General features: G+C 47.9%; 1 protein-coding gene and 2 long non-coding RNA genes across 14 annotated transcripts; 1 reads left to right on the forward strand and 2 right to left on the reverse strand.

Annotated features, from left to right (window-relative positions):
- Positions 1 to 5,715: 5,715 nt before the first annotated feature.
- On the reverse strand, positions 5,716 to 80,836 carry SPIN1 (spindlin 1). 12 transcript variants are annotated; one of them, XM_077910529.1, is made up of 8 exons: positions 80,697 to 80,836; positions 78,467 to 78,587; positions 78,218 to 78,279; positions 43,282 to 43,491; positions 28,222 to 28,270; positions 17,390 to 17,643; positions 12,668 to 12,901; positions 5,716 to 9,428 (listed from the first exon to the last, which is right to left on the reverse strand). In XM_077910529.1, the coding sequence occupies exons 4-8, from the start codon at positions 43,331 to 43,333 to the stop codon at positions 9,229 to 9,231; spliced, it is 789 nt and encodes a 262-aa protein (XP_077766655.1). In that variant the 5' UTR covers positions 43,334 to 43,491; positions 78,218 to 78,279; positions 78,467 to 78,587; positions 80,697 to 80,836; the 3' UTR covers positions 5,716 to 9,228. The 12 variants fall into 12 exon arrangements, with proteins under 12 accessions (XP_077766655.1, XP_077766641.1, XP_077766621.1 ...); XM_077910515.1 differs by lacking the exon at positions 80,697 to 80,836 and adding an exon at positions 79,891 to 80,005; XM_077910495.1 differs by lacking the exon at positions 78,218 to 78,279.
- A 10,269-nt stretch (positions 80,837 to 91,105) lies between these two features.
- Positions 91,106 to 101,594, forward strand: LOC144321135 (uncharacterized). The gene is made up of 2 exons (XR_013386861.1): positions 91,106 to 100,387; positions 100,950 to 101,594. It is a non-coding gene; the product is annotated as an uncharacterized LOC144321135 (long non-coding RNA).
- A 31,002-nt stretch (positions 101,595 to 132,596) lies between these two features.
- LOC144290634 (uncharacterized) lies at positions 132,597 to 135,899 on the reverse strand. Its single transcript, XR_013358240.1, has 3 exons — positions 135,292 to 135,899; positions 134,188 to 134,291; positions 132,597 to 133,847 (listed from the first exon to the last, which is right to left on the reverse strand). It is a non-coding gene; the product is annotated as an uncharacterized LOC144290634 (long non-coding RNA).
- Between the last annotated feature and the right edge of the window lie 8,280 nt (positions 135,900 to 144,179).

Consider the following 144,179-nt stretch of genomic DNA (forward strand, 5'->3'; position numbering starts at 1 on the left):
TCCATGACACGAGATTCTTACAATCTTGCCTTTAAAGGTCATAAAAAAACACATCCATCAAGCATAAAATTCCATTACCATGATCCTTAAGAAGGATCCCTAATTAAAGGCATGATCGTTTTACTTTGATTTATAGACCTTATTGGTTTCACAAAGTGCAGAGGAATTTCAGCAGGATGTTTAGTTACATAAGGAACTTTATTGTCTTGAAAAGATTTAGCAACTAGCCTCAAACTAAAGCGGCTGATTATAATGGCCTCTCAAATCAATTCTGAAGAACTTCTACTTTACCTTCAGCTCCGTGCTAAATCAGTATGTGAACTATTCAGTAAAACTCAGCTTTCTTTCCCAGAATAAGGAAAACATTAATGTGCCTTGGTTTTCAAAAGTCCTATTTTAAGTTTCTTTCTTCCAAATATTTAAGCTTTTTGAAATCCACCAAATGGAGCGATATCCCCACCCGAAAGGGAAGGCTGGTCTTTTCCTCCGAAGGAGGCAGAGGTAACGATAGAGGGAAATTGGGCAGCTGCCGACAGGATGGGTGTCCAGCAAAACCACAGGCAGCTAGGTCTTCAGCCCGCGGCCAGCCTGGCACTGCAACCTGAAATGTGAAAACATGTGACACAGTTTTAGGATGTTTAAGATAACAAAGACAGAAAAACTAGGGAAAAAATTTCAGGGTTTTCTGCCGGTAACGGGAAACGAGGCGATGGCAAACAAGGCGACGGCTGTCTCTGGGATCCACGCTGGGGCTGCCGGAGCATGCACGCATCCTGCCAGGCATCCCGTGGAAGGTCTGGGCCTCGGACCCACTGGACTCCACACTCCCAACACAGGGTTGGCTCCTGGGCAGCTGGGAGCAATGCCAACGGAGGACACGCTGCAATCTGTGCCTTGCTGTGTTCCATGCTGCTCTCTGGTTTCAGAGAAATGAAATGTTTACATGGCAGTCGGCAGACGGGATCTCCTCCGGAGAGCATGGCACAGTGGGGAAGACATCAGGAACAAATGTCCCCGCGGCCCTGTGTCCATCAGCCAATGCCCAGGCACAAGGCAGCTCACTGGGCAGGGGGGGCACGGACGGCCTGATGCAGTGACACTGGGGCCAGCACCAGCTCCACCGCCATACACACAACATGGTCTACCACCTTCTGAGCTGTTTTTGTGAACACTACTCATCTTTCCCAAGTGCTCTAAAGAAATGGGAAATCGTATTCTGGATAAAAAATGAGAAGTTTGGAGAGGTTAAGACAAACCCTGCAAGGAAAGACACTGGGACATAGAGAGGTCTGCAAATAGAACAAAGACCAGATTCCACAGCCTGCCAGGGTGGTTTTCTCGGCCCGGGGAACCGGCCCCACAGCACGGTTCCTGCAGCTGCCGTGTAACCACGGATCCGGTGGACACAAAGTTTAGGAGTAGTTCTGGAGGACTGCCCCCCGAGGTCAGACCACAGCGGGGGCACCCCAGCACTCCCATGTGTGGTACCGAAGAGCAATGTTCCACGGCTCTGCTCACAAATCCACCACTCAAGGATGCAGAACTTTAAGGACAAAACTAAATACACCCGTTGGCTCCGTGACACGTCCTGGGGGCTAATGGAATCATGTGTCCATGTCCATACGTACACAACAGACCAGAGGGTGTGTGTTTGCTGCTGTCTGAACAGCATCAATGCTCAATCAGGTCAGAACGGACTTGGTGACGGATCAAAGATCCGTTGGACAGCAACACCGGGGACTCCCTCATGAAGTCTCATCAAACCCTCACCTCCAGTTTTGACAGAGACTGAGGTCCAGAGCATCCCCTATGCAGCTGTCCCTTCATCTCTCTGCTTCCACAAAACCACAACGACGTGCCCTGGGAGCCCATGCACTCGGTCTCCCCGCCTCCCACAGAAGACGATGCTCTTACACACCAGCTTCCAGTCTCTCCTGTGAGAACCTTTGTGTTTGTGTCTCTGGAGCAAACACATCAAAACAGAATGAGATTCTGCAGCATTTTAAGTAAAGCAACAGGCTTTACCTAGAAACCATGAGGAGGGGGCGCCTGGGTGACTCAGCAGTGGAGTGTCTGCCTTTGGCTCAGGGGGTGATCATGGGGTCCTGGGATCAAGTCCCACATCGGGTTCCCTGGATGGAGCCTGCTTCTCCCTCTGCCTGTGTCTCTGCTTCTCTGTCTCTTCTCCGTCTCTCTCACAAAGAAAGAAAAGAAAGGAAAGAGACAAACCATAAGGGGATGAATATTTAATGCCCAAACCAGAGAGGCACCTGGTGGCTCAGTCAGGTTAAGCATCTGACCCTTGATCTCAGCTCACAGCTTGATCTCAGGGTCATGAGTTCAAACCCCAAGTTAGGCTCTACACTGGGCACTGACCCTACTTAAATTAAAAAAAAAAAAAAAAAAAAAATCCACATCAGGAACTTAATGAACAACGGAGGCCACAATCACGATGAACTTTAACACCTGCAAATTTCTCGTCCCCTAGAAACCTGGTCAACTCTGACAACTTCTCTAAGAGGGAGCAGTGTCAGACATTATCAGAAAGGGGAAGAAAAGCAGCCACTTGGGGGATGGCAAGGTCCACTCTTGCCATCTTGAGCACATCTGCCCCTTGCCGGACATCACGGCCTCTTCTAAAGAGCACGACCTCCCTGTGTGGCAGCCACCATCCCTGAAACAAGACCTGCTTTGTAAGTAACAACTCATGGGGAGCCAGTGGCCACCACATCCTCCAGCACTGCGTCTCCAAGAGCTGTCAGGAGCAGCGTGAAGCTCAGGGCCCATGACAACATGAAAACACACGAAGATTCCCATACACACCTTTATTCGTGTCTACTTCTCAGTCACCATAAAACAAACTGCAGAACACATTGCCAACACCTCCACGGTGCTTTATGGCAACGAAGTGGGCAGACGCTAGAGTTCCGTGAAGGGTACCGATGACAACTTGCCCACTGTTCCAGGATATAGGACCTGTGAGCCGAAGCCAACCATGGAGAAGGGAACATGGCAAGGCCTGAGGGACAACGCAGCCTCTGTGAGGGCGGCAGACCATCCCTGCTCAGTGGCTGGTGGCCTCCACGTCAGGTGCATGCTGCCCTGGACCCAGGAGGCCGGCCAGGGCTCTCCCAATGCACAGGTGAGGGCAAGGTCAAGGGCAAGCTGACCTGCCTGGAAGTGCTGGCGGCCACACCTAGAACTCTATGATTTCTCGCTTTTCAGTGTGTGACATCTACCCGCGCCCCTTTTATACCAGAATAGAACCTCAGTTATCACTCAGAAAAGTCTGTCAAAAATAACACCCCACCAGTGAGATTTCTTTCCCATTAGGTTAACAGTAAGAAAGCCCAACTAAATGTGGACATGGGCCGTGGGCTGCAGGGTGCCCCCCAAACTACACCCCAGGACCTCGGACCTCAGAAGGGGACGGCGTGTGGAGATGGGGTGCTAAGGAGATTGCTGAGGTTTAATGAGATTAGACGGGAGGGACATGATGCAGTATGACTGTGTCCTTATAGACAGAGGGAAGGCCACATGTCTACACAGCCAGGAGAGGCCTCAGGGGAGCCAGCCCTGCCCCACCTGCATCCTGACCTCCAGCCTCAGCCCCAGGAGAGCACCTGCCGTTAAAACCACCTTGGCCTGATGCACACGGCAGGAGGGTGCTCTCACCATCGCCCCCCATGGCCCACTGTGTGGTCAGAGCACGGCCCTTAAGAAGGCCGGTGAGGGCAGCTGAGACACGTCTGGGCTTCTGAGTACAAGTGCGAGTCCAACAAAAGGCCCTCTGGGAACAGGGCCAGGACCCCGAGTGTGGACGTGACCCCTCCAGCTGCTCAGGCAGGAGTCCCAGCTGCAGGATGACATGGACAGGGCTCCATCCTCTCAGACATGCTCCTCAGCCCCTGACCACTGCTCCCCTGCACAGGGCCATTCTGGAGATGACGGAGACAACACGATCAAGGGGTGAAGGTGACTGGACCCGAGCATCACAGGGCAAGCCGAAGTAACATTCTGCTGAAACGAGGCCCCCAGTCGGTGACACGCACACAGTCCCCAGTAAAGAACTGCTGGGACAGAGCCCTGCTTGTCTCCCTGGTGGGGATGCCCCCTCTGGTCACACGTACACACAGCGCCTGAACAGAAGCCACCAGATGGCTCACACATCCGGCATGACACAAATTCAAGGCAAATCTCTAAAGCTACTTCTGCCGTCTGCAGCCGAAGTGTCGGCTCCGAATTCGGGATTTCAATCCAGGGCAGCCAGCTCTGCGTTTGCACCAAGGTCCATAGAAGGCCTGCCTCTATCCTGTTTGCTCACACCCGCCGCAGCCATGCCAACACAAAGACAGTTTCCCAGGTAGGTGTAGGTGCTGATCCATGAAGGGCTCTGGTAGCTCACCTGGGGCTTCGAGCCCTGTGCTGCCCGAGCACCCAAGTCCACAGCGTGGAGCTAAGGGGCACGGGGACTCACCCACAGGGCACACGGCGCCCTATCAGCTGCTGGAAACAGCTAGCAGAAGGAAATGTGAGCCAGGGCCTGCACCTCAGTGTCACCATCGCCTGGGCTGGCAGGGACCAATGCACCACCTGGTCTAAGCAGAAAGACGCAGGGTCACTTTTAGCAAAATGATATGCCAAGACAAAAGAACCCAAAACCATCTGTCACAGAGATCTCTAAGCTGAAAGATTTCACGGCTAATACAAGGGCCGAGAGACTCTAAAACATCCACAGAAATAACGCAAAGACTCCCCTGACCCTGAGGCTCAGCCGCCTGGGAGCTTACAGACACGAGGTGAGACCATGTACGTGGGCTCAGAAGCCTCAGTCTGACGAGAATACCTGGACATGTTCAAAGTATCTTTGAAACAGAAAAAAAAAAAAAAAAAAAGAAACAGAAAATAGTTCCTACAATCCTGTAATGGAAGCATACATTTCTTCAGCATAATTTGAAAGTAAGAAAACACAGTTTGCCATTGACTTAGGAAGGAAGGTCAGAGAGGTGTCCAGAGAGATGGCTGGGCTCTGGGTGCCCCAGGACCCCACAGCCCTCTCGTGGGCACCTCCCACCGACCTGGGGTCCCACACCATGATGGCCGAGGGCTGTGGAGTACCTCCCACACCTTACTCACCACCAGCGCTGTGGCTGCGCCAAGGACAGTGGAACCGGCTGGCTCACCCACAATCCTCCAAGCCGGGACTGCTTCAAACAGACCCACTAGCAGGCTTGTGGCCAGCGGCCAGCGATCACCCATCCTGGGAAACCTGCCGCCCCTCTCAGGGAAACACTTCCCCAGCTGCGCCTGCGGTAGCACAAGGGTTGGTGCATGTCAGGAGGACATGAGACCTGCCCTCCACCGGCGGTGCCAGTCCGGCCCCCGAGTCCCCAGCACTTGCCTGCAACTCCACACAGCCCCGGCACCCGTACCCAGCCACCAGCATAGCAGGAAGGTGGCCTGTCCCGCCCCAGCCTTAACCACGTGATCCGTGGGCCCAGCTCAACAGGGAAACATCAAAAAACAAATCTAATTAAAGGCACATCATGAATACTCTTTAAACCTGATTAAAATTATACCCAGGAAGATAAAGCACAGAACACACATGCCGTTTGCGTCCCCGTCTGGAGATATGGAGCTCTGCCCCTGCACTCGCACTGGTTGGTACTAAAGTATTAACAGCATTACAAGCAATATACAAAGCAAAACTAGATGTGAAAGTACAAAATACGCATTATTTAATTCTATTTAAAATAATTAAGTTTAAAATTTTATGATAAATTTCTCATGAATGGCAAATCACAAACTTGATTATTTTGGACTACGCATCTGGAGTGTCGCTTCCTGCCCGTCTCCCCTCGGGGACTGCCAAGTGTCCTCACGCAAGTAGGAGTTCGACTTCTTCCCGTTTCTGCGTGCGTCGGACAGTTGACACGTGGTGAAAATGGGGAAAAGGTTACTCAGAATCATATAATAAAACTTTAGAAACTTTTCCAGAAGCAGGTTTAACACATCACATTTTGCTCATGAGCACAAAATTTACAGTCAGAAGTTGCACATAAAGGGTTTATTTTAAATGTTTTAAGGATAGGATAGAGTTACATCATAATTATAAAAATTACTTACAGAATTAACAGATTTATATTGTTTATACTTCTAAATGCAGAGAACAGGGAACTGTCTACACATCGTATAAAATAAAATTAAAATTAAAAATGAATTCAAGCCTGAAAATGAGGTCATTTACCTAATTGCAAGATGCGAACACGACGACCCCTGAACTATACACATCCGCTCACACCGCACTAATGGTGGAAATACAAAAAGCGCAGCATTTCCAAGGAACCACAGACATTTCGACCATAATTATTTTGTTATAATAATTGTTCCTGTTTTGTCTTTGGAGAACTTTCTTTTTTTTTTTTTTTAAGACAATCAGCTTAAGAATGTTTTCAGGCACTACAATTTGTGACAATCAGAACAGTCCTCTAATGGGTCCACAGCGTTCAGAGATTCAAGCCCAATGCACTTCGGGGTTTGGCACGTAAAACAAGGACAGGAATGAACTCTGGCTTAGAAGTAACTGTGAGGCTTCGAGAATGCACAGTCCCTTCAAATGCTGCACGACAGAGCTGGGAAGTCACCTGCTGCTGGCACTGCATGGCTTCGCCAGTGCACTTTCATCCTACGACCACTAAAACGGCACAGGAAGCAAATATACAGAAAACTGAAAACAAATAAAAACAAAGATAGAAAACAAAAAACCTAAATATCTTTCACATGCAAGTTCAGTTAGTTACATTGAACATCCTACTTAGAATAGAGCATGCAAAAAAGGATGGTCTGCGTCTAAGGTTCTCCTCGGAAGCTTCACGTGGCAGCCGGACGTCACACGCACACGACACGAGAACACTAGAGCAGGTCAGTGAGGAAGGCCGGGACATTTTATACAGGTTCAGGTCTTGTGTGGTCACAAGTCCCACGATAATTTTGGAAACTCATGTTGGCCTCCTAGAACAAGGAACCAACATTCTGATAGCAGGAAAAGGCAAGCAATGCATGCAGATCTGAAACGTGAGCCTAGAACGAAGCCTGAAATACCGGGCGAGGGAGTGCAGTCAGTCACCGCGCAAGTGTGGGCTGAGCCACCAAAAGTAAAAAGAATGGGGGGAATAAAGAACACAACAAAAAAACCCCTTCCCCTTCCTTCCACCCTAAAGGCAACACATGGAACACTGATTAACATAACGGTGATCGTCACGCGTCACGTTCGTCTGGGGAGTGGCAGACCACGTAGTACTGAAGCTGCTACAGGTACTTGCAGGAAAACCCCAATGCAAGTCACCAAGTGACCCAACCCTCAGGACACTTCCCAAGAACACTGGTTTTCAGCCTGAAGCCACCTCGTCACGTCTGGGTGCACACGCTGGGCATACCCACTCTCTGGGCACACGTGTCCACATGCACTTGGGAGCTGGGCCCAGCCTGGAGATTCGCATGCAGGGACTGTGACGAGAGCCTCCAGGGAAGGAGGTGACAGGTGTGCAGCATGACCCCTGTTCAAGCAGGAGGAGCGTCTGAGACCAGGTGCTCACCGCAGGGAGACAACCTACACAGGCCGGGCGCTGCCCTGCTAGAGCGCGCGAGGTCACCACCCCACAGCACCACAGCACACAGCCTCGCCATGCAGACATGCATTCCGAGGCCACAGCTACAGAGTCTCTGAGGCCTCACGATCTGGGAGCTGACTCCCAGAACTCAGGCAAGTTTTCCAATCTCCACAAGAGACTGGTCTGACGTCCTGCCTCTCTCCTGGCTTTCGTACGGTCAGGGCTCATCCAAAACAAAGGGACAGATGGCCGTGTCGCTGGCACACTAACTACCTCTGCGGGTCTATTCCGGTGAAGCCCACCTTGTGGGAATCAGCCACGAGAGGGTCGTGCAGCCATGGGCTGCTTCCAGGCACACCCGGGGGCTAGCGCAGTGACCGGCCCTGACGTGGCAGGGTCCCTGGATGGGGAGAGCCCACATCAACAGCACTCGAGGAGCAAGACCGTGCAGCACCACAGAAGGCGGCCGGGGACCTGGCTGTTGTGCATCTAGATCCTCTTGTGGGGAAAAGCCTTCTGACCACAACCATGTACCAGTAAGAACAGTAATAAAAATAAGTGTTCCAGAGAACCTGCTGGCAGGCGGCAACACCATTCTGAAACTTGTATTTCTAATATAAAAGCACTAGGTTCTGCCAGGAACTTACCACACACACACAAACCACTGATGCACTGCTGCCTCTCAGATCCACGTACTAGAATCCAGACTGATTTGTACACGTGAACGGACCGCTTGGGCCACCCAAAACACACCTGCACCACTGTGTGTGCACAAGTACCTGGGCTTTGCTTTAAAACAGAAAGAGGATTTATGATTAAAAATATGTAAACAAAAATTTACAAAGCTTAGAATTAAAGGCAGCTTTTGACCCAGATTTCTAATGTTTTGTTGAATTCTAATGTGGGTCCAGCAACTGTTCTCAAGGGATTTATATTTGGACTCATGATTTAAAGCCTCCAGACTGAAACAGTGTCTGAACTTCCGACTTCCAGAACATGCTGAACATCCTGATGTTGTCTCCTGTGCCCACATTTAATTTTAAATAGACAGCAGTAATATACAAAATAGGACTGACTTAGGACAAGCACTCCTGTTAAACTGGAGAATATTATTGAACCCCCACCCCAATCCACAAAGAAAGGACTGCCAAGGAAGAGTGTGTGTGTGTGTGTGTGCGTGCGCGCGTAGTGCATATGGACACACACAGAGCTGGACAGGTAGATAGAGATACATACACGTCTCAAAAAAGAAGGCAGTACCGACAGTACCAAACTACGCTTGCAGTGTGGCAGCAGAGAAGGAGAGCTATGGTGACGGGGAGCTGGGGACGATCCAGTACAGTTCTATACGACCGCAATGCTAGCTTAACTTGCACCAAACTTGCCTTAACTCCCCTCCAGACACACAGACTTCTTTTAAGAGGAAGGAGTTCCTTACACAAAATGCTTTGTGTTCACATAAATCTGTACTATTCAGAACAAAACCAGTTCTGCTGGCAGAGATTGTGGGTTCGCAGGGACATTTAAGCTTTCATTAAACTGGAAAGCAATCAAGTCTTTATGTCTACAAATTATACATTTAATAGTTCCACAAATTTGGCAAAGTTCATGATGACATCTAGGATGTTTTCACCAAATCGTAGACATAAATATGGAAATCGTCATCAAACTTGATGAAATAGACAGACGGTTTGGCCTCCACTTGATGAATGACCATGCCAGTCCTTTTAGAGCCGTCCTCTTTGGCATATTCCACTTGTTTGCCTACCAGGCTGTCCACAACTTCTCCTGGTTCCCTTTCTGCTGGAGGAGAATCATCTGTGTTAAAGAGGGGAAAGAAAAGAATTTAAAGTCAAATTTTAGGTATGTACCAATTCACATGTCTATTTTCATAATAATTTTTTAAAAACTTCACATCCCTGATTATCTAGGGCAAGAGTCGGCAATGTTTTCTTCAAGGGCCAGATGGTAAATATGTGAGGCTTGAGGCTGTACGGTGTCTGCACAGACTACTCAGCTCTGCCAGTCACAGGGGAGCAGCCGCGGGGGTGCCTAAATGAAAGGTGTGGCTGTATGCCTGTAAAACTTTATTTATTAAAACAGTGTGCCGTCCCCCAGGACCAGGGTGGGTAAAGGATTTTGAAAATCATAAGCAGAAATTCCCATGGCTCCTGTGTAGTAACAGCTGAGAATGAGAGGTGAGGGCTCAGCAGGGCAAGACCAGGGAAAAGCCGAGCCCCACAGGACTTGCCACTGGTAATAGCGCCCCCTGGGACGCTGAGAAGACACACCCTCCTGGGCTTTCCCAGGTCACCCCACCACACAGTCTCCCCCAGCTCAGCTTCTGAGTAAGAGTTCCCGTGCTCTGATATGAGTTCCCGCGCTCTGAACACAGGTGCCCAGCGCCGCCCTCCGGCCCAGACCAATCACAACGGGTCCCCCGGGTCCCCCAAGATGACAGAGGTCCCCTCTGCCCGGGGCCTGTTGGGTGACCCTGGCAAAGCCACGCCACGCCACCCTGGGCGAGAACGGCTCGGAGCACAGCAACAAGCGACCACCGGCTCCCATGGCGAAGCTGGGAGCAGCAGGGCAGGTGCGGCGAACTCTTCAGCCAGGAGCAGCACCGGCCTCCCACCCCAGGCGCCTTGCTCACACCACATGGAGCACCCTCAGTCTCGCAGCCCTGAGCCTGCCACCTCGACCAGCCCACGCCCAGCCTTGTTTCAGCGGGTCTCTGAGCAAGGAAGCCTGGCCAAGCCACAGGGCCAAACCACACACTGTTCCCTTGCCAGGCAGTGGCGCCAAGCCCACCTCACTTTAGGAACACCTCCAGTTTACAGAGCTTCGGGAGCTTACAGAGCTTTAGGAGCTGGGACGGCCGCCACCTCAGCAACCCCAGCAGGATGTCAGGGCCTCTCGCCGAAGCCCCCCGCACAGAGGCCCCTGCACAGCACTCACACCGGAGCATCATCACTGTGGGCCAAACACTTGCTGAAGCAGTGTTTGGGATGGGAGGAAAAGACTGAAAGGGCAAGGGGGTCTGGGGGACACCACACACAATGCAAAGGCCCACGCTTTCCAGCAGTGAGGCAGCAGTCCTTACTGTGGGTCCTTTTCTACAAAAAAGTTAAAAATCCAACTTCATATAGGCTGGAGAAGTGCTCTTAAGGAACACTCTCCTGATAATTAAATTCCTGCCCATATAAATATTTTCCATTACAGACTTATGACAAACCCTAAGACAAAGAAGGTAGAAAGTCAGGGCCAGATGAGCACAAGTGCTGGAGGAAGAACCCAACGAGAACAGACATGCTGTCACCCCATCCAGGCCTGGGAGCCCAGTGCTGGAGGCAAGGCTATGGAGCAGTTTAAAAAAGAACAGGCTTACCACCCAAAAATGAAATTAAGAGAATAATTTCATTCATAACAGTATCAAAAAGAGCACAAAATTCAGGAATAAAACCTAACAAAGAAGTACAAAACTGCTACTCTGAGAACGTCAAGACACTGTTGATAGACATCTGTAAATCTCAGCAAAGCGGAGAGTATTCCTGTGCTCCCGGGTTAGAAGGCTTCATATTGTCAAGATAATCAGATTCAATCCCCCCTCTGAGTCCCAGCTGACTTCTTTGCAGAAACTGACAAACTGATTCCAAAATTGATGAAATCGCAAGGAACTCAGAAAAATCCAAACAATCCTGAGAGAGAACATAGGATTCAGCACTGCCCAACATCGTAACTTACCCCAGAGCCGGGTAACCGAGTGTGGCACATGTCCCCCGAGGCACAGGCACACAGAGCAGCACCCAAAGCCCAGGAACACAGCTGTCCATCCACAACCAGCTTCTTTCCACCACCAGCAGGGAAACAAGTCTTTCCACAACATGGTGCTCAGACAACACGCAGAATGAAGGTGGACCCTCCAGCACATCATGAAAATTAATGCAAAACATTTCAAAGATCTAAATGTAAGAGCAATGCCTACAAGACCCGTAAAAGAAAAGAAAGAGGTAGGTCATCATGACCTTGACCTTGGCCTTGGCAAAGACTGTCAGACACAACACCAAAAGCACAAGGTACAAAAGGAAAACTAAAGTGGCCTTCGTCACAATGAAAAACTTCTGTGCTTTGAACACCACCAAGACCGTGAAAAGAAACCCACCGAATATGAGAAAGTGTCTGCAAATCCTACACGTCAGGAGATCCGCACCAAGACCCAGACTTGATAAACACAGCAACAGAATGGCGGTGACGAGAAACAGGCAGACAGCACCAATAGGCTTCTCCAAAAAAGACATAGAAACGGCCAGTAACACACAGAAGGCCGCCTGGTGTCTGTAGCGGTCAGGGAAATGTAAACCAAGCCCATGGTGAGGTAGTGTTTCGCAACCAGGACAGTTAGAGCCAAAAGTCAGGTAACACGAAGTGTTTGTGTCAGAGCCCTCAGACACAGTTGACGTGCATGGAGAAGGGTACAGCGGTCTCGAAAACCAGTCTGGCGGTTCCCCAAAGATTCAGCAGTGACCACACACCCAACGGTCCCAGTCCTCAGCAAGCACTCAGGGGAACTGAAAACAAACGTCCACTGAGAAACCTGCACACAAAGGTTTACAGCAACATCCTTCATCATCACCAAGAGGTGGTCTACAACACACGTGCCCATCAGTGGATGGGTGAATAAACGTGCATACAGTGCAATTGTACTTGGCCATTAAAAGAAATGAAGCACAGACACTTGCCACAACACGGATGAGCCCTGAAAATGCTGAGCTAATAAGGAAGTCACTCACGAGGAGTCTACATGACACACTCCACCCACGGACAAGTCCACACCCAGGATAGGACACCCAAATAGAAAGCACAGGACTTGAGGCAAAAATGCAAAACTTCACAACCTATGCTTGGTGCATGACTAGAAGAATAATTTAACCCTCAAATTAAAATAAAAATCAAAATAAAATAAGATACATGTACAAAAATAGATCATCAAATATCTCATTCTAAAATTCAAGTTCCTTTGGAATTATCAGAAACAAAGATTGCCAATGTACACTTACTAGAATCGGGCATAATGCGAAGGTCGCCTTCTTTATAATCATCTAGGAGCTGGTACATGTACAAGACGGGATCCTTCTCGTAGGTGATGTAGAACCACGTGTTCATGATAGGGGCGCGCGCTAGGACCATCCCCCTCCACTCGTCCTTGGAGCCATCCTCCGTCTCAAACATGTGCTCTACCGCCTTGCCGATCATCGTGTCGGCCAGGTGTGCATCACTGATTCGAGAAGTCGCTGTGGACAAGAAGCAAACAACGGTTCACATGGGGGTTTTACAAGATCCGTACTGTGGAGACTGAGCTCCGGCAGAGGGACAGCCTGAGACGTGGTCCACGCACCACAGTAGTGGCACAAGGGCCAGCAGGAGGCAGCAGGGGCCAGGCCCACAGTACTGCTGGGGGCCCAGAGCACGGGCTCCCATGGCACCTCCTGGTTCTGTCCCCAGGCAGCTCCTGGTTCTTCTCCTGCACTCCTCTGCCCTACACTGATTCTACCTGGAACTTCCAATGGTTTTATTCGAGGTATAAAGTGTTTAGTGTTAATGGTTACTTTATATACTGAGTAATCACAGCCTCACTCTAACTGCAGAGCAGGAGCGGTCACATACACCGTCACCCCACTTCCCTTTATTAACACCTGGGTAACACAAGCCAGGGGATGCAAGCTAAGAAATTTCACCCATGCCAGGCCAGAGAGGGGACTCTCATATGCATGGTGACCAGACTGCGCCTGGCATCAGTCACGGCAGCCAGCGCTTTGGCTTAAAATGCCCCAGTGCTTCCACCTGGTCATGTGAAAATCAAACCATTTCCCTGGGCCTGGCAGCCTCCCTTCTTGGCCTGTCCCTCTGCCCCCATGGGCCTCTCTCTCCTTCCCACCAGGCTCCTCTGTCTCCAGGACCACAAGGTGAGATCAGCCCCACACCAGCCACCTGTCGTGTCCTCCACTTTACTTATTCCCTAATGACACCTGGCATCACCTGCAGTGATCCTGTTCCTGGCTCAGACAGCGTCTGCATTCCCACACTGAGACCCCAGGGCGTCAACAACTACCGTACAAACTAATTCTCAGGCCTGCTCTGTGTGAAGAGGCAGGCGGACAATCACAACCTTCCTTTTATTAATAGTGGGAAAATCATGAAGGATCCTAATGATGCAAAGATTTCTCTTGTCCTCACATTTTAGACAACTGTCATTAAAAACAAATTAGCACTTCTATTTCATTCATAATCGCTTCTATTTCTGTTAAAATTCAAAGGAACAGATTGTAATTTCTTGCTCAAGATACTGTTACCTAATTTTATTAGAAGGACACTCCAAGCACATATGGTGGTTCTCTCCACTTACACATGCAGGAATTCTCCAAAATTACACAAAATTCCCCACCGCACACTAAAACAAAGCCTACTACACACTCTTTGGGCCAGAAGTTCTCAAAGTTCGATCTCCAGACTCCTATATTCTTAAAATATTTCTGAGGATCTAAAACTGCACTTTAGCAAAAATAAATAAATGAATGAATGAATGAATGAATGAATAAATAAATAAATAAATAAATATTAAAAATGCACTTTAGCATATGGATAGCTATCAGAATCAGCTGTTGGAAATTATAAATGACAAATCTACAGAATTCATTTCTAACAAAAAATAACTATATCTTCTTATAAAAATGTAGTAGGAAGTGTGTAGCTTCACATCTCTGTACACCTCCTGATACCCAGCTCTACAGGGCAGCCAGGTTGTCCTATATGCTCCAGTAATCAGTCACATGCTCTTCCAGTGGACACACAAAATCCAACCTCACAAAGCCCTGCTGCTGAAAAGGGGCTTTTCAGGAAACCAGATGCTCCCCTATGATGCTACTTGACAATCAACATGTGGTAGCTCCTTCATGGTTAAGTGTGGTGCAGAATCTGGAATTGTTATCAGCAAACCTGTCACAGTCACAATAAAACTGTCTCCAGAAGAGATAAAGAACTTCTACAACTCAGCAGCAAAAAAAAAATAATCTGATGGAAAATGGGCAAGGATCCGAATAGACATTTCTGCAGAGATGACAGACAAGTGGCCGAAAAGCATGTGAGAAGATGCTCAACATCACTAAATGTCAGGGAGACTCACATCAAAACTGACAGAGAGGGGGCAGCCCCGGTGGCGCAGCGGTTTGGCGCCGCCTGCAGCCCAGGGCATGATCCTGGAGACCCTGGATCGAGTCCCACATCAGGCTCTCTGTATGATGCCTGCTTCTCCCTCTGCCTGTGTCTCTGCCTCTCTCTCTCTCTCTCTCATGAATGAATAAATAAAAAAATCTTTAAAAAAAAAAAAATGACAGAGAGGGACGCCTGGGGGGTTCAGCGGTTGAATGTCTGCCTTCGACTCAGGTCATGATCCCAGAGTCCTGGGATCGAGTCTTGCATTGGGCTCCCGGCATGGAGCCTGCTTCTCCCTCTGCCTATGTCTCTGCCTCTCTGTGTCTCATGAATAAATAAAATCTTAAAAAAATAAAACACAAACGAAAAAAAAAAAAACACCCAACAGGGCACGCCAAGGGTTGGGGAGGACAGGAGAGAAACCAGAGCCTGTGCCTGCAGCTGGGAACCCAAGATGCTACGAGCGTTGTGAAGAACAGCACAGGGACACCCCAGCAATTCCACCTGGGGCACTGTCCTCGAGGGACAGGAAAGCAGGGGCCCACCACCTCCACAGCAGCATCACCCCCCGCAGCCCCACAGAGGGCGGGAGGCACAGAAGGGGTGCACGTGAGCACGGAGGCATGGTGCAGCCCAAGAGAGAAGGGGGTGCTGCAACTGCAAGGGCGCAGTGAGGTCACAAAAACACAAATACTCTACAATCCCATTTAGGAGGCATTTCAGGTGATCAACACCACGGAGAAGGGGGGGGTGGTAAAGAGGGACAGAGCTACAGGCCAACAGGATGAAGACTTTCTGGAGACCTGCTCCATGACTGTGTGGACACAACTAAACACTCGCTTAATTATGGACACTTAAGAATAATCAAGGTAGCGAACTGCAGGTCACATGTTTTCTCACCACCACAAAACCAACCTGTTGATCGTCCAATGGATCCTTTACCAGCACATGATCTGGTCCCATAGAGAAGATGCTGTGTTTGCTGAGTGATGCAGACCATGAACACTGCCTCCTTCCCAGTGGAATGAGAGTGACCGCTACACAGCTTTCCAGACTGAGGTCCACAGGGAATACCGACATTAACTAGCAATTCAAGTCAGCACGCGATACCCTGGCTTGCATAGCAGCCTTTGTATTTCCTTGGTAAGACTCTAGAAAAGCAACCCTGCCTCCTGCTGGGAACTGCCAAAAAAACAGGAGGCACTCTGAGTCCATCACCATAAATACTTAGAGATTTGGGGCTATTTTGGTTTGCTCAAACCATGTTTTTACCAACATAAAAGGACTTCCTCTGTCCTACAATGGCAGAAGAACTCAGGAGATCTGGCACAGGCCACGCAGCAGAATGCAGGTAATCTCACGTGGGCTGGCAGCCTCGCCCCAGGAAGGAGGGAGACTAAACTTCTGGGTCACAAGAATATGTGATCACTACCCAGCACAGACAATGGATATAAAGGTTTGGACATTTTCAACACCTGAAGGTAAGACTCTTTGATGTTTGTGTCCTACATTGGAAATGGGTGCACATGGGGATCAAGAAGAAACCATGGCATCCTACGGGGGTTGGGGGGCGCTCAGGAACAGGTGAAGATATGACAGGTGCCAAAGATGCAACACCGCTCAGTGAGGTACCTTGAATAAACGGATAAGAAAGATGGAAAGCAAGATCTCTGTGAGAACTGAGCTGTCCTGACAAAGACAAATACACAGCACTGCTATCCTCAGGGAACACCAACAAGAAACCTGCTGACCTGGCAAAGAATTAACTTGGTGAGGGAAGTGTGTGTCCTAAGAACACAGGGGCAAGAACAAAGGGGACAGGGGACTGAGGAGCGCCATCTCTTGACAACCTGGCCCCTCCAGTCCACCTCTGCTGGGATGGGGTTTGTTAACACGGAAGCTTCTAAAGACCATTCCAAAAGCATAAACAGATATATGCTCGTACACGAGTAGCATCACTGTAATAAGGAAACATTTCAAAGTGAACACTCTGAAGAAAGTAAGGTTAATGCAGATGATCTTAACAATAACATTTTACTTCATTCCTAAGGATAAAATCAGTCATTATTATTTAACGGACACCTTGTGTCTTGAGGAACACATCAGGGGGACATTTAAAGACTCCCTCCCACAGTCAATGCAAACAGGGGGTGGCTGCCTCAGGTGTGGCTGCAAATGCAATGCCACTGACATTACACGATGAAAACTACACTTCACATAAGGCTTCTAATAAAGGCATAAGCTACCACAGTCTGATGAAACAAGTACACAGCATAGTTGAGCTAATAAAATATTCTTACCCATCAGAGTCCACATGAACAGTGAGCAAAATGTAGGAAATAACCATGTTAGAAATTATCAGATTGTCAATTTCTTCACCAATAACCTGATACATCTTTACATCCCTAACAGTTCCCTGGACTGTGCTTTCAGTGACTTAACTGTGTACCGGGAGTGCCTGCACTCCAGTAAAAATAAAAACACCAATAATGCAAAAGAATCATCAAAAAGCATCCATTTCGATAATCATTTTTAAAGCATACAACGCACAAATAGTAAAGAGAACTTACCAACTCTATCAGGGAGGACTTCGAGCGCAGAAACTCTTTCATCTTTATTAAGTTCTAGTCCATAAACACAGTCAAATCCATCGTATTTTATAAGATACAAAGAAGGATTTACAGGCACCTGGTCCAGAACGGTTCCTTTCCACTGGGTGACAGGGCCATTCCCCTCCTTCCACCCATGCTGAATCCTGCAGCCTACGATGTTCCGCCGGGGCTGGGAAACAGGTTTGCTCGGCCCCACACTGCTCCGATGTTTTCTGCATTCACACATATACACACGTAAGGGATCATCTCAGAAGTATGCACCCCTCGATCCAATGCTACCGCTAGCTAGCATGCTCTCCTCCAGGTAATCCCAGGCCTGCGCTGGCTAACGGTGCCATGTTCCCGGTCCAGGTGCCTACAGGTGAGCCCCCCACCCCCATCACTGCATGTGCACATGGCATGGCAGCCACAGGGCTCCCCATGTACCCACTGTGGACAGGCAGCAGGGCACACTGCCCATCAGCCCTCGTACTGAGCATGAGCATCCTGTTGTCAGCATTCCGAGTTCCCTTTAATGCAATCAATTCACAACAATCCCAGTTAATCAGAGGAAGAGAAGGGCTGACCATGTGAATTATGTAAACATACACATGGCTTTACAGAGCATGAACCTGTTCCTTGTCACACGAAATGTGCAAACGTTCAGTGTCACCCACAGTGGTGGCCACATCTCGAGCCTCCACCACCTGAAGCAGTGAAAAGACACTAGACATTGAGTTTGTCCCTTCTCCCTGGCCAGCAGTCCAGGCTGGCTGGCATCTCGCACCGTCAGACCCCCACACGGTACCATCAGGACATCTCCAGAAAACATGCAATCTTACACACTGAGATTTGGGACAAATACTTAATGTAACGTTAAAAAGTGTTAGAGCAACATATTCTTCCCAGACTAAAACTGAAAACTCTCCGCATGGTGTTTACAAGCAGTACATGTGGGTCCTGGGATCCTGGTTCTACCTAGCTCTCCGCACATAAAGGACGGCCCAGCCCTGCCCACGCTGCAACAAGAACCTTCAGTAGACAGAAAGCTCTTGCTGCGGCAGCACGAGCGCAAATGATGAACGACTGGCACACACACAAACGTTGAAAAGGAAAACCATTTATTGGAGGCTGTAACATTTAAAGCTACAGAGGTATGTATTTCCAGTAGAAGAGTCTGGCAAGCCCAGAGTTCTGTGAGACGGAACAGGTGCCAGCAGAGCACGGCTGCCTGAGGAGACCGCGTCAGCTGCTGCAGGCTTCACCTCAGCCAGAGGCGCCGGCCTAGGAGAAAACCGTCTCACGCTGGGCTGGAGAAGGGGTCCTGAGGTTCCGAGGTTCCGTGCAGGGCTGTGAGGACAGCAGCAATCATAGGTCTGCCCCCCACCCCAAGAAAGCTCGGCAAGCACCCAGCAAACCTGCCTCCCAGGAAGGTGGGGCTTGCCGTCCTCTCCAGCAGAACAGCACCATGAGAGACAAAGAGACAACGGGGACACGTCACAGAGACCTCACAGAGACACAGGGGCTCTGAGCTCGACAGCAAGGACAGCCATCGAGGAGTAGGACCCCAAGGGAAGCATACCCCCAAAGGTATCTGCAACCATCAGACATACAACAGAGCCCAGAAAGGAGGACTGAAGCGTCCAACAGACACTGGGGGGCACACCTGGGAGAGAGGACAGAGGACAGTAACAGAGAGACAGTGACAGACACCAGTTCCAGCTTCCAAACAACAGGACGACACCATATAACTCTAGAGAAATGCCCCAAATCTGTGAAGGCCACCCTGGGAAAGTGGGCCCGAACCACAGACACTGACATTCTAGTAAGACAAATGGACCTCAAGGAACAGAGCATCTTGTGGGCATCTGGGCAAAGGGACCACAGCATGTATAAGCAAACAAACTGGGAACGTTGACAGTGACACTGGGGCCACCAGACAACAGAGTGACAGGGGTCAGATTCTCAGGACAGAAACATGAGCCGAAGGCTCTCCACTGACCACTGAGGCCCAGGAAGACCGTCCTCACCAGCACCTCCTGAGAAGTCACAGGAGCACCACAGAGGCCAACCCCAGGCGGAGGTCAACCCCCAAAACTGTCAACTTCAGGCCTCTTCACAACCCCTGGGAGCATGCCGCTGTACCTGATGGGCCCCATGTGGGGTGGACGGGGAGCAATCCTGCTAGCATGGCATTTCTTCTCCATCAGTCCATCACCTACTTCTTGTGACATTTAGGCAGAGATCCCAGTGATGCACTGTATACAGGGTCAGGCTTTCTGCACACAAAGGCAGAGGCTTGCTCCCAAACCCCAGTGAGGAAGGAATGCAGTCCCACGCAGCATTTCAGTGATCCACATCAACACTCTGCAGTCGCTATCAAAATGAGGGCAATACAGCATCTGCACCAATGTCATGGTTTAGCTAACTCTGTCAAGGTGGCTGGGCCACAGTACTTGGGTATGTGCTCAACCATTACTGTAAGTTTTTCTGTGAAGGCACTCTTCTAGAAGGACATGTACATCAGCAATGTAGGTGGGCCTCATCTAGTCAGTTGAAGGTCATAAGAAAATGTGGTCTCACAGGGAGACGCAATTTCCCCCCAGACTGGAGTGGCAACACCAGGTCTTCCCTGGGCAATAATCTCTGTCCTTGTGTGCATGTGTACCTGTACACACACACACACACACACACACACACACACACACACAATCTCCACTGGTTCTGTCGGCTTACAAAAAGAAACTACAGCCAGCAGATTTCTATTCTAGATTCAGAGGCACGTAAGGGATCATCCTCTGTTCCTGTGATTCTCAACAAAACCAACCTAAACATGGCCAAACAAAGGGCAGCTGGAGACTCAGAGCAGCACATATCAGCTTGGCCACGCGTCCCCCACGTCCCCCATATGCTCACAAGTGGTGCTGTGCTGTGGCTTGCAGCCATTCCTGAGGGAGCATGCCACGGCGCATCATTGCAATTCCAAGCAGAAGACCCTTATCCTGCTGTGTCCAGCAGCAGCGCAGGCCCTCTCCCTCATGGGGAGCTGCTGGGTAGTCCTCTCCAAAGGGGCTCCTGCACCCGTCACCCCGGAACACGGCAGTCCTTTCCTCCGCCTTCATTATGGGAACTGGAAGCACCAAGTCCTGCTGCCGTACACAGGAAGCCTGGGCGGGTCCCACATCTAGTTCTGTGTCTGTGCAACACGGTGCCTTCACTTCCTTCCGTGGTATCTCCTTTTGTCCGTGTGGCTGATGACGGAGGCTTCTGAGCCCCGTGTGCAGCTCTCGCTGGAAGCCACAGAGCTTAGCTCTGGTCTTACAGAAGCTACCTCTAACCTCTGAAGTGCTGCATTTAGATTTAACGTTTTCCTACTAAAACCTATAATTAATCAAAATCTATGCTTTCTTTCTTTCCTAGCTCTACCAAGAACAAAAACAAGCAAAAAATTCTTAGTAAAAGAATGAAAATTACTGAAAAACACCTTGGCACATAGTAACCCCACCTGACATGCTCAAACCTGGGCTGCTATTCTAAATCGTTATTTTTCATTTCATTCTTATCTGAATAACTTTTTAAATACATTACCTTACTTAGAAACAAAGAAGGATTTTTGTTGCTTCTGGTAACATTCCCATCTCATAGACGTTTTATCTTTCTAGATACATCCTCTGGTGAAGACGGGTTCCCAGAGGCAAGTACACGTTCCCGCAAGCCTCCCAACGCTGTCCTTGCACCCGTGTCTACACGTCCGGCTCAAGGCCCTCCTCCCTCAGGACCTGTGTCAGCAAACACTATGTTCACTGTCTCCCATCTTCCAAGTTACAGAGAGCAGGCCAATCAGTCCTTCATTTTAACCAGATTTTCTGAGTTGCTTTTAGAATTTTCTCTGTTCCTGCAATCAGAAATGTCAGAACTTGTGACTTGTGTTTTTAATCACCCCTCAACTAGCACTTGGTCCATATAAGGTGTGCAGAATATCTACCCTATTTATTCTTGATCCTTCCCCCTCCATCCCTTCCTCAGGAGAGGTATGCAGTGCTTCCAGGTCCATCCACCATCCACCTTCCTGGGGTTGCTCATCTTCCTGAAAGCCTCAGAACCAAGTTTTCCTGAATCAGGTAAAATAGGCTTGAAATTCAGCCTATCCGTTGAATACCTTACATAGTATCTTTAATTTCTAGAAACTGATTGCTTGATCTCCTCTTGAACCACTAGTGACTCTAAAGTTAACAAGCCTTCTGACATCAAGGGTAAGGTTCACGTCCTTCCTGATACCCTATGAACTCTGCAGGTGGGCCCTGTTCATGCAGGTGGGTGCAGTGTGACTCTCCTCCATCAGTGCTCCTCAGGTGCCTGGTGCTTCTGTGTTACATGCAGGCCCAGACCAGAGCATCTGTAGTGGGAGCACTTCCCTCAGGCCCGGGGGAGCCCTGTGATCTGGGGAGGGTGTGATAAGCAGCTGTGGTGCAGGGGGCTGCAGAGTAGTGGGGAGGCAAGGGAGCCGAGACCTTGGGGAGGGTGGCCAGGGACATCCTGGGCATCTAGGCAAGCTGGATCCCCTTTCCAGCAACCTTGGCTGCAGCCAGCCCTGGTGGTCTCTAACCTACACAGATTCCAGGGCCTACTCTGGTCGTCACTCTTTGGAGTCCTCCTTTTCACCTCAAAGTGGCAGAGTATTCCTCAGCTCACATTTTTATATAAATCTGCTCCAAAATGCTTTAGGTCTCCCAGAAATTTCTAGTGTTCTGGCCTCCCAGTAGAATAATGTAGGATGAACTTTCTAGTTCATTAGCAACAAAAATTCAAAGTTTGAGGAGTTATTTTAATGTGAATTATGGCGAGGCAGGTCCTCTATCTGCTTATGGTACAGATACAGTTCTCCTAGTGATTCCACGTGCAGGAATTTATCTGCAGAAGGTAGTGGGCAGACACCAGGTCATGACGGCAGAGCAGAGAGTGCGCACGTTCGACAACAGCCCCCCTGATATAGCGGCTTGCAGCATGTGTAAGAGCACTCTACAGAGAATGGAGGAAATGGGACAGGGAAGCCTTGGATACATAATTACATAATTATCCATACAAATATGGAGAAATAAAGACTTCTAAAACAGTCACTAAAGTACTAAGAGCTGTGAGTAATCCCTGGATGGCATTAGAAATACTTGTCTTCCTGTGTCTACCTGTGCTTTTAAATTTTCCTACAATGACTTAAAATCAGTTCATTTTTACAGGCAAATGAACCGCAATTTTTAATTTAATTACTGCCAAATTAATGCAATGAATATCTTAATTCTGCAGGAAACTACATATAAAAACAGATTTATGCATGTTACCGTTACCAATTCCGAATCTCACTCCTAGTGCCTGCATCTAAGTCACAGATAACTCTACCTAGAGAGCATCACTTCAATGGCTCTGAATTAATAAGTAAATAAACAAGAATCAATAGCGTGGCTGAAGAAGTGACAGAGATGGCTCTCCCTGAGGGAGCCCCAAAGACAAAGATGAGTAATTAGAACAACACGCTTGTGTTTCAAGCCAGAAGTCAAGCTCCCCACCTACCGGGACATGACTCTGCAAGCCACCTGACTGCCCCTGCAGCCAGTTTACAGAACAATATTCTAAAATATTTTTATACATGTTAAAATATCAAATTTAAGAGTGCACAAATATACATTGTTTATAAACTGATTTAAGTTCTTCCAATCAGCATCGATCTGGCGACAAGTTTGGGAACTTCCCTGGGTAACAAGCTTCATGCTCACATATCACATTAGTCTATTATGGGCCAAAATGCCAATAGTTGCTGACGCTGGCTGACAGGGTGCAGTACACGTTACTCATTTTTGTGTATGTTTTAAATTGTGCATTTAACTAGAAAGGTTAAAAATTGTATCCTAACCAAGTTGTTAACTCTTATTTTAATTGCTAATCGCTAATTTAGATAAAAATCAAGAACTGTAATAAAAATTAAAGCTTATTTTCACGAGCTGAGTACCTATAAAAGCAGACTCAGAGGCTGATTCCTGGAGAAGGTCCAGATGCAGACACACCCTTGGGTCATCTCTGGGTAGTTCAAAGAGCAGCACACAGGTGGGATATTATCAACGGAAACAACTTTAATTTAAAAAGAGAGCTCCCCTGGACACACGTTTTTAACCGCCCTTAACCTGCTGTATGTTCTGGGGAACGAGCCAGCCGCTGCCAACCGGTGCCTAGATGTTTCACTCTGGGCAGAAAGCTGGGACTATGGCTGAGCACAAGGGAAAGGCCACCCCAAGTCGGGATCCAAGGAGTAGAGGATAAAGTGGAGAGAGCAGAGGTAAGCACGGATGACTACTTTGCTCGCTCCTGATCTCCAGAAGCCATCTCTGAAACAATTGGTTTCAGGCTCTGGTGTCTGGCCTTGGGAGGGACGAGCTGCCATGTGTCCCCACAGCGAGGACCGTCAGGGAGAGTGGACGGGGGCCAGCCCCTTGGCAGACAGCCACTCTCACTGCACCAGCAACACCTATTCCATGCTCTGATGGGCGTCGAGGAGCCGCAGCCAGGAACAAGGGCACCAGAGCGCATGTGGTAGGCCCACGCTGGCCCTGACTCCATGATCCCACAACCTTCTAACCTAACAGGCTCTGCAACCTGGGGGAGCACAACTCGGAACCAACACAAATTTCTATGCACTCGTGTTCGGAAAAAGTACACCAAGACCATAGGGGGCACTTCTGTACCTTGCTCAATGCTTCAGGTAAGTTCTGAATCGACCACTCCACTTGTTCTGTCATCCAGAGAAGAAATTCTGTGTTGGGAGACCTTCCACTTGTTTACCTAGGCTCCCTCCATGCCTGAGACCCACCCTGAACTGCCCCGAACTGCCCTCCAGGACTGGAAGGTCTTATTTCAGTAGCCAGTAGTAAAGGGCTCACACGTCCTAAATCCAAATTCAACTACCACAGCACTGAACCAGTAAATGCCTGTCCCACAGTATGGACTTTGTACTTTGACATATAAATTCATGACACTCTCTCTTTATTCTACTTAGTACTGTCCTAGAAAAGCAGCTCCCTTGCTCTGTATTCTAGCAGAATTCAGAAGAAAATACCGATTAAATCAACACGGCTGTCTTTTGACAAGATGCACAGCAGCACAGAGAAAGAAGACTGCTTTCCTGTAGCCGTTGCTTTAATAAAAGTTCCACAGCTGCTATGCCACTGCCGGCGTCACAGGACAGTATCAAAACAGGACAGGGCAAGTGCATCTTCCACCCAAATTGCTATGAGTTCTGTGGCTGTTTACATGCTATGCTATGGCTCTAGGAACTAGCCCTCCCACCACTGAGGGCCTTCCAGCACACTCTCCACCTCACTGGTTGAAGTGGTGATTCACAAGCAGATTAAAAAGTCTTGTAGGTTTTGATCAGTTCAAGGCCCTCAGCACCATGTGGGCTCCACCTAGATGGCTGCTCCACTGCCCCTGTAGTCCCCGCGTTTATGATGGACACCCCCACTCTTCAACGGGAGGCAGGAACACGCTCCCCATGGAAACACGGTGTGCTCGCTGGGTACTCCGTGCGGGAGCCCGGACTGGCCACTCAGCCTCTGCAGGAAAGGACTCAGGGTTCCCCTCGAAGGGAATGCCATGAACAGTGCCCAAGGCCACCCAGGGACTCGAGGAAGAGGAGGGGGAGTTTCTGTCATTGTCACTGTCAGTGACCTAAATCTTAACAAATGGAACAGCACTCCCTGGAAATACCTCTACTTAGTATGTGACAGCTCTGGTCCATTCTCTAATGTCCATTAGCGGAAAATATACCAAAACCCTGGAAGTGGAAATGCATCCACTCTTCAAATTAGGGAAGAACCAGATGTCCATTTAAAAACTGAAACAGGGACGCCTCAGTGGCTTAGCAGTTTAGCGCCTGCCTCTGGCTCAGGGCATGATCCCAGAGTCCTGGGATCGAGTCCTGCATTGGGTTCCCCACAGGGAGCCTGCTTCTCCCTCTGCCTGTGTCACTGCCTCGCTCTGTATCTCTCATGAATAAATAAATAAAATCTTTAAAAAAAAATAAAAAAGAAGAACTGAAACAAAGAACAACTATAGCTAAACTCACCTTAGACGCGCCTCAACTGTACCTTCCCTTCAAAAAGTACTCCTGAGCCTTGAACAAAAAGGGATTGGGGCACTGACCCCCACATGGTCAACAATCTGGATAAAACTCCTGACCTACTCAAAATGGAACAGCTTGACCAGAATCCTTACTGGTAACAGAACTATCAATTAACACCTATTTTTTATGTTAGCTGTATCATATGCCACATTTTTACAATCACGTAAGCTGGGGAAAAAGAGACGGTTGTGAAGACAACCATAAGGAAGAGAAGATAATTTTCAGCGCCGTCCTGTGTTTATGGAAAGCAGCCCAATCCACGTAAACCCATGCAGCTCTAGGCCCAGGCTGTCCTAGGGCCACCCGCACTTTTACCGTGGGTGGGGCCGGGAGAGGCCTGTCACCAATGTGCTCCTAGAACACCATGAGAGGACTGGCCAGCAGTAGGCACGCACATTTGTTCCGTAGCTCCACAAACTTCTGGGGGCAGCAGTGCTCCAGCACAGACCTGAACCCCTGAATCCTGCTGGTACCCACAGGGACGGGGGCCCCACCGTACTCATCTGCTGGGTGTCTCTGTGCCTCTGTCCAGCAGTGGGGTGTCTGCTCAATCTCCCCCAACCACACGGGGTGCGGCGTGGCCACAGATCAATGGGTTGCGTGCTGGAGGGCAGCAGTGCAGGAAGCACAGGGCAGAGTGAGGCTCCGGGTCTGCTTCTCTGTACGTGGCTTCCACACACATTTTCCTTGTGGAAAGGGACCATCCTGGTCCACAGGAGGATTTTTAGGTATAGAAAGTGGTACGAGGCAGGTGGAACAAAGTGCCGAGGCGCCCAGCAGAGCCATCCAGCATCCCGCTTCGAACCAGCTCCTGGCCCAGGGCTACTCCACCAGTGTTCTGGCCCCTCCAGAGGCCACTTGTTGTGAAATGTGTACACTCGTGCATCGTCCCTCTTTTCTCCATCTTCAGATGTACGCGGCAATTAGAAGACACAGGCATATGGGACCGCCGGGCTTTCCTTTCTTCCTGGCTCCCTCTGGCTACAAAGTACCTTGGTCATAGCCCTCCACTCTTTCAACTGGAACAAGCACTAGTCCAAGCTAGTGCACCAAAGAGCACAGGGGACCAGGGCTTTCAGCTGGCACATATATAGACTGCAAAGCTTTAATAGGTAGGTGTTTATTCCTCGTGCTCCAGGGCAAGAAATAATCAGCACCTCAGAGCCAGGAGTTAACAAATGACAGTGCTTCCGACGGGGCTCGTGAAATCCTTGCACAAACCCAACAGGACCCAAAATCCTGAGTAAAGGATCTTCTAGTCACAGACACCCAGGAATGTGTAAAACAGGATAAAACTGAACGCACATTACATTCTTATAGCCCAGTATTAACTGACTGGCAAAATCTGTTTTGTGGGAACTGTTCTGGCCTTCCAGAGTTAACACTGTGCTCTGCTTCTCTCCCCTGCTGTATTTATGTTTCTGTCGTTACCTAATACTTAAGGCTTGTGTTTGTTTTGTTACCTTCTACTTGGGTCAAGGGATGGTTTACCATTTCCAGTGATGCTATGGTTTGATCACGAAGAGCAATTTATTAGATGAAGTAGATCACTGGACGTGACAGAACGATGAAGGTAATGGGCAAATCCACGAAATCTGGGAGGTGCTTTATCAAACCTCCAGGACACACGTACTCACCTCAACATCACACTTTATATCCCAAGTCATCTGCTGACCCTCGCACTACAGATATTTACATGTCCACGAGGAAGCACGTGTGCTCTGACCACCGAGCGTCAGAGAAAAGCACGCTTACACATCCAGAGCCTCTGCAACAGCCACAGTGTCTCGTGTTCTTCGCCCACAAAGGATGGTGACTGAGGTGCTTCACAAGCCTTTCAGTATGAATAATTTGGAAAGAACTGCTGTACGGAGAGGCTCCGGAGGTGGTAGCTAGGACCCAAGGGTTTCTTCCAGGGTTAGGAGTCTACAATTAAGACTCAAACAATCAGAACTGGATCGTTAGAGTGGTTTCCGTGGGGCAGTAGCAACGACCAGAACCTGGTGGGTTCTGTGAAACCCATTAAATGTAATTCAGTACAAGCACGGTATTTTCATTTAAGAGAGGGTCTCAATGTTCTTTTTAAATGAACTATGTTGTATGCAAAGACTTGAGGGAGAAAAGTGGCTTTTTATTCTAGTACCTATAGAATTTAGGATTTATGACATACCAGTCACTTAAAATACAGTTTTTTCATTTGTCTTTCAACATGCATATGCCTTTTCTAAATTACAAGCTTTTCATTTATTTGGAGACATTATAAAGCAGTGAGCAAGTGCCTGTCAGCATGCTAGGCAGGCCCTCAAGCATGAGTTCAGGCCTCTGTCCCCAAGGAGCTTCTTGTCCAGCAGCAGATCTGAGAAGAGACCCCACATGCCAAGAACGTGCAGCCTTTCCGAGGACAAAAGCAGAAGAGGTTCACAACACACCTGCCACCCGCACCACAACAGTCTAGCCCCATGGAGCTGGAGGGGAAATCATGGGCCAGGGGCTTTAAGACAGGGAAGGCCAGGCCAAGGCCAAGGGGCATGACTGCATGCCTGTCCCCAACATGCAGCGGGAGACGGCATCACACTGGCGTCTCAAACTCTATGCCACCTAAGGCCACACCTGCTAGCTAAAAGCAAGTTTCAGAGTTGCTTACTTGTGGGATGTCCTTTTCTTCATCATGCTTGCAGACACACCAGCATGGCCTAAAAGAGAAGTGAACATAAGTCAATAAAAACTGGACAGAAAAGACTTCAGAACTTGGGAAAAAATAAATTCTGAAAAGCTGCTATATAAAGCATGAAATGAAAATAAACCATAAACAGCCAACATATAGAAAGCCATTTACGTATCTAACTTTTAAAAAGGAGATAAGAGGAGTTCTGGGAAGATAAAATGACAAGAACAACAGCTTACCTCCCTAAATCAGCCACGAAAAACCACCCAAAATCACATGGACAGATATTACAAAAGTGAATAAGGATCCTGCGTGAAGTTAGCAGGTAGAGAAACTGTGTTCTTGCTACCAGCCACTATGGGTGCAGCAGACAGACCTGGGTGTCGGCCATTGGGACGATGGGCAGGACAAGACCCGGGATGAGAAGGCCATACGGGGCCCCATGCTGACCCAGACCGTGTTCCCAGGGCAACATGCGGATGACAGGAAGAGAAGGAAACCAGAAGCAGTTGGTACGCCAAGCTGAGAGCCAGAGCTGGGAGGACAGGGGGCCAGGGGGTCTCAGAGGGCCTCCAAACACCTGGAGGTGGGGGGAGCAGGAAGTTGTTCCAAGTCCAGCTAGCCACCTATTTGAACCTGTGGGCCATCAGTAAAAGCCACAAAGAGATGGCCCCTCAGCAGGAAGGCTGAAGGAGCCCTACGAATAAAAACTGCTACTGCCCATCCTGGCATTTGCTGACCCAACAAACTCAAGAGGCCAAGGGGATCCCGATGTGCCACAACACATTACCAATGGGGAGCGGCACCATGCACCACACCCAGTCAGTGTAAGTAACTAGCAGAGGTGCTAAAAGTGCTGTAATAAATACTCTCAAATACATAAAGGAAGATACAACTTAAAAAAAATATGAGAAAAGAAAGGACGGGAATGACCGGGTGGAAAATAGATGCTCTGAAATGAAGATGAGCAGATGTGGTGAGCCACAGGCCAGGCCCGACAGACACAAAGACCAGTGCCGCTGTCCAGCAGCGGGGAACGGCCCTGGTAGCCTGTGGGCCAGTGTCGCCTGGCCCCAGGTACAGCGAACTGCACCAATGACACAGGGGGCTGCATGGCAAAGAAACAACAACTCTGGAAGAAGGGAGCCCTCTCGATGCAGTAAGTGCACAACCACGTGGCCAGCAAGCTCAATGATGCCAACGATGACCAGACGAAGGCACATCCTAAATCACGTTTCTAAAAACCAGCAACCAATAAAATACTTTTAAGACAGCCAGCCAATGAAAGAAGCATTAAACGTACGGACACAAAGAGAATCCTGGCTCCAGATTCACTGTCAGAAAGAGCGGAGCCAGGACAGAAGAGTGTGTGTGGGGCTAGCCTGAGGAAGCCCTGTGCATGGACTTAGCAGCCTCCAGCCCCAATGGAGCACACAGTTACAGCACACATACACACACCAAGAAGCCACATTTAACCACAGGCTGCGTGTGAACCTTGTCCCAGGACACTGAGGTACACGCAGCAAGACCTGACAACCCCGGCAGGAAAAATCCCCCGTTCCCTGTACACACTTGAATTCCTCTCTCGGTAACGGACATAGCAAGTGGGTAGAAAATTGGTGGGGACACAGAAGACCCGAACTCCATAAACAGCCAACGTGCATTTTTTCGAGACGTTCACCCCGACACACCACCTGCTCCTAACACAAACCCTCCATACACTTAACCTGAAATCATAAGAAGTTCGTGCTCTGACCACATCAGAATTAAACCAGAAATAGTATCCGCAAATACCTGTTTTTTTGAACATTAAACACCAAACTTCTAAAAGTCCATAGTTCAAAGACAAAAATCACAATGAAATCAGACCTTGAAGAAAACTGGAAACACAATCCATGGGATGCAGCTATCACAGCAGGTACTAAGGTCATCAAAATTCATGCTGAGCAGCAAAACTATACAGAGAACAAAGAGCCTCAAGACCACAAGCTCAGGATGGTGGTTCCCTGGCTGAAGGAGGAAGGCTTGTGGGTTATCCCCAAAGCATTCTCTCCTTGGCCTCATATTGAAGAGTGTGTTTTAACACACATTTCCTAATACTACATTTATAATTTTAAAGTTAAGTAAACAGGGAGACAGACGGCCGACCGGTCTGTGCAGGACTCTGTTACTGTTCATAGGTGACGCCAGAGGGACATCCTCCCGACCTCGACCCAGTCCAGCCCCCCGGGAAGACACAGCCCGGAAGGAGAGCAGATCTCCCTGAAGCATCCCCAGAACATCTCAAGGCCTGGGGTGGATGGGCTGAAGAGAGCAGGTAAGCAAGCAGACATGAAGGATCGCCCAAGGTCTGTTGGACCTGCCACAGGCATCTGCACCCTCCCCTCCCACGTGGAGCACTGCAGGACAGGGCAGCTTAGCATCTGGGCTGTGCCATCTGCATGCCAAGCAAAGCTCCGGCCCACAAGTCACCACACACCCCAGCCAGAGGAGGACCACGGTGGACACAGTCTTCTCTTTATCACTCAAGAATCCCCCACCTGTATGCATGCTCTAAGACGAGCAGCTCGCTGTTCATGGAATGATCTCAGAGCTATACAGATGAAGTGAAAGAACTGGTATCCTCAAGAACCCTGAGGCCATCACAGTCACCACATGGGAATAAGAGGGAAAGCAAGAGCTCCTGAAAACCGAGCGTGGTGGGCAGAAAGGACGGTTCTGAGGTGGCACCTGAGGAGCTGAAGTTTCCCTGCCCCCTAACCAGCAGAAAGCTGAACAAGATGAAGAATCAACAACTCTTCTTCGACTGGCCAGAGAAGCGAAGTCACAGGGTGAACCACTGCTCCCCAAAGCAGAGACAGACCTGGGGATATGGACAAGGAGACAGAACTAAGAGGCAGAAGCTTCTGCGGGAACCAGGGCAGGGACGCCCGAGCGACAGGCAGCTGGAGCCTCTGTGTGGACAAGTCTGGGACAAACCCTCCAGCCACCAGTCTTGCTGAGGGAACGCAGGGCTCCAAGCTTCTGCAGGTTTCACCCTGGGAGCTCCACCAAGTTCTCAGGAAAGATCAGAGAAAAATCTCCTCCTGCTTCCAGCAGAGGGAGGGGAAAGTACACATGTAGAACTCAATGAAGCATTCAAGTCTTCACAAGGCCTGCCCTCAAGAGCCTAACCTCTGGGGTTCATACCCAAGCCCAGCTGGCCTGAGGGAAGGGACATGCAAAGTCCAGCTGCCTGCTGTCCTACCCCACAGGAGGAGGTGGTCATCCAGTGGCACAACTCACAAAAGGAGACGGGATCACAGCACCACAAACTGTGCAACCCACATGGCCCGTCGTCACATCACTGCAGACTGATGGGCTTCCTTCTTCCGTACATTGTGTCTTAGTCAAAAAATTATAATGCACATTAAAAAGCAAACAACGTGGTTTGAGGAGAAAGCAAGCATTCAAACTAGACCCAGGGATGACGGGGATGGTGGAATTATCAGACCAAGAATTATAAGTAACTATCAATAATAAGCCAGGGGCTCTAACGAAAAAAAATGTAGACAACACGTTAGAAAAGATGAGTAACGTAAACAGAGAGAAGTTATCAGAAAAAATTAAAAAGATATGGCAGAGATCACACCATAATGGGAATGAAGATGTGTCTGGGGGACTCACCATGGAGAAAGTGGCATCATGGAAAGTGCTTGATTAAAACCATACAAGGCAGGGGAGAGTGGAAGGGAGAAAAGGAAGAAAGCCCGAGGGCAAGGACCAGGAACAGTGAGAAACGCAGCCAATATGAACCCAGCAATCACTGATCGGGGCTGAGGAAGAATCCTGGAGCTTCTGGACATGCCAACAGAAACCCCCAAACCTGAAAAGCTAAGAGAAAAAGACCAAGACAGGAAAAAATAAATCAGAATATCCAAGCACCTTGGGACAACTTCAAAGAAGTAACACAATACAAGGGGAATACGAGAAGTAAATGAAGTGACTATTTCCCCAAACTGATGTCAGACACTAACCCAGAGAAGACCAGGCAGGATAAGTGCCCCGAAACCACAGAGAAGTGCGTCATATTCACACCACCGCAAATCAAGGACACAGAAAAACTCCTGATAAAGCCAGAGAAAAAACATCTTACGCGTGGAGGAAAGGAGCAAGAATCACATCCAATGACTCCTCAGAAAGCCCACATAGAGCAGATTGAGAGACCTCAAGTGCTGGGATAAAATTAAAAACCTGCAATTTTATATTCTGCTACCCTTCAAGAGTGGAGCTGATGATGACCTGCTCAAACAAGCAAAAGTTAAGAGAATTTGTTGCCAAGACACCTGAGCTACAAGAAATGTTAACAGAAATTATTTAGAGAGAAGAAAAAATGATACAACTGAGAAACTCAAATGTGTAGAAAGATCATTAGAGATGGAATCAGTGAAGGTAAAACAAAACCTTTTGTTTTTATTCTTCTTACTAGAACTGGTTAACATTTTTTTCAGAATACTAACAAGTACTTTATTATAGTAGCTTACCTGTAAGTGAATTGGATTAGTTATAAATGTATCCTGCAAACTATAAGACAGTCTCTTAAAAAATAAAAGAACAAAACAAATATAGCATATTAATCCAATAGTCACCTTAAGTATGTCTAAGTACACCAATTAAAAGACCAAGACTGTCAATGTGGAACAAAAAACAAGACCATACTATATACTCTCCACAATAAATCCACTTTAAATATAAAGACATATTTAGATTAAAAGTAGAGAGAAGGAAAAAGATATACCATGCTAACACTGATCAGAGAAGCGAGAGTAGCTACATTAATTTCAGAGAGATTCCAGAGCAAGAAAAGTCATCAAGGAAAAAGAGAGAGATTATGATAAAGCAATCAATCCTCTAGGAAGATAGGACAATCCCTAACATGTGTGCACCTAACAACAGCACATCAAACCACATGAGGCAAACTGTCAGAACTACGAAGAGAAACTGAGGAAACCACTATCATACTTGATGCTTCAATACCCCTCTATCAAAAATGGGCAGACCCAGCAGGCAGAAAATCAGTGAGGACAGTCAAACCCAACACTACCACAAATCAAATGGATGTGATGGACATCAACAGACCAACAACAGCAGAATATACATTCTTTGCAAGCTCCCATGAAGCATTCATTCCAGATCATAAAACAAATCTTAACACATTTAAAAGAACAGAAATCCTAAAACTGCTCAAAAACAATAAAATCAAAATAAATTCAATAAGAGAAAAGTAGCTGGAAAATCCCCAAATACTCAAAGATTAAACACACATGTAAATACAAAGTTCAAAGAAGAAATCACAAGACAAACTTAAAAATGTTTTGAACTAAATGAAAATGAAAATACGATTTACAAAATTTGTGGGATGCAGGGAAAACAGTGCACGGAAAGAAATTTATTTATTTATTTATTTATTTTTTTTCGGAAAGAAATTTATAGCACTGAATACACGTATTAGAAAAAAGGAAAGATCTAAAATAAAAAATCTAAGCTTCCATCTTAAAAAACTAAAAGAGGAAACCATATTAAATACAAGCAAAAGATATTATAAAAATTATAACAGAAACCAATAATATTTTAAACAAGAAATCAATAATATCAAAAGTTCATTCTTTGAAAAGATCAAAACTGATAAATCTCTAAACAGGGTAACAAGAAGAGAGAACAAATTACTAACATGAGAAATCAAAGAGGAGACGTAACTACAGACCCTATATACAAGATAGATACGAGGAAAACTATAAAAGTGGTGAAAGAAATCAAAGAACTATCTAAATGGAAAGATACTAAAAAAAAAAAAAAAAAAAAGGAAAGATACTCCATATTCAGCAACAGAAAGACTCAATATTGTCAAGATGTCAGTTCTTCCCAACTTGATCTATAGATTCAAGGCAATCCCAACACAAATCCTAGCGAGTTATTTTGTGGCTATCAATAAACTAGTTCTAAAGCTTATAGGGAGAAGAAGATCCAAACAGCATACACAATACTGAAGGAGGAGAACAAAGAGGACTGACAGTACTTGACTTTAAGACATATTATAAAAACTACACTAATCAAAACAGCATGGTACCTGCTAAAGAATAGACAAATAGATCAAACAGAAAACCCTGAAAAAGACCCACATATGGTCAACTGATCTTTGACAAGGAGCAAAGGCAATACAACAGTACGATACAGAAAAGACAGTCTTTTTTTAAAAAAAGACTTTATTCATGAAAGACACAGAAAGAGGCAGAGGGAGAAGCAGGCTCCCTGCACAGGAGCCTGACACAGGACTCAATCCCAGGACCCTGGGATCAATGCCCTGAGCCAAAGGCAGATGCTCAACCACTGAGCCGCCCAGGTGTCCCAAAAAGACAGTCTTTTTAAATAAATGATGCTGGAACAACTTAGACATCGTGTGCAAAAAAATGAATTTAGACACAGATCTTACATGCTTCACAAAAATTAATGCAAAATGGATCACAGACCTAAATGCAGAGTGAAAAACTGTAAAACTCCTAAAAGTTAACATTGGAAAAAATCCAAATGACCTTGGTTATGTTGATGACTTTTTAGATAATACACCAATGGCCTAATTTATGAAAGAAATTAATAAGATTATGAATTATAATGAAATTGGATTTCATTAATATTAAAAAACTGCTGCTCTGTGAAAGACACTATCAAGAAAATGACAAGACAATCAGAAGAAAACTGATGTAGACTGTTATCCAAAATATACAAAGAATTCTTAAAATTCAACAATAAGAAAGCCACCTGATTAAACATGGCCCAAAGAGCTTAACACTAAAAAACAGAGATGGCAAAAAAACTTATATGAAAAGATGGTCTATACATCATATGTCATGAGGGAAATGCAAACTAAAAACAATGTGATACCACTACACATCTAATAGAATGGCCAAAATCCAAAACACCAACATCAAGCACTGGAGAGGATGTACAGCAACAGGAACTCGCATTCATGGAGGAAAGAAGGCAGACTGGTGCAGCCGCACTGGAAGACAGTTTGGTGGCTTCTTACAAACCATACTCTTACCATGTGATCTAGCAATTATGGTCCTTGATATGTACCCAAAGAAGCTGGAAACATGTCCACACAAAAACCTGCCGATGGATGTGTACAGCAGCTTTATTTAGAATTCCCTAAACTTGGGATCCCTGGGTGGCGCAACGGTTTAGTGCCTGCCTTTGGCCCAGGGCGCGATCCTGGAGACCTGGGATCGAATCCCACGTCAGGCTCCCGGTGCATGGAGCCTGCTTCTCCCTCTGCCTGTGTCTCTGCCTCTCTCTCTCTCTCTCTCTGTGACTATCATAAATAAAAAATAAAAAAAATAAAAAAAAGAATTCTCTAAACTTGGAAGCATCCAAGACATCCTTTAGTGGGTGACTGGATAAATACACCATGGTACGTCCACAAACGGAGTATTACTCACTACTGAAAAAGACAAGCTATCAAGTCATAGAAAGACATGGAAAACCCTAAGTGCATACTGCTAAGTGAAAAGAAGCCAATCTGAAAAGGCTACACAGAATTCCAACTCTATGACATCCTGGGAAAGGCAGATCTATGGATACAGTAAAAGGTCAGTGGCGGCTAGGGCTTAGGGGGAGAGAGAAATGAATAGCTGGAAAATAGGAGGATTTTTTAGGAAGTAAAACTACTCTGAATGATACCAGAAAGGTGGATGTGAGTGATTATACATTTGTCAAAACCCCACAGAATATACAGCACCGAGAGTGAACCTTAAGGTAACAATGGACTCTGGGTGATCATGACATAGCACTGTAGTTGCATCAGCTGTAACCAATGTACTATCAGCTGGGAGATACTGCTAGTAGGTGAGGCCAAGGGAGAGGGCACCAGGAGTATATGAAAAACATATATTCCGCTCAATTTTGCTGGGCAGTTAAAACTGCTTTAAGAAAAATAAAGTCCTTTTTAAAAAGTCTTTTTTAAAAAAATAAAGAGGTACCAGACATACTCTTTCATCATCAACCAGAAAGCAATACCCACAAAATGGAGGCAAAAGGACTTTGAACCCAGACTTCCATACCTTATGTTCACATGTGGCCTCAAAAGTTACATCTCCCACAAATCTCTGGAAGTCACTGGAGGATATTCTTCAGAAAACAGGAAAGAAAAGATTCACAAAGTAACCACAGACATAAGCTAGGAGTGCAGAAGTCCAGCATGGCTTCTGTGATGGAGGCTGAGACCCACGTAGATGGGAACAAGAGGCCAGAGACTTAAGCAAAGTCCTCTCCAAGGAGCCAGCGCCACACAGCGGCAAGGGTTAAGAAATAACTCCTATCACAAAGGTTAGTAACTGACTTTAAAAGAGCTTCTAAAAGTAGAAGAAAATCAGGGGAGATAAGAACAGAAAAGGGAAGGGAGAGAGGTGGGGGATGGGGTAACTGGGTGCCGGGCACCGAGGAGGGCACTTGATGTTATACTACGTGTTGGCAAATTGAATTTAAAGAAAAAAGAAAAAACAAAACAGAAAAGGGAAGGCCCTACAGGATGTGATATTCACCTCATACATGAAAGTAGAGATTCCTTCCTCACCCTTCTGACAACACACTACAGCACCAAGTCTGGGGGAGACTTGCTTCGACTGCCTAAGAGGACAAAATGGTACAAAGTCCACAAATACCTTACAGAATTGCATATGCATTTAAGATCTGAGTCCTTCTCTCTCTGGAAAGCTATCCCAATGACAACACACTGGCAGGACAAACAGACAAGCCTATTTATTATAGTCATCACGTCTAATAAGGAAGAGCAGAAAGAACCTTGATGTCCAACTAGGTGGCCTCCGAACAAATGAGTGGGAATGCCCGAGCTGTGAAGAGCGGTAAGGAGGCACTCTCATACTGCTGAGGAGTGTCATCAGCACACACCATGCAGGGGACAAGTAACAGAGGCGCCCTGGTGTCAGGGTGGCATCAGTCACTTGATCACAGATTGTCCAAAAGAAAACAGAACAAGATCCTTTACTAGGTGCTACATCTATTTGATGATTGAAATGTGAAAACAAACAGAGGCATAATTTACAAAATAAACTGTTCTAGTAGACTCAGAAAAGTTATTGAAACTGTACTAAACTGTGACACCTAAGAAAAACTACATTCACTCAAACTGCTTTAACAGAAGCTCATTCAGGGATGGATGTTCCAAAAACACTCACGCCTCTTATTGAGCCTCACTTTACTGTGCTTTGCAGATACTGTGCTTTTTACAAACCGAAGGTTTGTGGCAACCCTGCATGGAGCAAGTCAGCGTCATTTTTCCAACAGCATTTGCTCCCTTCGTGTCTCTGTGTCACATTTTGGTAATTCTCAGAATATTCCAAATCTTTTCATTATTACAATATTTATTACAGTGTTCTGTGATCAGTGCTTAAGACTTGCTGAAAGTTCAGATGGTTAGCATTTTTTAGGACTTGACTTTTTAAAATTAAGGTATGTACACTGTTTTGTAGACATAACGCTATCAGGGCAGCTGGCTGGGTCAGTCTGTAGAGCATGTAAGTCAGTCTCTGGGCTGTGAGTTCAAGTCTTACACTGGGCATGGAGTTTACTTAAAAAGGGCGGTGGGGGAGGGGGGCCTGGGTGGCTCAGTGGAGCATCTGACTCGGTTTCAGCTCAGGTCACGATCCCAGGGTGGTGGGATCAGCCCTGCATCGGGCTCAATAGTCAGTGGGGAGTCTGTGTGATTCTCCTCCTCTCTCTGCCTGTCCTTTCCCCCTCCTCATGCACTCTCTCTAAAATGGATAAATAAGAAAAACAGACATAACACTACTGCACACAGTAGACTGCAGTAGAGCATACACATAACTCATATACACACCGAGAAACCAAGAAATTCATCTGACACATAGTACTGCGATATCTGCGTTATCATGGTGGTCTGGAGCTGAAGCTGCAACAGCTACCAGACAGGCCTTTTACTAGCTGTAAATTTCGAGTGGACTCAGATTTCCCAAAGATAAAAACCCTTTCTGTTCCAGCACCTTGTTTAAATTAGGAATCCTCACCAATCTCATCCACATCACATTCAGTGTCTCCAACTCTACCAACTCACACAGTCCTCCCTGGGAACAGCTCTGCATCTTGTGAAATCTCCCTGGGAGGCTGTCAAGGGCACTCTCCCTGCTGCTGAATAAATCTAGTAAGCCCAGTTTCATGTGACAAGAAGTGGTCTCTGGTGGCAAGGCTTCAACAGATGTAAAGGTACAGGACTACAGAGGAGAAATCAGGGTATCTGAGGGTTGATCAATATTCTCTCCTTAAACTGCCAGGAAATCTAAAAACCTATCTATAGAGAAAACACCCCCAAATATTGACACTGGGAGGCCCCAATAATGTAACTGAAGGCCACCAAGCACCACTTATACACACAGCTTCCAACTAACTTTTTTGTGCCTTGCTAAAGGATCCACCTTGGAGCTCAGGAAATTTGAGGAAAACCTCCAAACAAAACAGACTAAAAAGCAAATAGACACAAAGACACTCCTAACAGGCCAGGCTAATTCAAAAAAGTCTTTTTAAAATTACAATTTACAGCCACAGAATACTTGCATCAATGAAATTATAGGAGAACAAAAAAGGAGCTCATAGAAACTTAAAATGCTCACTGAAATCATTTTTAAAGGTTGGAAAATAAAGTCAGTAAACTTCCTAAGAATGAGAAAATGGAAATGAATAATTGGAGAGGTTTAGGGAAAAAAATAGAAAGCCCAGCCTCAGAAGCAGAGGTCCCAGCATCATGCATTCCAGAGAAGAGGAAATGAGCACATAAAAGAAGTAACACAGAACTCCCCCCACAGGGGGACAGACATGACACGGAAAGCCCAAGCACCGAGTCAGAAAGGCCCACAGAGACACGCACTGTCATACATTCTCAAGCAAAGGAAAAATCCAGCCCAGAGGTTTTCAGAGGAGAGGGAGAAACCCCTGGACACACACACACAGGTTCAGAAACAGCACCCAATTCCCCAACAGCAATGGTGGGGTCTCAGAGACAAGGAGGGCAACAATGCCCGGAGATTCTGAAGCAACAGTGATTTTCGACCTAGACCTTTGGCCCGACCAAAGACTGGGCAGGAGAGAAAGAAGACAATGTTGATGTGAGGTCTCAGAAAGAACCTCACCTAGGTGCACTTTCAGAAAAGTCTATTAGAGACCATTTTACATAGGCAGAAAAGTAGAGAATATGACCAACTACACATTCCACTTGTCATTTTAAAGGTTTCTTAAAAATTTATTTGAAAGACAGAGCCAGAGAAAGAGCATGAGCGAGGGAAGGGCAGAGGGAAAGGCAGAAGCAGACTCTTAGCTGAGCAGGGAGCCCGATGTGGGACTTGATCCCAGGACCGAGCCGAAGGGCAGATGCTCAACCACTGACAGGTGCCCCTCCACTTGTCACTTTAACCATGAATTCACTCACTGTCTGCTCTGGAAGCTTCTTGACTCTGTACCTAGGCAAGCATACACACCAAAAACAGGAAGGGCACAGCAACCAGAAATGAGGAGAACCCAGCTGCAGACAGGAAACAGACGTTCCAAGAATGACAGCACAGCCGTGGGGCTAGAGGACGCAGCTCACATGACAGGCCGGAAAACGGGAGAAGAGTTCCAAAGGAAGCACGGACAAATGGGCTGTCTATGGCGTCGGCCATGTGGCATATTATACTGACAGTTCTATAAAGCTGTTGGGAGTATTTAAGAGACTTCAAGTTGCAAAGAAATTTAAGCAAATAGAAAAAAACAAGAAATCGCTAAAACTCCAAGAAAAAAAATGTACCAAAAAAAGAAAAAAAGAAAGTCATCTCATTGCCTTACTTGGTTCAGCACTGTCAGATTCAAGAGAAATTTACCTACTCATATTATTTACAAATGGTAAAGGTAAACATCAGAAGGGACAGAGTGCCTGCTTTTTGTTGTAAGTCTTTTGACACTAACTTAACTTTTTCAACAATGAATTTTTATTAATTTTTATTAATTTTTATTAATTTTAAAACCAAAGTTTTAAAAATATTTTAACTAAACACAGCAAAAGTAGTTGCTAAATCTCAGTATTAGACACATGGGTATGTATTACTGTTCCTTGTACCTATCTGTATGATTCAAGTATATCCTGAAAAGGGAAAAACTGCAACCTTGGATAAAGTAGTAAAAATGGAGACTAACTCTAGGAAAAAACACATGAAAAACATTGTACCATATAATAGGATTTGGTGCCTGTCTTTAAGTGTATATAAATTACTATCTTAGTAACCAATTTAATTCCAACATAATTATATAGATAAACCTAAGTTATTTTAAAATAGAAATTCCTGGGGCGCCTGGGTGGCTCAGTTGGTTGAGCCTTCGGCTCAGGTCATGATGCTGGGATCTGGGATCAAGCACTATCGAGCACTTGCTGAGCAGGGAGCCTGCCTCTTCTATTCCCTCTGCTGTTCCCCCTACAACTTGTGCTCTCTGGTTCTCTCTCTGTCAAATAAATAAATAAAATCTTTCAAAAAATTAAAATAGAAATTTAAAAAAATTCCTAATATGTTGAACTAAATATATAAAGAGCAAGAGCATGCAAACATTTGTTTTTCAAGTTTTTATTGATCACCCACGCTCCATGTCAACCATAGAACCCAGTACTAGGGACTGCCTACTGATCTACTTACCACGGTGGCACATTTAAGGCATGGCCTCAAATTCCTCACCCTTCTCCCATTAAGCATGGTACACGCTCCCTCCCTAGTGCCTGGCCTGGCTATGCAGCAAGTCGGCCAGTCAGTATGAGTCCCAGGGCCCCAGGCTCCACGAGGAGAGCCTCACAGCTGTGCCTATGGGGGGGGGGAGGGGCGGGGGGGCGGGCTTTGTGTTAGTCCAGCCCCAAGAGGCCCAGAGAGGAAAAGAAAGGTCCCTCCACTGTAAGCTGAGATGGGATCCGCCTACAGGCATAGCTGAGCCACTGTACCAATCCTGGAATGCCTACCCAGGCTTCTTGCTCCACGAAAAAAAGACACCTCCCTTTTGGGTGAATTTTTTTTATTTGTAAATGGGCACATTCATAACTGACATAGGGATTTAAAAGCAACAAAACCCTGGTCTATGTAAATTGGAAGAATGATTTAAGACAATTTTATAAACAATACTGATCAAGGGGTCAGCAATCTTTCCAAAATACGATCTGTCACACAACAGTGGGAAACAAGGGACTCCATGATCTCACACTGAAGTATCAAACAACGGGCCGACGAGAACTTACAAGAGTACCTGCTTTGTCTTTAGCCGTATGCCAGGTGCTCTTAGAAATGTCCAGGAAAAAGAAAATCTAAGATCAAACAAAAGTACTGGCTGTATGAACAATCTCTCCCTTAAGAGCAACAGCATCACTTGGTTTAGATCCTTCAGGCATTTATACCATGGGACATAATCAGTGTAATTTGCTCGCTCTCCTGACCAAAAGGACTTAAAATCAATGAAGAAAATGGGAGAAAGAAAGAAAAGAAAGAAAGCTGAGTGCAGGTGCACTCAGCTTCAGAAAGAAAGGAAAGAAAGGAAAGAAAGGAAAGAAAGAAAGGAAAGAAAGGAAAGAAAGAAAGGAAGAAAGAAAGGAAGAAAGGAAGAAAGGAAGAAAGGAAGAAAGGAAGAAAGGAAGAAAGGAAGAAAGGAAGAAAGGAAGAAAGGAAGAAAGGAAGAAAGGAAGAAAGAAAGAAAGAAAGAAAGAAAGAAAGAAAGAAAGAAACGGGACTGCTGAATTTGAAATGGTGTGCATAAAAAGAACCCTGGAAAATTAATCACTATTTCAAATGACAAACATGGGAGGTTTCACTAATAAAAAAAAAAACTTGACAGCTTTTTGCAATCAACAAGATAAAATTTAAAATATTTTATTGTAAATAGTATGATCATAAATAACAATGCTTTCTGTAGGACAGCTATTAATGCACCAGGCACCCAACTAAGCCCCACCCCGCCCATCCCGCTTCTCCCAATAACCTCAGCAGGTCCATACCACAGCACACCCCTACTTAAGTGACAAAAACAAAGGCTTGAGAAGATGTGCAGCGTGCCCATGTCTATGTGGCTGAGAGGGCCAGGATAAGATAACGTAGTCACAGATGGCTTACACTTCAGTCTGTCATCTCTGGCCCAACATATCTTACTGACAAATCCTGAACACTGAAATCAATATTATCTTCACAAAAGAAGAGCTAAAATAAAGAAGAGACAAGGGGAACTTAAAAATCTTAATCCTTGTGGATCTTCTAAAAAGGAGTTCCAAATAAATGTAAGAAAGAGTTCTAAATCAAACAGCAACCATTTCTGTAGTATTATTTTACCAGCAGAATTCTCTCATTTATCATAGAATCTTAAAATGTTATGACAGACTTTTTTCAACATTCAAATGTATTACTGGAGAAGAACTTAAGGCCTAAAGGAAATATCACTTACCTATTCCAGAATGTAAGCCTGTAAGATTTTACCTTTGCTTCTGGGGTGAGTAAAGATGATGCAAAGTCTAACCTTCTATCTTGTTGTAGTAGCTGTGTGCCACAAGAGTTCGTGTCTAGTAAATATTTGTCTCATTTCCACCCATTTCATCCCAATAAATTATTTCAAATAAACATACAAAAGCTTTTTTCCTTAAAATCACTAAATAGCCTAACACTCATACTGTTCTAGTCAAATCACTTTCATTTCTTTCAAAAAGAAATGATAAATCCTTCATTTTATAATCCCATGAGGTAAGTATTTATAATTCACTTGCTGTATTTAGCAGACATCTGTATTTACCAGAAGGTGAAAGACCACAGAAAAAAATATTAACATGCTCCCTGCCTTTCAAAAAAGGGACCTATTATTTCCCATGTATGTGCCTGGAACCCTGGAAAGCACAAAGTTTTAAGAACAGCCAACCAGTAGGAGCCATGTGAGAGACTCCTGGATGTTCATGTTCCACACGTAGTAACGAAGGCAGGGGCCGCCTACCTGCATCTGCTCTGGACCGCTGGCCAGGTGTCTTCCCGAATGGGGTCTTCATTCATCTGTATTTAAGTGAGCAGCACAGCTGCTGGACTAGGGTGAAAAGTGGATACTCTCCGATTTGAAACTTTTCACAGAATCTCAATGTTCCTGTTAATCCATCATCCAAGTGCCTTTTTTACAAGTTCAGCAAAAACATGTGAAATCATAAGGACTCTGTAAAACAGTGAAGTAATGGTTCGTTACTAGAGCATCACAAAAGCAAAACTACCCGAGTGAGCCACCAACTAACGTAAAATTTTAAACACATCAGCCACAAAGTGCTCTGCCCAGAAGCAATTAGCCTGACTTCCTCAGACCTGGGCACCAGGGGCTGCACCACCCACGGAGGCCGTGGGATCGCCCACACTGCATCTGCCTTCTGCACTCAGCCCAAGACCCATCCTGCCGCCACAGCCATAAAGGGAAAGCACCGGGGTGGCAGTGAACAGGGTTCTCCCTCAGAGGAAGGGGGCCAGCAGGTCAGAGAGAGGAGCACAGCCAACAGGACTCAAGTGCCCTATCTACTCCCGAGCTTCCAGAAACCAGAGGGAAGAGCAGCAACTCCTGTACCCATGCAAAAGTTGGTCATCTTAGGGAAGCAGTTTATCCCTTAAGGTAAATCTGATTCCCGCTGCATCCAGAGTAACACATATGTGGAGACAACGCCCCCTGCGTATCTCACAGATGCACAGCACTACCCTGGGCCTCGTGGGGTTAGTCTTCATGCAACCACGGCCACGTGTTCACAGGTTCAAGAACTGAAGGCAGTGCTGAATTAATTTTCGAGACAAAAATGTAACAGAATAAAATGATTAAAAAGCCTTATTAATCATTAAGCATTAATCAGGAGAGAAGAATCCATTTAACGGATGAAAATTCTTAACTATATTAAACTTTTCCATATTCAAGGCAGACTTAAAAATGACCAGATGTTAGAACTCACTCAGCGATTATGGCCCCCCACTGGGGCTCAGGAGCAAAGGAGGCAGCACACACCTAAGTGAGAACATGCCGCGCAGGAGCAGCACCTCTTCAGGACTTGGCTCTTCCCCCTTGAGGTTGCAGCCTCACCATCCAAGGCCTGGGGAGCCCCCGCAGAGGCTGCCACCCATCTCCCAGGTCCACCCGCAGCCACTCCAGCAGCCACTCCAGCATCCTACACAATGCCCCCACCCTCTAGAAGGCCACAAGCGGCCACTCCTGCCCACAGCTTCCCATCTGCCACCCACAGGGCCACCAGGCCACAGCGCGGGAATATCGTACATGCCAGCCTGCCGCCTGGGCCTGGGGTCGCCCGAGGCCCCCATGCCCAATCCCCTCCGCCGTGCCACCACGTTCACCATGCCCTCAGAACGATGCACTCCTGCAGTCTGCCCCCAGGTCTCTGACACCCTCCTTTCAAGACTGCTGCCCCCGCCCCAAGCTCCAGGGTCACAGCTCACACCTTCTGACCACCAAGCCTACGAGAGCTCTGGAATCCTCACCGCAAGGACCTCATCTCAAACCACCTCTGATCGTCCCCCTCCCCTTGCATGGATGCTCTACCCCACACTTCCCTGGTGCGCCGGGGCCTCAGCACTGTCCCACAGTTCGTGGGCATCATCGGGGCCAACCTGCCCCCTGCAACTGCTCCAACTCCTCGGATATCACCCATGAAAGCTACTCCCCTGCTTGCCTCCATTTTCTCACCCCTCTTGTCCTGTACCCTTGGTGGCAAAGCCTCCAGTGCCCACGGCTCATGCCACCAGGTATGGACAACCAATGGAGCAAGCAGGCAAGCACGTGGCCACCTGCCAGGGGGACAGCCCTGCATGAGAGAGGACAACCCACCCTCACACCTCCGACCCCGAGGGCGACGTCAGCTCTCTCCTGCCTCCCCTACTGGCTCCCCCTTACCGCCAGAGCATCCTCAGTGGTACTTGACAAACGATGCACCATCCCCCAACCAGAGAACATCCACCCCTTCACGGAGCTACCCGAAGACTGAGGCAGGTTTTCATCTATACAAATACCAATGTATCCTCCCTGGTGAGTAAATCTGCTCTGCACCATGAGAAACCCAGCTTCCTGGGGTCCTGAAGTGCCCACCCCTCTCCTGAGCACACTCAGGGTCTCCCGGTGACATTCCCTACTGCACAGATCACCGGGATGAACCTGTCACCCCTGTTCTACTTCAAAACAGTGCAATGCCCGAGGTGAGAGAGCCATTGTGGGGAAGGCTGCAAGGAGCTTTCTGAATAAGCTAAGAGTGCAAAATTTTAGATCCAGGTAGGTTTTCCCCGTTTTTTGAGACACAGTCAATATCCCAACTACCTCATCTACCCAGACGCCTGCGAGTCCAGAAAGAAAGGAGAGCCTGAGTGAGAACACTACCCGGCGCCGCCTCGCGCCCCTGGCTTTGCTCTGTTCCAACAGCTGCCACAGAATGCTTCGAAAATCTCTCCTAAAACAAATCTCACTCTTCTGTCTGGAAAGAGACAAATTTAATTTGTTCAAAAAATTTTTATTTTATTTTTTTACCTTAATAAACTTTCCCTTGAGTTACTCTATTAAGTGGTTAATTTAGTCAACAAAACAAAAAAATTATTTTTAAGAACTTTAAATGGTGACAGAGTAAAAACCCCTTATTTCTAGGAGAATGGGAATTCTAAAAGTTTTTTTCCAAGTATTACAGAAAATGCTGTCCCAGGCCACAGAAAGGCAGTCCTAGGTCTGGAGAGGCCCAATGCTGTGGCCGCCACAAGGGGAAGGGTGCCACAGCGCCACAGGGCCAGGTGGCTTTCAGCTGCAAGGCCACTCAAGCCAGTGCCCCTCACATGAGCTGGGCATCCCCCAACAGCCTCCAGGGGCACCACTGCTCACACGACATTGTCAGAAACCCTTCCTCAAGCCTCTGGACCTCAGCCCCAGTTTACAGTGAACTTGGGTGACACAGAAGCCACACGCAAGTGTCTACAAGGCAAGCAGGCCCCACTCTGCTAGACAGCCACATACAGCTCCAGCCTGGACTACAGGAGCCGTGATGTGCAGGCTGGAGTGGAGAATCTGATGGACACTCGGGCATTACTGACGGCCCCCTGCACACACTTGTGACGCTGGGGTTGCACAGTCATTCTCAGGAAACACACATGGAGATTTCAGAGGCAGACTCCCATAAGGTCTGAAAATGAATTTCAAATGGTTCAGGAAAGAAAATGAAATACACAGAAGAAAATGAAAATAACATAGTACCAATTCTCAAATCTAAGTGATGCGTACCAATGCTATTCTTTGAACTCTTACTTCAATTTGAAATTTTTCAGAATAAAAAGCTGAGGAAGAAAGGATCCTGGATTTTCCTTTGCTAAATCCATCTTTGCTAAAATAAGGCCAACTATCCAGGTTTGCAATCTTGCTAAACAATCTTTAAAATGTGTCATTAATTTAGTTTTCAAACTCAAAATCCTCTCTCCGTAATAATGGGGACAACATTCTCACAAACAGTTTCACAGAAAAAATATGTCCCAAGGCACACACTGTGCGTCCACACACTGCTGTGTGTGCATCTGCTCAGGCACCTCACAGCCACCAGGAGGCACAGACAGTGACCACACTGCAGCACAGAAGCTAAAGCAGCTTGCACATGATCACACAGACTGCAAGGAGCACTGCTTAGATAATTTCCTATTTTAACAATAAACATATAGATTGTTCCCATAAAGGAAGAGTGTGCCACAAAATTCAATGCCACTAAATCCTATTTCCAGAAAGCATAAAAAATGAGTGTTTCAACATTTCAGACAAAAAAGAATAAATACAAGAAGTTACATTATCAAAGTATTTGCTCCCAGCTGCTACCATCAAGCCGTGCTGTTCATAAAAAGAAATTTCCTCAACTGTTTAAGCAAAGATGTTAAGTCTCAAAAAGGTCTCGATACCCAGACCACTACTGGAAAAGCACAGGGGAGCACTAGTGGCCAAAATACACCAGGGTGAGTTGAAGTCTGAGCTGCCCCCAAGTTGTCTTAAAGCTACTGTCACAGAGGATTCCACATGGGTGGGAGGAATGCGTATTACCACGAACACGTAAAAACTGACATACAGCTATAATCTCAACAGGGCCTAAATATTAAATAACCTTTTTAGTTAAAATATTATAGGGAAAAACATCCCTAAGAAGTGTTGTGACGTCTGCAATTTACCATGCAAGCTTTCAAAGGGCTCAAAAAAAATTAATGTAGCAAAATATTAGCAAAAGAATCTCAATGTAGGGCATATGGATATAACTCAACTACAGTTTCAACTTTTATGTGTATAGAAAATTTCATTTACGAAGTCTAGGTGGAGGAGGCCTGGGTGGCTCAGTGGGTGAAGCATCTGCCTTTGGCTCAGGTCGTGATCCCAGGGTCCCAGGATGGAGTCCCACATCAGGCTCCCCTGAGGGAGCCTGCTTCTCTCTCTCCCTGTGTCTCTGCCTCTATGTATCTCTCATGAATAATCTTAAAAAAAAAAAACAAAAAAAGAGGAAAGGAAAGGGAAAAGGAAAAAGAAAAGGAAAGGAAAAATTTACTTCCTAAAATGTACTAGAAAGTCCAATGGGTTGCTCAGTCATTCGGGAAGCTGGCCCTTGACTTCAGCTCAGGTCGTGATCTCAAGGTTGTGAGATCAAGCCCCACACTGGGCTCCACACTCAGCACAGAATCCTCTCCTTGAGGATTCTCTCTCTTCCTTTGCCCTTCCCCTGTTCACTTGTGCTCACTCTAAAATAAATCTTTAAAAAATAAAGGAAAGAAAGAAAAGTTCAATGGATGGCACCTAAAGACCACATTACAGAGGCTTCTAGTACAGGCTGTCCCTTTGACCCAAACCTCAGGATGAAAATGAAGGCTGTTGCACACCCAGTGTTCAGCTAGAATGCCAAGTGGGTATCTGAAGGCCTCCAGAGCCCCACACTCTCATATACCAGTATGAGCAAAATTACTGAACAGCCAAAATCCCTACACATCTAAATACCATGTCCTAATATGGAGCTCTGAACCACGGACCTAATGCATGGGAGCCAAATCTAGATGGGGAAAACCTGTCTTCATTTTCCTAACCTTCCTCTGAAAGACAGCATCTCCCTCCACCATGAATGTATACAACAAACCCCAGTGTTACTAGGAACTCTGACTTCTTCAATGGGAAACAGTATTTCCATCCCACTGAATGTGTTATAGATACCAAAGTCACTTTTTAGCTCATTAATACTTTTAAATGATGTCACGTGCTGCAGAACAGACTGGACCAGAGCAGACCAGCTGTTGGGTCAGCAGTCCTCCAAGTGTGAAAACAGAACTGGTGATAGTGTTAGACAAAGACCTGGCCAGCCCTGGTCCAGATTCCAGGGAGAATCCCTCTAAATCCTTGGAGCTTCTAGAGTGACGGGAGTCTCTATGATTCATGGTGGCCCCTAGATGATTTGTGCTCACAAGATGTCTCAGAATGGGGTTGGTCACACCAGAAAGACCAACCATGGGCCTGGAGGACTGAGGCTCTGAATCCCATGATGGCAGCCCTACTGCTAGATGTTCAATTCAACCTGACGGCCAATGATCCATCAATCATGCTCACATAATGGAACCCAAAAGAAACTGGACACAGAGTTGAAGTGGGCTCCCCGGTCAGCAATGCTCCCAACTCCACGGAAGATCACTGCAAGCTTCTCATCTGGACCCTCACAGACCTCGTCTTGTGTGTGTGTATTTCCTCTTAGGATTGTTAAGATTTGGATCCTTTTCTGCAAGTAGATATATACCTCGGATCCTGCACATTTGGGTTCCAGACCACTGCAAGTCAAGTGAATTTTTTGTTTCCCAGTGCATAAAAATGCTATGTTCATACTCTACTGTAGTCCATTTAGTATGCAACAGAATTAAGACTAAAAAAAAATACCACCTTAATTTGGAAAGTTTATTGCTAGAAACTAACCATCATCTGAGCTTTCAGCAAGTCATAATCACTGATCAGATCACTATAACAAATAATGAAAAAATTTGCAATACTGCAAGAATCACAAAAACAGAACACAAACACAAAAAGCGAGCAAAGACTGTTGGAAAAACGGTGCTGCATGCTTGACAGAGCTGCCATAAACCCTCACCCTGTAAAGAACACAGTATCTGCCCAGCACGATGACGTGAACCCACTAAGGTGAGGGATGCCTGCATAGTGCAAGACGTTCCAGTAAATCCTCAAATCTAAGGGGGCCGTGGGAACCCTCACATTTATAGCTGGCTGGTCATAACTGCAGGAGGTTGGGGGCCCCCAAGCCTGGGCTGAAGTCTGCAGTGAGGGCAGCTATGTGGAGGTCAGGGACGTGTGACCTCACCCGAGAAGCTGGTGTTGGAGGCTGTGCTGCAGGCACCACACAGGTCTGCACTGCTCTCTAGTTCCTTCTCACTGAATACCTGTTGACCAATATGTGAAGGAAGAAAAGGCAAAGACCACCTCAATTTACTTTTTTATGAGTGTCAAAAAGCCATCATTCAAGTATCTTAAAATATAAAACTTTAATGATGCATATATTAACAATACCATCCTGTACTTAAAGTCATAGTACCATTAAATTTTTTGTATTTTTATAACCATTTAAATATAACTGACTTCTTTTATGGTCCCTTTTATTTTCTCTACTGTATTCAGAAACACTGCCAGAAAGTATCCACAGGTTTCAGCAGACTGCCAAAAGGACCACAATACAACTAACCCTGTCTAAACCACTGGCAATAAGCAACTCTGAAACCTTTAAAGGTCACCTGCAAGCACCAGGTAAAGAATGGACAACTCCTGGTAGGGAGGACTAGTCACTGAGAACACTCCTCTGAAAGCTAGAAAATCAAAACAAAATCTGAAAGCAATTACTATCAGGAACCAGGGTTTCTTACAGAAATGGTTACTTCCAGGGGCATCTGGGTGGCTCAGCAGTTGAGCACCTGCCTCCGGCCTAGGGCGTGATCCTGGAGTCCTGGGATCGAGTCCCACATCGTGTTCCCTGCTTCTCTCTCTGCCTGTGTCTCTGCCTCTCTCTTGGTGTCTCTCATGAATAAATAAATAAAATACTTAAGAAAAAAAAAGAAAGAAAGAAAGAAAGAAAAGAAACAAGTTACTTCCAGGTCAGGTTCAGGACCTAGAGGAGCAGCCTGGAACACCTGGAGGTATCAGAAGCCAGGAAGCTATCGGAGCCAGGGAGACATCCCTGGAGGAGCGTCAGACAGGTTCCCTTAACCATTAAAGTTCTGAATATGACTGAAGACTTCCACGACAAGATTTGGAATGCACAGTTTGAAGGCATCGAAGGACATGACTGTTGCACTCACAATGGCAGGATCTGGGGAGGTAAACCCCACATATGGAACGACTCGTATCCCTGAGAGCAGGGGGTGGCAAAGGCTGACAGCTCTGCAAGGAGCTGAAGACCAGAAGCCCAGGATGATCAGGGACCAGCACACAAGCGGAGGCTGTGAACCTAGGCTGTGGTGACCAGGAGATGGTAGGAAGGCAGGCTAAGAACTGCGGTGTGCCTGTAACTCATCTGCACTCCGAACACGGCGCTGGGGGAAGCACTAACTGCCCACTCCCTCAGGTGTCTGGCAGGAGCAAGCATCAATCAATCTTCCCTACGAATATCATCCCAGACTCCAGACTATTTCAAACAATTTTAAAAATGTAATCTGCTGATACACATATGTGCACACTTACAAACTGGCCCACAAGGAGACAAAAAACAGGCAGAAACAACAAAACAGAATGAAAAAAGGAGACCCACAGAGTTGCTGGGTACTTGGAGTTGCAAAATCATACTTTAACGTATGCTAGGGGGAAAAATACATAAATATAATTACTGTTAAATGAAAAATAAAACAGCTGTCAAGCATCATGCTCCAAATGGTAAAATCTAAGAGAAAAACTGGTAGAAAACTTTTGTTAAGATGCAGGACAGCCGGCACCCAGCCTTGAAGTTCCCCTGAGCAGATGGCACCAGTTTAGTCATGCAGGCAAAACTCAATTTGGCTTATTTATTTTGCAAGACTGACTGGACCTGGGTCATCCCTTGGTGGGGCCTCTGGACATCATGAGCAACACGTGAAGTGTTTTCCCAAGACTGGTATGAGGTAACCGCTGGCCAGTTCCCGATCACTGGAGATCATGCTAGCATCGTGACCAATCCCCGGGAAGAAGACACAGTCACGGATGTCTCACCAGAGAAGCTGCCCCCGAGCCTCACTCCACATGCCAGCTTGCAAACTGCTATTGGAGTGTGTGCACAATAAGCTGCATGATCCACTGTCTGCCTTTGGCTGTTGTGAGCCTCTGACCTTTCACAGTATCAGGAGTGGAATGCAAGTGAGGCTCCCAGAGCTCTGGGACCCTCAGAGTCCCCTCCCACCCAGAGCCCTCCCTCCCCACCTCCCCACTCCTAGAGGCTGGAAGCTAAGTCTCTCTGGGCTCCAAGCTCTCCCAGCTTCTTGTGCACTTGCTTCCTGTCCCTGCGCTGCTCTCTGGTTTCTATTTCCCTTTGTGGAAACTTCTGGGTAAGTCACCCCTCCTGTTCACAGGGAGGAAACACGTGATTCCCGGTGATTTGGAACAACTGTCAGAAACTAAGGCCCTCATAGCTCAGGAGTGTTAGGGAATCCAGAGGCAAACAGGTTCCACCTCGTCCCTGGACCAGGCTCTCCGCCCTTCCTCCACAAACAGGTGAACTGCAGTGGTCACTGAGGGAACCTTTCTTTAGGTGAGTCCACCTTAAGAAACACCCTTAAAGAGGATCCCAAACCTCCATAGATAAATGGAATGCTCTGTTTGACTGGTATGCAGGAGCTTCTAAAACACAAAGATGACTTCAAAACCAGTTCTAAAAGGATCCTTACAGCATAAAAATAAAATTGAGTAAAATATCTGGCCATCTGAGCAAGTAACCTTTAACCTACTCCATCTGCCAAAAACATAATTTGGATCCAACTATTCTTTTGAGTTTTTTATCTGGGACATGACTACAATTTATTGAAACAAAAGCTGTAAGATCTCTGTGTCTATCTGGAGATTTATGATGCCTGTGTATATGCTGTAGATGTGATTCATTTTCACCTCTCAATGATACTGCCAGAATTAATTTTAAAGGCTCTATTCAATTGGCTTAAAGAAAATTGGGCATTTCTATATATTAGGTATACCCCTAGAAACACAGATACTGGACAGCCCCGATGGCCCAGCAGTTTAGCGCTGCCTTCAGCCCGGGGTGTGATCCTGGAGACCCGGGATCGAGTCCCACGTTGGGCTCCCTGCATGGAGCTTGCCTCTCCCTCTGCCCGTGTCTCTGCCTCTCTCTCTCTCTCTCTGTCTGCCATGAATAAATAAAAAATTTAAAAATTTAAAAAAAAGAAACAGATACTAACCCAAACATTCTTCAAGTTCATCAGATCTGGATAATCTCTGATAAATAAAAGGTAGTTGAAGTTTCTTGGTTTAACAAAAACAGGCATGTCTTGAGAGTGATCAATACTGAATGTGATACAAACAGGAAACTTTCCTATCCAGGTTTACTGATCAGGTAAGATCACAGGGTCGCCAAGGTTACAGAATGTATCCACAAGAAAAAACTTAAGATGATGGTTATTTAATGTATAACCCAAGCCTCGTTAGACGCAGGCAATTTAAATAAATGTAAATGGGAACAAACTCTCTACTGTTAAACTAATGGATTTTCACTGAATATCTAAATCATTTCTATATTAGATAAACATTAAATGCTGAATATCGTTAATTCTGGCTTTTGAATTTTTATAGAGACAAAAAAAATTTGGTTTTAGATGTATGCCTGGATGGCTCAGTGGTTGAGTGTCTGCCTTTGGCTCAGGGCATGATCCCAGAGTCCTGGGATCGAGTCCCACATAGGACTCCCCTCGAGGAGCCTGCTTCTCCCTCTGCCTATGTCTCTGCCTATCTCTGTCTCTCATGAATAAATAAAATTTTTAAAAATTTGGCTCTATTAATAAACATGTTTCATACCACACTGAAAAAAGTTGAGACAAAATAGATTAGAAATTTTGGAATGCATGTATCAGTTTGCTCATCTACTACTAGAGGATGCTAACATATGACAACTGCTCACAACACCCACCTCCTGGTTTTCCCTGAAAGCAAGGTTAAGATCTGTTAAAAGTTGCAATAGAGGCTGAAAGTGCAAAGTGCACCAGAGAAAACACGAGAACACTTAAAGTACTGGCACAAATTAACTCTGCACACGCTATGTGCACACAAGGCAGCAGATGCCCTGTGCAAGGGGGGGCAGCACCTACTGTGGAGTAGTTACTGTAACTTCCTGTTTCTCAAACTGTGGTCACAGACCCTTGGTGAGTTGTCATTAACATTTATTGAAACAGGAAATAGAGGGGCACCTGGGTGGCTCAGTCAGTTAAGCATCTGACTCTTGGTTTTAGCTCAGGTCGTGATCTTGAGTCCCTGGATCAAGCCTCTTGTCCGACTCCCTGCTCAGTGCAGAGTCTGCTTGAGATTCTTTCTCCCTCTTCTCCCCTCATCTGCCCCTCCCGGGTCTCACATGTTTTCTATCTAAATAAATAAAATCTTTTAAGAAATAAGTAGGAAATATACACATTATTAGTAGCGACCTATATAAATGGATTATATTCAATTTATCTATGTTACAAGTGAATTATAAACTTATCTACAGATAATTGAAAGATTCTCAAAGAGTGCAAGAGTACATGCGTAGCATAAAATAGGAAATACATGTCAGTTTATTAAGCTCTTATTTAGTTACTTACATGGTATCCACATACATATTTAGTATGTGCTGGGCCAAAATATACCTGTATTTTTTGTTGTGTAATTATCCAAAATGTTTTAAAGTCACTGCTTTCATGCGGTCTACTGAGCAACAAAAGGGTCTACACAGCCAGTTGGAAAGACCAATACAAGAACCACCACTCCTGCTGTCCTGCACAGTGACAGCCCCCCAAGGACAGGCTGCGAGCACTGATAGTCTCACATGTTCTTGCCTTCTTCTCAGCCAGGCAACAATCCGTATTTTAAAAAACTTCTATTGCTTATAACTAAAATTCACCCTTAAACAACACTGGGGTTGGGACACAGACTGCCAACACTACTGAAAATCCACATATAACTTATGACTGCGAAAAACCTTAACCAGTGATCACCACCATTGACTGGAAGTCTTAGCGATCACATAACACATTAACACATTCTGTAAGTTGCAAGTATCATATGCTGTATTCTTACAATAGAGAAAAGATAACATCTCTAAGAAAGTCGTAAGAGAGGATATTTTTACAACACTGTCCTGTAGGTGAAGGGCCCATGTGGTTCACAGTCCCTGTTCAAGGGCCAACTGAACTTGAGGGCTGTGAGTTCCAGGGGCAGATCCACAGGATTTACAGCTCTATCAATTTAGAAGCCAAGTCTCACCTTTCAAATCTTGATTCTCCCTGTCGGCAATAATGAGGGATCTGCGGCCCCCACCTGTCCTATCACATCCACCCTGGCAGAGAGATGTCAAGAGAACCATATAGACACAGTCTCACACTGTAATCTCCAGAAGGTATATGGTTCACATTAATTCTGTACAGGGAACTTATACTCACTCAGTGTACTATACGAACACTTTTATTATCCTCTACCAATAAGCCTGTCATTTATTCTGTAACAACTGCCTTGCGAATTTCTTTTCTAGGTAAGAGTCGCAAGTTTTAGAAATTAAGATCTGAACTAATAAAATTGCAACTGTCAGCAAAAAATATTTATCTGTTTACTTATTTATATGATTTTCATTCATCATGATAAGTGAACTCCTTAATCCCCACCACTTATTTTCCCCACCTCACCTCCCCTCTGGTAATCAACAGTGTTCTCTGTAGGTAAGAGTCTGTTTCTTGATTTGTCTATCTCTCTCTTTTCTTCTTTGCTCGCTGAACTCCCACATGAGTGAAATCATGTGAAATCTTTCTCTCACTCATTTCACTTAGCATAATACCCTCTAATTCTATCCACATCGTTGCAAATGGCAAGACTTCATCCTTTTTATGGTTGAGTAATATTCCATCATATTTGTATATTTACCACACCTTCTTTACCCATTCATCTATGGATGGACACTGGGGCTGCTTCCATAATTTGGCTATTGTTAATGCTATAAACATTGGGGTACGTGTACCCCTTTGAATCAGTAGTTTTGTCTTCTTTGGGTGTTTACCCCAGTAGAGCAATTGCTGGATCATAGGTTTTTTTATTTCTGAGGGACCTCCACACTGTTCTCCACAGTGGCTGCACCAGTTTGCATTCCCACCAACAGTGCAACAGGGTTCCCGTTTCTCCACATCCTCACCAACACTTGTTTCCTCTGCTTTTTTGTTACTTTGGTGTTGAGCTGTATCAGTTCCTTATATATTTTGAATACTAATCCCTTTCTGGATATGTCATTTGCAAGTATCTTCTCCCACTCCATAGGTTGTTTACTTTTATTGATGTTTTCCTCCACTGTGCAGCAGCTTTTTATTTTGATGTAACTTACTTTTGCTTCCGTTTCCCTTGCCTTAGAAGACTTATCTAGAAAAATATTGCTATGGCTGATGTCAGAAAGATCACTGCCTGTGTTCTCTTCAAAGATTTTTATAGTTTCAGATCTCACCTTTAGGTCTCTAATCCATTCTGAGCTTATATTTCTATATGGTGAAAGTGGTCCAGTTTCATTCTTTCCCATGATGCTGTCCACTTTTCCAAACACCATTTGTTGAGAAGGCTTCTTCCCACTCCCTTGTCCCATGTAGCCCTCTTTTGTCAAAAATTAATTGTCCACATAATTGTGGATTTCTGGGTTTTAAAAAAAAAAGATTTTTATTTGAGAGAGAGAGAGAGAGAGAGAGAGAACAAGTGGGAGGGGCAGAGAAAGCAGCAGACTCCCTGCTAAGCAGGGTGCATGACTTGGGGCTCGATCCCAGAATCATTACCTGAATTGAAGGCAGATGCCTAGCCAACTGAGCCAGCCAGGTGCCCCTGGGTTTTGTTTTATTCCATTCATCTATGTATTTTTACATCAGTACCATACAGCTTTAATTACCACCCACGTCTAATATAACTTGAAATATGGAATTGTGGTACCTCCAGATTTCTCTTCTTTAAGACTGCTTTGACTATTTGAGGTCTTCTGTGGTTCCACACAAGTTTTAGGATTGTATGTTCTAGTTCTGTGAAATATGCTGTTAGTATTTTGAGAGACTGCCATGAATTGGTAGACTCCTTTGGGTAGTATAGACATTTTCAAAAGATTTGTTCTTCCAACTTATAAGCATGGAGTATCTTTCTTCCATTTCTTTGTGTCACATCTTGAATTTCTTTCACCAATGTGTTACAGTTTTTAGAGAACAGATCTTTCACCCCCTACATTAAGTCTACTCCTAGACATTTTGTTGTTTTTGGTGTACCTATAAATGGGTTGTTTTCTTAATTTCACTTCCACTGCTTCATTATTGTTTTATAGGAATACAACAACTTTCAATACATTGATTTTATATCCTATGACTTTACTGAACTCCTTTATCAGCTCCAGGACCTCCCAGAGGGTCTCTAGGTTTCACATGTATAGTATCATATATATACACATATACTAAGATATATATATCATTTGCAGTCACCTACAAATAGAGCTTTACTTCTTCACCAATTTGCATGTCTTTTCTTTCTTCTCATCATCTAACCTCTGTGGTTAGTATATCCAGTACTATGGTGAATACAAGTGGTGAGAATGGACACCCCAGTCTTGTTTCTGCCATCAGGGAAAAGCTCTGTTTTTCCCCTTTAAGTATGACGCTCAATGTGGGTTTTTCATACATGGTCTTTATTACAATGAGGTATAATAGGTTCCTCTAAACCTGCTTTGTTGAGGGCTTTTTTCATGGATGTTGTACTTTGTCAAATGCGTTTTCTGCATCTGTTGAAGTAATATTTTCATTCTTTCTCTTACCAATGTGATGTACAACATTGTTTTGCAAATACTGAGCCACCCTTGCATCCTAGGAATAAATCCCACTTGATTGTGGTAAATAATTCTTTTAACATATTGTTGGATACAGTTTGCCAATTTGTTAAAGATTTTTGCATCTTTATTCATAAAAGACACTGGCCCTTCTTTTTTCCTGGTGTCTTTAACTGGTTCTGGTATCAGGGTGATACTGGCTGCACAGAATGAATTTGGAGGTTTTCTTTCCGTGGTTTTTTTTTTTTTTGGGGGGGGGGGTAGTTTAAGAATAGATAATAGCTTCTTTAAAAGTTTGACAGAATTCACCTGTGAAACTGGTCCTGGACTTTTGTTAATTGGGAGATTTTTGATTACTGATTCAATCTCCTTGCTGGTAATCATTCTGTTCAAATTTCTATTTCTTCCTGCTTCAGTTTTGGGAAGTTATAGTTTCTAGGAATTTTTACTCATCTCTTCTAAGCTGTCCAATTTGTTGGTATATAATTTTTCATAATATTGTTACAATTCTTTGTATTTCTGTGGTGTTGACTGCTATTTCTCTTTTATTTATTTACTCATGAGAGACAGAGAGACCGGCAAAGACACAGGCAGAGGCAGAAGTAGGTTCCCTACCGGGAGCCCAATGTGGGACTCAATCCCAGGACCCGGGGATCACACCAGGTACTGGAGGCACTCAACCACTGAGCCACCCAGGCACCCTGCTATTTCTCCTCTTTCATTAGTGATTTTGTTTACTTGGATCCTCTTTTTTAACAAGCCTTGTACAAGTTTATCAATTTTGTTGATCTTTCCAAAGAACCAGCTCCCAGTTTCATTGATCTGTTCTCCTGGGGATTTTTTAAGTTTCTATTTATCGTCTATTTCTGTTCAAATCTTTATTATTTCCCTCTATTTGTTGGGTTTGGGTTTTGTTTGTTCTTTTTCTAACTCCTTTTAAGTGCAAGGTTATGTTGAAATTTTTCTTGCTTCATGAGGCAGGCCTGTATTACTATAAACTTCCCTCTTAAAAAAGCTTTTGCTACATCTCAAAGACTTTGGACCATTGTATTTTCACATTTATTTCCTTGCATGTAATTTTTAATTTCTTTTTTGAGTTCTTGGTTGACCAATTGTCTAGTAGCATGTTGCTTAACCTCCATGTATTTGTGTTCTTTCCCTATTTTTTCTTCTGGTTGATTTCTAATTTCATGGTGTTGTGGTCAGAGATGTATGGTATGATTTCGATTTGAATTTCTGAGTTGTTTTGTGACTGAATATGTAATCTATTCTGAAGAATATTCCATGTTGCACTTGAAAACAAGGTGTATTGTTTTAGAATGAAATGTTCTAAATGTGTTAAATCCATCTGGTCCAGTGTGTCATTCAAAGCTATTTCCTTGTTTTATCTGTCTGTTGATGTAAGTAGGGTGTTAAAATCTCCTACTATTATATTACTACCAAGTAGTTCCTTTATGTTATTAAAGGTACTCTCATGTTGGGTGCATAAATATTTATAGTTTACAGTTGTTATATCCTCTTGTTGGGTTGTTCCCATTGTTATTATATAATGTCCCTCTTTGTCTATTATAGTCTTTGTTTTAAAGTTTGTCTGATATTAGTATTGGTACACTGGCTTTGCATGATAAATGCTTCTCTATTCTCTCACTTTTAATATTCATGGGTCTTTAGGTCCGAAATGAATCTCTTGTACACAGCATATACATAGGTTTTGTTTGTTTTTTTTTATCCCGTCACCCTATGTCTTTTGACTGGAGCATTTAGTCCATTTATATTTTAGTAACTATTCATAGGTATGTATTTATCAATGCTTTTATTTTATGGTTGTTTCTATAGATTTTCTGATCCTTTCTTCTCTTGCTCTCTTTCATGGATTGTTGGTCTTCTTTAGTGATATACTTGGATTCTTCATATCTCTTCAGTCTTTGCTTATCTGTGACTGGTTTTTGATCTGTGCTTACCATTAGGTTTGTATGTGACATCTGCATATAATAGTCTGTATTAAATTAATGGTCACTTAAGTTGGAACCTATTCTTGACTCCCTCCATTTTAGGTATATGGTGTCATATTTTACATCCTTTTATGAACCCTTTGTTTTACAGAAATACTCATTTTTACTACTTTTGGCTTTCTCTATTTTCCATTCTCTCCCTTATGATCTTCTCTTTCCATTCAGAGACCCCTTTGATATGTCTTATAGGATGGTTCAACGGTCATAAACTCCTTCAGTTTTTGTCTGAGAAATTCTTTTTCTCTCCTACTCTGAATGACAGCCTTGCCAGATAAGAGTATTCTTGACTACAGATGTTTCTCTTTCAGCACTTTGAATATATCATGCCACTTCCCTTAGAGCTTGCAAACTTTCGGCTAAAAAATCTACTCACACCCTTTTGTAGTTTCCCTGTATGTAACTGTCTTCTGCTTTTAAAGGTTTTCCTTCTACTGCTACTTTTTGCAATTTTAATTACTGTATCTCGGTGTGGACCTCCTTGGGTTAAATTTTGGGGTGGGGAGGGAGATCTCCGTGCCTCCTGGATCTGTAGGTTTCCTTCCCCAGATTCAGGGAGTTGCTGGCTATCATTTCTTCTAATACATTTTCTGCCCCCTTACCTCTCTCCTCTCCTGTGATCCCTACAATGCACATGTTATTATATGCTTGATGCAGTCACAATGTTCCCTAAGACTGTTCTCAATTTGCAAATTTTCTCTGCTCTCCTTTGCTCAGCTTGGTTACTTTACTCTGTCTTCCAGGTCATCAATTTCTTCCTCTCTTTCATTTAACCTAGCTATTTATTCCATCAAATGTATTTTAAATGTCATTTATTGTGTTCATGATCTGATCAGTTTTTTAATCTCTGTATCAAGGGTCTCACTGATGTCCTCCATTCTTCTCTCAAGTCCAATGAGTATCTTTATAATCATTACTGAAAATTCCCTATCAAGCATATTACTCCTAAGCATTTCACTTTGGTATCTTGCTGTGGTTTGATCCTGTTCTTTCAGTCTGTGAGGAAAATCAACTACTTTTCTTTCTGATAATAGCTTTGTGAAGAAGTCTTGTAGTGCCCTGCAGTGCAGTGTCCCATTCCCCCAGGGCCTGGCACCCAAGAGAGTGCCTCCTGTATGTATTGTATGTGCTCTGTTATTAAGTCTCAGATGCTTATTCCTTCAGTCCAGTTGTCCGTAGATGTTCTCCTTGCTTACTGTTTGCAGTATTTGGGGCCCAGGGACTGAGGCTCATTTTAACAAGGTATGCAGTGCTCTGCTAGCAAAATGAGGCCTGTGCCCAAACTGACATCTCGCAAAACGTGCAGACCAGGAGATGTGGTATTGGCAGGGTTTGTGCTGGCCTTCTGGGTGAGGGGCCCACAGCACTAGGACTGAAGTAGCATGACTGGAAAGGGCAGATCTGCCAAAGCAGAGGAGGGGTTTTGGGGGAGAGTTTGCAGCGCAAGTGTAAGCAAGTTAGGAGTGTCAGCATCACACTGGTTCCCATGGGAGGGAGGAGGGACCCTCCCTATGATCCCTCTCTGGACCACACTTCAAAATGAGCAAATCACTCTCCCAGCTGGTACCAGCATTTTTCAAACTGCTAGTTCTATGCTGCATCTACTCAGGCTATCTCTTAAGGATGGGGATTCACCTTACCTATGCCCTCACGCTCTGGGTTCTGAGTCGAGCCTGCTGATGTCTTAAATTCTAGGCTTTAAGTCCTGCTGATTATAAAAACTCACAAATTCCTCTTCTTTTCAAAAGCAAATACTATGGGGATTTGTCCTCCCCATTCCTGGGCTCCCTGGTATAGAAGTCTGTTTTCTGACTTTCTCTTTGCCACCAGCTCCCTCCCCACCTCAAATGGCCAGTCTGTTCTGCACCCAGATCACATCTTCACCATTCCCTTCTTTGATATGGCACTTTCACTGTCTTTAGTTGTAGAGCTTGTTCTGCCAGTCTTCAGGTCATTTTCTCAGTTATTTGGGCTGTTATCTAGTTACATCCATGGGACAAGGGAGCTTAAGGTCCTCCTACTCTATCTTGCCAGCAAACCACCAAAGTAGTATATTTTTCCACATATTTATACTATTAGAAATAATAAAGATGAAAGAAAAGGACTGTATACAAAAAATAGGATATGTAGTTTCTGTTAAAAAAAAAAAAAAGACAGGAATGAAGATGCATTTTTGCTGAAGGAAATAAATTATCCTTAGGTAAAATAATTATCCCAAAATAAGGGAAAAAGAAAAAATTACACAGAAAACCTAAATAAAGTTGTAGAAGACTGGTGGAAAAAGGAACCTCAAAAAAAACTTTTGTGTGTGATCAAGCTAAGGTTAGGATGGGCCTATTTAAAAGGAGGAGGAGCGAGGGAGGGGGAGGGAGGGGGAGGGCGGAGGAAAGGAAGGAGGAGGAGATGCTAATTTATTTTCATCTCAAAAGTACCCTAGTGCAAAATTAGAATTTGGTTTTCTAGAAGTTAAATGGACAAAATTCTTTGTAGACTACTGGTCTGCTCTTAATAAGAAATTATAAGCAAAGAGTTTTCATGGCCTTTAATGTGATATCTTACAAGAATATTTCCTGTTTTCCATTGTCTTCAACAGATCTTTGACTTCTTAGAAAAAAATAACAGAATCTTCTCTAAATTTGGGTTTTGGATTTTTTTTTTTTTTTTTTTTTTTTTTACATGTACTTATTACCAAAATCTTTTCACTATCACTTTGGTTGAAGAGATAACAAAGTATTGTTCACAAAGGCCTGTGGTCCTATTTGATCAAATGCTTTAAAGCTTGACATTTTTAATAAACTTCCCAAATCAAATTCTAAATAAAGTAAAAAGAAAAACACTAACTTAATGATGTAATCTTTTGCTGGTGGAGGATCTTGCCTCAGTGTTGATGGCTGTTATCCATTAGGGTGCTGGTGACCAAAGGCTGGGTGACTGGCCATTTCTGAAAATAAGACAACCCTAATGTTTGCCATATGGATTGACTCTTCCTTTCGTGAATGATTTCTCCATAGCCTGTGCTACTGTTTGGTAGCATTTTACCCACAGTAGGACTTCTTCCAAAATTGGAGTCCCTCTTCTCAAAACCTGCCCCTGCTTTACAGCTAAGTTCACATGATATTCTAAATCCTTTGTTGTCATTTCATGGCATCTTCACCAGGAGTAAATTCCACCCCAGAACCCACTTTCTTTGCTCATCTAGAAGAAGCAACTCATCTGTTCAAGTTTTATCCCAAGATTGGGGGCAGTTCAGTCACATCTTCAGACCATACTTCTCATCCGGTTCTCTTGCTGTTCCCATATCTGCAGTGGCTTCCTCCGCTGAAGTCCTGAATCCATGAGAGCCATCCATGAGAGCTGGAATCAACTTCTTTCAAACTCCTGTTGATGTTGCCATTTTGGCCTCTATGAATCACAAATGTTTTCCATGGCATCTAAAATGGTGAATCCTTTCCAGAAGTTTTCAGCTGACTTTGTCCAGACCCATCAGAGAAATCACTATCAATGGCAGCTATAACCTTACAAAAATTACTTCTTCAATAAGACATAAAAGTCGAAATTACTCCTTAATCCATGGGCTGCAGAATGTTGTGTCACCAGCATGAAAACATTAATTTCATTGGACACCTCATTAGCACTAGTGGGTGACCAGGTGCACTGTCAACAAGCAGTTATTCATATTGTGAAAGAAAACTTCTTTCCTTCACAGTAGGTCTTAACAGTGGGCTTAAAATATTCCATAAACCATGTTGTACGCAGATGTGCTGTCCCCAGACTGTTGTTCCATTTCTAGAGCACGAGCAGAGTAGATTTAGCATACTTCGTAAGCTCCCTAAAATTTTTCAGAATGGCAAATGACTTCAACTTACAGTCATCAGCTGCATTAGCCCGTAACAAGAGAGTGTCCTTTAAAACAAGTTTTGAAGCTATGCACGGACTTCTCTCCAGCTGTGATAGCATCTTTCACTTTAAGGCTGTTTCATTTACACTGAAAATAGGCTGTTTAGTGGAAGCATCTTCACTAATTCTCTCAACAAGACCTTCTGAATCACTTGCAGCATCTACACCAGCAGGTCCTACTTTTTACCTTACACTTTGAAGTCATAGAGACAGATTCTTTCCTGAGAACCCATGAACCAAGCTCTGCTAAGCTTCAAACTTTTCTTCTGCAGCGTCTTCATCTCACTTAGCTTTCTGAGAATTGAAGAGTCAGGGCCTTGCTCTGGGTGAAGCTTTGGCTAAATGGAATGTTGTGGCTGGTCTGATCATCTATCCAGACCACACTTCCTCCATAACAGCAAGGAGGCTGCCTCACTTTCTTATCATTTGTGTGTTCACTGGAGTAGTACTTTTAATTTCCTTCAAAAACCTCCTTTACAATCACAACTTGGTTAATTGTTGCAAGAGGCCTAGCTTTCAGCCCATTTCAGCTTTCAATATGCCTTCCTAAATTCAATCATTTCTAGCTTTTGATTGAAAGTGAGAACCATGTGACTCTTCCTCTCAGTTGAGCACAAAAAATCATTATAGGGTATTGTTGGCCTAATTTCAATATTATTGTGTCTCAAAGGAGAGCAAAAGATGGCAGAACAGCCAAACAGTGGAGCAGTCAGAACACACAAAACATTTATCGATTAGGCTGATCATCTCATTTGAGCATGGTTCATGGTGCCCCAAAACAATTACAATAGTAAAATCAAAGATCAGTGGTGACACTTCACCACAACAATTATCACAATAACGAAAATGTATGAAATATTGTGAAGATTATCAAAATGTGACAGAGAGAAAGTGAGCAAACACTGTTAAAAAAAAATGGCACAAGGCACCTGGCTAGCTCAATTAGTAGAACATGGGACTCTTGACCTTGGGATTGTGGGTTCAAGCCTCACAATGGGCATAGAGATTACTTTAAAAAATAAAATCTTATAAAAAAGGAAACAAAAAAGAAAAATGGCCCTAACAGACTCAATAAAAGGCTGCCACAAAAAAAAAAAAAAAAAAAAAAAGGCAGTATCTGCAAAGAACAATAAACTGAAGTGCAATAAAACAAGTATGGCTATATGAAATAACATGGTAAGCATTATCAAATAAAAAGTAACACTCTTCTTTATGTTATATTTACATAAATATAAGTATTCCAGAAATTATATGGAAATCTTAAAAATCTCTAATGTCCTAGCACGTTATAAGTCATAATTCCAGCTATTGTCTTAAAATATTGTATTATACAAAAATAACTAAACCTCTTTGTCAATTAGATTATAACAATGTCTCATCTTTTTTTTAAATCTGAAGTTTAACCATCCCCAAATTTTAAGTCTTTTGTCACAACTGTTCTACTCTGATGCTTTCACAAAACCGTGCCTGCAAAAATGCTTCATCTTCAAGGAGATCCATGGGAAAAACCCTGACAAATACTCTAGAATAAAGATTTCTGAAACTCTTAAATGGTAAAACTGAACCAGGATAAGAATTTCTAAGACTCTGATGCAAAAACTGATGAATTCATAAAACTGCTAACAGAAGACAAGAATTAATTACAGAAGACTGAATAAGCTGATAAAGATGATTACGATTTTTATGCCTTCATTTAAAACATTGCTGGCTCTTTAATGTTTAATGTTTTGTTTTCCCGATTTAAAGGACGCCCTTTTTCTTTCAACCTATCTGTGATGTAACAGCAACTTAGTAAGGTATAGCTTTATAACAAAGGTTGACAATGTACGTCTCTGCATAAGTTCAATAAGAATCTGTTCTTCCAGGGCCCCTTGGGTGGCTCAGTTGGTGAAGCATCTGCCATCAGCTCAGGTCATGATCTCCCAGTCTGGGGACTCCAGGGATCCAGCCCCACATCAGGTTGCCTGCTCTATGGGGAATCTGCTTCTCCCTCTTCCACTCCCTCTGCCCTATGCCCCTCCCCTGCTCAAGTGTGCTGGAGACCCTCTAGTAAGTAAATAAGATATTAAAAAAAAAAAATCTGTTCTCCCTATAACAGGAAACAATTAGACAAGGCTTGACTTTTTAACCAAAAGAGACTTTTAAAGTCCAATCCAAGATTCCTTATGAAAAACTCCTGTGAACTAGATTTAAAAAGAGTCTTTATAGTCAAAATGCTATTCTTCTGGCACTCATGTAAATAATCAAGGCAAGTTTATCAAATCTAGATTTAATCTGCAAGAACAGTCTTATGTTCTTATTTTTAATAGAAATGGAATTGATATAAAAAATTATATCAAGTAATACACCTTTTATAGCTATCATATTAGTATGTTAATTGTTTTTTACCAGTGAACTTTACTGGTTCCTGAATTTAAGTTTCCTCTAATATTTGGCTAGAACTCTAACATTTCCAATTTTCTCTCACCTTTTTTTAGATGAAATCACCATGAAACTAAAAATTGACTTTTCCCTAAAGCCATATAAGCTAAATCTGGACAATCTGATAGAAACTTCAGAGGAACCACACTGCTCATGTATGGACAGTCTTCATGCATGCTGCTGTATGTGGCTACTCAGAAAGATCACCAGGGACATTCATGCTGCAAACCAGGAAAATCCGTCCGGTTGCCACTACCTGCCCTCACTCCATCTGAGGATACTCAGAACCCTACTTTAGAAATGTCAACTGGCTGCTCATTAAATTCACAAAACAGAATTTATAGTTTACTCGAACTATTAACCTTTGTTTTTTCTTTATTTCCATAGAAATGCCTCGTTAAATTACCTGATAGCTCCCTTCTTACAGAGGCCTAATTTACATGAAAGCCTATCTGCAACACCACCTTCTGATATCCAACAGCCTCTCACATTCACCCTATCCGACGTATTTTGAACGTGTTTGCTTACACGTTATGTTGTGCTCTATGTAATCATTAAAAAAAAAAAAAATGTAAACTATCTTAGCTTAAACTTGAATCTGGTTATAATCCATTTGATTTATTTGAGTGACTAAGTCTTAGCTCCTGGGAATCCTCACCCTGGGAAATTTTTCAATCCTCGGGTATCATCCTCCTCATAGTCATATTAACCCATCTGGTGCACTGTCATCTCTCGGAATTTTTAACTGCCTGTCAGCAGCCACTCACATGATAAATGGCACCCACCAGGATAACCAACTGGAAGATATCAACAATAACCACAAAAATGATAGCATGAACTACATGGACCTCCAGCCTGGTGATGCAACTCATGGAAACAGCAAGTATGTTTATTCTTCTGCCTGACTACATCAGCAGTAGTAACCAGAAATACCATTTAATACTCTCAGCCTAAGTGAATGACCAAAGAGGGAACTGTTAAATCAAGGACAGGCAGAGACAGGCCTTGAAGATTCCCTGAGCAGAGATAACCAGTTTAGTCATGCAGGCAAAGCCTAAGTCAGCTTACCTGGCAAGGTTAACTAGATCTGGATCATTAGTTCTTGTGCCTCTTAAAATCACAAGCAAAACTTGAACTGTTTCTCAAGGTCAATAAGAGGTAACCACTGACCAATTCCATATCGTCAAGAAAATTCTAACACTGTAACTAATCATTGTGAAAAATAAACAGTCACTGTCTTCTCACTAAAATCATTTATAACAATATACCCCTAAACCGCATTCTATATTCTGATTTGAGTGCTCCTAGTTTGCAAATTGTATCTCTGGTGCGTGCATAACAAACTTCTACTAATTACTTCAGTTATTCATTGGTTTTATTCTGGCTATTTTGAACCTTTGACAGTATCAAAGACCATGATTTTCCAGAAGTGAAAAAAATTCAATAAATTCAATGGATGACATTAACAGTAGGCTACTCTTGTTAAAAATTAGTGAACAAAGTGAGTTAAAATATCCTGGGCAGCCTGGGTGGCTCAGCAGTTTAGCGCCGCCTTTGGCCCAGGGCCTGATCCTGGGGACCCAGGATCAAGTCCTGCATCAGGCTCCTTGCATGGAGCCTGCTTCTCTGCCTGTGTCTCTGCCTCTCTCTCTCTCTCATGAATAAATGAATAAGGTCTTTAAAATAAAAAAATATCCTAAACGAAGCATGGAGAGGGTAAGAAACAGTCTTATATGCTTTCCAATGGATTCTGAGAAGGGAGTGGGAGGCAGGCAGCAGAAATACTCTTAAAGATGGTGCTACGAACGTTCAAAAGAATGAAAAGAACTTCATTAGATTCAATTAGAACCAAAAGAAAATACACATAAAAACATACCTACACACATAAAACTGTTGAAAAACAAAAACAAAAACAAAACCATAAAAGTCTTAAATAAGTAAGAAAAGACAAATTCCACTCATGAGAGCAAATATTAAACTGATAGTTTACTTCTCAGAGAGAAGAGAAGCTAGGTATATAACTCAGTAACTTCTTTCAACATCTTAGAAGGAAACCAACCAAAGTTAGGCAATTCAATATACATCAAAATTATCCTTCAAAAAAACATCAATTTGTGAAATTTTTAGCTAACACAATCAGAGAATTCACTATTAGCAGTCCGGCAACAGGTGAGAAACAGAGCGTTCTCCAGGAAGAAGAAAAATGTTCAAAGATGGAGAACTAGAATAACATAAGTGAATGAAAAAGATAAATCTAAATGGTTATTGATTATATAAATTAATAATTTCTTAAAACAGATACAAAATTAAAGGAGCACAACAGTGGCATATAAGTGAAATGAGATAAATGGAGTTTAAATACCCAGAGAGAAAAAAAAAAGCAAATATTACATTTTGAGAAGTCAAGATGACATGTTTTAAATAACTTCCAACTTAAAAAAAAAAAGCAACCAAAGAAAAACAAAAAAAGAGAAAAAGCACATTAAACAGGTATAATAAAGAGAAAGCACTTAATATAAAATCTAAACCCTAGGTCAGTCATTTTCCTAAATGTCAACTATGTCAGTTATTTTGTTAAATGTCAACAGACCAAATGTATGAAATATTGTTAGACTAAATTTTTTAAATTCCAACTACACATTGTTGACAACAGACTCATTCAAAACACAAGTATGTAGAAAGTATGAACATAAAAGGTAAAAAAAAAAAAAGACATTGCATATATTAATCAGTGAAAAATAGTGCAGCTACATTACTACTCAGCTAACTAAACTTAATCTCTAACAATACTTTTAAAAAGAGATACTTAATGATTTTTCAAAACTCAACTGATGAGGAAGATGTACAATTCTAAACATGTATGCACCTAACAACGTATCTTCAAAATATATAAAGCAAAAACCATCAAAACTAAGGAGGAACAAATTCAAGATCACAGTATTAACACATTTCTGTTGCTAAGCAATACAACCAGTAGACTAAAAGGATAAAAGAGCAAGGATGTTGAAGTTAACACAACTAATCAAGCTAAACTGACATATACAGACATTGCATCCAACAAATACAGAAGCATTCTTTCCAAGCACACACTGGATGGACATTAACAAAAATTCATCGTATGCTGGGCCATAAGGCAAGCTTCAAAACTTACATAAGCTTTTAAATAGTGTTCTGGCCACAGAATTAAAACAGAAATACAGAGCAGAGAGGATTCTTAAGAGCAGTGAAACCACTGTGAATGATGCTATAATGATGGATACATATTGCATATTTATCAAAACCCATAGAATATACACCATCAATAGTAAATCCTAACATAAAACTATGGACTTAGAATGAATGGCAATGATGTGTCAACAAACGTTCAGTGATCCTAACAAACAAACAAAGTACAATCTGGTGCAGGATGTCAACATGGTGGAGACATGGTCAGGGGATCAGGAGGTGCAGGAAAACTCTGCACTTTCTGCCCAGTTGTGCAGTGAACTTACAACTGCTCTTAAAAATAAAGTCTACTTTTTAAAAAGGTTTAACTGTCAGAATATGTTAAGTATGCTCTGGTTACAAACCCCAGATATCTTAGTTAAGAAAACTTAACTCAAAATAATTCCCATTTCCCACCTCTGCCCTCCCACTCCTCCTCCTCTTTCCTCCACACCTTACTCCTCCTCTACCTCTTTCTGCTTTCTGCTCACTGTGGACACATAAAAGACCAGCACTACAGGAAGCTCCATTTGGAAACATGATCACTAGCAGGAGGAAGGGAATGTGGCAAATCTCACCACTGTTCTTAAAGTTTATGAGATGTATCCATCAAGAACTGACCAAGATAAATACACGGCCACCTCTAGTCCAGGAAGTAGGAACCAGAGACTACCACACACCCACTTGAAAAGTCTAAAATTACAAATATCAACAATACCAAATACTGGGTGAGAATGTACAGTCACAAGGATGTATTCACTGTAATAGGAATAGAAACTAGTATATCCATTTTGGAAAAGTTTGGCATTATCTACTAATATTGAACACACACCTAATATATATGATCCAGCAATTCTACTCCTAAGTGCACTGAACAGAAAAGTATGCGAGAAACACGTACCTGAAAGTTCACAACAAGTCCACTCATGTAAGCCCTGTGACAGCCATGAAAATGAGCCTGTTGGGTCACCTACTACGAAAAACTTCTGCACTCTGAACCCAACACCCTGCACACTAGCACCAACCACAATGGTGGTTTCTCACCAAAGACCAGACACAGAATACTAACACAGGCTGAATCCTACAGGACAAGGGATTCCTGTAATCCCCGACTCTGGCTGGAAGACTCCTCACTGGCCTTGCTTAAACTTTCTTACACTGCACTGTGGTCATCAGGCTTTGCCTCCTAAATATTCTCTACGCCTTCCTCCTTCAATGTAGCACACCTCCAAGTTACTGACAGCACCCACACATGTATTTCCTCCACTACATCTAAATATGATCCAGGGATGCCTGGATGGCTCGTCAGTTGAGCGTCTGCCTTCAGCCCAGGGCATGATCCTGGGATCCCAGGATCAAGTCCCACATTGGGCTCCCCGCAGGGAGCCTGCTTCTCCCTCTGCCTGTGTCTCTACCCCTCTCTGTCTCTCATGAATAAATAAAATCTTTTTAAAAATTTAAATTAAAATCAATCTGATCCAAAGTTGGGGTGCCTGGATGGCTCAGTCAGTGAAGCATCTACCTTTGGCTCAGGTCATGATCCCAGCATCCTGGGATCAAGCCCACATCAGGCTCTCTGCTCAGCAGGGAGTCTCCCTCTGCTTGTCTGCTTGCACTGACTCTCTCAAGTAAATAACATCTTCTACATAAATAAATCTAATCCAAACTTGCTGTCCTCTGGTTCTTGGGTCATCTGAACTAAAGTCTCAAACTGAGAAGGGCCCAACGTTTATCAATGAGAGGATGAAGACCCACAATAGTATACACACAAATAAACTATAACTCTAGTGACCACATAAATGAAATTCATGGTAAGTAGTTCGTTAGTGTGTCACAAACCATGAACATGCCACTACTATACATTACACACACACACACACACACACAAAATTTAAAAAAAAAAGCAAGATTCTGAGATATCAACAGTCCTCAAACCAAAGGTAAATCTGCTACTATTAATTCAGATTAAGCTATTTAGAGCCTAATTGTTACTATGGTAGCCATCACCCTCCTCACGCCTTCCTCCATCAACCCACCCCCAGAAGTAACCAATTATAAAACACTGCTCTGAATCTGACATACTATTATACACACTTAACAAACAGATACAGGGCCGCCTGGGTCGCTCAGTGGTTCAGCATCTGCCTTCAGCTCAGTGCATGACCCTGGAGTCCTGGGATCAAGTTCCACATCAGGCTCCCCGCAGGGAGCCTGCTTCTTTCTCTGCCTAGATCTCTCATGAATAAGAAAAAAAAAAAAAAAAAAACTTTAAAAAAATAAAGCATACACACAAACACAAACATCTTAAAACACACAACAAGAATACAGTTCTACAACTTGCTTATTAAATGTCTTGCTTCCCACAGAGCTTTATTTTTACTCCTCTCTTATTTTTACTAATAACATGCCAATGTATGGGCATAAAATTCTTTTATTTTACCCTAACCCCAATATTGGACAAGTATTTCATAGTTATAATATCACAAATACTCCTGTCATGAAAAATCTTACTCAGATTTATACGATCCTGCAAACGCAGCTATACAACCAATTCCTAAAAGTGAAACTGCTAAGCCAAACAGTATAGGTATTTAAAAATGTCTAAGTACAGGGGCGTCTCAGTGGCTCAGTCAGTTAAGTTTCCGTTCAGATCAGGATCTCAGGGTCATGGGATCAAGCCCTGTGTCAAGCTTCACGCTGAGCAGGGAGTCTACTTAAGATTCTCTTCCTCTGCCCCTCCCCCACTCTCCCTCTCTAAAATAATTTTTTGAAAAGACTCTATACTGAAACTACCTTCCAACAAGGCCCCAACAATGACATAATGTACTGATAAACTATGTATACTTTAGATGAATTTTACTATATCAGACTAACACCTCAGAAACTATGAAAAATAATTACAAATGGAAGTACATAAGATCACTTCTATCTTTTACTAAATCAATTTAAAGGAAAAACTTTATAAGATTAAACAATATCAGGGACGTCTGGGTGGCTCAGCGGTTTAGCTCCTGCCTTTGGCCCAGGATGTGATCCTGGAGTCCCAGGATCAAGTCCCGTTATCGGGCTCCCTGCATGAAGCCTGCTTCTCTCTCTGCCTCTCTCTCTCTGTGTCTCTCATGAACAAATAAAATCTTTAAAAATAAAATAAAATAAAATCAGAGCAAGCAAAGAAATCACTGGTAGTTGCAACCTAAAAATTAATCCTAAATTTAAATACAAATTGAAACCACAATGAGATACCACCTCACACCAGTGAGAATGGTGAAAATTAACAAGATAGGAAACAACAAATGTTGGAGAGGATGTGGAGAAAGGGAAACCCTCTTGCACAGTTGATGAGTGTGAACTGTACAGCCACTCTGGAAAACTGCGTGAAGTTTCCTCAAAGAGTTAAAAATAGAGCTACCCTATGACCCAGCAATTGCACTGCTGGGGATTTACCCCAAAGATACAGATGCAGTGAAACGGCAGGACACCTGCACCCCAACGTCTATAGCAGCAACGTCCACAATAGCCAAACTGTAGGAGGAACTTTGGTGTCCATCGAAAGATGAATGGATAAAGAAGCTGTGGTCTATGTATACAATGGAATATTACTCAGCCATTAGAAACGACAAATACCCACCATTTGCTTCAACATGGATAGAACTGGAGGATATTATGCTCAGTGAAGTAAGTCAGTTGGAGGAGGACAAATATTATATGGTCTCATTCATTTGGGGAATATAAAAAATAGTGAAAGGGAATAAAGGGGAAAGGAGAGAAAATGAGTGAAAATATCAGTGAGGGTGAAGAACATGGGAGACCCCTAACTCTGGGAAACAAACAAGGGGTAGTGGAAAGGTGGGTGGGGGATTGGGGTGACTGGGTGACGGGCACTGAGGGAGGCACTTGACGGGATGAGCACTGGGTGTTATGCTATATGTTGGCAAATCGAACTCCAATAAAAATATATACAATAAATAAATAAAAATATGTTCATAAATACATGATACAAAAGGAAAAGAAATTAATCCTAAATTAAAGTAAGACCATTTCAGGGCACCCGGGTGACTCAGTCAGTTGAATGTCTGACTCTTGATTTCAGCTCAGGTCAAGATCACAGGGTCTTGGGGTGGAGCCCCACATCAGGCTCCACAACCAGCAGAGGCGGGGGGAGCTACGGGAGATTCTTCCTCCCTTTCCCCCTGCTTGCTCGCTCGCTGTCTAAAAAAAGAAGTGAATAAATCTTTTAAAAAGTAATAAAGTAAAATAAGATCATTCTACAGACCTGCCACCCCAGTCATCACTGCATTTACAGTTCCTGTGGTTCCCACTGTGATTTCTGACCTACAGAGAAAAGTGACCAGACCTCTCTAGGATACTGGGGCTCCCCTTATAACTGGAATATAATGCATGAGCTCTGAATCCTCCCAGGGTGGTGAGCAGGTCTTTTACAACAAAGCCACTCGGAACGTTCCAATCTCCCAAAGCCTTTAGCTGTCTCCTTCTTCCATGGTATAGCAAGACAGTTCTGGCATCTCAGCTTTGCTCAGACCACCTCTGGATTTGTTTCAGGCAATCACCAGCACTCTAACCCCCTCAAGGTACAAAACTGATCCAGAATGCCTGCTTATGAGCCCGTGTCAACAAATTCATCCTAACGCACCTTCGTGTCCCTTCCACCATTATCCCATAACCCTAAGATCCATTCCCACAAATATCCCTCAGGTCCGACCTATAATTTAACGGCAAACCAATCTTTTGGAACTCCTCATGGGTCACGTTCTATACCTCCCACATTGGGGCCTGCTGGGATGATCTTTGGGGAAGGGCAGGCAATTACAGTTTGCCAGGCAAACAGAGATCAAGTTCCCCACACGGGATGGAAAAACTACTTCTACTGGCAAAGATAGCACAGCAGAATTTAGGTCTCCAGCTTAATCAGAATCTGACCATACATCTCTAATCCAATTTTTAGGATCCCACTCCTTACCAATCAATGCCCTGGCTTACAAATTTAGAATTCAATTTGCATTTTTTTAGGGCAGTCACAGAAACTTTCCGGTCCTTTATGTGGAACCTGAGTAAGGAATATAAAACCCTGGGTTCATCATTTTGCAATGTAAGATTTTAACTTGGCTAGACTGAACCACATTCCCCAGAATTTCCTTTCCCATTTGCTTCTGGTTTGGGTGGGTCACAAGAGACGTTCCTGTGCAGCACATGTGGCAGCACATCTGTACAGTCTGCATCCGCTGGTCTTCTGGTTCTCCTCACTGATGCCAGGCAGGGCTGGCCTTGCAAGGCTGCTGCTGCAGTGGCTCAAAAAGAATCTCATGAAAAAAATGATGCTTGAGACAAACTCTATAGAAAGAACTGAAACAGGACCAAAACACAAACAAACACACCAATAACACATTCCAGGCAGAGGAACAAGAACCAGTGCCACGTGCCCTATGAAGGAGAAGGTGCTGAGCACAGAAGACAGAAGAATGACAGGCGTGGCTGGAGCAAGGGAAGGGGAGACATGTGGCCAAAGTCCCAAAGGATAAAAGTTACACGTATGCCCCTGAGATCATGTTACGAAGTTCAGTACTTAAAGCAGTGGGAAGCCAATGAGAGCTTTAAGTAAAAGGGTGACATAATCAGATCTGCTTTTTTAAACTCTAAGTTTCTGACACTACACAAATTTCAAACATGTTTATCTTTTACCCAAAAATCTACCTTAAACCTACACATGCACAAATACAAAACAACATATCTACAAGGTTATTCCCTGTAGCAACATTTATAAGAGCAACAGAATATAAACAACCCATGTTCATCATTAAAAACTACAAGAACGTAAAAATAGAAAAGAGCTTATATAAAGCAATCTGCAGACTATACTAAGGGGAAAAAATAACAGCATTGAAGTCTACTTTCTTTCTAAAAATGAAAAGGAAATAAAAATACGTATCCATGCTAGTATTTGCAAAAATGAAACACTGGAAAAATAAACCAGAAATAAAAGGGGGGCACTATGGGTATGTTTGATGCAGGCAACAGCAGTGGAAGGACTATGAATATACCTTTGTAACACAGCTTTGACTTTTAAACTACATAAACATTTTACATAATAAAATTTTTAAAAATACATTAAAAACGTAATACAACCCTTAAACCTTAAGTATTTCATACAAATAAACCAAACTAATAATCAAACTGGCAACATCATCAGAAAGAAAAGTATCTTCAAGTCATTTTATAATTCAGAATGTCAACTACACACCCTTACATGGATATGTTTTAAGAACAAAAGAACTGTAATGAAATATAAGCCAGCATTTTATTATCGGTGTTTTCAAATATCATTTATATACTGCAGGACAAGGGAACTAATGTTGCAAAGAATGCAAATTTTCAACGTTGGAGAAAAAAAAATAAACTCAAAGTAAAAACCCTGCAATGTTAAATTTAATTGAAAATACCAATACAGGGACTCCTAGGTGGCTCAGTTGGTGAAGCGTCTGCCTTTGGCTCAGGTCATGATCCCAGGGTTCTGGGATGAAGCCCCACATTGGGCTCTCTGCTCAGTAGAGGCTCTGTTTCTCTCTCTCCCTCTGCCTCCTGCTCTGTCTACTGTGCTTTCTCTCCTTGTCAAATAAATACATCAAATCTTAAAAAAAAAAAAAAAAAAAAATCGAATTTTATGTATTTCCCGCATCTGCCCAATGAAAGTAGAGGCATTCCAGTAGCAATACAGACACGAAGCACCAGATTTCAGTATCTAAATTCCATCCCCCAATAAGAGGAGCTGAAAGAACCAGCTGATCATGAAATCTTAGACATCTAGTATCAGAAAGCAAGAAATGGTTCAAAGATTAATGGGGTGGCATCCCAGGGAAGAGATCCAGCTTGAAGGGAGTGCACCATGCCCAAGTTAGGGCAAGCTGCGGAAAAAGAACAAGAACTACTTGATTAATAACACCGAATACACAAAACTTTATCAGTCCACAGTGGTTTCAAGTGAGAAAAAAGCAAAAAGAAATTCACAACCCAACCCTGGACACAGGAAAAAAGGACATTCTAATCACCTGTCAGGGCCTAGAATGATTAATATTAACTAAGAAATGGGACTAGTTAATATATAAACATACATTCACATATACAACTATAAACATGGATTCGTTCTCATTTGTTGACAAACATACAGGCCACCAACAGGTACAAAAATTGCTTTTACGCTCTACGGATGTAACTATAAGCAAATTGAACTTGCTATAAACAAATACAATCTAAGTTTTTTAAAAAAAGTTGTTCCATCTTTTCTTTTAGTTTTTATGTATTTATTTTAAGCAGTCTCTACACCCAAGGTGGGGTTTGAACTCATGACCCTGAGATTAAGAGTCACATGCTCTTCCAACTGAGCCAACCAGGCATCCCTGCTTTTTAAAAAATAAAAAAAAATTAAAAAACTAAAAACACAGGTTACTACAATTGAAAAGTATCTAAAATGGTATAAAAAATGCTTGAGTAGTCTCTTCACTTACACTGTCAACATTTGAATAAAACAACACCCGTGTTGAATGGATCCTTCTCCCTCCACCCCTTCTGCCCGAAAAAATCAACACAGTCAACATTGTAGTGGCTCCAGACTGATCCCCCTCGTCCCAAATGACTTCATCCACCACCACCCCCAAGTCTGGACTACACAGAGATCCTGTGCTGGCACATTCCTTGGTCCACCTTTCATGCTGCTTAATGCCTTCCAATGGCTTTCCCCACATAGAGAAGAAACCCCAACTGCCTTGACATGGTATGCAGATCAAGTAAAACCTGGCCCCAAATTCATGCTACCCAGACCGGCCCTGACAAAGTACAGGTGGTGTCAGCAGTGGTGACCTCATCATCATTGTCGGTACCCACAGGGCACTTACCACAAAGCCCTAGAAGCTTACACTTGATGAGGTAGGTGTCATCCTGTTTAACAGATAAACACACTCTTAGAAGTAAATGTTAACATGGGGCAATCTTTGGTTGGGATTCAAATCCAGGATGGTCTCAAACACCCTCTACACGCGTCTGCTGGCACTGTCCTTCCACCTGGACTTCTTTGCTCTCCTGCTCTACACTCCTGACCCTGCTAGAGCATTGCCTTCTCTTCCAGATGCCCTCATCCTGTGCATGCGTATCCTCCCTACCAGACCGGAAGGTCTCCAAGGGCACATCTTTGTACAGTACGCCCATACAAGACTCACTGCATTAAGAACTTATGGCATTTTTAAATGCCTTAAGCACCTAATAAAGAACTAAAAATCACACTGAAGGATCAGCCCGGGTGGCTCAGCGGTTTAGGGCTGCCTTTGGCCCAGGCCATGCGTGTGTGATCCTGGAGACCTGGAATCGAGTTCTGCGTCAGGCTTCCTGCATGGAGCCTGCTTCCCTCTGCCTGTGTCTCTGCTTCTCTCTCTCTGTCTCATGAATAAATAAATAAAATCTTTAAAAAAAAAAAAAAATCACACTGAATACTAGAGCACAACGAACCAAATGGTTCACTTCAACATTAACTGCAGCAAAGTTCAAAAGTAGAAGGGAAGGAAATGAACGATGAATGGCAGCAGCTATTGCATTGCAGGACTGTGCTGGGAACCCTACAAATTCATGTAGTTCTCGAAAGAGCCTCATGTGACACGTCTCCTCCCAGTTTACAGGGAAGAAATGGCAAGTTCTAAAGAACACAAGGGGTTTGGGAAGGGAGATCAGCTGTGTGGCTTCAGATCAGGACCCAGTAGGGCTTGATTTCCACCCAGACTCTCCAGAGCTGAAGGCCACGCTCTCTCAGTGGCCAACTTCAGAGCCCAGAGCTTTTTCACAACACCACAGTGTGTGTGCCAAATTGAACAAAATACCTGGGTAAAATAATTGATTCCCTCTTCCAAGTTCTTCTCATTCAAGGAACGGGGTGGGGAGGGGTGGGGGACATTCAAGCATCAATAAATATTAAGAAAGTGTTTATGTAGATATGTATCAATTGCTCTGTCAGCAAATTAAGATCCTAACAGCTAAATCAAAAAAACACTCAACACCATTACTTTTAATCTGTAAATGACCGATGTGATTAATTCTTCAGAAACACTATCTTTTCCACAAAATTTTAATGTACCAGAAAAAAAACGCTAACGATTAAGGAGTGCAGCAAGACAAGTTACGAGTGTGTGGGCATTCAAGTAAGTCACTGCGAAAACGCTATTACGTTTCTCCACTTACAACTTCAAATTAATAATTCTCATCTGAAGACTAAAAGCCACATTTGAGATCCTGACCACGAGATGCACAGGCATCACAAAGCACATGAAGGCGTGGGTACCGTTACCTAAGATGCACTCTGAGGACAGCAATGACCAACGTTTCAGTGTTACCTGGATTTCATGGGCGCTGAAACAAAACAAAACAAAGAGATCTGCAGCCAACTATGGAAACAGCACAATATTTCTCAGAGCCCTTAATGGAGGCGGTAAACTCCGACCCCAAGGGAGGACAGAACACAGCACTATTTCCCAAACTGAGGTGACCAAGGAACCCTTTGTTTCTCCAGCAGCATCTAAGACTAGTTCCGCACTACCTTCAGCAGCACCGCTTCAGATATTCCAAAACTAAGTCGGTACTGTTACTGTAGTCTGGATTGGGAACCGGAAGTACTGTGGAAGCACTACTAGCCAAATTCCTGGGATCAGCCAAAGTTTCTGGAAAAAAAAAAAAAACAAAAAACCTGTAGGTCAAATGTAAAGAAATGACTAGAAGGCCTTTGCTTGCCTTAGCCATTTCACAGCATCTTAACGTCTACTCGCTACTCTAAATGAAAAATAAATTCTATCTTCCCACAAAAAACTAATACCTACTATCCATAAATTTGTGACATATACCAAGTGTGCGACGTTTACTCGCTATTCTCCAGTCTAACAAGGACCGTTCCGCGAATTCCCGGCGGTTACAACTTGGGGTGTGTGCCCACCACGCCAGGCTGGGGCAAGGCCCCGGGGCAGCCGCCCCTTCCCTCTGACCCCGCCTGCACGGTCAGCACCCGGAGGGCCCTGCCGAACCCAGCCCGCCCTGGAAACACCCCCAAGCGCACGCGGGATTCTCGTCTCCTAACAAAAGCTGTGCCCTCTCCCTCCAGCTCTTCGGCCTGCAGGGCTCCTTCCAGAAGATTCCAGCAGAAAAAAGTTACAGGTGTCGGCCCACGGCGGCCCACGGCGGCGCGCGTCCCGCGCTGCCCCCCGAGGTGCCCGCCACCGCGGCCCCGGCGAGCACGGACACCCCCGTGCACCCGGCCCCGGCCCCGGGCCCGGCCCCATCGCACGCAGCCGCCGCGCCAACAGCCTCGGGGCGCCCACCTCCCGGCCGCGGCCACCGCCGCCCCCGAAACCGGCTCCGGGCAGGCGCGCGAGCCCACCCAGGGCACTGCGCAAGCTTCCGCGTCGTGCGGCTCATCCCCGCGCCCCGGGCGCAGCGCGCTCAAGGTCACCCGGAATGCGGGGGCGCGCGGGCGAGGGGCAGACCCCAGCGAGGGCCGGGGCCGGGGGCGCGGGGCGGGGGCGACCCGGGCCCGCGGGAGGGACGGAGGCGGGAGGAGAACGGCCGCCCCGCCCCGCCCCTCCCCCCCGCCCCGCCTCCGCCCGGGGGTCCCGTCCCCCGCCCCGCCCGGCGGGTTATGCAACGCTCCCGCGCCCCGCCCCCGCCGCCCCCCGCCCCCGCCCCCGCCCCGCCGCCCAGGCCTGCGGAACAAAGCGCGGGGCCCGCGGCCCGGCGGGCAGGGCGGCCGCCATGTTGGCGGGGGCGGCGAACAAAGGCGCGCGGCCCGAGCCCGAGGCCCCCCGCCCCGCGGCCCGGCCGGCAGGGGGCGCTGTGCCGGCGCCGCCCGCGCCCGGACAATGCGCCGCGGCCCGGCCGCCGCTCCCCCGCGCCCCGCCGCCCCGCCGCGCGCCCCGCCCGCGCCCCCTCCCCGCCCCGAGCGGCGCCCGCTCCCCCGCGGCCCGCGGGTCTCACCTGCCGGCCGCCTAGGCCGCCGTCCTCAGCCCGCGGGCCCCGCCGTCCCGCGCCGCACTCCCGCCCCGGCCCGACCGAGCCAGACGGCGCCGCCCCGCCCCCGCTCCGCTCCGCGGCCGCCGCCGCCCGCCCCCGGCCGCACGGCGCACGCGCACTGCGCCCGCCGACTGCGCCGGCCGCGCCGCCCGGCCCCGGCCCGACGGGCCGCACTGCGCAGGCGCCGCGGGCGGGGGGCGGGGCCCGCTGGGAGGGCGGGGCCTGGAGCACGGCGGGGCCTGGAGCTCGGCGGGGCGCGGCCCGAGCCCGGACTCGGTCCCGCGACGCTCACCTGGAGGCGGGGCGGGGCCCGGCGAGGCGGCGGGAAGAGGCCTCGGAGCCGGGCTGGCTGGCGGCGGGACGGGGCCTGGCGCGACCCAGCCCGCGGCGACGCAGGTGGGGCGGGACCGGGCGCGACGGGTGCGGGCGTCTGGGTGGAGCCTGGGGGCGGCGGGCGGGGCCCGGGGCTGCGCACCTGGGGGCAGGCACAGCCGGGCGGGGCGGGGCCTGGTGGGTGGCCCAGCGGGGAAGGGCGCCCCTCACCTGGGGGCCGGGAGGATGAGGGGGGACCGCGTGGGACCGGGCCTGGCGGTAGGGCGGGGCTTGGAGCTGCTCCCCTGGGGGCCGGGAGGATGGGCGGGGTCGGCGCGGGACAGAGCCTGGCGGGGGGGCGGGGCCTAGCGGTGCTCACCTGGGAGCCGGGAGGAAGGAAGGGGACGGCGCGGCGCGGGACAGGGCCTGGTAGTGGGGCGGGGCCTGGAGCTGCTCACCTGGCGGTCGGAAGGACGAGCGCGGACGGCGCGGGACGGGGCCTGGAGCTGCTCACCTGGCGGCCGGGCGGGACAGAGCAGGGCGGACCCGGCGCCGGCCCGGCCAGGTGGCGGCGTGGGAGGCTGGGGCGGGGCCGAGGGGCGGGGCCTGGCGCGCATCTCACCTGCCGGCGCCGGGGGCGACTGGGCGGGGCGGACCGCAGGTGCGCGCGGGAAGGGGCGGTGTTGGGGCGCCGGAAGTCAGGCATCCTGGGAAGTTTCGTTTTCGCTCGGTGGGAGGACGCTTGCTGGTGGAGCCGCCCTGCTCATTCTTGGGTTTAAGCCGCCAGACGTCGTGCCCGCGCGCCGCCGGGAGGATGAGGCCGGGTACGGCGGTAGGGGCGCCCGCGGGCGGAGTCGTGGCCGCCTGGACGCAGTGCGCACGCCGGGCAGGCCGCCAGCCGCCAGCCGCCAGCCGCCAGCCGCCAGCCTCCTGCGCGCGGACCCGCCGCCGCACTGCGCCGCCGCCCCGCTCGCGGGTCGGTGTGGACCCGGGCCTCGCCCACCCCTCTGCCCTGCGGGGCGGGGGCTGGGAAAGGGGCTGTCTGCAGACCCGGGCCCCCACCCGAGCCTCCCTCACCCACCCCCCTGCCCCGCGGAGCAGGGGAGGGGATCTCTGCAGACCTGCGCCCCTGTACCCCGGACCCGGGCCTCGCCCACCTACCTGTGACCTTGAGAGCCTGGCCCCCACCACACACGGGGGAAGCCGACCAGCTCCTCTCTGAGATCGGGAGCCAGGCATTCCCACGGTCCTTCGTGAACTCGTTTGACTCGTTTGACCCAAAATGCCCCTTGAGTATTTTGTTAGTTGTTTGCGGGAGGAAGGGGAGAGAGGAAGGCAGTGAGAACAGTTTTGACGTCTGCTGTGTTGAGTGCAGGACCTGTAGGCTGAATCCTGAGTCTAAACCCCAGCCCCCCACCCCCCGCACCCCTGGCTGGAGCTCTGCGCGCTCCGCCCCCCTGCACCAGCCTGGTGTCCAGCAGGTCACCGAGCAGAGGTCGTTCCTCGAGTGCAATCGACCTCTCAGAAAAACGCCTCCGCGGTGTTATCGGGTCAGATGACAGGACTTTGGAGAGCGCACTAGGCTCTGGCGCCGCACGACTGCTAGTTAGCAATGCTCTGCAGGATTTTACTGGCACCTTGTCCTCTTCTCCCAAATGAGATTGATACGTGCCTGCTCCAGCAATTAAAGCTCGTCTCAGGTGACACACTTGGCAAGACCTGGGAGTTCACAGGCCAAGTAGAGAGCCAATTTAGACACGGACAGAGAAGCGAGTCACTGTACTTAGCAGTGAGGAAGCATTGGAAAATTGTTGCATCCGTTGTGTTTAATGTTGAAGGCGGCAGACGGCAGTGGAGCCGATCGGGGAGCAGAAGGGATAGGAAGGAGGCAGGTGCCAGGGAGTCTGCTGGTAGGAGGCTTCAGCGTTGTCTGTCCCCTGGATTTCTCCACCTTACCACTGTTGACATTTGAGGCTGAGTGATTCTTTTTTAAAGGAAGGTGTTTGGCAGCATCCTTGGCCTCTATCCACTAGATGCCAGTAGCACACACCCTCCCCAACATTATGACGACCAAAATTGTCGCCAGACAAAGCCACATGCATTTCCCATCCTCTCCCTCTTGGAGAACCTCTGTTTTAAATTTTGCCCATAGTAACGATCACTGGGAGCTAACAACAATGCACTGGCGGGGGAGGTGAGCCAACACCCTAAGTCAGAAAGGGCCACCCTCCCAAGTAGGCAACCACCAGTCCTTCCCCTAGAAGTATCTCCCCTCCCTCCCCTCAAAAGCTTTGCTCCTTACCGTGCTGAATGTCAGAAATGGGCATCTACATCACCAATGTAAATCTGCCAAAAAAAATTCTTAAATGAATCTGTTGGGAGAGGAGGCATGGAGGAGGGGGGAGGGGAATCAGACAAATCCAGATTGAGAGACATTGTGCGAAACAGTTCCACTGGACTTTTCAAAAACTCAGTATCAAAAAAATACACAGAAAAGCTAGGGAATCAGGCCAGACATAGAAAACCACAACCAAATCTATTACATGACCCTTGATCTTACACCACTTTGAAGGAAAGAAGCTGTAAAAGATTTGGGGGACAGTTGGAATATTTTGTATGTGGAATGCATTTCAGAGAGAGTACTGCTGAGTGATCATTGAATGTTTCAATGTGATGACATCTATTTATGAGAATACTCTCGTTCTTAGGACATGTGTCCTGAGTTGTTGTTTGTTGTTGTTGTTTTAAGTTTTATTTATTCATGAGAAACTGAGAGAGGCAGAGACAAAAGGAGAAACAGGTTCCATGCAGGGCATCCAATGCGATACTCCATCCTGGGACCGCAGGATCATGACCTGAGCCAAAGGCAGATGTTCAACTGCTGAGCCACCCAAGCATCCCTTGTCCTGAGTTATTTAAAGTGAAGAGTCCCAGTGGCTACAACATATCTCAAATGGTTCAGAAACAGATGTATTTTATACAGAGATAAAGCAAATATAACAAAATGTTACCAATCAGTACATTTAAATGATGGGGATATGTGTGTTCATTGTCCCATTCAGCTTTTCTGGAAAACTGAAATTTTCCAAAATAAATTGGAAGAGTGAACCCCAGTTATGTCTTGAATTTCTAGGATGCTAGGTCAGCAGTCCCTGCCCTCTTCCAACTTGCCACGCATTTCCAGAAACTGAAATATATAGTGTCTTTACAGTTTCTCAACCACACTTGATTTCTGGAAACTAGGTTGGAGGAGCCTGTGTATATTTTTTCCTACTGCAGGAAATTTATTGCCAGTAAACAAATAGGCATGTTAACAGTTCCAACCTCTCCTAGATCTATGTCTCTGCCTCTGTCTCTCTCTTTTTTTCTTAAGATTGTATTTGTTTGATAAAGAGATTGAGCGAGCTTGGGAGAGAGTCTTAAGCAGGCCCCATGCCCATTGCAGACCCCCCAGCACAGGCTCAATCCCACAACGCTGAGCATGACCTGAGCCAAAACCAAGAGTCAGATGCTTAACCAACTGAGCCACCTAGGCGCCCCTAGGGCCATGTCTCTTCTTGCTGGGTCCCTGGGTTCCTACTTGGAGAGATGAAATTTCTGCCTGGAGATGTGTGGTATGGAGGTAGGATGAGCTGGACCCACAGTGAACTGACCTTGATATGTTAGATGAAAACTAACCTTCAGAAGCCTTTTCAAGTTAGTTATACTTATAAAATAATCCAGTTATTCAACACAGCAGAAAGTATTCAATATGCATCATACACACCACGCACGGGGATAATTCTTTGTATTAGCTTCTCCTCTAGGTGGATGAGTTTGATGGGGTACCAGTCTTCTTGTAGGTAAGGATCCTCTTTCCATGTTGGCTACCTGGGTCATCCTCCAATTGGCCCAACAGCCTATTCCTCCCCACCCCCCACCCCAGGTAGTGGGGGCAAAGGCTGTTGAGCTGGGCACACTCAGGCTTTTTCAGTCTCTAATATGTTGGTCCTTTCCCTCCTGCCTGTGGTCCAGATTTATGGCTATGTTAATTAGGCAGCCCTAGCACGGGAATCCTGATAAGACAGTGGCCGTACTGGACAGAGGCATCTGTTGTCTGCTGGTCCTGATAAGGCACCAGGGCTAAATCTCTAACTGAAAGGCACCCTGATACACACTCTGCAGAAGGATATGTGAGGTCTAGGGCTGCCATGCAGTGCAAAGGAGACCAGAGCTTGTTTGCCAGGTCAGCAGTGGGACCAGAAAAAGGGAGAGTGGTAAGGAGAGCACAGGAAGGGGCAAGGTCAGCCCTGCCTGGAACTTCTCCAGGTATTGACCCCACTCAGGGCTCCCGGAGGCCGGAGTGGGTGGGGATGCATTCTCCAAGCTGCTTCTCACCCTCCTATCACCTCATCTCTTGTAAGACCCTTTCTTACCATTCTCTGCTGTATCTGCAGACTAGAGCAGAGCGAGGGGTTCACTGAAGGTCCCGCACACCATCTGTGGTCTACAGATGGCTTCCCCAGGTTTGCTTCACCACTTGAGTACAGATGTTATACTTCGAGGGGAAGTCATCCTCCAGGGAAGAACTCCGGTTCATGGGAGATGCTAATGCAGGCTCTGGAGGGCCACACAGTCCCAGGCCTAGACCCTGGCTGCTTACCCCTCTCCCCATACCCAGTGCTCTCCAGGGTCCACCTCAACTGTCCACTGTGAGTGGGGGGGCCTCAGACCTGGTAGATCCCACACTGAAGCTTCTTCCTGGTGGAGTGGGAGGGAGCCAGCCTGTTATAATCCTCTTTCTCCTGGCAGCAGTGGGTCAGGAAGGGCCAGGAGGACCACATTCCTCTCAGGAATCCTTTCTCCCAGAAGGCACTCTCTCCAAAGGCAATTCTGATTTTAATAACTTGCTCCTGGAACTTCAGCAAAGTCACAAATTAGAGCGCCCTGCCCCTCCAGTTTTCTCTCAAACAACAGAAACCATCACGGCACTGCCCCATGAAGAAGTGAGCCAGAAGAGCCTTTCCACTCCCTGCAATTGTCAAAAGCACCCTAGGGAACACAGATGCAGCATTAACCTCTGAAGGAGGCACGTCTATAGCCACAAGGCGTTTACACTACACTTCGTGAAGGGAACATCTCCTGGTGCTACAGAAATGCTGCCTGAAAGAATGACTCTGGTAGAGACTGCAGGAGCAGAGTTCAGCCATCTGGTCCACCAAACAGCTTCCTGCCCTGGTCCACTCTGGCACTCCTTGAGATCATTCTCTACACAGCAGGCAAATAAGCACTCTCCCACATCTGCTCAGAAGTCTCCCATGAGCACCTGCACAAGCTGATTGTTCTCTACTCTTTGATGTGCATCCTTATTTATTTCTCTTTGGCTTCTGTTTTGTAATCACAGTATTGAGTCGTTTATGTGTGTATTGCCTGTACCCCACCTCGTTAAAAAGTCCAGGTGGCAGGGCAGCCCCGGTGGTGCAGCGGTTTAGCGCCACCTGCAGCCCAGGGCGTGATCCTGGAGACCCTGGATGGAGTCCCACGTCAGGCTCTCTGTATGATGCCTGCTTCTCCTCCCTCTGCCTGTGTCTCTGCCTCTCTCTTTCTCTCTGTCTCTATGAATAAATAAATAAAATCTTAAAAAAAAAAAAAAAGTCCAGGTGGCAGAGACAAGATTGGTTGTCCTTATCAATCTACCTCCTAAAGGACAGGAAGGACTCAGAAGCTGTCTATTATGAATGAATATATGACATGTTCTGAGAATACTGGATCACGTGGATTTATTACGACGCAGGGCTCAAATACCTGGATATCAGGCAATTTAAATTCTCATTACCTACTCTTATAAGGTTATGTCAAAGATCAAAATAGATAAAATCTAAGAAAAAGGGGGGCCACCTGGGTAGCTCAGTGGTTGAGCATCTGGCTTCGGCTCAGGGCGTGATCCCAGGGTCCCGGGACCAAGTCCCACATCAGGCTCCCTGCAGAGATCCTGATTCTCCCTCTGCCTGTCTCTGCCTCTCTGTGTGTGTCTCTCATGAATAAATAACTAAAATCTTAAAAGAGATCAAAATAAATTCTGTACAGCCCTACACAGGCACAAGGGAGTTTCACTTCCCAGGAAGACACAACTAACACCATTCAGTCGGGTTAGTACCAATCTGATGCTATCTAGAGGAGGATTTAGAGAGAACTACAGGAGACCATGAAGAATATGGTAATAATGTTGGGGGATGGATTGGACTGAATGGAGTGCTCATGGAAAGGGTAATAAAACAATGACTTCCAAACAGCACGCACAGTGGACACTTGATGGTAGGGGGAAATTACTGTTTTATTGGATGGCCTTATGATCAGGTTGAGAAGAAGGAAATCCTCATCATTTAAAAAAAAATAGTACCTGAGAATTTTAATTAAATGTTATGATGATAGTACAATTACGCTGATTTCTCTCAACAGATTAGTTTTTCCTGTGTTTGAACTTTATATAAATGGAATCAAACAGTGACATGCCTGCATATCACATATTCCTTCAATATTATTTACACATCCCGGAGATACTGTAGACAAGCTGGAAGACGGCTGCTGTAGGATGTATTCCTACAAGTGGGCTTGATGGAGCCTATATGTTACTAGACACCACATCTGTACGATGGTACCAGAATTTTATATCTTTGCCAAGTTCGTAAGTGAGCAAAACCATATCCTATGATAGTTTGCATCTGCATTTCTCACACTGTAAAAGAAACTGGTCTCTTTTCCGATGTTTAAAAGTCATTTGATCCTAGGGAGTCCACTAAAAACTATTGGATGTAATAAATTCAGCAAGGTTGCAGGATATAAGATCAATATACAGAAATCAGTTGTGGTTTTGTATAGTAGCAATGAACAAACTTAAAGTGAGATTAAGGAAACCATTCCTACAATATGGATGGACCAGAAGGTATCATAAGTCAAATATATGATTTCACTTATATGTGGAATCTAAAAGACAACATAAAGTGGAAACAAACCATAAAGACAAAACAAACTGGTGGTTGTCAGAGGGGTGGGGGGCCGGGCACAGTGGGGGAAGGAGCAGGAGGTCCCAGCTCCCAGTTATGGAGTGAGTGAGTCCCGGCGATAATGGCACAACATGGGGCGTCCAGCCAGTGGTTCTGTGATGGTGTCATGCAGTGACAGGTGGCCCCTACACATTTGGGGAGCACAGACTTGTGGGACTTCTGTGCCATGCACCTGACACTGATGTAACATTGTGTGTCAACTAGACATCACTTTTTTTAAAAAATGAAAAAAAAAGTAATTCAAAAGAAATTCCTCTTAGAGTAGATTTCAAAAAATAAAATAGGAATAAATCTAATAAAAGAAGTGCAAATTTTATATCCTGAAAATCCCCAAACAGTGTAGAAATTATAGAACTAAGGCATTGACTAAAAGACTTCATACTTACTGGTGGCAATACTCCCTCGATTGATCTATGATGGGTTCAGTGCATCCCTGTCAAAATCCCAGCTGACATTTTTTTTTCCTTTTTGCAAACATTGACAAGTTGATCCTAACATTCGTATGCAAATTTAAGACATCCAGGATGGCCAAAGCAATATTGAAAAAGTTTGAGCAATCACCCTTCTCAATTGTAGAACTTCCTACAAAGCTACAGTAACGGAGACTTGGTGGTCCTGCCATAGGACTAGCTATACAGATAGATGGAATAAAACAGCCCAGAAATAAACCCTCATATTTACAATCAATTTTCGACAGGGTTAGCAAGACCATGGAATGGGGTGCCGGTCTTTACCATAAATGATACTGGGACAAGTGTATTTCATACATTAAAAAAATGATGTTGGATCCCCCCCCAACTCCACTATATGTTACATATTGACTCAAAACATGTCAAAGACCTAAATGTAAGAACTGTAGAGTGCTTAGAAGAAAATCTAGGTGTAAATCTTTGTGACCTTGGATTAGGGCAGTGGTTTCTCAACTACAACACCAAAAGCACAAGCAGTAAAAGGAAAAATAGATAAACTGTGGATCACCAAAATAAAACCTGAGCTCAGAGAACACCATCAAAAATGTGTAAAGAGGGGAGCCTGGGTGGCTCCCAGGGTCCTGGGATCGAGCCCCACGCCAGGCTCCCTGCTCGGCAGGTGGGAAGCTTGCTTCTCCTTCACCCTCTCCCTCTCCCCCGACTCTTGTGCTCACTCTGTCTCTCCAATAAATGAATATAACCTTTTTTTAAAGTGTGTAAAGAAAACCCACAGAATGGGAGAAAATATCTGAAAATCACATATTTGGAAAAAAAACTTGCATATAGATCATGTAAAGAACTTACAATAATAAAACAACAAACAATCAAGAATGGACCACGTGTTGGATCAGATAATTCTCCCAAAACGATAAGCAAATGGTCAGTAAGCCCAGGAAAAGACATTCAATGTCATCAACTATCAGAAGGGCCACAGATGGTGTGATTCTCTTTAGACAAATGTCCAGAAATAGGCAAATGTATGAGAGAGAAAGTAGATTAGTGGTGGCCCAGGCCTGGGTACAGGAGTACTGCTTGTGGTGATGGGTGCACAGCTATATGAATACACCAAACAGGGATCCCTGGGTGGCGCAGCGGTTTGGCGCCTGCCTTTGGCCCAGGGCACGATCCTGGAGACCCGGGATCGAATCCCACATCAGGCTCCCGGTGCATGGAGCCTGCCTCTCCCTCTGCCTATGTCTCTGCCTCTCTCCCTTTCTCTCTCTGTGACTATCATTAAAAAAAAAAAAAAAAAAATACACCAAACACCATTGAATTGTACACGTTAGTTGGGTGGACTGTTTGCTACATGAATTCTGTCTCAAAATAAGTTGCTAAATAAAAGAATAAAACAGAATAATGTCATTGGGCAGCTATTTCTTGCAAATTGTCCGTGGCCTTAGTCTTCTCTTCTACTTGGATTTTTGCTTTATTTTTCTCCCTTGTTTGTAGGCACTCTTTACATGTTGCAAAATATTAGCTTTATCATATGCTAACAAAATTTTTATCTGATTTTTTGTCTGGCTTCTTATTTTGTTTCTGGAATTGCTTTTTTCCTGCAAAGGTTTGAAAGTTTTATACAAGTGGGGACGCCTGGGTGGCTTGAGTGGTTGAGCACCTGCCTTCGGCCCAGGGTGTGATCCTGGAGTCCAGGGATCGAGTTCCATATCAGGCTCCCTGCATGGAGCCTGCTTCTCTGCCTCTCTGTGTCTCTCATGAATGAATAAATAAAATCTAAAAAAAAGAAAGAAAAAAAATAAATAAATAAATAAATAAAAATAAAAAAAAGAAAGAAAGAAAAAGTTTTATACAAGCAGCTTTGGTAGTCTTACGGTGCCTCTTTTTTTTTTTTTTTTTTTTTTTTTTTAACCATGTTTGGAAAGACCTTCCCTATCAGGAGATAATGCATTTTTCCCTCCCACGTTCAGAAACTTTTTTTGTTGTTTTTTTGGTTCTTTAGGAACTTAGAATTATACAATATAACTTTAAGCACTAGAAGAGAGTCGTTTTGACTTTGTCTTTAAACATTTGCCCATGTTTTTAATGTGGATTTCATTGTCCAATAACCAACATCATCGATTTTCATCTTCTATCGTGTTTAAATATTTGTCTGGGGCAGCCCCGGTGGCGCAGCGGTTTAGCACCGCCTGCAGCCCAGGGCCTGATCCTGGAGACCCTGGATCGAGTCCCACGTCAGGCTCTCTGTATGATGCCTGCTTCTCCCTCTGCCTCTCTCTCTCTCTCTGTTTCTATGAATAAATAAAATCTTTTTAAAAAACTTTTTTTAAAAATAAATATTTGGATCATTCACAGATGATGTCCCTAGAAATCCAAAACAAGATTTCCCAAGGGTCACGAGAGAGAGAGAGAGAGAATGAGATTGCCCTTGCTCCGAGGGGGCACGCCGTTTTTACTGTGCTAGAGCCGAGAGCCCGCACCCCACTCCCATGTTCACCTCAAGAGCATAAAGGCATAAAAGCTCACTTCTTTGATTTGAAAAATGAGAATAATTAGCCCACAGTGGGAGAGATTACATCTGTGAAGCCAAAGTGCATGCGAAGTGACCCTGGGCCACAGCTTTTCACAATGTCCCTTCCAGGCAGTGGACCAGCTTCAGTTTGGGTGCGTGTGAGGGTGGTATCCCAACGAGGGTGATGCTAGGCCCCAGCACACCTCCTCCGGGTGTGAGGCTGACGTGGGCAGAGCAAAGCTGAGGTCCGCGGGGAGCACCAGCATTCCAGGGGACCACACACGTCCAGGGCCCCCCTGCTGCGCAGCCCGTGATCAGGACCAGACCAACGCACAGGCCCTCTGCTGAGACTCTAGCCCGTGGCCTACATGGCGCGGGGCTGAGAGCCTCCTGCCGTGGGCTTCGCCAAGCTCCGACTCAGGCCCCGTATCTTTCCGGGCATTGGCAGACTTCAGGACCTGGGAGGATGAGGAGAGCATCCTGACCTCAGGAGGGCAGGGCCGGCTGACCTCATCTCCAACCCCTGCACCCCCAGGTCCCTGTGTCCTTGAGGTCGGCTGTTTGAGTCTGAAGCCTGGCCTGTAGGGCTCCCATTTCTGTCTCAAACCACCACCCCTACCCGCAAAACTTGGAAGCCCACTCTGTCCATCAGATGGCAAGAGTTGTGCTCTCTTTCATTCTTCTGACCCCCTCCATTGAGGCAGGGGTGTTCACAGGTTCTAAACAGTTGGATTCCAAACATGTTTGATCAGCAGCTAAAAGCCCCAGGCCTCCCCACGTGGAGTGGGCTTCGTGTGAGTGTCCAGGCTGCTGCACGTCAATACGGGAAAGCTGGGGTGCCTGGGGGGGCTCAGATGGTGGAGTGTCTGCCTTCGGCTCAGGTAGTGATCATGGGGTCCTGGTATGGGGTCCCTCGTTTTGAGCGGGGGCTGGGGGGGGGGTCCTCAGAAGGGAACCTGCCACTCCCTCTGCCTCTGCCCCTCCTCTTGCGTGTTCTCTCTCTCTCTCTCTCTCTGAAATAAATGAATAAAATCTTAAAAAAAAGAATAAGACTGGCAAAACACAGCTTTCCCCGCTGCTGTGGATGTGAGTTAAATGCAGCGTGGGTCAGCCAGCCAGCCAGCCAGTGCACGGTGGCACAATGCTGATGGTGACACTGGTGACTGACGTGCTGATGGTGACACGCGTATCACTTACATGTATTCCCATCTGACTGTGACTCCATCTCCCCTGGAAATGTGGCTCCCCAGCCACTCAGGAAACGTTTGCTTCCGCAGCGTGGGGGGCGCCTGCTGCCCAGGCCTCCTTATCCCAGAAAGAAGAGCAGGTCACCAGCGTGGTCAGACCCCGAGCTGTCCACACACAGCCCCCTTTCTTCCACCGTGAACTTTCTTGCTCCCACCCTCCAACCTTCCATGCCACACAACTCCCCACACCGCCTCTCCACCTGCCAGGTAGGGGGGTTGCCCCTTCAGGATTCACCCAATAAAGCCAGTCAGATCTTGAGGTTTGCTTCGTTGAGTTTTGTGATTAACTAGTGAGAGGGAGAGCTTTCAGTATGCCCAGGCTGCTGCCGTCAGTGGACCTGGTCTCCAGGTCGTGAGTTCAAGCCCCATGTTAGGTATAGAGATTACTTAAAAAAAATAAATCTGCCCAGGAGAGATGGATTCTGGTTCTCAAGGACAAATGTCAGCTGGTCCCTACAAAGGGCAAATGACTCCCCAGCTGCCCTGGGTCACCACCTGTGCTGCAGGCAGGCAGGGAGCAGGACCCTGGGTGGGGGAGGCTGCTCCCAAGCCCTCCCCCTGGATTGCAGATAAACAGCTGGACTTCTGAATCCAGCTCTCCTGTGATAAGAAAGGACAGGTGGCAGCATTCACTTTTTAAAGCACTTTCTTATTGGAAAAGTGATCTTGCTTGTTGAGCAATACACAAGGAATACCAGAGATGTGTACCATGAGCTCGCCTCCACTGCTCAGGGGCCACTCCTGTTGACCTCCGGAGGACTTCTTTCATCAGAAAAGTCACTTCTTAGGCAGCCCGTGGGGGCTCAGTGGTTTAGCGCCACCTTCAGCCCAGGGTGTGATTCTGGAGACTGGAGTCCCACGGAGTCCCACGTCGGGTTCCCAGCATGGAGCCTGCTTCTCCCTCTGACACTCTCTCTCTGTGTATGTGTGTGTGTCTCTCATGAATAAATAAATAAAATCTTAAAAAAAAAAAAAAAAGGAAAAGTCACTTCCTTTCAAAGCACAGGTTTGGATATCCTTGAGAGTGGCTCCCTACACACACTCAAGCTACATTGTGGGGCAAGCTTTGTTTTTTAAAGTCAATATTCGCTTTGCCAAAGGGATGAATATAAAGTTCATGAATTTTAAAAATGTAAAAACCCAGTTCTTCAAGTTAAACTTATAATTCTTATTACTCTATTTAGTATCTAACAGTTACACTAGTTTTTAAAAATATATTTTATATATTTGACAGAGAGTATGCACGAGCGGGGTTGGGGCAGAGGCAGAGGGGGGGAGCAGGGTCTCTGCTGAGCAGGGAGTCTGATGTGGAACTAGATCCCAGGACCCTGAGATCATGACCTGAGCCGAGGGCAGACGTGTCACCAACTGAGCCCCCCAGGAGCCCTATTTGCACACTTTAATTTGAAATCATGAGACTATTGTGCCCCAAGTCCTTAAACTTTAAAAATGCCTAAAATACCAAGCATGTACAAGACTGTTAATACTGTGTGTGTCCTCGGGTCCACATCTATGTTTAAATCTTGGAAATCCATTCACACAGCAAAGACAGGAGAGGGGTAAGGATGGCCCTTCCCAAGCAGAGGTGATCCCTCCACCCCAGAAAACCTACATGACCTTCTCAAAATGAGGGACATGTTTCTGTGCCAAAGGGCCTCCCGGCCCATGTTCCCAGGACTCAAGTTAAACGATCTGCAGCCTCCCCTGTAAGGCAGTAGCTGGCCTCTTTGTGTGTGGTGTTGTTGCCTTTTGCGGCTGTAAGATATTATGTGGCATTTCTTGGATCCTGTATGTCTGGGGGCCCTCATTCTGCACCCACAAATGCTGAGGTCTCTAGAAGGAGTTCCAGACATGCCATCCAGAAATATGCCTCTTTGGTATATTGATCATCTTGAACTGAAGGCACTTGAAGAGCTAAGGCGGGAAGAGGCCTTCTCTGAAGTCCCCTCATCAGCCCCAGAGGGCACCTTGGGTGTCCTGGATCCTGAGGGTTCCGGGCACCAGGAACCCCAGCTCTTGTCTAAGCAGAGTCGCCCAGAGGCTGCCACCACTGCCAGACACACTTTGTCCCTATCTGTTGTCAAAGACTAAAAGTGCAGTCATCGCTGTGCTCCTTCTGCTCCGGGTTGTCGAGTTCTGCTTTTTGTTCTTGCCTGAGCTGTGGGTTTACAGTATTCGTCCAATCCCCCCGCCCGCCCCCCCCTACTCGGTACTTCTGGGCTCAAATCACAGAATTACTGGGCAGCATTCATGGTGTGCAGCTCACTGGTGCGCTTGCACTTTGGACACTTGTTCGGTCGTTGCTAACCTTTCTTCCACATTGTCTGAGTGGCCACAAATCCCATCGGTGCAGTTTTCGTGTTAGATGTTGTGTTTTCATTTCTCAAAGGTCTTTCTGTTTGGGTCCCTTTTTCTAGATCTGTTTTGTACACATGCATTCCCTGAGCTCCCGTGCACGTTTGGAGTCTATCAGAGTGTCCACCGGTTCTTGCACTGGTGTCCTCCTGGATCTGTCTCCACTGACTCATTTCTCTAATAATCATGAGTAATATCTTCCTCCTTCTTTGCATATTTGGTAATATTTTATTGCTTCAGAGATGTGGTAAATATGCCCCTGGGTGCAGGATTATTTCTTTTATTATTATTTTTTAAATCCCTTGAGATATTCTTAGCCTTTTCTGTGGTGTTTCCTGAAGGTGGTGGAAAGGGCTTGACCTTCAGAGGCTTATTTATTCTGGAGTCGCCAGCAGGACAATACCCTTTTGAATACCTTCCTCAACACGTGGTTTCTTGGGAGTCCTTCCAGGCTCGCTGGTGGACCATGAATTAGCCCTGGCCTGAGTGAGCCTGGGGACGGCTCCCCAGGGCCGATCTCTCTCTGGCCTTCATCCGCTTGTGCACTCACTTTTTAGAAGCGGTGGAGTCTGCAGACAGATTCCTGGAACTGGCTGCTGCCATGTGAAGCCGAGCCCCTTGGCCGCCCTCCCTTAGGGGGGCCGCTCTTGGCTCTTTGGCCAGCAAACTCTCCAGGTAAGAATCCAGGGGCCACCGTCTGGCCTACCTGCTCCCCAGTGGCTGACTCAGGTGCTTTCCTATACTTGGTATGTATTCTGGTTGGGTGAGGCCAGGGATAGATTCTATGCCTGTTACCACACTCTTACTAGAAGAAGAACACTCCCTTTGTGGCCTCTCCATGGCCAGTCCTCCAGGACCCTCAGGCTGGCTGACTGTGGGGCCATGGATGACCCCTTGCAGCCAGCCTGGGGGGCTACCCACCCTCCAGAGGCACACTCTTCCTCTTAAACTCGTCTCCCTGGTGCATCATACACAAGCTGTGTGCTGCCCCAGGAAACAAACTCAAGAGCAATACAATCCATACTCTAGTTTAAATAAAAGCCACAGGAATATGAGTTCATTAACAATCCTATCCATGGCGGGAACAAATGCCATGTTGCTTAGCTTGCCTTTGGTCTAGAAACTCACAGAAAAATTATCATTACCATAGGATTCTTGATCCCATATTCATTTTATTGCATTTGGCAGAAGATCCTCCTCTTTGTTGGTATCATGTTGGTATTCATGTAAAACCATTCTTACTAATAAATCTTTGTTTTTTAAGTTTTTTTTTTTTTAATTTTTAAGTCATCCCTACATCCAAATCAGGGCTCGAACTCACAACCCCGAGATCAAGAGTCACCTGCCCCACTGACTGAGCCAACCAGGCACCCCTAGTAAAGCTTTTTTAACCCTGTGGTGAGCCCAGCACTGGGCTGCAGGTGTCTCTTTATTTCGTCATAGCAGACAACCTGCTTCCCACTTGGGCATGGAAAATGTGTGGTAAACATGTCAGCCACTCATACAGTACTTCAAGTGAACCAGAGGCTCATTTGTGGTAGAAAATTAAAAATTACCTGGCTGTCAAGAGAACAAAGGGACAAGGAAGGGTAGAAGATTCACTGGAACATGTTCCAACAGCAGGTGTGCTTTTTACGAAGGTGAGTAGCCAAAGCTCTCGTCTTTTAAAGCATCTTGTCAGTACATCCAACAAAATGTCAAGACAAGATGAGTGTATGAATGTGGGGAGGCCACTTTGGATCCATTTTAATCATTAATCCATTTATGTCCTAAGGGCGGTGCTCCTTCTGATACAATCCAACTCATTCTGAAATGTGATCCCCACATTATAGCATAATAGGTGATCAAATACTTTGGACCCCAGCCACCCCAGCATTCGTCGAGCATCTCTGTTGTGTTCGGTTCTGATAGATGTGTCCTTACATCCAGGGGCTTCTGAGAGACAGGCAATGAATGACCAGGTAGGTTGTCCATCCACCTACAAGAGAAAGCTGGTGAGCTTCCAGGTCTAACAAAACACTCAATAATGTCCTCCAAGTTTCCACCCTGTAACGAGTACGTTTTTTCACAAATTTCATTACAATAACTGTAAAAGACTTGTCGACAAAGCATTGTAAGTATTTTTACTAATGCTGTCCGTATGCTCTTCTGTGTAACTCCTGTATCTCTGGTCACTGCATCTGGAGACGGATTGTGCTCATCAGGAGGAGACAATTACAACAGTAATAGGAAGCCTTCGATGGGGCAAATACCACCCTGGCCAACCTAAAACCATCACAGCATGTAATAACAGTAAAATACAAACAGTGTTCCAAAAGAAGCTATAAAAATTCCGGCACAATTAAACAATATCATCCCCTAGCATGCAGATCCCTAGAAGATGTTTGCTGCCTTTTTCTTTTTGCAGGAGAGGTAATCTTTTATGCCAAAGGAATAGAAATAACAGAGTCTGCAATATACTTCTACCAGGATCTCTTCCTCTGCCCTCATTCCTTCAATAAGTATTTACTGGGTGCCCACTGAGTGTCCAGCCCCTGTTAGGTGCCAAGGATGATGGCGCTTAACAGGATGCAAATAATCCCTGGAAACAGTGAAATGCAGCTACAGCAAAAAGCACAAAACTGGGGCGCCTGGGTGGCTCAGTGGTTGAGCATCTGCCTTCAGCTCAGGGCATGATCTCGGGGTCCTGGGATCAAGTCCCACATCAGGCTCCCCACATAGAGCCTGCTTCTCCCTCTGCCTGTGTCTCTGCCTCTGTCTCTCTGTGTCTTTCATAAATAAATAAATAAAATATCTTTAAAAATAAAGTGTGCGGTTCCATATTCTTGCTGTATTCACAGAGTTGTGCAACCATCACTGCAATCAGTTTACAATCTATTTATAGCATTAGCAGTGTCTCCCCGTTCCCTCCTCCCCCTGGCCTGGGCAACCACTGATTTACTCTCCATATCTGAGGATTTACCTGTTCTGGACATTTCATATAAACAGAATCCTACAAGACGTGGTTTTCTGTGACTGGCTCCTCCCACTCAGCGTGTTTTCAGGCCTCATCCACGTGTTAGCAGGTGTCAATGCTTCCTTCCTTGTTATCATAGAATAATAATAATTCAGCCTACAGATCACACTTTGTCTATTCACTAATCAGTTGATGGACATTTGCATCATTCTCTTTGGAGGCAATTATGAAAAATGCTGCCCCGAGCATTTGTGTACAAGTTTTCACGTTGTCTCACACTTGTATCTCTCTGGGTTGGTGCCTAGGAATGAGCTGCCAGTCACGTAGTAACACCGCGTTGATCACTTTGAGGAACCACAGAAGTGGCTGGTTCTGTTCCATACTCCCACCAGCAAATTTATCATTAACCCATGTTGAAGTTTCTCCGAAGCTTTTTCTGCAATGCTTGACATGATCATGTGATTTTCCCCCCTCTTTTTTCACCGTTAGTTTAGTGGATTACGTTGATTGCTTTTCAAACATTGAACCAGTCTCACATCCCTGGAACCAACTCTACAGGTCATGGTGTGCAATTTTCAATACGCTGTCAAATTCTACTTGCTAATATTTTAAGGATTTTTGCACTTCTACTCAAGAGGGAGATTAGTCTGTGGTTTTTTATCTTTGTTTGTTTGTATTTTCTTTGTCTGGCTCTGGTATCAAGGTGATACTAACTTCATAAAATGATTCAGGAGGAGTTCCCAGCTCTGCTATGTTTCTGAAATAGACTGTAAAATTGGAGTTCATCCTTTAAACATTTGGTGGAAGTCTCCAATGGAACCATCTGGCCCTAAATATTTCTTTTTTGAGAGTTTTAAATTACGGACTCCGTTTCTTTAGGGGTTATGTGGCTCTTCAAACAATCCGTTTCATGATAGGGGAGTCATGGTGGTTTCCCTAACCCTGGTTTCCCTCACTAAGTACAACGTGTTTACTGGATGTTGAACGTGAAACAAGCATGACAAGACTCTGAAAGCTGCAGAGAAGAAGGCTGATCGGCAAGGGACCTGGGGACCCGACGGGTGGCTCCGTGGTGAGACCCCTGAGTTTACTTTGCCTTGTAATCGACCAACTATAGTCTACACTTACTTCATTACTTTTTCTATTTCTTTCTTCCTTTCCTTCTTTCTTTTTTTGGCTATTATTTTATTTCAAAGAAATATATGTCTTTGTGTTTACTTTAATTACATTTGAGAAACTACTCAGGGGTCAGACACCATGCCAGGTGTTGACACTATACAAGGATCTCTTCCCACAAATAGTTGACAATCTAATCATAGCAATAGTCACATAATGTTTTAAAATCCAGTGTTTTAAAGAAAATTTGGAATATAATAAGATCAACCGATCAGGAGGGGATTCTGGCTAAACTGGCCCCATGTGACCGGTGACCCACACATCTCCAGCATCTTTGCTGCCGAGTGCCCACGTCCAACAGTCTGGACACCCGTCCCACTGTCCCATTCTAATGAGTGTCAGAATAATCTTTTCTTTAAAAGGGCCGTGGTCTTAAAAAGTTTGAATTGGATTTTCTAAGCTTTGAGAGGTTAGGAAAAAAATCTAACGCATGGTCAGATTTTCATTATAAGGCTTAGACTAGTGATTCCTTCTCATGGGATTGGGGACATCTTGGCACCTTCGCATATTGACTATTTTAAGTTGAAGGGATTTGAGATATGGCAGGTGCTGGCAGAGTTCTCTGACTCCCCAACCCCCCGCCTGAAGCTGGGCATGAGGCCCTTGCATTAGAGGAGCCCTCCGTACGCCTGGAGGAGGGCGCTGAGAAGGTCACGGGCAACTTTCTTCTTCCTTCACACTTCCTTAGGAGAGCTATATTGGGTTTTCTGTTATGAGCCAACAAGTGAAATTAAGTTAATGGCAACTCATTATTCCCCAAATAGAAAGTAGACTAGAGACCCGGCTCCTTTACGGCCCTGCTGCAGCTCCACTTCCTGCTAGAGTTGGGCTTATTTGTCTCCCAAGGTGGAAATACCAGCAGTGCCTGCACCTCGGAGTCTCCTGGGAAAAACAAGCCAAACATCTGATTTCCCAGCCCTGGCCCAGAAATTCCGATTGCTGGTGATTGGCCTGGGCTCCCGCTGCAGCACCCCAGTGGTGCTTTTGGGGAGGCAGAAAAGGAGCCCTGGCTGGGGCGGGGGCCCAGAATCTGCAGGTTCTCTGGGGCAGGTGCAGTGGGGGTTGTCGGGGGCCAGAGATAGGGAGATAGAGCTGCAAACAAAATCCTCTCACACCCCAGAACATCACTCAGTAAGAGTAGAAGAGAAAGAAAACAATGTTGCTCAGATAATCATTAAACCCACGACCAACAGACAGCCACTAGCAGCGCCCCAGGGACAGAGGGAAATTGCAGACAAGCCACACTTGGGGCAGGTTTGCCATTGGAGTCAGGTGAAAAGTCCAGCCCACCCCCTCCCAGTGCTTCCTTGGCTGTGAAAGACTCTCATACATTTACTTTTTAAAAGATTTTATTTTTTTAAAAAAAAAGATGTTATTTATTTATTTATTTATGAGAGACACTGAGAGAGAGAGAGAGAGGCAGAGACACAGGCAGAGGGAGAAGCTGGCTCCCTGTGGGGAGCCAATGTGGGACTCGATCCCAGGACCCCAGGATCACACCCTGAGCCGAAGGCAGAAGCTCAACCGCTGAGCCCCCCAGATGCCCCAGACTTTTGCACATTTAAAATAAGACAGACAGAGGCATTCTGAAAGAAAAGGGCAGGGAGAATGTCTCCTCCCATATTTCTCAGGACCTTGAAGCCTCTTCTTTTCAGCCTGTGCTTGTGTCACGGCCTGGGTAAACCGTGTGGCAGAGCTAGCACCCTGGCTGGCGAGGCCCTGTCCCTCCTGCATCTGCTGAGGTACAAGCTCACCCAGTGCTCCACCAAGACAAGGGCCATGCGGGCATCCTCCACCAGTCCACCTGTACCCCCAGCCAGCAGGACAGCATCGGTGCCCCAGGAGGACCAGCTCAGCCTCTGTCCTAAGATTTGGCAGGGTTGGGGCCTGCAGTGAGGGTGGCAAGCAGCCCAGGACTGTGCTCACAGCAACTAGCACCCTGCCTGGCTGGCCTTGTGTCCAGGTGAGAGCTTGCGGGAGAGGATGGCAGGACCCCGGCTACCAGACTTCACACGCTGAGTGACTCCGTGTCACCCAGAGCATCGTCTGCTGGCCGCGGTTGGGCTAGTAGGTAGGGATATTTCCCCTGGGCCCAGTGCCCTGGACGGCTTCCCAGCAGCTGTGGGCTTGCATCGTCCTCCGGGGGAGGTCATGCTCAGCAGCAATGCTCAAGTCAGACACTTGGCTGTTTGTTTTGTTTTTAGATTTTATTTATTTGAGAGAGAGAGAGAACACAAGCAGGATGAGGGGCAGAAGAAGAGGGAGAAGTAGACTCCTCGCTGAGCAGGGAGCTTGATGTGGGACTCCATCCCAGGACCCCAGGATGGTGACCTGAGCAGAAGGCAGATGCTTCACTGACGGAAACCCCAGGTGCCCCAACACTTGGCCTTTTCATGGAGGCAAATATCGAGTTCTCACATCTAATAGAAGGACTGGTAAGAAACTCCTAGTGTCGCCGTGGAAGGTGGTCCTGTCCTTAAGAAATGTCTCCTCAAACAAGCTAAGTGGCACCACTTACCTAATCCGGCCATTCGGGAACACCAGTTCTACTCTCAGCTGCAGAGAGATCTAGAACAACCCACCCACCGCAGCAGAAAACCTGAGGAGGCTTTTCAACATGCTTGTTTCTTCTGCGTCCTCTCGCAGAGTCTGGAAAACCTGTGCCCTGAGATGTGTGTCCTTCAGGTGGCTACCCGTTTGCTCCCTGCCTGGCCCGGCGCCCGGACCAGCTGAGGGCAATGAAACTGGCACCTGTGGCCGGTAACCGAGAGTGAGGGTGGCCCTGCAGGTGTCTCACACACACACGTCAAGCAAAGGACAGGTCTACACATGGTTCTCAACACCCTTGTCTTTCCTTCCCGTTAAATTCCCCTCAAAACACTGCCTTCTGCTCTTTTGTCTCCTGTTTTGTCACAGGAGCTGCAGATCGAAGGGTGAGAGCAGCTTTATCCACATTCCTATGACCTTTTTTTTCTTTTTATTTATTTACTTTTCCAGTTTTGGTGGGAAATAATTGACATACATCACCGTACACATTTAAGGATGCACTGTGATGGCCCGATTCACCGTATTCTATGAAATGATTACGATAGGCTCAGGGGACCCATCTTCCCATACAGGCACGGTAATGTTTCTGACCCGCACCCACCTTGCCGGCAGGAGCACCAGCTATTTGTAAAACTGCTGTTTGTTGGAACGTTTTATTGCCAAGAAACAGTTTCACAACTACGAGCCGATCTCTTTGCTGGACCGTTTGTCCTTCTATGTCTCCGGTGTATTCTATGGAAGCGGACTTACTGTTTGAGAGCAGCTGTAGATTCTCAGCAACATTAAGAGTTAGGTGCAGAGATTCCCACCAACCGCCCCATGCAGCCTCCCCATCGGATGGTCCTCCTGGTGCCGAATAACATTCCATTGTCTGAGACACTAGCTGCTTCCAAAATTTCTCTACTAGGCGCTACCCGTCACGCTGCAGGGCAGGGAAGTGTCACGCAGGGATGAGGATGCTAGAGTTGGGCTGCGACTATGCTCTCGTTCTCTTCCTCAAGGTGTGTGGAACCCCAACACACAGGGGGTAATTTAGGGGGTGTCATGTGACCTCCTGGCAGCAGAACCCTAATTGGCAATCGTCAAAAGAAACAAGTTTCCTCACTGTTTTTTCAAAGCTCTTTTCTATCCCCTTACCCTTCCTTCTGGCCCATGCAATGCTCTCTGCCTGGGACGGACTAAATTTTGTTGAGTCTTTCAACATTCACCCCAAAATTCACAGGGCTCCTGCGGGTGCAGATTATTGCTGAAGGCTTGTCGTAGCTAAGTAATAGAAGCTGGCATTTATGGAGCGCCTACTGTGCGTGCCTGATGCCCTAAGGATTCCACACCTGCTGACTCATGGGCTTGTCACTGTGGTCTCCGCTGAGTACTGTGTGGATGGAGAAGTCGCTCCCAGCTCCTCAGCCGGAGCCACACAGCCAGAAACTGCCATCCTGGCGCCACATGGCTCCCTCCTGCCACAACTCCCTGGAGGGCGGGGTCGTACTTGGCCACCTTCAGAACACACCACCCCCCAAGAGGCTACTTTGACATAAGGATTGAGCTAAAGACAATTGAGAAAAGGCAGATGCCAAATAGAGCTCTCGCCCTCCCGCCCTCCCACCCTCCCGCCTGTAAAATCCCCAGGTGTGAAGGAGAGTCTACATGACAAAGCTGCTCTACAGCTGCCTTGGGAGCCAGCTTGGGGACACCTGTTCCTGAGCCTGCACCCTCCCCACAGATGGACAGAGGTTTGTTCGGTTGCCACAAGGGGCCCCGCAGTACCGCACACCCGAGTACCTGTGTGATTTTGTCTTGCAGGCCTGGCTCCCAAGGGGGTGACGCGGGCCCAGTGGTTGAGCCAGAAGGGAGCCAAGGAAGCGCTGGTCCTGCCCCACGAAATGTGCCTTCCTCACAGTGGGGCTGGGCATGACGTGGGTGGGAGGGTGACCCTGGATATGGAAGAGCAGCTGCAGAGAGGAGGTGGTGCTGTGGGCGCCCCAGAGCTCGGGCCAGGGTGTCTCTGTGCACATCCTGGGGCTGAAAGCGCTTGTCCAGTCACCAACCCTAACTCCTATTACTGAACATCTGATGTGATTTAGGGCTCCATCAGCACATATGGGTTACACATCAGGGCAAGGGGACTGGTCCTGGGTCCGGAAAGAAGGAGGAAGGTCAGCGAGGGCTGCCGACTTCTCAGAGGGTTCCCTGACACCCCCGCTTTGCCCCAGAGCCCTGGAGTGCCACAGCCCTGCCTCCCCCTCCATGTGCCTACCCCACCAGTGGACTCAAGGCCTGGCTCAAGCAGGAAGGCCGTGCAGTCTAGGGGTCAGTGTGCAGACACCCCCGCCCTCAGGGGACCCCGTGGGGATGGAGCCATCCTGCAGGTGGGAGCAGAGGAGTGGGCGGCCCACCACGCCCTCTGTGCCCTCCTCCCTCCCAACCCCCCCAGCCCCTGCCATGCCCTCTGCGCCCTCCCCCCAGCCTCCGGCCGCTCCCTCCTCCCCCACTGCTCCCTCCTCCCACCCCCCACTCCTGCAGCCACCCCCCCCCCCCCCGCTGTGCCCTCTGCGCCCTCCCCCCAGCCTCCCCCCGCTCCCTCCTCCCCCACCACCCCTGCAGCCCCCACTGCTGTCTGGCTTCCTGCACTCGTCAGGCTGGTTCATCCCCCCCGAGCAGGTTATGTGGCACTTGTCGCCCATCCCAGACAGAGGCAGGGACAGACACCCCAGCAGAGCAAGAGGGACCCTGTCATGTACAAGAGAGCTCGTTTCTGCCTCTTTTCTGCCTCTTCTGCTTCCATAATTGAACACGTGCAGGCACGCGCACGGCCACACTCGGGGCCCCTGCTTAAACCTGCTGCTTCACAAAGATGCTTCTGGCTCCAACGTCACACGGGCTCTAGGTCTCGGCTCCTGAGGACATCTCAGCAAAGAATCCTGCCCAGCCAGTCTGGGGATTCCGACCCTGATAGGGATCAGACTCCTCCTCCCCCCCCAAGGTCTGACAACGCACAGCCTTCCCCTGGAAGCCACCCCCCTCTTGGTTCTCTATCCTCCGGCCCCACCCAGTGTGGGCCCCACCCTGAACGCCCCCCACCCTGCGCGGCCCCCACCCTCCATGGCCGCAGACCACACACCCTACAGGGCCCCCCACCCTGTGCAGCCCCCACGTTGTGTGGCCCCTGCCCTACATGATCCCCCCACCCTGTGCAGCCCGCACCCTGCACCACCCCCACCCTGCACAGTCCCCTCACCCTCCATGGTCCAGTCAGCAGCTCCCTTGCTGCGCGGCAGTCAGGTCCTCACTGTCCAAGGCCTGAAGGTTTTGAACAAAGAGCCTCACCGTTTGATCAACTGCCAGGTTCCCTTCAGCTTGTTTGAGAAGGAAACAGAGAAGGAGCCTTGTTGTTCCTTCTCATCGTATCATTCCTATGAACTGGTCACAGCCAGTGTGACGCTGGGGGGCGGGCATTCTGTGTTTGGTGGGAAGAGGGGGCTGCACCTCCACGTTCCTTCCTTTTTGCTTCCAGGCCCAGGAGACCAGGGTGCCCGCCAACTGCCCTCAGGAGGCAGACACAGTGGTTTCTTCTTCCTCGGACCTGAGTGGCCTCTGGTGTTGGGGGTGTCCTCACGGGTCCACGTCCCCAGAGCTCCCACTGGGGCCTCCTTCCACCACAGCCTACATGCTTGGTGCTTGTCGGCTCCCCCTTTATTTATCCTTAACAAAATTTTCTGGAAAGAGACAAGGAGGAAACAAGAGCTAGACTGGTTCATGAGCAAACACAAATCAGATAGGAACGTGTCACTGCTGGTGAAGAGATGTTGAGGTTCGGAGCAAGAGGTCAGGGGGGAATCCTTGTGGCGTCTTTGGTGCAAAAAGGTGGTTTTATTAAAGCAGGGGGACAGGACCTGTGGGCAGAGAGAGCTGCCCTGGGGTCACGAGGAGTGGCTCCCCCATTATATGCTCTCAAGTTGAGAGGGAGTCAGGGGAAGGATCAGCCTCCCAGGAATTTTGGAAGCAAGGTCTCCAGGACCCTGAGGGGACCAGCTATTGTTGGGAAAGTTCATTTGCTACCGTCTAATAAAACGGAGTCAGGAGACCCTTCAGGTGTACATTGGTGGGTCCTGTACTTGGGGGACGATCGCCAACACGTATCTTGGGGGGTTTAGAGATAAAGGGAATTTCTAAAGGAATTTTTATATATTAGAGCAGACTCCCAGGGTCCTGGGAGTTGGGCTAAGGTTCCCGTCGCCCTCAGCAGAGTGTCCGCATCGAGGCAGCTGAGTTCCTAGAGGAGGGTCCCCCTGCCTGTGTCCAGGACGGTCAGTGGGCAGTAGGGAGGAAGGGAATCTAATAACTCCTCTCCCGCCTCAGTTGTCATGTGTTCACTTCACCATTGGGCTGTAGCAGCGCCACTGAAGAAGATCCTGAATTTGGTTTTCACCCTGTGTGGACGGAGACAGCACGCGGGCCAGCCGTGCAGGACTTGCATCCCTTAGGCGCGCCCCGAAAACACGAAAGGCCGACAGCGGGTCATTCCTCCAGAAGGGTTGGTGGCCCCTGTTCACGGCGCCAACCCAGCTCCACCCGCGGGAGCCGCGAGTCTGGTTTAGGCGCGCGCACACACACACAGGCACATGTACACACACACACACACACACACACACACACACACACAGAGCTTCTACACGCTGCTTGCTCCGCTTCTGAAGGAAAGCACCCTAAGGCACCAGGGCCCCATGGTAGGCCATCCCTACCTTCTGGATGTCAAGCAAGGTTTATAGAAAAAGGGAATCACAGGTTAACACAAGCCTGTGTCACAGACACAAGGGAGTGCATAAAGCGCGAAGTCACGGGTAGAAACCACAGAGGTGAGCTGCCTGTGGGGACACTGTTTGCTGCAGTGAGGGGATCACAGGGAGTGACTCCTGAGCTGAGACCCCAAGACAGGGAGGGTGGGCTCCTTTTTACTAGGGTTTAGGGTAAGGATGACACTTAGGCCAGGAAGCCTCGTCACGGCGTGGAGAGGCGGCCGAGGCCCTGCATGCACCTGCACTGCCCCCAGGAGGGCATCCTAGTGCCACACGGAGGTAAAGATAACTGTCACCTAATGGGTCACTGGGGAGCTGAGTGGGGATGACCCTGGACCATCAGGGTGGCCCAGCACTGGAGCTCTTCCCCAGGGGCAGCGTTACTGCTTGAGGGCTGGGTTCCGGGTCCAGATGGGGCTGCTGTGCAAGGAGGTCCCTCCCCTGAGGGGACAGAGAGCTGGACCCAGAGCTGGAGGGGAAATGTGGGAGGAAGATGAGCGGGCCTGAGCACGTGCACCATGAGGTCAGCTCTCAGGGTCTGGTAGGTGACACCAACACAGCTTACATGGTGGCTTACCAAGTTGTCCATAAAACCCAGAGGAGAATAGGATAATGTTGTAAACTGACATCTTAGCTCGTCTCTCCAGTGTATGACTTCTTCTCGGCCTGGAGCTTGGCAGCAAGGGGCTCACCGTGAAGGGAAACCAGGAGAAAGGGGACATCGCGGTGTGTGCGGCAGGGGAGTGGGGGCCTCGAAACCACAGCCTTGGTTCCCTGGGGAAACAGCTATAAATACCAGGTCAGTTAGAAACCCCCAGAAAACAAAATACAATTTCTTTTCAAAAGAAAACCGCAGGCCCAGGACGGACTCCCTCACAGCAAGTGCCAAACATCAGCCAAGACTTCATATCTAACCCGGCAGCACTTTCAACCTCCCAGAAGTGGGACCTGTCCACGCAGAGCTCCCTAGTCAGCCCTGGAGAGTCCGAGGTGGGAGGGCCACTCACCAGAGCGACACGTTCTTTGCTGACAGTTTCCCCTTTCGGCTCCCCCTCTGCCTTTTTTTAAAAAAAGATATTATTTATTTAGTCATGAGAGACACAGAGAGAGAGAGGCAGAGACACAGGCAGAGGGAGAAGCTGGCTCCCTGCGGGGAGCCAATGCGGGACTCGATCCCAGGACCCCAGGATCACACCCTGAGCCAAAGGCAGATGCTCAACCACTGAGCCACCTCGGGAGTCCCTCCCTCTCTGCCTTTAAAATCCTTTCTGCAGCCCCGCAGAGCTCCCCTCTGCTGCTGGGTGGGGTGCTGCCCGAATTACAAGTCATTGATGAAACCCAATTTGGTCTTTTTAATTACTCAGCTGAATTTGTTCTTTAACACAGAGAAGCACCTAGATTTTCTTTGTTAACATTTAATTTTTAAGTCATCTCCACACCCTACGTGGGGCCCAAACTCATGACCCCACAATCAAGAGTCACATGCTCCAGGGGCACCCGGGGGGCTCAGTGGTTGAGCATCCAACTCCTGGCTTAGGCTCAGGTCGTGATCTGAGGGTTGTGAGATTGAGCCCCACATCAAGCTGCACGCTCAACATTGGTGTCTGCTTGGGATTCTCTCTCCATCTCCCTCAGCCCCTCCCCTGCTCATGCTCTCCCTCTGTCTCTAAAATAAAAAAAAAAAAAAAAGAATAGGTTCTTCCTTCCCATTCTGTGCATGTTACTAATCTTCACAGTTGGTGCCCGTCTGATTCACTGATGTGCTCTCTCACTGTTCAATTTACGTTTCTCTAATAACCACTGGGGGAGAGCGTTTTTATTAACCATTTGTCTTTCATTATGTAAGCCGCCCACTCACAGCCTTTGTGTCTCCCTGGTTCCTCACCTGTGGTCAGAGAGGCAGAGCTGTGGAGTCGACCAGGCTGCCCACCTGAAGATGGAGCTGAGGCCATCCCTGCTTCCCCAGATCCTACACGTAGAGATGACGTGGATAGTTCCTCAGTGACCCTGACACTGTTTGCAGTCACCGATTGCTCACTTTATTTATTTTTATGATTTTTTTAAAAAAGATTTTATTTATTTATTCATGAGAGACACAGAGGGAGGGGCAGAGACACAGGCAGAGGGAGAAACAATCTTCCTGCGGGGAACCCAATGCAGGACTCGATCCCAGGACCCCAGGATCATGCCCTGAGCCAAAGGCAGACACTCAACCACTGAGCCACCCAGGCATCCCTATGTTTTATGATTTTATTTTCAGGTCATCCCTACACCCGATACGAGGTTCAAACTCACAATCCCAAGATCAAGAGTCACCTGCGCCCCACCCCCCCGCCCACTGCTATGCTCTCTCTTGGCGCCCAGACACAAGACAGAACCTCCAATTAGAACCTAGATGCATTTTTCTCCATGATACATTCAGTAAAGCCTTACACCCTCAGGCAAAACCATAATTGTACCCTCACTTCTTACCTATGGTTCCTGGACGGCCAGACTACTGACAATTGGAATGGATGAAACACGTCACAAAAAGCGAATTATTAAAGAGTGCAATCTAGATCCTTTATTTCTTTTATATTAAAAGCATTTTTTAAAATCCTGCATCTCATGGAGCAGTGGTGTAGGTGGCTGTCGTGGCCCAGGGAGCGCGGGGCAGGAGCCGGGGCCAGTGGGGTGAGGCCCGAACCTGCTCAGCTCCCGCGACACAGCCAGCTCTCCCGGGCAGGGCCTGTTTGCTCCCGCAGCAGCTCTCCCAAGGTAAGCCTCACAAGATTTTGAGGGGAAGAAAATGAGCTCCCTCTACACATGTCAGGTCCATCCGCTGGGATGCTCGGTGTGGCTGACACAAGACAGATTAACCAGAGAGAGGACCCGCCAGAGGTTGGTGCCCCAGGAGCGCCCAGAGACAGGTGACGCAGGGAGGTAATGGGCCTACCCAGCACGTCCACAAGCAACAATAAGTCATGGAGAAGTGACAGGATGCAGGCAGGGAGGACATCAGGGGTCCAGGGCTGGCAAACCGTGGGGAGGCAAGCACGCAGGGAAATCCACAGACGGGAGAGCTAGTTGTAGCGAGTCGATTCCTGCCCTGGGTCTCGGGGCGCGGGGGGCCCAGGGCTGTCTTCTGATTCCTGTCCGTCCTTCCCCATAGACAGGGCGGCAGGACTGTCTCTACAAATTTATGTCCTGCTTTTAAACAAATGGGGGAGGAGCAGAGCTGTTTCTTGCACCTGCTGCCAGGTGGCCTGTGTGAGGTGGCGTGTTCTGCTCCCCTTCACCATACAATTCATGCCTTCAAAGAACATAACTCAGGGGCTGCCTGGGGGGCTCAGTCGGGGAAACATCTGCCTTCGGCTCAGGTCGTGACCCTGGGGTCCTGGGATTGAGTCCCGCATCTGACTCCCCGCAGGGAGCCTGCTTCTCCCTCTGTCTGTGTCCCTGCCTCTCTCAATCTGTGTCTCTCATGAATAAATAAATTAAAAATCTTAAAAAAAAAAAAGATTGAAGGGAATGCTTTTTTAAAAAAAATAATAAAATAAAAATAAACTCTATAGTGGGCCCGCGAGTACAGGACAGATGGTGCACACAGGGTTGGGTATCATCCGAGATCTTGGGCATCCCGTGAGGGTCGGGGGCCGTGACCCCTGCAGAGAAGGAGAGACCACAGCCTCCTTGGAGAAACGTCCCTTCATTTTCAGGTTGGGTTATTTGTCTTTTTCCTGTCAGGCTGTGGCTATTATCCGCTCTAGATTCACGTCTGTTCCCGAGCATACATCTTGTTGACACCTTGTTCTGGACTCTGAGCTCTCTTCACCTGCTCGACGGCCTCGTTCGCGGCACAGGAATTGCGAATTTTGCCGTGGTCCTTCTTCACCTATTTTTCTCTTGCTGCTTGTGTTTCTGGTGTCATACCTACGAGAGCGCCACCCAAGATGAGGCGTGAAGGTCCTGCTCTGTGTTCTCCAGTGGTTTTACCACTTACGCTTAGGTCTGTGAATCATTTTGGGCGAATTTTTGTAGATGGCGTTAGGTAAACATCCAACTCCATGTTATTGCATATGGAACTCTAGTCATCCGAGCTCTATTTGTTAAGAAGATTATTCCTTCGGGAACACCTGGGTGGCTCAGTGGTTGAGAGTCTGCCTTCAGCTTAGGTCATGATCCTGGAGTCCTGAGATCCAGTCCCCCATCGGGCTCCCCGCAGGGAACCTGCTTCTCCCTCTGCCTGTGTCTCTGCCTCTCTCTGTGTCTCTTGTGAATAAATAATTTTTTTTTTAAAGAAGACTATTCCTCCTCAGCTGAATGCTCTTGGAATCCCCCATGAGGGGCCGTTTCCGGCCCATCTTCTATGGGCCCGCCATCTGCGGGAGCCGGACCCTTCTGTCCCTGCAGGCACAGACCCGTAGCTCCGAGGCTGACACCCATTCTGATCCTCCATGGGGTCTGTGGGCACTGGCCCTCCAGCTCTGGGAGGCCAACCTTGTGTGTGCTCGGGTCTTTGACCTCGGTACCTGGTTCTGCTCAAGCTCCTCTGCCTCTGCAGCTAACGCCCCGGGTGGGAACTCCTGTGGGCCTTCTCTGCCGTGACGACTTCAAGTCATTTCTGCACCATGGGCCCAGCATGGGGAATGCTACCCTGGTGTGGCTGGTGACACAGCCACTCAGGCTTCACCTCCCGCCATCGGTGCTCAGATTCCCCCACACTGCTCGTTGTCAGGCTGCTGGGAGCCCAGCCACATGGGGCCACTCGACTCTTTCACTGGATAACAAATATGCAGAGATTTGGTGACTTAGGGCAGCAATCATCATTTGATTTGTGCAAAATTCTATAGGCCAGGAGCTGGGGCTGGGTCCAGTGGGAACTTCTGCTCATGTGGTGTCAGGTGGGAAATCTGCTTGAGCCTGAGACCTCAGGGGCTGACACTCAGAAACCTGGCCACACCCAGGGGGCTGAAGCCTGGGAGCTGGCTGGTCCCCTGTCCCCATGTGGCTCTTTATGTGGAGCTCAAGGCTGCAGGGCCCAGTTGTCCCGAGTCCCCATGGGTCCTGGCAGCCACACTTTTGTGGTTGGAGTCTGTCCATGGCCAGCCCAGATGCAAAGGGGGCACTTGGTCACGCCGCAGAGGAGCACCGGGGGTCTGGACACTGCATGGCCTTCTCCAGAGACCCTGCCTACCCCCTGGGCCCACATGGACGTCCCCTGGTGGCCCTGTGACTGGAGCACTGGCTCAGCCTGGCACCCTGCTCACTCCTGCTGTTGAGTCCAGGGTGAGGAACGTGAGGGTGCCTTTCCCAGACTGAGATGGGGCACACGTGCCTCTGGAATCACGAATAAATCTCTGCATGAGACTGTCCCTATGTAGCCTTTTCTATTCTTCGTGGAGAACAATGATCACTGCAAAGATTTCATCCTGGTCAGTGTGTTTGTCGAGGCTTGTGATTCCACGTGCACTGCGGGTTCACTAGTGCTGTCTTCGTGGCAGGAGTAGGGCAATCCCTGAGAGCACCTTCAGATGGGCTGTGTGCAGCGGGGCATCGCCTCCCTCAGACTGGAGGCTTTGGGGACTTTCAGACAGAAATTCAAGGCACACAAGAAATAAGGTTGTTTGTTAGAACCAGAAAGGTGCCCCCTCTGCCCCAAAGAAAGCTCCGAATCATACAGAAATAAATCCTTTTATTTTTTGTGTGAAGCGATGAAAGGCAAGCGTGACAGCAGGACCTGCCAGCGGGCGGAGGGCAGATCCCTGCTAGTGCGGTGGCAGGACAGGGAGGGGTCTGTCCCTGAACCGAGCCCCGCCCCCCTCCAGTCAGTCCAGGTAAAGCATCTGAGCAGTGGCCGCCGGCCCAGAGCTTCTGGCCTAACAGGAAAGGGTTGGATTTCTTCTTGGGTCATTGGATTAGCTACAGTAACGCCGGCGTGAAGGGTGGGCCGGGTGCACGGGCTGGTGGACACCCTTGGGGCGCCCAGACCCTCGGGCACGCGCCGACCCGCTGCGTTTGGGGAGAGCCAGGTGCCAGCAGGGCCGGTGGTTCTTCCTGGGCGAGCAGGGGGCGCTCCCCACTTTGAGTAAAGGCTTTGGTGGGACTGAGGGTCAGCGCCCCGTCCTCCAGCAAACACACAGGACTCTGCACGGTGAACACCCCGGCGCCTTCCCATCAAACGGCAGTCATCACAGAACATTCTTACGTAGAAATTGAACAAGAAATTAAAAATTAGGCTGCATTTCTGCATCTGTAAACATTCTTCCTTCTAGAGAAGAGATCACTTTTTCTGCGTAAAAATTTGCAGTCTGAGGGCAACAAGGCTGTTGTTGGAGTCTCTCCCTCTGGAATCCTCTCTCTCTGTTGTCCGGGAGAGGCAGAGGGGAAGCCGAAGGGGAAGTGTCTCTCCCAGGGTCCCACCTCCAGGGGGCCCCGGGCGTCAGAGAGGCCCACACGCGAGCCTGGAGAGACCAGCGTCCACTGCACGGTCAGGAATCCAAGCTCAGGCCCGTTCAGTACCTGGGCACCCGGGTCTCTCCCTCCCCACATTGTCGAGTGCATGATTTATTCGTCCAAAGGGGGAGGAGTCCCTCCTGGACACAGAGGGGCAGGCCAAGGGCTTATCCCTCTAAGAGCACTTGGGGAAAAGAAGGATCTTAGGTAAAACTCTGAAAAAGGCCACTCGTCCCTCTCCCCCTGTGGCCCCATTCACCTGAGGGAGCATCCTGTGGGGTGGAAATGCCTTCTTTCTCCAAAATGAGGGAAGCCACGGCCTCGGGCACAGGCTCCACCTTCCCTAGCTGGACACAGGATGGACACTCAGAGTTCACTCTTTCTCAGAAGAAATAAGGGGAGGGACATAGTCCCTACAGGGATATCGGATGTTCCAAGACCCCAGAACAACCCCTATGGGGGGTCAGAGAGGGCCACAGACACACACCCCCAGCAGCCCCGTGAACCCCTAGTGTGCCCAGGATGGCCAGCCAGACCCTGGCTGCGAGTCTGTGCACGGGAGGGCACAGCCCTGCCCCGTACCTGGAGAAAAAACCAGCTCAAAGCCTCTCTGAAAACCTCCATGCAGGGTTTTGAAAACTTGACATGGAAAACAGAAATAGGACTGTAAAAAAGAAAAGAAAAAAAGCCATAAAATTCTGTGGCTAACTTTTCATTTTCAACCTCTTCTTTTCTTTCCCCCAAAATAAAATTTCTTATAGGTCATTTTAGTGTCTTAGGGCTGCTTTGACAAAGCACCACTGAACAGGTGACATAAAGGCACAGACATTTATCCTGTCTCAGTTCTAAGGCCAGAAGTCTGAGGTCCAGGTGGGGCAGGGCCACTGAGATCCAGGCAGGGCAGGGCCACCCTCCCTCCTGAGCTCTAGGGGACGGGCCTTCCTGCCTCCTCTGCCTCGGGGGCTCCGGGCTTCCCTGGCTCATGACCCTGTCCCTCCTATCTCTGCCTCTGTTTTCTCATGGCTTCTTCTCTGTGTCTGTGTCTCTCGTCTTGTTTCTAAGGATGCCAGTCATTGGATTTAGGGCCTCACTCATCCAGGAGGATCTCACCTTAAGATCCTTAACTTAATTATATATGAAAATATCCTCTTCCTAAACAAGTCACATTCATACATGAAGAGTGGGGGTAAAATCTGGGCATATCTCTTGGGGGACCACCACTCAACACATGACATAGATAAAATACATCCTAAACATCGGTCAGATTAAATACAGTGTGAATTTAGTAAACTCTTAAAATACAAATAAAGATTTTTTTTTTAAAGATGTTATTTATTTATTCATGAGAGACACACAGAGAGAGGCAGAGACACAGGCAGAGAGAGCAGCAGGGTCCCTGCAGGGAGCCTGATGCAGGACTCGATCCCAGGACCCCAGGATCATGACCTGAGCTGAAGGCAGACGCTCAACCCAGGTGAGCCACCCAGGTGTCCAACAAATAAAGATTTTATTTGTAAGTAATCTCAGCACCCACCATGGGGCTCAAACTCACAATCCTGAAATCAAGGGTCATGCACCCCACTGACTGAACCAGCCAGGTGCCCCCCAAGAAATGCATTTTAAGAACCATTTCCAAATAAGTATTATTTGGCTATTTTGAACTTAAACTTTTATTTCCTGGTATGTTTGATTTAAACAAAGGTTTAAGACTGCAGCCATACTCCCGCTCAGGTCAAGGAGAGCAGGGGCTGAACTGGGTGGGTGTCCAAGAATGGTTTCCCGTCCCCACTGCCCTTGTCAGTACATCCCCTGGAAGGTCTGCAACACCTGCCTGGGCCACCCCCAACTTATGTGCACTTCCCTCCTGCCACCCCCAGAATCGGCAGGTCACTGTCGCCTCGTCCAACAGCCAGCCACCAGACCCCGCTGTGTTGAGGATCACATGAGCACATCGAACCCTCCAGAACTCAGCTACCAGCCTTCCCCACGCCGTAGACACTGGCACCTGAGGGCACCCTGACAGGAGGAGACTCTGGGAAGAGACCCCTTTAGAAAGCCAGGGGCGCATTCCCTGGGAGGAGATGCTCCTTTCCCGAGTGAGTGCAGCATAGATGTCCCAGTCACTGTTTTCCCACTTCTTAGAGCCCCTCCAGTTCACAAACAAGTCACGCTTGTTGAGGTCGTGTTTCTTGATTAAGCCAACCCGTGAGCTCACTTTTTCCCTCTGTGGTGAGCAGTGACCTACATCTGTGCAGTCGGCCTGGGTCGCTTGGGGTGCCAGGCGCAAGCTGGAAGCTCTTAACGGAAATAATCTCCACAGGCGAGGGGACCTGGTGAGTCAAGGGGAACATTTGGTTTAGTTTTTCCTTTAAAACCTGCAGCTTTGGACAAAAATAAACCTAGCTGCCTGCATGCCTGCTGTTTGGAGGGGGGAAAATTTAGCTCATCTCTGCCTTGCAAAATCGGGTACTGCGCACCCCATCTTCACACCCCATATTCATCTGCACCATTTGCTGAGGACCTGCTTTGTGCCAAGCATCGTGCTGCTGCGTCATGGGAGGTAGGTAGGAGGCAGGTAATGAGGCTGCCGCACTGACACACACCGGGACGGGGCTGTGATGGCATCGTGGCCTGGGTGGCAGCTGGACAGTGAGGGAGCAGGCCCAGGGAGCTCTCCTACACCTGGGGAGTGGACGGAGGCTGCGTGGAGACTCTTCTCGTTCTACTTTCTCTACATGCAGAGACCTCATGGGATTGATCCATCAGCTGATGTTTATTGGCGACCAGAGTGCAGGACAAGGGGAGAGCAGCACAGGTCCCAGGAGGGGGCACAGAGGGTGAAGGAAGTGTGAGCTGGAGGCCCTCAGGGTCAAGGAACCCTGCAAATGCAGTCCTGAGAGACACCGCGAAAATGGGAAAAAGAAAGAATCTGGGGTCTACTGAGTAAGCATCAGGGTCACAGGGACTTCCTACCTCTAGGTCGGAAGGACCCTTGGAATCCAGACACTGAGCACCAAAGGGTTAAAATGGGAAGCTGCTGTCGTTTGCAGGCTGCAGCCCAGATTTGGGCTCTGCAGATGTGAAGCTGTATGATCCTCAAAATCAGGACGGACAAAATGCATGGTGGCAGCCGGGCCTGTGGCCACATGAGGCACTGAGACACATCCCCGACGAGCCGCGGCCCAGGGACCCCAACGCCCAGGGGCGACCGCACTGCAACCCGGCGGCAGAGAACGGGAGGCAGGCGTCTGCTCCCTGTGGCCGCCTGACCACTGCCGGGGCAACCTCTGGTTAGTGCGTGTGTCACAGGAGCTTGGGCCTGGTGCGGGCAGCGTGCTGTCCGGCTGATGCTTGGGCAGGGGGCAGGGGCAGCGGGCAGGGAGCAGCCGCTGCTCACATGCCTGTTATCCACCTGTGCGCAGAGCTGCTGGTGGGGTCCTGCTTGTCACATAAACTTGTCCAGCTACCTCATCTCCCCCTCAAGGAGGCGGTGGCAATAGTGCCATCCCCAGGGGCTACCCAGAGATGCAGCCCAAAGGTCAGGCCCGTGAGCAACAATTTGATCCCCTCAGCTCCACTTATGCGGGGGCTTTTTTTTGGGTAAATACGGTGCAGAACTGCAGATGCGTTCTCTCTTCCCGATGGTTTTCTTAATGACGCTGCTTTTCTCTGGCTGATTTCATTGTAAGAAAACAGGACGTAATACATACAACACACAGAACATGTGTAAACCGACTTTCCCATGCTTGGTTATTCTTCCGGGCAGCAGGAGCTGTGAGTCACTAAGTGTTTGGAGAGTCGGAAGCCATGTGTGGATTTTCAGTGTTGTGGGGTCGGCACCCCTAACCCCAACATTGTGCAGGGATCAGCTTTCGGGGGGTGTTTTTGTCTCGGATTCTCTGCTTAGAGCCACAGACTTTCAACGAGTTACTGTTAAAACCTCCCGAAGGGTGTTCTCCAGTTGTCCAAGCAGCTATTTCCGAGTGTTTTGGGAGTGCCCCCCCCCCCCCCAAGGAGGGCGGCGCAAGCCTGACGGCGACCACGTGCTGGGAATGTGATGTCGTCTCAGCAAGGCCTGCACGTGTGCATGGCAGTCAGGCCCTCCTGTCTGCGGAGGAGAATGTGTGGCGAGCGCAGCTCAGATTCCCAGGGCTGTGGACGTAGGTGGGAATAACCTCACCTTCTTTGCTCACTGCTAAACCATCGCATGTGGTGACACGATCAGATCCAAATGTGCAGCGGTGTGGACACCATGGAGATGAGCAAGGACAGCAGCACGGGGGGACCGCATATAGACCGCCAGCACCGCTGGCTGAACCTGGGACGTGGGCACAGGGCACGCATGGACACTTGGCGTTTTCCTCCCCTAACCCGTGGGCACCACAGCCGTCTGGTTGTGCCACCACTGCAGGGGAAGGGAAGGTGAACAAGCAGGGGGCTCCTGGGCAGCACCTGGCATCTGCTCTCTCTGGGCCTCAGTTTACCTCTCTGTACTGTGAGAGGAGTCACTGGTTTATAAGCTCTAGGATGCTCAGCCCCAGAGAACCTCTTTGCTTGTGGGAAACCTTCCCTTGGAAGGCGAATCACTAACAGGGATGAAAGCCACAGCTGTTCTGGCTGCAGGGTGGGGACACGGGGCAGGGGGGCTCAGGGCAGGGGACATGAGGCAGAGGGACATGGTGTGGGTGACACACCATGGGTGGGAGGACATGGGGCGGGGAGCTCGGGGTGGGGGATAAGGGGCGGAGGATATAGGGTGGTGGTCAGGTGTCCCCTGTCCCTGTCCATCCGTGTGGCCACGAGTGACAGAAGAAAGCAAATCCTCAAACCCCAGGTGATGACGGAGCGTCGGCTTCCCCAGGGCCCCAAGGGTACACACGGCTCCAGTCCTGCCCTGTGGTGACCTGCCCCAGCCAGGTGCCCGGGGCGGGCCATCTGCGATGCTCAGGGTGCCATGGGGTAGGGTTTGGGTGGGCAAAAAAGTCTGTCCTTGTACCTCAGGGGGCATCAGTGGAGGTCACCCAGGGTACGTGGCTGAGCTGAAGCCCAAGGGAAGAGCCACAGAGCTCCTGGAAAGAGCGGAGACACAGGTGTAGACAAGCACCAAGTGAGGCCTGCTGAAAATGGTGGGGGGTTGGGGACGGGCCGCTGGGGGTGGGTAGAGGCCAGGCGGGCTGGGACCCCTGGGGCACGGCGGGAGGGGGCTCGTCAGCTGTGAGCCAAGGGCAGGGAGCGCGGGGGACGACAGAGGAGGAAGGTCGCCCACCGCGCTCCCGAGCTGTGCACTCCTGCCGAGGGGGTTGATTTGATCCAAGGACTGCCCCCCCACCCCCCGCGCTACCACCGCGGCAGGACACGTCAGACCCACGAGCCTTGCCAATATCCTTTGCCACGGCACCAAAACATGGCAGGTGGAAGTTCTCTTAGAGGACACTTGCAGTGTGGACTCTGAGGCTACATCAACATGCTTCACAGTAAACTCGACTGGAGTATCTTGCACTTTGCATGTTTTCTTTTTAATCTATGCATCACTTTATATCATGGTACATTTGTCATTTGGAAAATACAGGTTCGCCCAGGTAAGCAGATCTTTGGAAAGTTGGCACATTTCATTACGCTGCATGAAAAAATATCACATTAATTAATAGTGCCACCCATCTCATCAGAAAAAGTCTTTAAGTTTGGGGCTGCTGTAAGCCCACGATGGCAGAGAGAGATCTTCCAAAATCCTAACATGTGCCTGCAAGCTCCACTTTTATCATTGGTAATACACACGGTCAGTTCTCTTCCTGCCGCGGCAAAGCTCACTCTAATTTCTGAGAAATCGTCGATCCAGTCCCCGGATCTGCATCCCCATAGCCTGTCGTCCGTTGTTGTTTTGGGTCACAGGGGTTGTTGCCTGAAACAAGCATCTAAGTCAGCCCACAAGGTTTCCTCGAGATGCCAGCCAGGCGCGGGCTTCCCTTCTCCCGCCAGGCTCCCAAAAGACATGTGCTTGACAGTTGAGATTTGATAAAACATTAGCTTTTACGGTTTCTTTCTTTTTTTTTCCTTAGATTTTACTTATTCATTTGAGAGAGAGCGAGCGCAAGCAGGGGGAGGGACGGAGGGAGAAGCAGACGCCCCTCTGAGCAGGGAGCTCAATGTGGGGCTCTATCCCAGGACCCCGAGATCATGACCTGAGCCCAAGGCAGACCTGTCACCCATGGAGCCACCCAGGCGCCCTTACTAGTCTCTTAGGGCTGCTCCTAAGTGGCACCGAGCTGAGGCTGAGGCAGACATGGTGCCAGTGTCCCAACCCGCGTCGTGGCACCAGTTGTGTTAGCCTCTGTTGCTGTCCTGCCATCGTGAAAGCAGTAACTGGGTGCAAAAGGCGAAGGATGCCCTGGTGTGACCGTGCACATAGTTTGGAGCTCACGGAGCCCTCTGAGACGGTGCCAGGGGGTGTTCCAAGCACATCTGTGCACGCCCACACACACACGTGCGTATTTACACGGATCTCGACATTTGTACACACTGTGCTGCACTTTATACCTTGTTCCTCTCTCGCTCTCACTCACTTGCTCGCTCTCTCATGACCAGCTTCTTTCATTTACCATGTTTTCCAAGTTCACCCATGTCGTAGTTTTTATCACTTCATTCCTTTTTATCACTAAATAATTTTTCACTGTGTATTACCATATTTTACTCATCCATTCATCAGCTGATGGATATCTGGTTTATTCCCACCTTTCAGGGGTTGTGACTATCACCCTCTGAACGTGTGTGTGCAAGTGTTTGTGTGGCCCTGTGCTTTCTTCTTATCCTGAACATGCGGCCAGGACGGAATGGCTGGGTTACACCAACTGCACGATTAGTCTTTGCTGGAGCAATCTGACAGTTTTCCGCTTAAACCAGTACTGTGTGAGGGTTGCTTCCAGTTTCTCCACTTTTTGACCATTTTTTATATCTTCTTTGGAGAAACATCTACTGAGTTCTTTCTTTACTATTGAGGTGTAGGAATTCTTTTTCTACTCTACATACAAGACCTTTCTCAGAGGCATAACATGCACATTTTTTTGCTCATTCCATGAATTGTGCTTTCACTTTCTTGATGGTGTTCTTGGAAGCTCAAGCATTTTTCATGTTGGTAATGTCTCATTTGTCTTTTTTTTTTTTGCTTGTACTTTGCCATCTAAGAAACCATTGCCTAATACAGAGGCATGAAGATTTACCCCTATGTTTTCTTCTGCAAGTCTTACAGTTTCAAGGCTAATATTTTGATCTTTGATCTATTTTGAGTTGATTTTGGGGTGGTTTCTTTTAGTTTTTAAAAAAGATTTTATTTATTCATTTGTTACAGGGAGAGAGGGAGAGAGAGCACAGTAGGGGGAGCGGCAGAGGGAGAAGCAGGCTCCCTGCTGAGCAGGCAGCCTGATGTGGGACTCAATCCCAGGACCCTGGGATCAGGACTGAGTTAAGCTGATTTTTGTATAGGGTGTTAGATAAGGGTCCAACTTCATTCTTCGCATGTGGATGTCCAGTTGTCCCTGCACCATTTGTTAAAAAGCCCGTTCTTTCTTTCCCTGCTGAATTGTCTTGGCTCCCTTATTGAGAACCTATTGCCCGTGATCACAAGGATTTATTTCTGGTTTCCCAATTCTATCGATCTATGTCTTCCTTCCTTAAGCATGACACCATCTTGATCACTGCAGGTTTGTAGTAAGTTTGAAACTGTGAAGCACGAGTCCTTCAATGTTGCTTTTCTTTTCCAAGGTGCTTTCAGCTATTTTGGGACCCTTGAATTCTTTTTTTAAGATTTTATTTATTTATTCATGAGAGACTCAGAGAGAGACAGAGAAACAGGCAGAGGGAGAAGTAGGCTCCCTTCAGGGAGCCCTATTTGGGACTTGATCCCAGGACTCAGGGATCAAACCCTGAGCCAAAGACAGACACTCAATCGCTGAGCCACCCAGGCGTCCCTAAGGACCCTTGAATTTCCATGTAAGTTCTAGCATCAGTTCACTAATTTCCTCAAAGAAGTCAGTGGTGATTCTGACAGGAATTGTCTTGAATCCGCAGATCCACTTGGCCGGGAGCTGGACCCTCCCTGCGCTAAGGACCAGCTGAGAGGCAGGAAAGTGTTGCTGTTGGATCAGGGGCGTGCCTGGGGGGAGCAGAGGATCTCACAGTCAGGCCTTTGGGGCCTGTGAGGCTCAAAGATGTCAAGGCAGCCTTGAAATCTTAGGCCAGACAATGATGTGCTCCCGGCTGAGGGTCCTAGAGGACTCACGTGGCAGACAGACAGGACTCCTGTTCCAGAAGACAGGGCGGATGCACAGTGGCAATGTGTTCTCTTCCAGTCCACCTACCCACGGGAGCAGCTGACTTGCCACGATGCCCTCCAGGAGCCTATCCCCACCTACTCTCTTTTCTGTGGTTTGTTATTAAACAGAGGAAGTCCCTCCGAGAGAGTCAACAACCTCTGCCTTAGATATTTTAAATAATTCCTGGGATTGTTAGTAAAGGGGAGACATGTTGATATGTGTGTTTTCACACCATTTGTTCAACCATCCATGAACATGGTCTAATTACATTGGGTTCCTCTCTATTTTTAAAACCCGACTTACCAGTGTTGAGGCAAACACATACTCTGACTCGTAATCCTTCGTGGACACAGCACATGTCTCTCTCATCCATTTACTTGGTTTACAGTCTTTTGTTGTGTGAAAGTTTTACATGTGATGCACCACAGTCACCATACACCATACTATCATGTCTGTAGGACTTCGTGTCTTTCTTCAGAAGGTTTTCTTTTTCTGTTGTAAAGTGCACTTTTGTGCACAATTTGGAGTATTTTTTCCTGTTTCTTGTACAACGTGAGATAAGATCTAACTTTCCGCTGTAACCGTTCCAGGATTCTCTATTTTGTCCCATGGTTTCCTGCATCAACTCTGTGCCAACATTTCAGTTGCTAGGATGTGTGTAATGTATCATGTAAAATATATATCCATACGGTTATTCATGCTTTTATATCTGGCAGGAACATTTTCTCCCTCGTTTCTTCTCTTGAAAACTTTCTTGGCTACTTCCTTACATTTTTTTTTTCCTAATCAAATTTAGAATTATCTTGTCCGGTTTCATGAAATATCCTCATGGGGTTGTATTAAATTTATGAATTAAGTTACACAGATTTGAAATTGTTCATGAACAAGAAATTACCAGGGAGAAATATCTAGATGTACTTTCCCTAATTCTCCAGATAATTTATAGTGTTTTTATGTTGGTAGAGTTCTAAGTCGGTGTGTAGGTCATGACAACGTAGGGGAACAAATTCAATATTTTACAGCAAATAGGAAATCCCTGGGTGGCTCAGTGGTTTAGCGCCTGTCTTCAGCCCAGGGCGTGATCCTGGAGTCCTGGGATCGAGTCCGACGTCAGGGTCCTTGCATGGAGCCTGCTTCTCCCTCTGCCTGTGTCTCTGCCTCTCTCTCTCTGTCTTTCATGAATAAATAAATAAATAAGTAAATCTTTAAAAAAAATATTTTACAGCAAACATTTTTCCTAGATTTCAATGAATAAATATAATTTGTATGTGTATGTAACAAACATCCTGACATTCCAGCAAATACAGTTTATGGATCATCCTTGAATTTTCTTTGAATTTATAGATTAACAACCTATTTAGTTATAAATTGAATATCACAGGGTCATTCTACTCTTACTTATTAAACATTTAAGAAGAAATATGATTACACATAAGTTTAAAATGAAGAATCTTGTTTCTTTGCTCTATAATTATTTGTCGATTTTTCGAGACCATGAAATGAAGATCTTCTCAGTCTTCTTTATCTTAGTTACTGGCTAAATATGGCCTTTAGATCAAATACAGAATGAACTGATTCTTTCTCTCAAGGTTTCTTACTATATACCCTCACATATATGGGATACACATCACTTACAGTTTTAATTATCATTTTAAACAAAATGAATTTACATTTGGCATTTTTTCTGTTTCTACAACACTGAGTCTTACTATGTGGATCATTTATCCATTTATATAGGCCATAGGAGCCAAGAATAGGCTGCCCCAAAATGCACCACTTTGGTATATTGATTATTTTCAATAAAAGTTACTTAAGAGACAGTCTGTGCAAGAAGACCCAGACCCTTCCCTGAAAGCAGGAAATAAATCTCGCTGCACCAGGAGGGAAGGAGACATCCTTGTCACCAGAAGGGAGACATCTGGAGCCCAGAAGGCTGTATAAACAACCTTGCTACTTTTACTAATTTACTATCCCAACCCGAATTCTGCTTAGGATCCTTTAGCTCCCAAAATTAAGTGTTCTTTGTACTATCAATTCCTCACAGAGTTATTATCTCTTTACCTCAAAAAATGTAAAAACTGCCTGCCCTGGTCATTTCTGTAGGCCTCAATTTCATTACTAGGCCTCTGTGTGAACCTAATCAAACTAGGCTTTTCATCTGGTTAATCTGTGTCATGTCAACTTAATTCTTAGTCCAGCTGGAGAAATATGATAGAGAGGGGAAGGTTTTTCCTTCCCTTCAAAGCCTTTTGTATTTTGAGTAAACTATAATTTTTCATATGAATCTTGCACATTTTTTATGAGGCTTCTAGGATTTTGTAACTTTTGTCGTTGTGAATTGGGTCCATTTTATTCCCAATGCATTAAAGTGTACATAAAAACACTACCTTTATACATATATATTATTTCAATTATCTTGCTGAGTCTTGTTACAACCTATAAAGGTTCTTCAATGAGTCCCCGTGACTTTCTAGCTGGATGATCACGGACAGTAAGCAGGTGGCTCTCTTCCTCTTAGCTTACAATATGGATGCCATTTCTCTTTCTTCTTCCCCTGGCGAGGACCTCAAGTACCCTGTGGAATGGTTGCAATGATAGCGAACGTCCTTGTGTTCCAGAATTTAATGAAAATTCTGGTATTTCTACGTAAATGTGTAGAGATTCCTGCCAGATACATTTGTATCAGGTTAAAGGTTTTTCTAATCTAAGTTTGTTAAGAGGCTTTCCTCCCCAAATCTTAGATATGTGTTGGATTTTATTTTTGTTTTTTTAACAGTTAAGATGGTCATTTCTCCTTTGCTCATCTGCTGGTTTATTACCTTAACAGATAATATCCTTGCAATCTTAGGATACAGTCTACTTGGCCAAGATATATTATTTTAGTACACACAGGTTTGATCTGATAGAATGTTGAGGCCGCAGGGCAGAGTGCTGCCGGATAAAGACTTCAACAACTGTCACTTCTCACATTCCCTGGCTACAAGTGGTCTGCGGCCACACCTATTTCAGGAGAGCAGAAGGGCAGGGGCTGGATATGGTTGACCATTAGGAATGTCTGTCCTTCAGGTGACTTTACCAATTTTCAGCCCAGTTGGTAAAAAAGGGGGGATCTATTCATAATTATGCCCAGATGGCAGGTATATTGAGTTTTTCATACACGTCTTTATTCATGTTAGCCTGAATGCTTCTGTGCTGGGATGAATAATTACCCCCAAATTCAGGTCCACCTGGAACATGCAGATGTGCCTTCTCTGGAGAGAGGGTCTTTGCAGATGTGGCAGGCTAGAACGAGGTGGACTGCATTAGGGTGCGCCCCACTGTAGTGGCCGGTGTCCTGGTGGGTGTGGGGGAGTTTGCACAGGGACATGCACAGCAGGAAGATTGCCCATGACGATGGGGGTGGGCGGTGTCATACAGCCACTCTGCACGAGGCAGGGGTACCACAGGGGCCAGAAGCTGACAGAGAAGGAAGTGTCCTCCCCAGAGTCCCTGGGGTCTGCGTGGCTGCTGGGCCCTGACAGTACCCCGGCTTCACTCTCTGTTCACAGGAACACAACACAAGACATTTCTATTGCCTAAAGCCACCTGGTTTGAGGAAGGGAAACCTAACACAGGGCACACGAGGTTCTCTACACCAGAGACAGGGCTCTCCTGGGAGCCCACAGGAGCATCAGTGTGACAACACGACTGCACCGCCAGGTCCAGGCCTGCACCCAGGCACACGTGAGGCAAGCTGGTGGGAGGTTTTCCTACACCAGCAGCAGGACACTCTGTGCAGGAGGGACGAGGAGCAATGATTTATTTTCTCTGCTTAGAAAGGGAGGAAGGCACCTATTCCCGCCCCCGCTGGAAGGGTCTCCTTGGAAACACAATGGACCTGAGTCCTTAATTCAACACTTTGATGTGTAAATAAAATCTCCAGGAGCCGGATAGTCATGCAGCATGTGCGTGGTGTGATACAAGCATGTATATCTGAACATATGCATGTGCGTGTTTGTGTGTGTGATGTGTGTAGGTGTGTGTGCATGTGGGGGTATTTGTATGTGTGTATATGATGTGTGCATGTTAGTGTATGTGTGTGCATGTGTGTGGTGTGATGTGTGTGACGTGTTCATGTGTGTATATGTATGTGTGATGTATTACATATGCATGTGTGTGTGGTGTGATATGTTTATGATATGTGGTATGTGTGTGTTTATGTGTGTGATATGTGCATGTGTGTGTGTGTGTGTCTCAGCTTTAAGACTTGGAGTTCTCTCAATGCTGAGGCTCACCCTTCCTTGAAATGTCCCCCCCAGGGAGATGGCTTCTCGTCTTTTTGCGCGTTGAGGGGTCTAACCCAGGGACCTAGGTTGGGCTGTAACATTGGAGTTTTGGGGAGACAAGGGAAGATTTATTATCCTTCTGTGATCCTGGCGGCGTGGGAGGGAGTACAGGAAGCAGGGCTCTGTAGGAGTGCCAACAAGTCCAGGCGACTTTTACTTCCCTACAACATGTAACTGGGGGGGTCCTGGAAAAACCGGGGCCATGGCTGCCCTCCATCATAGTGGATATAATGCTTGAAATTAGCTACGAACACACACACACACACACACACACAGGCACATACATACATGTGTGCATGCTCACTGAAGATTCAGGAATTTATAAAACCCTCAGTGGAAGAAGTGTGTCAAAGAGGAAAGTGAGCCAATGTAGAAATCCTTTGCCAGGAGAAACTGCAAAACAATAATAACAACCTCCAAGTATTTCATTACGGACAATAATAGTAACCAAAATTGATCCAAGCAAATTTTACTTTAAAAACACTGTCACAAGCAAAGCGCCCTAGGAATACAAGAAGACCAGGAGTACTCAGGAGAAATGACGCTGGCCCCCAACCACACAAAACAATGCATATGTAGCTTGCAGAAGATGAAAGAGAATTGCAGTCATCAACATTAGAAATGCAAAAGGGGTTATAAAACCAGATTAAGAAGAGAACATTATGTGTACATCTGTACTAATAAATTTGAAAGACCTTAATAAAATGAGTAATTTTCCAAAAAAAAAAACCTGACTCAGAAAGAAATGTCTGAATATATTCAGAATAGTTTAAAAATTGAAATAATGAGTTCTTTTAAAAACAAAAACTTGGGATCCCCGGGTGGCGCAGCGGTTTGGCGCCTGCCTTTGGCCCGGGGCGTGATCCTGGAGACCCAGGATCGACTCCCACGTCGGGCTCCCGGTGCATGGAGCCTGCTTCTCCCTCTGCCTGTGTCTCTGCCTCTCTCTCTCTCTCTCTCTGTGTGACTATCATAAATAAATAAAAATTAAAAAAAAAAAAAAAAACTTCCATTCCTGAATGATTTTTGCAAGTGCTAATTTGAAAGTTTAAAGGAATAAATCATTTCAACATAGAAAAATATTTTCAAAAACTCCCTAATTCGTTAATGATGAATAATACTGTATGTACCAAAAGTTAAATAAGCTCGTTCCCCCAATTCCAAAACCATAGATCAATTTTACTTGTCTATTGTAATATCTATCGCCACATAACAAATTAATCCCAAATCTGGTGGCTCAACACATTCGTTAACTGAGGGTCCCTGGAGGTTGGAGTCCAGGGTGGGTGGTGGGGGTCCTCTGCAAGACTGCAGTCAGGGTGCTGACTGGGGCCGGAGTCGTCTCAGGGCTCGAAGGGGAGAGGGTAGCTTCATGCTCATTCACGCTGCCGTCAGCCTCAGGTGCCGGCTGGCAGGCAGCAGAGACAGCAGCTTCGTGTTGGCCTCTCCAAAGGGCATGTCTCGCAAACACAGCCGTGGGCTTCCTGCAGAAAGGGAGAGAGAGCAGAAGGAGGGTGCCCAGAAGGGAGGCTAGAATCTCTTTAGAAACTAAGACGGATGACTCCATCACCACCTGCCAATTTGTCCCCTAGCAGCATGAGTCCTCGAGTCTGGTCCCACGGAGTGGAGGGAATTACACGATGGTACAAATACAGAGGGTGGAAATCCCTGGGGTGTCTTGAAGGCTGCCTTCCACAAATTAGCTAATTTCTGCCTACAGAACAAGTAAATCAAATTCAGTTCATGTGACAGTAAAAGAAGAATCCAAACAGGACTCTTGCCAGAAATGGCATGAAATGAAGAACCTGTTCACATGGTACCTCAGGTCATTGGGTCAACTCAAGCACACGTGGTGGGATCAACACTCATCGTAGCGGCTGAAAACCTCCCCAAAGAGGTGGCCCCGTCAGACTGACGCCTGTCTAGTGAGAGCTTGGGATGAACCTGAAACATCACAGGACAGGGGTGGGCAAGCCGGCAACACACAGTGTCCCCTGGTCTCTGCCATCTCACGGAGAAGGCACCGGGCATCTCTGAGTGTTAACAGAGGTCCTAGAGCGTGGCCACTCCCATGCAGGGTTTCTGTCCTGTGGGCAGGTGTGAAATGGGACATCTGTGTGACAGGCATCCACAGGGGCGCTCAGAGATCCTAGGAGCAGTGGTGAGAAAAGAAAAATAGAGACTCTGCATGAGTTGAGTTCCCAGGTGGGCAGGAAAAAAGACCTAAGTGAGGGACTCGAGCCTGTGGGATTAGCCTCAGATGCATGGTCAGAGAATCCCCAAGAGACAGCAACCCTTTACCATGACACGTGGTTTGTCAGCCCAAGCTGCGTAACAAGCACCACAGGCAGTGGCGGACACAGCACAACCGTCCCCCAGGCCAGGAGGTGGGCAGTCTGAGGTCCAGGCACGGGCAAGCCAGTTTCCCCCAGGCCTGTCTCCCCGCGGGTGGATGCCGTCCTCCCTGTGTGTCCTCACTGGTCGTCCCTCCCTGTGCTTGTCTGCATCCTTTCATCTCTCCTTCCAGGGTCACTGTAACTATGCATTTTAACTTAACTCCTCTGAAGACGCTACGTGCAATCACAGTTACATGCTGCAGTCCTGGGAGTGAAGGCTGCACGGCACACATTTGTGGGGGCCGGGGGGGGGGGCACAGAGGTGAGCCCATCACAGCACAGCAGGCAGCCCCCACTTCCAGGCCAGTGACACCCAAGTCCAGGGCCAATACTTCCTCAGCAGGACAGGATGCTGACCTGCTGTGGAGATTACAGGAGGACGAGCAGAGCTCTGGATCAGTGGGCCACCAGTGCATTTGGGAGAGCTTCCGGGGGGCCAGGGGAAGGTGCGGGCAGCCTCTGGCAGAGGCAGGGGACGCGGGACGCTGGGCAGGCTAGCTGGAGAAGGACAGGCTGTGGGACTGGGTAGGGGAGCACAGTGACTTCCTCTGGTCAGTCTTCAGTTGGATTTGGGCAGGAGTCAGGGAAGCTGCCAGTTATTGATCAAGTCCTGGCCATGGGGTCCAATGGTTACAGAAATGATCAGCTTCCTGGCCCAGTTGTTGGATATGGTGGGCAGGTTCCTGGCGCTGGAGCCATAGGACACCAGGCTTGGCTGGATCTGCGACGTCATCACCAATAGGAAGTCACAGGTCGGTGCGTATTAAGGTTGTGGTCGATGTTTCAAAACATCATTCAAGCTCATCACGACCTTCAAACCAGTAATGAGTGGCAATTAGACCCGCCGCTCGATCCTGTTTCCAGCGTGTCCAGGCACGTATTTCACTGTTCCACAAATTATGCTTTTAAACTGCATTCCAGTACCATTGGTTTCCTTTGTAATTCCAAGTACTTGATTTACTCATTAAAAACACTATTCTGAGGTGGGGACGATGGCGGATTGTATTTCCCAAAGACAAGGTCTCAGAGGAGTATCTTCAGCCCGCAGCTCTGCAGGCAGCTGCGCCGGGACCCACGCCAGTGGCATCTGACTCCCGCCCCGTGAGCCAGGACAGCACAGGGACCTGCACAGGCAGCAGAACATGGTAAGCGAGTCCAGAAAAACCCATGTGGTGCTCTCCTGGGTCTCTTGTCACACTTGCTCTGTCTGGGGACACGGCCACCAGCCATGAGGTGCCCGAGCCACATACACAGGCCGCATGCGGGCCCCTGGTTGACAGTCCCCGCTGAGCACGTCTCGAGCACCAGACAACAGGGGAGAGGCCGCCAATCTGGCCTCCAGCCTCCGAGTCCAGCCCCCTTGGCCCCAGACCTCCTGGAGTGACCAGTCCATGCTGTTGGCCCGTGGAGCACTTGAGCACAGTTAGAGGGAGAAAGGCTGATGTCACCTCCATGGCTGGCATGGCGTGGGACTCAGGGAGCAGGGTCGGGCTCCCCTGAGTGGCCAGGGTCAGCTGCCATGCTTACCTACAGGGCTGCCTAGCCGGGACTGGGGCTGCCACTGGCTCGACCTCAGGGCTAAGTGCAGGTGTAGACCTGGGTGCTTGGAGCCTTGCTTGGCTTATGGGAGAAGCGCTCCAGCCACTCAGCGAGCTGTCCTCGGGGGTGGGCAGTGGTGAGGGAAGCAGAGTCCGGGTGATCTCGCTGTTCAGACCGAAGTCCGGGTTCACCCTGGACTCCTCTAGGAGTCAGAGGCCTCGGGAGCAGGGCCCGGAGTTCCCAGTGGAAGCTGGTGACTGAGTAACTGTGGATGGCCCTGCCCACAGACTCTCGATGAGTGGGTACCCTTGGTGTTTCCATACCCCAGAGGGAAACCAGAGGCCAGGGGAGCTGCCTGGGGTCACAAGCCTCAGAGATATGGCCGCACGCTCAATCACCATGATCTCTGGACCACGTCATTGGGGGATTCCAATTTCTTTTTTTTTTAAGATTTTATTTATTTATTCATGAGAGAGAGAGAGAGAGAGAGAGGCAGAGACACAGGCAGAGAGAGAAGCAGGCTTCCTGCGGGCAGCCCAATGTGGGACTCGACCCAGGGTCACACCCTGAGCCAAAGGCAGATGCTCAACCACTGAGCCACCCAGGCATCCCCCCACTTTTTTTTTTTTTAATAATTCCAATTTCATCTTAGAGAAAGAACAAGAGAGAATTCAGCAGGGCTGCATCTTCTAAGAGCTGTGTCCAAAGTTAGCATGTAATTGGAACATACATAGAGTAAAATTACTAACAAAAACCCTTGTAGCAGGTTTAAACCAGCACAAAAGCCAGGAATGACAAGGTGACACTTTCCTCTACCCATTGTTCTGATTTTATTCGTGGATTTTTTAGGTGAAGTTTGCACATGATGCAATGTCTCTGTGGTCTAGACAGTTTAACCAAGAGGCAGCAAGGTGAACGGGCCCTGGGGGTGAGCCCACACAGCCCTGGGCAGGTGGTCCAGCCTCAGTGGTCCTTCCTAACAAGGTCTCTGCCACTCCTTGACCCGGAGTCTGTAACTCCAAAGGACACCTCCAGACCTCCCACATCCTCCTTAGAGCTGCCAACCCCCAGCTCCCTGCATCCTGCCCCACACAAGCCATCAACCCATCATGAAAGTCTTTATTCTATTTCATAAAGAGGTGACTTCTCCCAGGGCTTAGATTGTGTGTTTGAGAGAACAAGAGTTTTTAAATATTTCCTTTTGTGGCGACAGAAAGAATAAACAGGGGGAAAAAAGGACTGAAATAGAACTAAAATTAGTAACATTTCCCAGAAAACATGGAAACAAATCTCAACTTCCCTTGAAAATAAAATAATATAAATCTAAAAGTATGTAGAGAAAAATAAAATAAATAAAATTAAAAGTACATAAAGATACTATTCCACATTGTTTCAATTAGCATATTTTTTTGTAAAGAATGATATCCCATGTTGAATGTTGATGTGGTGAACTTGATAAGAGGTCACATTGCTTCCAGATAACCACTGTGCAAAGCACTTTGATGATACGAACGAACCCTTTGTAATAGAACACCTAGGTATAAAAATAGCACATAATAATCCCCAAGTGCTCTTCTGAGATAAGCATTTTTACTGTATCATTTCACTGAGTTTTCACAGGGATGCTAAGAGAGGAGCCCCTCTGTCTGTGTCATTCTACAGAAGAAACTTAGAGAGGTTATATGGTAGGAGCCCAAGGCCACCCAGCTGGGTGGGTGGAGCTGGGATGGGGCCCAGGAAGGAGGATATGGGCTTTGGTAACTACAAGCAGCTCTAGCTTCTAAACCACTAAACAGTAAAACAGATAAACAGAGGAAGTGAAGTGGTTTGGCCGTTGAGCCACTTTAAAGAGCCAGCAAACGTCATTGGCGTAGGAGCAGGATGGAGAAAGGAGAGGAGGTTTCCTAGGGGTGGTTGGAACCATTTAATTCTGCTTGGAAATATAAATGGGACCAGAAAACAAGAATGTGGAGTCAAGGACGCGTCTCATTAGGATGTCAGGATGGGACAGTGTTTAAGGAGGGGTCTTTACAGGGATGATTCAGTTCAAAGGAAGCTGTGAGAGTGGCCCTGATCCAACACGACCAGGGTCCTTAAAGCAGAGGGCATCAGGACACAGGCCCAGAGGGACGACCGCATGAGGAGACGGGGGTGTGGGGGTGAGGGGGTGGGAGGACGGTGTCTGTTCACCCAGTAGAGAGGCCTGGGTATGGAGGGGACCAGCCCTGCCTAGGCTACACCTCGGGCTTCCCGCCCCCAGAGCTGGGAGGGGATCCGTTCCTGCTGTTTCAGCCTCGGGCTCTGGTGTTTGTTAAGCAGCCCAAGCTGCCTGATGCATCTGGCCACTGGTATGCTGGTGACATGCAGAGCCACCTGAGGTGGTTTGTCTAGTGTCCCTGTCCTCTCTGCAGCCTTCACCCACCCCCATCTGGCCCACCGAGGCTGGCCAGCACTGCTATGGGACAGCCATGCCCTGCTGCACGAGTTCTGAAGGACCAGTATTCCAGAGAAAGCCAGGGAGCGACCCTCACGAGGCTCGGCCTTCAGTTTGCATAATACAGTGGGAATCAGGACAAGCTTCTGTTGCAGATGGAGCGCTCCACACCAGGCCGAGGCACACCTTTCCCCAGTCCTGCATCTCCCATCTTCCAGAATCCTGTGTCTGTGTAGCCAGGAAGCCAGTTGACCGCTCATGCCCCCCGCCTCGTCTGCAGCGCCTCTACATTGATATTGTGCTGCCGGGAAACCCAGGAAGCCTGCTTAGTCATCAATCAGATCATGCAAGATGTTCTCATCAAATGGGGCGCCTGTCTCATTTCTACCAGGAAAGGTCGTCCGGTGTCAGTGACGGGCGTCACTGAAGGGCGTCCACAGCGCTGCCGTGCGGACAGTGACAGAAGGGCCGGTTGTCGATAGCGGGGTCAGCGGACAGGCCGGGAGGGGATGCTGCAGGCCCTGGCTCCGGCCCTCCCGTCCTTCTAGCTGTGTGGCTGCAGAAAGTGTTTGATGCCGGCCGCTGGGAAACCTTGTGAAAATGACCTCTTCTGTTACAAGGTCCAGGTCTGGGATCTGAATAAAGACCAAGGACCCGCTCACACATCGGGCACTCGCTTCAAGTCCCTGTCCTTGCCCGGGGCGGGGGCCGTGGGCTGCTCACTTAGTGCCCTGCTGTGGCCCAGTTGAAACTCTTACTAATTTTGAACAAGGGGCCCTGCTCTTTAAGCAGGAGATAGAAACAGTGCCCCCCACTCCCCGCCAGCAGTGCATCTCCCCCTAAGTGAAAGAAAGTGGTCTGGGAAGGGTTTGTCCTCATGCTTCCAGCCATGGCACTTTCTGGAAGAGGCAGGCATTGGGAAAAGCTCAGACATCAGTAGACAGGTAGATGAGTGGACACAGATGACTGCTAGGGCAGCGGACCTACCTGGACAACAAGGTAACGGTGCATGCGTGTCTTTTTTTTTATTTTTAAGTTGGCTCCACATGCAACACAGGACTTGATGTCTCAGCCCCGAGATCAAGAGTCCCCTGCTCCACTGACTGAGCCTGCCGGGCACCCGTGGACGCTTGTTTTTACATATTTGTCAAAATCCACAGAATGTATTGCAGCAAGCACGACCCTAATACGAACTGGACTCTGGGGGACGAGGCATCAGTGGGAAATCCCTGTTCCTCCCTTCAGTTCTGCTGTGAACCTAACGCTGCTCTCAAGAAGGGAATCTACTAAAACACAGAGCACGGTACCAGCAAGGGTCTGCAGTTGGCAATCTGAAGGGACTACCGTGTAGATTTGCAAAATCCACTCCTGTCCGACCAGACCTGGGGGACCAACGGGGAGGGGGGTGTCACTGCTTCCTGGGACCCTCGCCCCAGATCTGCAGCCACTGGGGGTGGGGTGGGGGATGATGGCGCTATCCTGTGTGAGCACTGCCTGGCCTCCTGGGTTGGAGGGCAGGTGGCACCAGCCCAGAGCCACTTCTCAGCCTGAGACGTTCCTTCCTTGAGCAGCAGGCTGAGCAGTTCTGGAAACATTTCTCTTTTTACTACAAGTTTTCCAGAGGCAGGGACGCCTGGGTGGCTCAGTGGTTGAGCGACTGCCTTTGGCTCAGGTTGTGATCCCGGGGTCCTCCCTGCACGGAGCCTGCTTCTCCCTCTGCCTGTGTCTCTGCCTCTCTCTCCGAGTCTCTCATGAATAAATAAATAAAATCTTTAAAAAAAAAAAACTTTGCCAGAGGTAAACATTAAGTGTTTAATTTATTTTTATAACTTTCTACTTCTTGTGGTTGTTCTGACAAAGGTCGCAGTCGCCCTGTTGTTGGAGCTGGTATGTGAGCGTACTCTCATTTCTCAAAGCCAAACGTACGTTTTAAGTTTTAAAACAAATCCAGACAGGCCACCATCGGAATTTACCCGTCTTTATAAAAATCCGTGATTCATTTAATGTTGATTAAAACCTGGCTTCCAGAATGTTTTCTTGGGAGGCACTCGTCTGGTCTCGGTTTCTGGAAGGGCTGCATCTCTGCAGCTCCAGCCCGGGTGCCATGACCTCACCCTGTCATCTTCCCAGGAGAGGAAGCAGACTCCAGGCCTCGGGCTGGGCTGGGCTGCGCGGCTCAGGTTTCAGTGGGATTGCTCCAAGCTCCCAGCTCAGTTTTGGCAGGAAATACACAATCAGCGCTAAGAAAGCGAATGTTTCCCCCACCAAAGAGGGTGTTCAAACGGGTGGAGTAATGCAGTAGCCTCGGGGAGGAAGGCAAGCAAGCCTGCTCCGGCACCCAAGCCCCAAGCCTCTTCTCCGATCTGTGCCATCTGCACAGCCACGCGGAGGACAGGAGGTGATTCTGCTAAATTAGGGGCATAAGTAGAGGAGTAGGTGACCCGAGGGTCACACGTACACACTCCCTTCTAGGGTCTTCATCTTTACAGACCACTATGCCTCGATTGTGTGACACGGACACTTGAGGGACCGGGCACAGAGGCTCCCACAACGGTCACCGCGCTGTCTGGTGCCAGGGATGTTGGGCTGTCCCTCACTGTCACACTCGTACCCGCCAGGGAGACTCGGCTGCAGGCCAGGAGGCCGCCCCTCCACCCCATCTCACCGTGTCACTCCCGGTCCCTGTCACCCCCTCCTGGCAGGTGCTATTTCCAGAGGAAAGTGCCGGAGGGCCCGGCCTCGGCCAGCCTGCCCTGTGACCCGGGAGAAACCCCCGCCCCTGGGCTCACATTGCCACCCTTGCTGAGGAAGGTGGTGCCTGCGGGCGCCTTCCTGATTCTCTAGGACTCTGGAGCCTTCAGGTCAGTGTCTCGGGGGCTTCTGGGGAAGCCCAGGCCCCCCAAGGACCCCACGGGGATCTCTAGCTGGCCTGAAGCCTCTGCACCCCCATGCTTGGGGAGTCTCCTCCACTCTCCCTGTGTGCTCACCTCGCCAGCCACTCCGCTCTAAGCACGGATGACCCCGGTGTCTGTCTGGTGCCAGGAATCACGAGCATTTCCAGGTGGAGCGTAGCCTCAAGTGGCAATGAGCTGAGGTGGGCGAGCTCGCAGAATCGCACTACACACAGAGGGGTGGGAGGGACGGTGGACAGAATTCAGACCCGGGGCCAAGGGAAATTCATAGTTCGGATAATCCACAAGGCCTCCCGCAAGGTACCGGTTCCCTGTCCTTCATCTCTGCTTCCTGCAAAGTGGGAACCCTACAAAGGCCACTGTGGGGTTTGATGGCCGTGGGCTCCCACACACTGGCAGCAGAGCAGAGGGCCCCTCGCACCCTGGGGCATGGCCACAGTGGAAGGGATCGGCTTGTCCTTGTGTAAGGTAGCCTCCATGCAGCGGAGAGTGCGGCCCCAAGCACAGGGCTCAGCGAAGGTCTACATGTGCGCACGTAGGTTTACCCAGTGCCCGGATCAGGCTGTGGAAACTTCACTGCTGTCTTCCTTCTACCCTCTTGGATTCTGGCCTCAGGGCACGCAAATTAAAGTGGCAAAAGACCGATTAACTGGAGGAAGAAAAAAAAAAACAATGTATTTACAAGAGCAGCATAGGTACTTCTGACTCTGCTAAGCTGGGGGTCCGGCCTGGACTTGGGGTTCTCTCTCAGTTGGGGTTCACACAACCAGCAGTGTGTCCCGTGTTCTCTTCCATGTCACCTTCCCTGGGTACCTTCTTCGATGGGCTGAGTTATGATCCCCAACTCACGTTGGAGTCCTAAGCCGCAGCACCTGGGAATGCTACTGTGTTTGCAGCGGGTTTAGTGAAGTGATTAAAGCAGCCTGAGGTCACTAGGGTGGGCCCTGATCCAGTCGCCAGGCTGCGTCCTTGCTGCCGACCCCAGGGCTTCTGTCCATCAGGGTTCCAGCCAAAGTGCTGGGATTTCAGATTTCACGGTCCCCACCCTACCTCACTCCACCCCACCCCACCCAGATGGACGCGGCCTGCAGCCTCCTGTGAGCCCCCTTGCGCTCCCCGCCTGGGACCCCACCTGGGACCCCGCCTGGGACCCCGCCGGCACACCCCAGCTCTGTGCCCCTCACCCCTCCCTCCCTGCTGTTGCTCTGCTGGGACCTGGAGCCCTCTGGGCCGCTCTCTCCTGAAATCCTCCCCGGTCCTCTCCCCCAGCAGCGGCACTCCTCAGCACTTTTCCATATTCCAGGAAACGGCCACAAAACAACTCCCGTCTGGGTTCTCCCTGGGCTCACTGTGCCAGCCTCCACCCCGTGGCCCTGGTCCCTCTTGACCTTCCTCCCCGTCCTCAGTGCCGGGACCTCAGTGTCCCCTCCTAGGCTGGCCCCTCCTGCCCTGGGCAAGCTCGTCCGAGGCCACCTCCCAGCGGCCACCCACACCATCCAGCCGGGCCCCTCTCCACAGCTGGGCCGGCTCTGAAGGCCGCGGCCGCCTCAGGGGGACGTCCGACACCTGCTCCAGACTTAACTGCCGAGAACCCAACTCAGGCGTTTGGGCCCCAGCGGCCTCACCGGGCCCCTGCACCTGCTCCTCACCGGCTCCAGCAAGCTCAGACAGTGGTGGCTCTGTCTTTCCAGGGTTGGGGTCATCTCCTTGCTGTCTCTTCTCCAGAGGCCCCCCCCGCCCCATCTGAGGCCCCAACGGCTACTGGCAGCAGCACTCCGTGCACCTTGCCCCACGCGCCGCAGGACTGGCAGGGGCTGTGCCCAGAGGCCCTTATTTCCCAGCTTGGAGGCCTCCGGTCTCTGGAATGAAGTGGCTCCTTATTGCACCTCATCAGCCCCTGCCTGGGGTGACCACTGACCTCCCTTGACCTCCATCTCCTCCGTCTTCCCCGTACAGCACACCCCCCCCATCCCTGCCCAGGGCAGCGGCACTATTCAAGGCTCCCGGTGCTCAGAGCCAAGCTCAGCACATAGGAGGCGGCGAGGCGTTTCCTTCCTTAAATGAAGAAGCTCAGTCCATGTCCCCTCGCTCTGCGGTTCTCAGGCGGCAGGCCTGCTCTGCACGCCACGCGTGTACCGCCTGCCCCTTCACACGAGGGCACCATCCTCAGGACACCCTGTCCCCTCCACGACCTCTGGCGTCTAAAGCAGGGACGCTCAGATTTGTACGTTCCCTTCGTGTTCTTGTTTGGGAGTTGGCGAGCTTTCTTGGTCTCTTTCTTTCTTTTTTCTGATTAATCTTCCTCCCTCTCTCTTTCCTACATATGGGGGAGGGATTCACCCAGAGGTCTCCATGCATATCTTAACGCGGGGCTTTTATTTTTGGAGGTATGTTTACTCGTGTATGAAATGTAATCAGAGACAAACCAGGTGCAAGTATTTTTTTTAAAGATTTTATTTATTTATTCATGAGAGACACAGAGAGAGGCAGAGACACAGGCAGAGGGAGAAGCAGGCCCCATGTGGGGAGCCCGATGTGGAACTCGATCCTGGGACCTCGGAATCACACCATGAGCCAAAGGAAGATGCTCACCCACTGAGCCCCCCAGGCACCCCGCGGGCCCCATAATTTTAAACCACGATGAGCTCAATAGTGGTTCAGGGTGAAGTTGTTGTGGACAAAGCACCCAGGTGCCCAATGCCTTGTGCTGTCACCCACACTCACGGCACAGGGAAATCTGAATTTCGGTCAGGAGTTAGTGACAACACGGATGTAACATTTCCCGTGCATGTTCTTGGGCGGCTGAATTCTGCCCACGGAGCTCAGGGCAGAGCCTGCAGCCCACGCGGAGAGACCGCATCACTGCAGACACGGGCAGGAGCACCCACGCTTCCCGGGCGCACAGCCTCCCCCTGGGGTCCCCCTGGCCTCCCTCCACTGGGCAGGCCAGACCTGGCTCGTCAGCTTCCCCTGGAGCCTGCAGCCTGGAGGGAACACAGGCCACAGGAGGTAGCTGGCAGGACCCGTGTGACAAGCGCCGGGGCACTGTGCTGGCCTGACAGGCACAGATGCATGCATAATCGAGAATTCCAGAGTGCTGGGAATCGGGGCTGGCGAGGGCGGTGTAGACGTAAGGTTGTGTGGCAGGAGGCGCAGGCAGGATGGAGTGTGAAACTGGGCAGAAGACCCACGGACCGCCGGCTCCAGGCAGGACTCCCATGTCCAGCCAGGTTTGCAACAGCAGAGAAGTGGAATAATGGGGAACAGATGGAAAATCTGGGGAGACGCCGGGAGCGCCAGGGGTCAGAGTTCAGGCTGTGTTTCTGGAAAGAGAATAAAGAGTGTGTTTCTTGGGGCTGGTTTTCACATGCCTGAGCTATGCAAGCAGACAAATATTTGTGGATCTCCTCCAGCAGTGCAGAGCCGCCGGGAGCCACAGAGGAATGTTCCTGCATACCAGTCTCCCTGGCCCCCCCCTCCCCCCCTGCCCTGCCATTGACCCGGCCCTCAGGAAGTCCACATCCCCAGGGAGACCCACACCCACGGGGGTCACCCACACCGGCTGTGCCCGGGGCCGGGCTGCTCCCTCCCCACCCCTCTGTGTCCTGGTCTGTGCCCAGGGGCTCCCCCGGGGCGGGGAGTAGACACTGGCTGGGTGCCCAGTGGGCCGGCGGGAGGGGGCGGCTCTGCCTGTGGTGCATGAGGTGTGGCAGGGCACTGCTGGGCCTGGGAGGGGGTCACAGCCTGACGTTGGAGCCCTCCCTACGGTGTCTGCAGCTGTGCAAACCTGGAAAACCTTGGGAACTGGCCACCGGATTCAGGCCTTGGGTGGGGCTCAGTGTGATGCAGTCCTGACCGCTTCATCAGCCCCTCGGCGGGTCCCTGCAGCCCCCGCTGCTCCAAGACGACGGTTATCGCCCACTGGAAACCAGCCAGCAGGTGAACCCGGATGTCGTCGCTCCGACAACAGCTCAGGCATTTGCGTTGGTGGTGACACCAGTCGGCAATGTTTAAGCCACATCTGGGTGACTCTGTGCCAGAGTCGTATCACGATGCAAAGCTGAAAGGAAAACGTTTTTGGGCCCCTGCCTGCCTGGGTGTACATGGCTAGGGGTGCAGCCAAAGAAGGACAGCAGAGCACGTCCCTTCTGCCTGGCCCGGGCCTGACCCAGCTCGGAGCTGCCCCACTCGGACACCTGCAGGTGACCGCCAGCAGCAGCGGCTCAGGTAGAAAGATACCAAGGCTTTGGACGCAACCAAGCAGGAACCACAGGGAAGCCACAGTATCCTTGCGTGGCTTCAAGACTCACCTTGGGCCCTTGTGGTGGCAAAGAGTTCAAGGGCTGGCATAGATGGGGACCCGCGTCACATAACCCCAGCAAGGCCAGCATCGCTGGCACCCAGGACCCTCACAGGGAGGTCACCATGAAGACGTGAGTCCAGCAGCCGGGACCCTGAGGCCCTGGAGAGGGCCCAGCACATAGCAGGTGCTCAGGAAACATCTATGAGCACCTGCAGGTCAGACAATGAGGAAGAAGATTGAAGCGTCTGAGTTTTTGTAGTTTGGTGCCAATTTGCTGTTTTTGACTGGGTCATCCTTCCCCATTTTACAATTTTTTATCTCTTCTGACAATAGTGCTGCCCCCTGCTTTGGGGCGCTGCTCTGCACTCCCTGAGGTTTGGCTGGGCCTCCCCCCACCAGGCTGGGGATTGAGCCATGCAGGCTGGCTTGGGACTCCCTGCTGAGGAGGACCGTGCAGAGCGACCCTGCAGGCCAAGGACCCCAGAGCCCTGGCTCCCTGGGCTCCTGCCTGTCCCCTGCCCACCCCCTGCAGTCAGGGCCCCATCCCATCTCCCAGACCCCCAGGCCCCTCTAGCCCCCAGTCAGGGCCCTGACCTCTCTCCCAGGCCCCCAGGACCCTCTGATATTGTAGGCACCCTTGTATTTGTGAGCACCATGTTGAGAAATGTGGCCTTAGTTTTGTTCAGATCCTCAGAGGTTTGTCCTCTGGCCCCAAGTGAGGCCCATTGTCTACGGCCCATTGTCCTTCACATGTGTAGGAGCCCAACAGTCTGTACCTTCTCCTGCCTCTCCCCCTTGTATTCAACACATCCAACAACTGCGAACCACTTGCAACTCTAAGAATATGCTGGGGTGTTTTATGATTTCGTATTACTGCACCTGCAGCTCCTTCTGGAACATTCTCCCAGTCTGCTTGCCCCTTGCCAGCAAGCACCCTCTCCCTCGTCTTTTGTGCTCCATCCAGGGATGAGTCCCCTGCAGAGCTAACCCCTAGAGAGCACTGGCCTCTCCCCTACACGACCTCATCAGTGTCCACATGGGTCTGATGCTACCCATGTCCTGCCACTGCCGTCCCTTGTTCAAGTCCTGCTGATTCCTCTGCATCTGGGAGGATGCACCTGGCATTTGCTCTGTGCTCCAATGCGCTGCTGGTCACACAGCAGGTCTCAACAAACACACCATAAATACAACAGTATTAATACTTTTTCCTCTGGAATTTCCTGAGGCTTCCAGGCAATGGTCAGGGCAGGGCTGATGTCCGGCGACAACAGTGTAGGCTGGAACCCCCAGCCCCATGCAGGCCTTCAGGTGAGACTGCAGCCCCAACTCACCCTGAGCCAGGAACATCCAGGCCAACCATTCCCGGGTTTGGGCCCCAGAGACAGTGGGTCTTGGAGTTGTGTGCCACGTAGCCATGGCTAATAAATATGGTCTGCGTGAAAAGAGGTGTGCATACGATTGACACTTGCGAAAATCAAAACTACCATGAGATGATTATCAAGACCCTTTCCAGAGAATGGAAATTAGGTGGGACGCCTGGGTGGCTCAGCGGTTGAGTGTCTGCCTTTGGCTCAGGGCATGATCCCAGATTCCCAGGATCAAGTCCCGCATTGGGCTCCCCACAGGGAGCCTGCTTCTCCCTCTGCCTATGTCTCTGCCTCTCCCTCTGTGTCTCTCATGAATAAATAAATAAAATCTTTAAAACATTAAAATAAATGAAAATTAGGGGACTCGGGAGACTAACCTACAACTAGAAATCAGAGCTTCAAGGCTCAGCGCCTGGTGTATTTCTGGTCCGCTTTTGCTTGAAAAGAACAAGAGGAAAAAGTCTTCGTTCGAATCTCACGACGGCCCAGGTGTGTGGCTGGCGGCTATTGCTCCCTGAACCACATCCCCCCAGCTCCTGAGAGGCCAGGCACGCGGACAAGCGGAAGCCAACAGGGAGCAGGGAGCGGCCGGGATGCGCAGGTGGGAGAGAGCCGGTCCCTGCGACTGGGGGGGACCATCAGGACATGCCTCGATGCCGACCGTGTCCCCCCACATCCACTTGAAGCGCACCTCACCCGGCGCTGCGGGCTGTTGACCTTGGCCACGCACGGCCGCGGTTTTCCTGGGGCGGGACGACCCGCAGCCGCAGCATCCGGAGCGTGGCTGTTACAACGTTCATACTCAGGGATCCGCAATGAGACGGGAAAACCTCGGTGCAGCAGAAACTCATAAAACAATCTTAGCTTGGGAATGAAATCTAAAACAAAACAAAATAGCTACAGGCCTTCCCCCTCCCTCAGCCAGGAGGACTATATATTCTCAGAGAGACCGGATCGCTGGCTTAAATTACTTGGAAGCACACAGTGGAGACTGTGAGCGTCCAGGAGATGCGGGCGGTCGTCCCAAACGGGTGCTCCCCCTTGGCTCTGTTCCTGCGGTTCTGAATGATCCTCAAGGGCCACAGGTAGGGAGAGAGACGTGGCTCTGCCATTTGATGCCAAAAGACGGTGTAACCAAGTGTGCACCATGGACACACAGTGTGTATTTTCTACATGAGAACTCACTCATTCCTGACAGTCTCACGTGGAACCAACACAGAGCAGACCGCAAAATCTCAGTGAGGAAAGTCACTAGTGAGAAATCCAGAGAATGTGCCAGGCCTTATTCTAGCCACAGACGAACTTTTATCCCTTTGATTTTCATAACCATCCTAAAGTGGCTACTGGGATTACCCCTGTGGCATGTATACAAAAGCGAGGCCCAGAGAGGTCTAACCTCCCACCCAAGGTGACACAGTAAGAAACTTCTTTCTCAGCCGGGATTTGAACCCGCACCATATAGCTGAAAAGTTTGTGTTCATAGCCACTGTGTTTTACACTGAAATGGAAATTCATGCCCTCCTCTTGGATCTGAAGCCTAAGTATTGTTTCGTACTTTTGGAAATTTAAAAAAAAAATTCAAATCAAAGTTTATTTCGGGTATCTTAACAAGAAGTCCTAAAGCTCATTCAGAAAGAAGATAGAAAAATAGCTTGAAAATTCTAAAAAAGAAAAATAAGCAGGATGATGTTTCCTAGCAAATTTTTCACATATGTGGTAAAAATCTCAATAATTAGTTTGATGCTGCTGTTTGGGGGGACAGATTAGTGAAGCAAAAGGCGAGGTCCAGGATCGCACAGAAACATATCTATTAATCTTTCTTTGACACCCATGGAGGCTTTCCCATCAGTGGTAAAGGAACCATCCACTGTTGACTGTCAGAATCAGCTGACCTTTAGGGGAAGAAACGGTAGATCCTTCTCTCAGGCCCTGCATCAAAATGAACCCCAAGTGGTTTACATACTGAAGCGGCAACAACACACATAAAACTATGAATAGAGCGTGAAAGCCAGCGTCCACACACTGGGGGCGCCACGACAGCACAAGCAGACACCAGAGGGAAGGACCTCCAGATTCGTCCCCTAAAGACGCATGCCCCTGCTATCCTGGAAGCAGAGTTTAAAGATGAAGACACACTTGCAACAGAAGTGATGGCAGAGAATTAAAACCCTGAATGTGTAAGTAAGCTTTACACATTTACGAGAAAAGAGAAACCGCCCAAGGGGGAGGCAGAAGCCAGGAAAGAAGTGCAAGAAGCTGGATGGTCTGCAGAGACCACCAGCCTCATGAGTCCTCGAAGGTGTGCAAATGCAGGGGCATCCTTTCTCTGTGTCTCCCTGTCTCTCTATCTCTGTCTCTGTCTCTCTCGGTCCATCAGGTGAACAAAGCTTAAAAAGAACGGTAACACTCAATTTTTGGAGATCAGGTAGGAAAAGATTCTTGGTGTCTTTTCTGCAGAGCACCCCAGCCCACTGCCTTTCATGGGGTTGTGCTCTACTCCCTCCCCCCCCCACTCCCACCCCCTGAGGGATCTCCATCCCCTCCTCCCCACTGCGTGCTGCAGGATTCCTGCCACCTCCTACTCCCTGACTCCCCAGCCCCTGAGTCGACCTCCTGGCCTCCGCCACCCAAGGGCCCTCAGGCTCTGGGGCTCAGAGCTTCCCCTGCTGGGGGCTGGCCCCTGCCTCTGTCTCCGGCAGGGCTTCTGGAGCTCCTGCGACCTCTGCAGCTCATCCCAGCAGCTCCCGGGCACAACGTGGGTGCCACATGGCCAGGGGTGATGTAGATCCATTTAAATCGTTTCAGTTCCAAGTGGAGTGATAAACAAAACAAAACAAACACCAGCGGGGACCGACATCCACTTGTGGGCCTGAATAGCTGGGGTGAATAGGAATCTGAGAAACACTCCAGAGCAAAATCCCCTCAAGAGCAGAAACCCAGCAAAGCTGTTGATTCAGAACACGGTTTATTTCAAGCTTCAAAGAACGAACGGAGTCCATGTACAGAGGATCTGCAGCAACAAGTGCTCTCAAGCACCTTTTAGACAAGAGCTTCATAGTTCCGTCCCTACAAAGACAAGCACTGGCCGGCTGCGGTTCTGCTGGCCCCCTAGATGGTCCTGGGGAAGGCTGGTGGCTGGGAGGACTAGCTGGCCACGGTCAGGTAGAGCCCTGCATCTCTGAGCACTGTGTGCAGAACACCTGAGGGGAGTGTGTGCAGGTCTCCCAGGGGTGTGGGAGTAAATACCCCGTCCAGGGGGCTGGATGCCCCCGGGCTGGGCTGGTTATCTCCGAGGCTGCAATTCTTGGCAGTAGCCACAGCGCTGATGTTTGGGAACCTCAGTCTTGAACCCATGCGGCTCACTTAGGCCTTGTTACTGGAAAGGTCTGGGGCAACAGCAGAGTATGAAAACACATTTCTGCAGAAAAAATCGACGAAGAGTGAAGGGGGGAGGGCACTGAGTGGTAGATCTGGAAATTTCCATGCATTTCTGGAAGCTGGACAGTAGTTCCGTGGCATTGCTGGAGGAGGAGCCAGCAGCTACTCAGTGCAAGTCTGGGCCTGCAGGGGGCCTCCCTCCCCACCCCTGCAAACTCCAAGCCTGCAGGGTAGAGGAGGGAGGACAGGAGGGCAGGGAGCCTGGCCGCACCTCTTCTACCATGCTACCCCCAGCTCCGCCTCTGTGCTGGGGGGCCTATAGAGGGGTGACCTGGAGAGCCCTTGTCTGGAAATCGGGAAGCAAGTGGGGAGCTGGGTCAGTGCAGACGAGGCTGGGAGTTCATTGCTAGCAGCCAATAGCTGCTGTTTAAGTGCCATAGATGAGAGGAGGTGAGCCAAGCCCAGTGAGCAAGGCCACAGCTGGGTGAAGGCACCCGGGGCCCTGGGTCAGTGGGTCTGGGGAGGCCTGGGCTGAGCACTGGCCTTGTGCTCCAGGGGCCGCACTTTGGGGAGATGCTCTAGGGAACTTGGACCCCTGGGAGGTGAGGAGACAGGTGTGGGAGAGGATGGGCCCCCTTGCAGCTTGCCTTGGTGCCTTGGGTTGGGTTTGGTTTTCTGGTCCTGGGTGTGCTTGCACTGGTCAGGGTGCACTAAGTTGCAGCAGCTAACAGATTCCAGAAATTCAGACACTTGGAAACAAGAACCGTGTTCCTCCCCACATGGAAGTCAGGGGCGGGCCAGTAGGTGGGCGGTTCTCTGGCCCAGGCACTGCCACCACCTTTGTGGCCTCTCAAGTCACCTCTGTCTGTCCTTCAGAAGGCGAGGCCCCAACTTCTGCTGGGGTTCTCTGGCTGGACTGGCCACGCGGCCACATGGCCAGGTGAGCCCCAGATGGAGGTAGCCACCTGCGCTCAGGAGAAAGCGGGAACACCTGGGCAGGAGCCCCATGTTGCTGCTGTAGAATGACGTTTGCACAGAAAACGAGAAACCGTTTTGCAGTTGGGACAGCGCCGTGACAACCTGGATGGGAGAAGGGCGGCCACATGGTGGGTGGTGGGGGAGGCTGACACTCACTGGCAGCTGGCTTGTCCCCTTGGCTCAGAGCAGGAGCCGGCTTGGTAAACTGCCATCCCTCGGGGTCCTGCTCTCGGATCACACAACGAATGACAAGGGGAGAAAGTACAGGAAACAGCAAAATGATACAACGTCTAGAAGATATCTGTAAACCTGAGGGTCAGAGACATTTTCAAACCCAAACTAAACCCTGGAAACTCTGCGAAGACATAGTGGACTTTACAAAATAGTTGTTTTTTTGTTTTTTGTTTTTTTTTTTTTAAATAAAGTCTTTTAAGTAAGCTCTGCGCCCAACCTGGGGCTTGAACTTACTACCTGAGATCAAGAGTCACAGGTTCCACTGACTGAGCCATCC

This window comes from Canis aureus, chromosome 1, assembly GCF_053574225.1.
Source record: "Canis aureus isolate CA01 chromosome 1, VMU_Caureus_v.1.0, whole genome shotgun sequence".
Taxonomy (NCBI): Eukaryota; Metazoa; Chordata; class Mammalia; order Carnivora; family Canidae; genus Canis; species Canis aureus.

Bases quoted from the DNA above. Each gene is read 5' to 3' on its own strand.
- SPIN1 (XM_077910495.1), bottom strand. From the start codon at position 43,333: ATGAAGACCCCATTCGGGAAGACACCTGGCCAGCGGTCCAGAGCAGAT. The intron at 28,271-43,281 runs GTAGGCGGCCCC...CTTCTCTTTTAG, and splicing joins GCGGTCCAGAGCAGATGCAG to GCCATGCTGGTGTGTCTGCA. The intron at 9,429-12,667 runs GTAAGTGTACAT...TCTTTAACACAG, and splicing joins TCGCATTATGCCCGATTCTA to ATGATTCTCCTCCAGCAGAA.